The following is a 105,301-nucleotide window of genomic DNA, read 5'->3' on the forward strand; positions in this document are numbered from 1 at the left end:
TGGATGGGACTCTGAGCAACCTGATCTATTGGAAGGTGTCCCTGTTCATGGCAGGGATGTTGAAACTCAATAATTTTTAAGATCCCTTCCCACCTAAACCATTCATTGCTTATATGATTCACTTGTTGGTTCTTTTCCAGAGCTCTCCCTCGTCCTGTGCTGAGAGGTGAAATGTGTGGCTGGGTTGTTCCCCAGTGTCACCACCCAGCTCTGGCTGATTGATGCTGTGCTTGGGTCCCTCTCAGTGGCACAGAGCAGCTGGCAGAGCTGGGCCTCTCTGTTCCCCCATCCCTGCCTCTGCCCCCAGCTGGCCCAGGGGCTGGGTCCCTGTCTGTACCCAGGAACATCCTGGATGATGTTCTCAGGCTCCAGGCTGCAGTGTCCTGGATGCAGCACTCTCCCATCCCACGGGGCTGTGGCAGGGGCTGTTTTGGGACCCCTGGGACATGAGGTGGTGGCAGGGATCAGATATGCCCCCACAGCATATCCACACCAAGGCAGCTGGGAAAACAGTGCTGTTTTTAGGGTGGTCGGTGCTTTTGGGTAACAGGGTCCCTGTGTAACATCCTTGTCACCCCAAGCACTCACAGCTCTGGGCACACTGAGGGTCCTCCTGCTGGTGACACGACTTGGGGGACAACACGGGACACATGGCTGCGGCTGGAGATGGGATCCCGGTGCCCCTGGGCATCCCCTGTCACTGCCATCTGCGAACGCCCCACCACCTCCTCACCCGTCACCTCTGCCCGCCCATTCCGTGGGCAGCCGTGCGTGGAGGTGCCGAGAGGCCGCGGGACCCCCTCCCCTGGCAGGGTCACATTCCCACCCAGAGCCTGCCGGCTGTGTCCCACCGCTCCCGGGCACAGCCGGGCACTGAGAGCCGGGGCCCGGGGAGCCGGGCCGGGCTGAGCCGAGCGCGGGGCCGTGCGCTGCCGCTCCGGCGTGTGCGGGCCCGGCGGCTGCGGGGGAGCCCGGTGCGCGTTCACGTGGCGCTGCCCGTGCGGCGTGGGAGGTGGGCCAGGGCCCGGGGAGGGGGTGCGGTGCTACCTGCGCCAGCTCCCCCTCCGCCGAGGGAGAAGGCGCTTTTCAGGCAGCTGCCTGGCTCCTCCCGAGCCGGCAGCGCGGGAGTGCGTTGCCAAGGCAATGGGGACCATCTTACTCATCCTCCTCGCTATTGTTCTGCTGCCAGCCCTGAGGTGCCCGGGCGGGGAGAGGAGGAGGAGGAGAAGGCAGCCAGCCTGGGATGAAGGCTGCCTGCGGGGAGGGAAAGATGCTCCTCATGGCCCCTCTCCTCACCCCTCCGGCCCCCCAAGCCCCAGCCAGCTCTGGTGGGACGGGGACACGCTGGTGCCAAGATGCCGATGGGGAGAGACGCGGCTGGCGGAGCTTAGAGGGGCAGTGGAAGCAAATGGCAGCAGGATGTGACCCCACAGCCTCCTGCCGGCTGCAAAGTCCCAGCCAGAGGCCAGGGGGGGTTTGTCCCCATCTCTGCCAGGACTTGCCCCAGTCCATGGTGTCCCTTGGATCCAAAAACGAATGTGCCGGGGTCTGGGTCTGATTCCACACAGGGCACCATGGGATGTAACCCCACACCGGTGCCCCACAGTGAGTTAGTTCCCCCACCGCTGCAGGCATGCAGCTGGGTCCAGTCAATGCTGCAGGACTGGGACCAGCAGGCAGGACCAAGTGTGGGGACCAACACCTCGAGGAGGGGACACATGAATGGGTGCAGGGGTACAACCCCCCCCTCCAGCCTCTCCAGCCACCTCCTGGAGTGCCCGTTGGTGACATTGCAGTGCCTCACTCTGCCCCAGAGAGGGAGGGGGGCAAGGATTTTTATTTAATTTCCATATCCTGCCTCCCTATTTTTAGCCTTCGGGGTTTTGTTCCAGGCTGGCTGTTTACTGAAAGAAGCATTTCCAACCTCCCTTGTCTCCAAGCAACCAGGTGTGCCAGCTCCCATGGAACCAGCCTTACCCTATAGATCTATAGGGCTGGGGGACCGGTGCCAACGTTATCTCTAAGATGGGGAAACCTGCCTAACCCTAGCACCCACCCCTCCGGGCCCTATAGATCTATAGCTCCTGTCTCTGAGCTGACATCTCTGGGTCGGGGAGGGGAGACTAGTCCCATAGGATGCTGAGGGGCAGTTTGGGGGTCAGCTGGAGGTTTTAGGGGGGGATGCAGGGATGCAGGTGAGGCGAGCAGGCCGCCTTCCCCCCCGCAGCGCGAGCGGGAGTGCGTGGGAAGGAGTTAGACAAAGCCTGAGCCCAGGAGCAGAGGCAAGCGCTGCCGGGAGCTAGACGGGGCCGTTCTTCCCTCCCCGTCCTCCCCCACCCTCGGGCGAGGGGTACTCGGGAGCCCATCTCCATCCCGCCACGCTGGCACGCTGTCCCGGTCCCTCGGGCTGACCGGGGCGCAGCCCCGGCCCCGGGAATGCCCGGGAGGGAAGCGGCCGCCTCCATCACCAGGTAGGAGGGGGACTGGGCTCTGTGGTGCTGTGACCCCCACCCACGGGACCCTACGCTAAGGTTTGGGATCCCCTGACTCTGCCGGTGCCGGTTGTGTGTCCTGTTGTGCCCGAGTGCACGGGGAGTGCCGGGATGCTCGTTCCTGGGGCACACGGCGCGGAGATGCTTTGGGTACCGGGGGGGCTCTGGGATCACGGGGGGCTCCCGGGGCGGGCCGCTGTGGTGACAGCGGTGACACCGGGGGACTTGCGGTGTGCCGGGACCCCCCCTCCCCAGGCGGCAGCCGGCTCTCCCTCGCCTCCCCACTGCTGCTGGGGGTGCCGGGGCGGGCGGCAGCCGTGGGGAGCGGCCCGGGGCACGGTACCGCCCCCGCCGCCACCGCCCTACGCATGCTCGCCGCCGCTGCCGCCGCCGCGCCGAGCCGAGCCGAGCGGGACGGGGCCGGACGGGACGGGACAGGACGGGACCGGGCGGGAGGATCCGCCGCAGGTACCGGCGGCCCCGGGGCGCACATGGCGGGACCGGGCCGGGCGCTGCCGTCGCCCGCCCCGTACGGGCACCCCGGGGTGGGGGGGGGTGGGGGGGGGTGTTTGGGGGTGTTATGCAGCCCCGGGACGGGCGGCGGGGGCGGGTCGGCCTCTCCCGGCCGGGGCTGCCGCGGTGCCGGCTTTGTCCGGGGCTCGGCCGGGGAAGAGGGGCCGGGGCGTGCACACGCGTGTCCGTGCGTGCGGGTGTGCCCGTGGCCATGTGCTGGCGTGTGCGTGCCCGTGCGTGTGCACACGCGTGTGCCGGGGCTCGCAGCTGCTTCGCGGAGCATCGGTACCGGGCACGGTACTGATCCCGCGGGGTCGGGATGCTGTCGGGGCAGGTCGGGGGGCCGGGCGGCGCGGCCCTCCGGGGATCGGGGTGCTCCGTGGGAACCTACAGACGGGGCGGGGATCATCGCCTCCGGGCTCAGCCCTGCTGGGGGACGTCGGTGACCGCCTGGTCCCCGCTCCTTTCGCCTCCCTTTGGGGGGAACACGCTCGGCTCCAGCTGTGTCCGCTCGGTTCTGCCTTTTTCGGGACCCACGGGTGGCCGTGTCCGGAAGCATGGAGTGCCCCCCGCCTGCGGGACGCGTGTGCTCCCAGCTCTGCAGGGACTCCCTGGCATTGCCAGAGCTCCCGGAATGTTTGGGGCTTCCTGCCCTGCTTCTGTCCCATGGGGCTGGGAAGGGTTTGGGGACAGCCAGGTGACACTGGACCGTGTTCCCCTCACGTGGAGAGGGAAGGGCTTGGGCTCCTGCCCTTCTCTGCAGCCTTCCTTGGACCCCAGGCCCAGCTTGCTCTCACCCCTCACTGCCCCCAGCTTCCCACTAACAGGAGGGGGCTGCCGAGCCCCCCGGTCCTCAGCCTGGTGCCCAGGAACATTCTCCAGCTCACACTCTCTCTGCAGGGGTGCCTGCACCGCGTCTCCCGCTCCAGCAGCCCCAGCAGCGCCTGGATCCTGCTCCCGGTCCTGCTGCGCCGGGAGGAGGCTGACTTTTACGGTAGGCAGCCGACACTGCTCCTCCCTTCCCGTGTGCCTGGGCACCGTGTGCCACCACACAGGCTGTGCCAGGGACAGCGAGTGCTCCAGGTGGCCACCCAACCTGTTGTCAGGGGTGGCATGGAGAAAAGCAGTGGGCAGCTGAGGTGTGATGGGGGCCTGTGTGCTGCTCGCTCCTCACTGCCCCATCCTCTCTCTTGCAGACCCGTGGCGGGACTAGCATGGGAGAAGCCTTCCCTGGGCATGGGCAGCGCTAAGGAGCCTGAGGGGCTGCAGGTGCTGAGCTGCCAGGCTGGGGCTGAGGACGCCTGCGAGCCCAGTGCCAGCTCCCCTGGCTGCCCCGTGGCGGGCGAGTGCCTGCCCGGCTCCGGCTGTGCTGCGGGAGCCCGTGCCATGAGGACCTGCTGTGTGCCTGAGGCAGAGTCTCAGGGCACCCAGGCCAACTCAGTGGCAGAGAAGAAGGTGCCATCATCAGCAGGACCAGCTCCTGGCACACTTCTCCAGGACAGCAGCACAGAGCAGAGTGTGGCAGTAGCAACAGGGAGCTGCGGAAGATCAAGTGGTGCTGCCTCTGCCTGTGGTGCCACAGGGATGGGGGTCCCCAACACCCAGAAGGAGGATGCAGCAGCCCCCACTTCCCCTGTTTCTGATCCCTGCCTGCAGGCAACCAGCAAGGACATGGGGAGCACGGCAGCTCTTTCCAAACGTGTGGCATTCATGGAGCCCACTGCAAGCACCGGGACAGCTGAGCTTCCAAGCCAGGAGCAGCCCCAGGACAGCAAAGGGACATCCCTGGGTGCTGCTCCCCAGACAAAGGGCAGTGAGGCTCCCAAGCACCCCCAGGGATGCACAGCAGACCCCCCCAGCACCAGCACTGCGGGGACTGGGGGTCGAAGTGAGGCAGGACCAAGCTCCACTGCTCTGGGCCAGGGCAAAGCTGAGGGGAGCTCAGTCCAGGATGTGGGTGCTGGGAGCAGCCAGCAGCCCCAAACAGCCAAGCAGCTCTGTGAATCCTACTCCTTTGAAGTGACCCCGCCCCAGGACACTGGGACACAAGACATGGGGACGCAAGTGGACAACCGTGTGTCCTTGGTGTCGGTGGCCTTAAGCCCCATGAGCCCCCCGTGTGGGGCTGCTGCCTTCACCTTCCCCAAGAGAGAGGCAGCCTCTGCAGCTCCACGCCTCGAGCCCTCCATGAAGGACGCGGAGATGCAGGTGTCCATGCCTGTGGAGACCCGCTCAGTGGCCACGGGGCCGATGACACCGGTGGCCAAGTCCCCGCAGACCTCGTACCCTGAGGTGCAGGTGAAGGGGACGGTGCCGGAGGTGGTGGAGGAGGAGCCTCCGGAGCCCATCCGGGAGGTGAGCTGGGATGAGAAGGGGATGACGTGGGAGGTGTATGGGGCCTCCATGGAGGTGGAGGTCCTGGGCATGGCCATCCAGAAGCACCTGGAGAAGCAGATTGAGGAGCACGGGCGGCAGGGGGTGGTGACCCCGCAAGCCACCCGTACCGGCTCCGTCAAGGGCGGGCCCCGCAAGGGCGAGCCCAAGAGGCAGCCCAGCGTCTTTCGGGCTCTGCTGCAGAACGTCCGGCGGCCCCGGTGCTGCTCCCGTGCCGGCCCTGCCATGGAGTGAGCTGCTGCCTGTGCTGGCAGGGTGGGGGTGCCTCGGGGCTTCTCCAAAGTGGGGATGGGTCCCTGCCCTGGCGTCCCGAGACACCCGGTGCCAGTGTGCAGGGCTGTGGTGGTGATGGAGCACTGCACACTGGGACAAGGTATCTCCTTTGCTAGGGTCCTCCCTGTCAGCCTGGGGTTCCCCCGTGAGTGTAGCCCCATGGAGGTGCCCTGGGACATGAGACTGGTGCCCTGTCTTTGTGCTTGGTGGCTTTTTTCAGCACGAGGAAGCACGTGGCTCCTTCCAGATGGAGGCAGCTGCTCCTGTGCATCTCCTGCCCATGGCACAGGTCTGAAGATGGCTCAGGGTGCTTGCTGCTGGCTGCCCTGAACTCTGGCACCCCAAGCAGGAGCATCTCTTCCCATGCTGGAGAGACACTGGTGCATCGCCCTGCCATTGCTTTGCCTGTCCAGGGCTTGGCCACACTCCAACCAGCCCGTGGCTGTGCATGTGTGGGTCCCCACAGCCACCCATGGCAAGCACCAATCCCCCAACTTCCCTGTTCTCTCTGCCCCACTGCCATGTTGTGGGTGCCCTGGAGCTGGGAGGATGTGGCCACACAGGGCACCAGGACAGATCTCAAATCTGAGAGAGACAGAGGCCAAGCACGTGTGTGATGGAGAGCTGCTCGTGCCTGTCACCGTGGCTGGAGGTGCTTGGGGAGTCTGTCCCCATGGCCCCCAGCTCCACCTGCCTGGGAGCAGCACATCCTTACCACGGCTGGTGGTGGACATGAAGCCTGCCCTGCTTCCAGGCCTGTCCAGCTGCCCCAGTGGTGCTGGAAAGGCCCCATGTGCTGGGGACACAGGGACATGTCCCACTGGGCCCGTTGGCTTCTCCTCTCCGACGGCAGCTGGGGACACGATGACTGCAGAACGCTGCCACTTTTTACAGCTGGGGTTTTACAGGGCGGGGGGGAGGGGAGCTTTTATTGAACCGTGTTTGCATTTTTGGAGCTTTTTAAGAGACACTTTCAGCCATGAACGTCCTGCCTGGAGCCACCTCCCCCTGTGGTGGCCTGTGGGGCTGAGACCATCTTTTCAAACACTCTTCCTATGTTGCCTGTGCTCTGATAGGCTGAAGAGCATTGGGAGTGAAGGGTCAGTCTGCAGGGGGGTGAATATCCCCGTGGTTGGGCCAACATCCCTGTGGCTGGCAGCACCTCAGTGTCCTGCCAAGATGTGGATCTTGGCTCCCCCAGCCTGGCCCCATAGAAAGGACCAGCCCCACAGTGCCACAGCAAGGGGGGCCCAGGGCCATGTCCAGCGTCTGATGGGCAGGAGGCTGCAGACAAGGGGTGCTTGGAGAGCTGCACCACCCCTCTGGGCAGAAGTGCAGGAGGGCTCAAGGTGCCAGAGTCACCACTGCAGCCGTTTTCCCTCGTTAAGGTAAATTCTTGCCCACCTAAACCCACACTGTACATCCTGGGCTTGTTTTGTCCCTGTGGGGCTGCAAAGGGCTTGCTGAAGTGCCAGCTGGCAGCCAGGGCCGTGGCAAGTGCCCACCCAGTGCCGTGGCACTCGCTGGGACCTGGCTCTGCTCAGTGCCTTGGGCTGTGGGACCAGTGCCACGGCCGTGCCAGGGAGACCAGGAGCCCTGGGGCATCCCCTTGCCACCCTGCCCCAGGCTGTGCTCACCTCCAGCCCTGCACTGCCAAGCTGTGGCACACCAGCGCTGCAGCTTCATCACCGATTTTCTTCTTTTTTTCCTCTTCATTTCTTTTGGGGGTGGGGCGGGGGGAGGAAGGGGCGGGAGGATCAGTCTGTCAGTGTGGATGTTGGGTAATAAAACCTTGCACAAACCTCTTGGGGGCTGCCTGCACCTCCCTCCCCCGGGGCAGAGAGGGTCCTGGGGACAAGGAGCCTGGCTGAGCCCCACAGTGGCACCTCCCCTCTGGCACCAGCTGGCCCAAAACCAGCACTTCATGCTGGGAGAGACGACTCCAAGCTGACTGAGCCCCCCAGGCAGATGGGCTGATGACCACAGGACACTGACCTCCCGTGGAACAGTTTTATTGCCAGACACTGAACATATCAACACTGAAGCAGCTGCCTGAGTCCTGCTCTGGCCCTGCTGTGCCCTGTGAGCCCGCTCACAAGTCCGTGGTGGTGAAGGTGGTGTTGAGGTATGCTGTTCTGGTGGGCTCCTTCATGTTCAGGGCAGCCACCAGCACCTCCTTGTCAGTGGGGTCTGTTGGCTGCATTTTGACCTGCTGCAGGAGGAGAGTGTGGTCAGAAGGGATGGGGACAGAGATGTAGGGCAGGGACACCCGTCCTTCCTTTCCCCTCTGTTGAGGGGTGCAGAGTAAAGGACACAAAGGGTCCATGAGGCCTTGGGGACCACAGCAGAGAGAAGGTGGTGCAGGGTGCTCTGCCAGGACTCCCAGCTGCCAAGCACTGGCAGCTCTTTGCACACTTACCTCGACCTCAAAGTTGTCATCTGCTGGTGCATTTACTGTATTTTCATCCAGGGAATTCATGCTGTGGAGAATGCAGGGTGGGAGGTAAAAAAGGACCCAGGCACTGGAGAAGTGAGGTATGAGGCGACAGCCTGTGGCCTTTGGGACCTGCCCACAGAGCTCACCTGGTCACAGAGATGGAGTCCTCATGGAAGCCCAGGTCGTGGGAGGGATCCAGCGGGCGGTTCAGCATGGGGTTGGCCCTGGTCAGGGATGGGTGGCAGGTAAGTGCTGCCCCTTGGGGCACTGCAGCCCCTGGATGTGGGGACAAGCCTGGTCTCTCCCCACCTGCTGCAGGGAGCCCCCCACTCACCCCTCAGCGTTGTACTGGTTGGTCCCAGGGATGCCAGCTCCTTGCTGTGCTGTTGCAGGGTTGAATGTTGTGGCCACCTTCAGAGCCTTCATGGCATTCAGCTTCCTCTTGTAGCTGCAGAGCCCAGGAATGGGGTGGGTGAGAGGGGCAGGGAGGAGCTGGGCTGTGGGATGGGGTGGGCAGGTTGGAGGATGGGGATGGGTCTGGGGATGCTGGTGAGGATGAGGGTGGTGGGGGGGTGGTAGGAGGGGGTGCAGGCAGTGAAGTACCTCCTGGTGGTGAGCACCAAAACCAGGGTCATGATGAGTATGAAGATGAACAGGAATGCTGCCAATCCTGCGATAATGCCAATCAGCTCCACCTCCCTGGTGGGCTTTGCCACCTCCCCGGGGCCCTGGCACAGAGCAGGGGTGAGGGCACAGTTCCAGCCAGGGGAACCCCCCAGCCAGCCCCAGAGGGGTTGCTGCCCTCTCCCCCTGCCCTTTGCCTGGCCCCACTCACAATGACAGCCAGGCCCAGTTTCACCAGCTCAGCCAAGCCCACCGGGTCTGATTGGATGAGTCTGCCAAGGAAAGCAGAGGTGTAAACAGCTGGGCTGGTGCCAGCACGAGGCCGTGCCCGTGCACAACCCCAGCACTCACGTGATCAGGTCATTGACATCCAGGGCAGTGCCATTGCTGTACACGAAGTAAGCCTCCATCACTGACTTGGCATCCACGCTGCAGAATCACAGAGATGGGGTCAGTGAGGTGCTGGGGTGCAGGGCATGGTGCCCTGCCCCAGGGTGACACCCCTGATGCCACCACCAATGTCCCCTTCCCCACCACCACTCACTGGGTGTCACGGGTGTCCTCCATGCCTCGGATGGCCACCACATAGACTGCTGCCTTGGTCACTGTGGTCAGGGCCCTAGGAACAAGAGAGGGGGGGGAAGCTGGGCTGGACATCCTGCTGTTCTGCTCATGGGCACAGGAAGCAGACTGACCCCCTGAATCCCCCTCCTCTGGTGGGGACCTGCCTGGCCCACCCTGCTCACAGTCCATGAGGCTGAGAGACACATTGGTGGGTCCATCCATGCACCCCCAGCCCAGCCCAGCACCCCTTACAATTTAATATTTTCGGAGTTACTCTGGACTTCTTCCACCGTTGTCAAGAACTGGAGCCGAACGCGGTAGCTCTGATCCACCGTGAAGATCTGTGTGTGGGGACCAGGGGTGAGCAGAGCTGGCCTGCATGGGTGGTGTCCTGGGACAGGGCTTGGGGGTGACACTCACACTCAGCACGGTCTGGGCTCTGTGCACCGGTTCCTCACCATCCTTAGCCTCCACCGTCACCTTGTACTGCCCCTTCAGAGATTCATCAAGGTTGCTGGCCACTCTGTGAGAACAGGGACACCAGTGATCCCACTGCACTGTGCCCTGCCATACCTCAAGCTCCATCCTACCTCCATGCCTAGGCAGGACTCTAGGAAGGCTTTGTCCCCTTTGCAGCCCACACTGGCCCTGCAGCAGGCAGGAGCTGAGCTGCATCCCCCCTCCCAGCCCAGCCCAGCCTCATGGCCTCACCGGATACTCCCGACGTAGGCGCCCTTGTCAGGTATTGTGGACACTCCAAAGAGGTTCTCGAAAGGCCGACTGCCCCCGTTGTCCTCCACAAACACCACACTGACGATGGAGAAGGTGATGGTTCCCCCCAGCCCTGTGTCAGCATCTGTGGCCTGCAGGGATAGAGCACGGCAGGAGCATGGGTGGGAATGGCCCCTGCCTGCCCATGGGACAAGTGAGCAAAGCTCCATGGACCGACAGATCCAGGTAGGCAGCTCCTCACCTTCACAGTAGCCACTTGCAGTTCCACAGGAGAGATTTCGGGGACAACCACTGCCAGGAACAGACAGATGGATGGTGCAGTCATGCTGGTGAGCAGCCAGACTTGCTGCAGACCCCACGCCCACACAGCCCCAGGGTTCCAGCACCCCCTGCTGCCCTTGCCCCCACAGCCTCCATGGAAAGCACTGAGTAACCCCAGCCTGGCCCCTGCACTTCTCAGCCCTGCCCCAGGCCTGGGGAAGATCCTCGCTGCTGGTGAATGTGGCAGGGCATGTGTGGGTGCAGCGAGGAGCCCACGTGATGTGCCAACCCCAGCTGCTCACCAAAAGTCTCTGAGATGGCCTCGAAGACTGGCACGTTGTCATTCACGTCAGTAATGATGATCCTCAGGGTTTCTGCAAATATCCCAAAAGCAGAGCTCTCATCACCAACAGAGCAGCCCTGCAGCACCATCCTCTGCTTCCCGTGGGAGCTCTGTCCTCCCAAAAAGCTCAGGTCAAGAGAACTGGGGACACCCTCCCTCTGTAGCCAAACCACCCAGCTCACAGGTGCTTGTGGGAGGTGGGAGAGGCAGTCCCAGCACCTGCCATGCCCCTGGTAGGGAAGGAGGGGGCACTGGGGCCGTACCGTTCTGGCTGTAGCGGTTTCCTTTCTCAGTGTACAGATCCTCCACCCTCAGTGTGAGCAGGACCCTGTCACACACCTCGTAGTCGATGTCCGAGCTGTTCACCAGCACTGAGCCATTGGGTGCCAGCAGGAACCAGTCCCAGCACACGTCCCCAGCACTGCTGTCCCCCTTGAAGCAGGCGACCGCCAGCTCCTCGAAGAGCAGCGAGTGGTTGGTGTCAGGGTCAAAGGCTTTCAGCGTGTGGATCAGGCCCTGCTGTGTCCCGTTCTCAGCCACTGACACGTCCTGCAGCGAGCTTGGCAGGATGGTGGGGGACACGTCATTGACATCGAGGATGTGGACTGTCACTGAGACGTTGGCCTTGTCCCCGGTGTTGTCTGCAGCCGTGTTCTCTGCCAGCACGGTCAGGATGAAGAACTTCTGCTGCAGTGTGTCATAGTCCAGGTGTATCTCAGGGTCTACAGACAGCTGCCCACTGTAGTTCCCTGGCCCCAGGCGGGTTGAGCGGATCAAGAAGTTGCTGGAGCCAATGTCTCTTTCAAGCCGGAATGAAATGCGGGAATTGATCTCTGTGCGGTCGGCATCTGTGGCCTTCACCTCACCCACAAAGGACCCTGCAGGTGGAGACAGACGCTGAGTGGGCAGTGGGCACTGACTCGGGGCCACGGCTGGTCCCGCAAACCTGGCCATGCAACTTCTACCTGGAGAGTCTTCAAAGACTGAGAACTCATAGGACTGGTTGAGGAACACGGGAATGTTGTCATTCAGGTCCTGCAGAAGACAAAGCCCATGGCTGTAGCCCTTCCAGAAAACAGGATTCCCCACAGCCAGCTGGGGACAGGAGTGTGGGCACCTGCCTGCCCACAGGCAGGAGCTACACAAGCCCTCTCCCGCCTCCCTGCATCAACTATTCACTCTGTCCCCACAGAAAGCCTGGAGACACGGCACCTCTGCCACAGCCACGGATTCCACAGCCCCGCCCTGCCCATCCATCCCAGTTCCAAGCCCCAGCCTGCCCCAGCATGTCCCTGCTTGTGCCCAGGGCTCACCCCCACGGTGATGGTGACGTTCACTGTGGTGTTCAGCGGTGGCTCGCCGTGGTCATACACCATCACTGTCACCACCATCTGTCCATGCTCATCTTCCAAGGCTTCACAGTCCAGTGGCTCTGTGCTGTGCATCTCACCTGTGTCTCTATTGATGGTAAAGTTGTTGCTGAACGGTCCTGGCAAGATCATGAAGCCCAGTTTGCTGTTGGGGCTGTCAGGCATGTCATTGTCGATGGCCTGAAAAGGTCAGCGTTTGGAACAGGGCTGTGGGGCACCTCGGGGACAGTCCCTCCCCTCTGAGAGCCCTGTCCACCCCCTCACCTCTGCTGGCACATACCTGGATCTGTGTGCTAACATTCTGCCCCTCTTCCACGGAGATGAAGTAGGAGCCGATGACGATGGGTGCCATGTCATTGGCATCCAGCACGGTGATCTCCAGCACCGTGGTGCCCACCAGGCCGCCCCCGTCCCTGGCCTGGAGGTTGGCGTAGTAGATGGAGCGAGTCTCCCTGTCCAGCAAGCTCCCGTTGTGCACCAGCAGGGCGCCGGTTGTGGCGTTCACCGTGAAGACGTTACGGCTGTGACACACACAGAGCCTTCAGTGGAGCCCACCCTCCAGGGTGATGCCCTGGGTGTGGCTGGCTCTGCCCTTACATACATGTTCTCTGGGAGCAGCTGGTAGGTGATCTGGCCCAGGACACCGCTGTCTGGATCATAGGCCTGAAAGACAGAAGGAACCATCTGGTCGGTCTGTTTCTGCCCTCAAAGCAGTCATGAGTCTGAGGCAGTGGCTGTTGGCAGTGAGCGCCCCAAAAATGTGGCACTCATGGGCAAGGGGTTCCACCCTTGAGTACCCACTGGTCTTGAGTCCTTCCTGTGTGTATGGAGAGATCAGTGCCCTCAGCACAAGCTGTACTAGAAGTGCTAGGTGTGCCCAGTGCCCTGCTTGGGGATATTAGGTGTGCCCACTCCCTGCTCAGTGCCTGACCGTGATGTTTGGGGAGATGACGGTGCCATCGGGGCTGTTCTCCATCACAGACAGGCTGTAGGTGCTCTGGGGGAACTCAGGGATGTGGTCATTGCTGTCGATGAGGTCAATGGTCACGGTGGCTGTGGAGCAGCAGTCTGTAGGGTTCCCTGTGTCATTAGCAATGATCTGCAGAATTGAAAAGGGATTGTGTCTCACACCAGTCCCCAAACATTAGAGAGACCTGTCACACTCCAGCCCAGCTCCCCTGCACCAAACAAACTGCCAGGGCAGAGCCCTGCTCTGCTTTACTCCTGAGCTCTGCAAGAGAAAGGCCATGTCCCCACTGTGCCCCAATGCAGGCAGGGAGCAGGAACTGCCTCCACAGAGCAGGCCAGCCCTACAAGTCCCACCTGCACCACCATGACATGGCTTATCTCGTAGTCCACTAAGGAGGAGTTTTGCACCAGGATCTGGACTTCCCCTGCGCCCACAATCGTTGTGGGGAACACAGTGAAGGCGTTGGCATTTGGACCCTGCAGGCTCAGCTCAAAACTGCTGTTGATGCCCTGTCAGGGAGGGACAAGAGCCAGGGTGAGTGGTGTAGCAAGGACAGACACCAGCACCACAGCCCAGCACCATGGACAGGCTCCTTCCTACCTTATCTGGGTCGTAGGCAACAATGTTGAGGTTGGACACAGGCAGTCTGGTGGAGGAATGCTCTATGATGCTGCCTGTGAAGTTGTTCTGAGCACTGGCAGAGAAGTTGCAGCTGGACAGGGAGCAGCTGTAGAACTGGGGCTTGTTGTCATTGACATCAGTCACCAAGATTGTCACCCAGGTGCTGGCCTGGGCCTCCTTGCCATAGATATCTGGGTGCTCCTCACGTGCCTGGGGAGGAGGAGAGAGCAGGTTGGAGGGGCCCAGGGAGAGGAAGAGGATGGGGTTCCCCTTGCTGTGTCCTACTCACCGTGACTTCCAGCAGCACTTCATCACTTGGCAGCTGCTCACGATCCAGGGGCTCGCTCACAGTGATGGCGCCCGTTGTATTGTTGATAGCAAAAGGAGCGCTGGCATCTGGGACAAGGGGACAGCAGGAACCAGTGGTAGCCACTGGGAAAGGCAGGCCTGGCCCTCCCTCTGCCAGCAGGTCAGGCTGGCAGAGCCTGGATGCCCAGAACCAATTTCCAGGGTACCCCTTGCTGCCTGACCACCCCTCCTGCTCATCCCACTGTGTCATCCCCTGCCTGACCCATTCTGCCCCATCACTCACTGGTGATGATGTAGAAGATGTTATCATTCACCCCTGTGTCTTGGTCCATGGCAGTGACAGTCAGCACAATGGTGCCCTGTGGGGACATGGCCATCAGGGAATGACTTATGACATCTTCAGCTGCCCATAGGCCTGGTGGCCCAGACACTTCAGGGCATAAGAGCCCTCAAGGAGGGCCAGGGGCAGGGACATGACACTGGGGCAGGCAGGCTCCTGACCAGGTCACAGTTCTCAGGCACAGAGCCTGAGTAGGGCTCATTGAGGAACCGTGGGTCCAGGTTGGGCACGTCTGTAATGGTCAGGGACAGGTAAGTAGAGCTATTCTGGATGATCCAAGCGTTGTGCAGCCATCCTCCACCATCCTGAGGAGCAGAGCAGAGCACCTGTCAGTCACACAGCCCCCTTACCTGGCAGTCCTGCACCCCCAGCCTGGATGGTCCCCACCTGGGCGAGGATCTTGATCTGGTAGAAAGTGTTCTTGGCATAGTCCAGGGAACCATTGAGCACCAGACTCCCATTGTTCAGGATGTAGAAGAGCTGGAGATTGTTCATGTTGTCTGGGATCACCTGAGCAGGGGACATCAGCCTGTGTCACCAAGGCAGGGAGCAGAGGTGGTGCAGCAGAGATGGGGGCTCTATCCTCATCCTTCTGCCAGGCTTGGCCCATGGGGACCCCCAACATTTACACCCAACCTCCTGGCTCATCCCCAGCCTGAAACTGAAATCACCTTCTACCCACTGCCCAAAACCTCCCTGCACCCCCAGGGTTATGAGTCTGCCCTGGCCATGTCCCCAGCAGCTCAGCAGCACAGGGGTGGCCCAGGGGTGGGTTTGGCTGTGGTGTGACCCCCTCCACAGCGCTCTGTGCTCACCTCCTGGATTCTGTAGCTGACTTTGGAGGCGTTGCCAGTGTCGCTGTCGTTGGCAAACACGGTGTAGATGATGCTGTGCACAGTCGTGTTCTGGGCACACAGGGGGTGGTGGTGACAGACAGGGGGTGATGCTGTGCCTGGGCCCTGCCAGCCCTGCCCTGGCATGTTCAGGGCTGCAGGTACTGCCCAGTGCCATGGGACACACAGGGATGAGCTGCTGCCCTCGCTCAGGCTGGGCAGGGGCTGGACCCCCTCACTGCCCTCCCTGGGAGGGCACAGCCGCCCCAGCCCTGGAGCTGCTGGGTGGGGTTGGACCCAGCCCCACACCCCATCTACCCCTTGATCCGGTGTCACGGTGTCCTGGGCTGACAGCTAGCTTGGGCACACCCTGAATTCATTGCAAGGGCAGAGTCCCAGTCGTCTCAGGGTGACACAGAGGCTGGCACTGGGAATTGCCCTGGTGACAGAGTGCTCCCAGGTGCTGGCTGCACCACGGGCAACCCCACGCCCAGACACACTGTCACCACACACCCAGGTGTGGGCTCACGCTGTTCCCAGCCCGTTGTTGTGCCACTGCTGGCACACCCATGCCACAGGAGCCACCCAGCACCCCTGCCCTGCTGCCCGAGGGGGCTGGGAGGGCCCAGAAAGGTACCTCGGGGATGCTGGCCTCATATGGCAGGTGCTGGAACACGGGGACGTTGTCATTGCGGTCCTCCACGATGATGGTGACTTTTTTGGAAACCTACCAGGTGTCAGAGAGGGCACAAGGGTGTGGGAGATGGTGGCCAGCAGAGCTGGGTGCAATTCTGCCATGCTGTGCTCACCCTGGCTAGCCAGCCAGCATCACCCACCCGCTTCCAATTGCCTTCCCACTGAGCCTTGTCCAGGGGGCTCCCTTCCCCCTGCAGTCCCCCAGCCCTTGCCCCAGCACTCACCTCAGAGTTTACACCATCTGACACTCTGACAGTGATGGTGAGCTTGGCCTGGACCTGAGGGGACACAAGGCAGGACTTGGTCAGGGCCAGGGTGAAGCTCAATCCTCGGATGGCTGAGCCCCAATCTCTGTGTAAGGCTGAGCCCCAGCTTCTGTGAGGACAACTTTCCCTCCAGGAGCTGGGTTCTGGGGCCAGGGAGTGACCCACAGGCCCTGCCCTCCATCCATACCCCCAGATTCCCACTCAGGCAGGGACATCTGACCCCATCCTCTGCCCTCACCTCACGGTCCAGGGAGTTCCTCAGTGTCACTCTGCCTGATTTGGAGTCCACAAAGAAGTAGAAGGCGTCTTTCCCTTCAATTTGGTAGTTGAGAGGGTCGTTGTCCAGGTCATAGGCCTCCAGCTGGAAAGCAAACTGGCCTGGGGGCACAGGCAGCATCAGAACCCCCCAGTCACTCCCCTGACACCCCAGGCCCTTCTCAAGACCCCCCCCTACTCACCCAGCTCCAGGTCCTCAGGCACGTAGAAGAGGGTGGAATTGATGATGGGGACGGTGTTTCCTGAAACTGCAGGCAAGAGCAGCTGAGCACCATGGCTGTGCTGGGCATACCCACATCTGGCAGCACCTCCTCAGCTCCAGCCCAAGCTCCCAGCCGTGGTTTGGGTCTCCATGGCAGGCAGGGGAACCCCCAGCCCTCGTGCCCTTGTGCCCATCCCACACCTGCAGCCCCCACGCTTTCCCTGCTGTCCAGCCCTGCCCTGCCCTGGGTCTCCAGTGGGGCAGGCAGCTGGTTTGGGGTTGTATCTTCCCCCAGGGAGTGGAGAAAGAGCATTGGGGGTTGAAAGCAGCTCCAACACCTCCCACCCACCCATGGCAGATGCCAAGAGAGTCCTTACCTGTTGCCAGGAGGAAGGGGAGCAGCACCCAAGAGCACCATGCCATCCTGCCAGGATGCCTGTGGGCACACACCAGGGAATAAGCACCTGAGGGACTGGGGCCTGCCCCCCAAACCCCTCCTGGGGAGCAGCCCCCAGGGCAGGAGAGGTGAGAGGTGCTGGTGGGGACAGACCCCTCTGCTGAGCTGGGCTGGTGAGCAAACACCAGGCTGCACCCTGCACTGCTGGGCATGGGAGAACAGGGGTGACCTCCAGGCAGAGGGGACTGTGGGTGTGCCTGGGGAACCCCAGGAGCCTGCCCTGGGCATGGCTGGAGGCTCCACTGCCTGTGCCCAACAGGGCCTCTCCAAGCAGTGCTTGGAGTCCGAGAGTAACCCATGGCATGACCAAGGTGTCCCCTGCTTGTGCCAGGGCCTGTGGGCAGCTCCACAGACACCCCCACTCCCCCCAAGCAGCAGGGTCCCCGTGGGGGCCGGGTTAGGGGATGACATCCCTTACCTGTGGCTGTGTCCCTGGGGATGCTGCCTCTGCTCTCTCATCTTGACACCGCCAGACCTTTGCCTCCTGCAGTAAGCATGTTCATCAATCATTAACTGCAATTAAGGGGTGAGAAATCCCTCCCCCCTCTTCTGTATTCCTTGTTCTCATCCCACAGCTCCCACCCAGTTCAGCTCCAGGCTCAGTCCCCAAAACCAAGCCCCCAGCTCTCATGCTGGGTGCTGTCCCTCAGGATTCAGGCACCCCCCAACCTGCATCCATGGGACCCCAGCTCCCAGAAGGGGTGTGGAGCCTGCAGGGATGCAGAGGGATCCCAAACCACCCCAGGAGACCAAAGGGGGGTTAGGGAAATGTCCTGCATCCCCTGGGCTGGGGACACTGGGGTCCTACCAGGACAGGGGGTGGGCACCAGCCTTGTGGTGTGGCCACTGGGGCGGGTGCCTGGGGCCCTCTGCACCCCCTGCCACCCACTCCCCTCCCCAGGAGCTTGGCCCAGCCTCCCTGACCTACTTCAGACCCGCTAGGGACAAGGATGGATTGTCCAGCTCTGCTCAGGCAGAAAAGGGCTGGGAGGTGGCGGTGGGGGGGCATGGCCAGCCTGTTGGACCCCCGCATCCCTGGCCCTATTCCCTGGGGAACCCTCAGGGCCTGGATACTGGAGAAACTCTGGAGTGTCTCCAGACACTCAGCCTGCTCTGTGGTTCCCATCTCACCCTACACCTGGGTCAGAGAACCCCCAGAGAAGGGGCTGCAGGGGACAGACTGTGAGCACCCCTTAGCAAAGCTCTCCTGAGCTTCTGCAAAGGCTGCTCCAGGACATCCTCACAGACACCCTGTGAGCTGCCTGCAGTTACCCCCAGAGTCTCCCAGGGCTGTCCCGGGCTGCCTCCCCCGAGACTCCTGGGTCTGGTGCTGGACACTGTTCTGCAAACTGTCCCTTGCTGTCCTGGGGCACTTCCACACCTCCCAGGGCTGCCCTGAGACATCCACAATTACCTGAAAAGCGGTTGTAGCCAGGTGGGAGTCGACCTCTTTCCCCTGGCAACCAGTGAAGGTTTAGGTTGGACATCAGGAAGAATTTCTTCATGGAAAGGTTTGCGAGGAACGGGAATGGGCTGCCCAGGGAGGTGGTGGAGTCACCGTCCCTGGAGATGTTTAAGGCAAGACTGGATGTGGCACTTAGTGCCACGGTCTAGTTGGCATAGTGGTCATAGCTGGGTCATAGGTTGGGCTGCATGATCTCAGAGCTCTTTTCCAACCTAACTGATTCTGTGATTGTGTAATTCCTGTGACGGTCCCGGCTCGGTGGCGGTGCCGTGGATGCGCTGCCGCTCGGAGCATTACGGCCGCGATCCCCCCCCGGTGCAGTTTCTGTGCGCTGCTCTTGGGTTTATTACGGCAGGAGGCGGCGGGCGCGCCCATCGGCGCGGCGCGGGGGGGGAGGCGGCGCTGAGCGAAGAGGGGGGAGCAGCGCGGCGCGGCCGGTTCCATCGGCGCGGCGGGCGCGGGGGCGCCATGAGGCGGGGCTGAGGCCGGAGCGGGAGCGGCACCGGGACTGGCACCGGCACCGGGACGGACACGGAGCCCGGCGGGCCCGGCCGCCGCGCCATGCGAGCGGGCTGAGGGGCGGGCAGCGCCGGGGCACGGCACCGAGCGCCGGGGGCGCGCCTCCCGAAGGTACGGGGCGCGGCGGCGGCCGCAGGCCCGGGCTGTGCGGGGCAGGGCCGGGGCACCAGGGGGAGGCGGCGGGCAGGGCCCGGGGCTGGGGGAAGGGGGAGGGCGGCCCCGGGGCAGCGGGACGGGAAGGGCGGCGGGCAGGGCCCGGAGCGATGGGGCGGATGCGGGGCTGCGGGCCCCGGTGCGGCGGGCGGAGGAACGAGCGCGGCCCGGTGCGGCGGGGGCGGCCGGGCCGGGCCCGGTGCGCGGAGGGGGCGGATGGCCGGCGCGGGCGGGGGTGGCGGCTGCCGGGGCATTGGGGTTCGGGGAAGCGGCCGTGAAGCGCAGCCCAGGCCCGGTGCAGCCGCAGGGCGGTGGGAGGAGCCCCCGCTGCTGGGGGAGCCCCGCGGGGACAGGGGGGGCAGCGGGGAGGGAACCGGAGCGCGGCTGCCCGTGGGGGCTGTGCGAGCCTGGCCCGGCCGGAGCCCCTTCCCGGGGTCTCCCGCGACCCCGGGCGGGCGGGAGTCAGGGGCTTCTGCTGAGGTGGTTGTCTGGCTTCAGTTAGGGGCTTCTGACTGGCTGTGTCCTCGTCCCGCTTGGCACCTCGCGGTGTCCCGTCCGCCGTTCCCCCGGACCCGGTAAACTGTGCCAGCTCGGGGCAAGCTCTGGTGTGGGACAGGGGACGGGAGGGGAAGTGGTGAAACTCTTCGGAAAGTTGTCCCTGGGGAGGAGGTAGGAAACAAATGACTCCGAGGTGACGGGGTGGGGGCAGTGGCACCCGGGGTGGTGGCAGTGGCACAAGCCGTGCTGCCGGACCGGCAGGATCTGTGCTGGCACCGTGGGCTGTGTGTGGACCCGTGGCAGCCCTGTCCCACGGAGGATGTGTGGGACTGCGTTGTGGGCAGCTGGGATGCGCTCCAGGGTTTGCTCTCCCGGGCAGGAGTTGAGCTCTGCGGCTAGGCAGGTTCTATTTCTCTGTCTGAGGACAACCCCTCTTTCCAGGAGCGTGGCTCTGTTTTGTGCTGGTACCTTGTCCACCAGCTCTGCACCGGCCCCGTGCTCCAGCACAACTGGCTGTGTGTGCCTGCAGCTCCAGACATCGTCCCTGTGCTTGCCTCTGGCTGTCCTGTGCCAGTGCCCTGCTCTGTCCCTCTATCACCTGTGCCCAGGTCGGCTGTGATGGCCCAGGACCTCAAGGCCCCCCTCGAGGTGGGGTCCTGTGCCCCGGGGAGATGCGCAGGGCAGGGCCCGGCGGGGCAGGTGTGTCCCCGGGGCCAGCAGGAGCCCCGGGAGGAGGAGGAGCAGCTGTCGGAGGAGAGCCGGCTGCGTCTGATGTCACTGCGGTGCATGGTGGGTAATTATGCACGTTGCAATGAAAATAATAAGGCCGGCTCCATAGTGGTGTCTAAAAATACTGCTAATGCGGAGTGCCTGCTGGGCGCCTTTGTTTGTCACCTTTGGGTGTCTGCTCTGGGGCTGGCCGGGTGGTGTCACACCCCTCGAGCAGTGGGTTAGGTTTAGCAGGTGAAATGTGGCCCCTCCATTCCCCCCCACATTGGGACATTGTGCCAGTGGAGACAGGGCAGGTGTTGGCATGGGAGGTGAGGCAGGAGGCACCTGTGTGTGTTTGGGAGGCTCCAGTGCCACCTCCCTGCATGCAGCCATGCAAGGAGTCCTGGTGGGATGGCAAAGCTTTGTTCCCCTAGCCTTGCTTGGAACTAGGCATTCTCCAAGTGGTGGACAGAAATCTGTTCTGATATCCCCTGGCGAGTACCAGCTGGTTTGTTTACAGATCAGGATTCGGGCCCTGGTGGTGTGGTCTGTCCATCACTGGCATTGTGTGGCCAGGGCAGAGCTCACTGGAGCTGGGGCTGCCGGACCTTCCTTCTGTGGCTGCCACCATGGTGTGTCCTGGCACTGACAGGACTCAGACTGTGGCAACTTGCTGCTTTCTGGCTGTGCAGAGGTGGGAGGGAGGGATATGCACCTGGAACAGAGGGAAATGATGTGATAGGTGCTGAGGGGCACCTGGGTGCTGGCCAAGGGCTGCCCAGCACTTTGATGTCCACTCTGTGGGCTCTGCCTGGGTGCTCTTGGTGCAGCGCTGGATGCTGCTGTGGTCCCTCCATCTGCTGCCAGGCTTTGGAAGCTCCTGCAGTGGAGGGAGAGGCTTGCAGGGGTGGCAAGAGCCGTCTGGAGCCTACTGGCCTGGCAGGCTGGCAGGGGGAAGGTGTTGTGGCAGGGCAGCAGCAGAGGGCTGGGAAGGGCAGGAAGCACTGAGCCCGTGTGCCTGGGTCTCAGTGACGAGTCTCTTCCGCTTTGTGTGCAGGGAGGTCACAGAGGTGGCGGCTGCTCTTGGTTCCCAGCTGGTGCTTGTGGTGGGCTCTGGCTCCAGCTGTCAGCTGTGAGAGCTAAGCCTCATCCCTCTTCACTGTGCAGCAAACAGGGAGATGTCACCCCGCTGGCATGCTGGGCTGCTTTGCCTTTAGGGTCACGGCTGCGTTCTTGGGGCCCTTCAGTGGAGAGGAAGAGTCGCTGCTGCCTCTGTTCTTGCCAGGTGCTCACTCCGACCTCTGAAGCCACACATGGCAGTGGTGTTCCCCTGAGCAGTGAAACACACTGTCCCTGCCTGCTGGGCTATGTGGCTCCCTTTGGTGAGTGAGGAACAAGGAATGGGGTGGGAGACTTTGTGAATCCCATTGACCCACACCATGGAAGCTGCATGTTTGCATTTGCCTGCCCAGGACCAGGGCCCTGTGAGGGGAATTGATCAAGCTGTAAAACCTAGAGCCAGCTAATGAAATAGGGACTATAGATTTTTATTTTAAATGGAAGAGAGTTTAGGAGAGATTTAATTATCCTTGGTTTATGGACCTGTTAGAGGAATGAAATAACAGCTGGCAGGTAAGGGCTGGGCTTCATCTTGCATCATTTTTCTCCCAGGTTGTCTGCAGAACTGCCCAAGTCCTGCCACCCAGGGTAGAGTAAGGAAAGATGTAAAGTCACTTGGAGCAGAGTTAGACAGGGTGAAGTTCTGCTTACCCTGCTGGGTGTCCCTGCTTCCTGCTGGGAGTACGTGTGCTGAAATAGCAGAGGGGCTGGGCAATTGGGGCTGGTGTAAGAACAGCTGTCCTTGGTTCCTGGGGCTTGGTGTGGGCCGGTCCTTGTGCTAATGGACAGCAGAGAGTTTGGGAGCCCTGTATTCACTGGGCTCTCTCCCTCTAGGTGTCATTTTCCTGGGGCTGTGGGCACTGAGCTCTCACTGACGCTCGGGTACCTGCGCAGTGTGTGGAGTTTGTAAAGGAGAGCTGCAGAGCGCTGGGATTTGCTGGGCTCAGCTGTGTGTTGGACACAAGCTGTAACGCTGTCACTACAGCCACTCCTCCTGTGTGCATCCACTCCACTGTCACGTGAGGCTGGCCTCGGGGCAGGCTCGGTGCTGGTGGCAGGCGCACGGCGCTGGTTTTCGGCAGAAAAGCCTGGCTTCTGGATGCTTTTGGGGTTTTCACCTCTTTATTGAGAAGCTGGGGCACAACATTTTCCCACGATCTTGTGGCTCCCTGCTTGGACCAGTCTGGAGAAGCGTGGTTTGTCACCTGCTGTGTGTGGGTAATTGGTTGGCCGAGGGGTTTGTGTACCCACCTTGCAGGCACAGCATGTAGGGTGCCAGTCTGATTGTCCAGAGGCTGCTAAAACATCCAAGGAAGCTGCTGGTGCTGGGGAGCTCTCCCAGAGCCCTCTGACATTGATGCAGGAACTTGGGAGAGCCAAGCCCTGAGCCCTGTGGTCATGGAGCTACATGAGGATGTTGCGTGGCTCCCTGAGACAGGTCAGTTCCAGAGGGGAGCAGTGTGGATCTGTGCTGTCAGCTCACAAGGGTGTTGGGAGAAGCCAGCCTGCTGACTCTCTGGGTAGCAGAGCTGCACCATGGTGCTTATCCTTTCCTCCACCCTTACACCTGCAAGTCCTCAGCATTTTGGGCAGGAGCTGTTTCCTGGAGGGCACAAGCAGACCATGGGTCCCATGTCCAGTGTGGCATGTCTGGGTTTTCTGGAGTGGGGTGGTTTGGGAGGACTCCACACTTTGCTCTGTGCATGGCAGAGAGTGATGTTGAGCAGTGTCCCCAACAAACAGTGCTTGTTGCAGGCCTTGGGAATATTATTTTCTAGCTGCAGGCTGGTCCCTGGAGACCTGCTCTCACTGGCTGCAGAGCTGTAGTTCTGGGTTTTCCTTGGTTACCCTGGAAAGTAGGATTTTAGCTCAGCCATGCAGAGCAGAGGACTGGCCTGCAGTACTGTGTTAGGAGCTGCTTTCTCTCGGGTGAGCCTGTGTCTTGGTGATCCAGGCCTCTGGCATCTCTCGCTGTTGCCCCTGGGAAGGGAGGGCCCACGTTCTTGTCCTCCTTCCCCCAAGCCTGAGGGGGAATGCTGAGGCGCGGTCCCCTGCGGTCCCCTCCGGCAGGTTGTCTTTCCTCTGCTGGGCTGGTGGGGCTCCCTAGCTGTATTTGCATTTTGAGACAAGTGTCTTATTTGGTTTTCTCTCCATGCCTGTGCTTTGGGAAAGTGGTGAACAATAAAAATCTGCCGTTGAGAGCTGTAGCAGAGGTCAGGCAGCTCCTGTGCCCCAGGCTGCTCTCTTGTCACCGCCGTTGCGCTTTGTGCGCGGGGGCTGTCAGCTTGAAAGTAATGTTTTTGCTCTTAAAACCAACCTCAGGCACTGGTGTGGGGTTCTCTGAGTGATGTACGGGGACATATTGCAGCAAACCTCCTCTGCACTTAGGGTAGTGGTCACTCCCTGTTTTGGTGCATCTTATAAGCAGCCTCTTGGCAAATTTTTAATCAAGGACAAAGGAGGGTAAATGGTTGCTGAAAATCCTGAGTTTCTCTGAGCTCCTTTCTGAAAATGATTGTTGCAGGTTGTCCGTGTCCCTGCAGGCTTCTTAAAATGCAGAACAAACCACCCAACCCAACTTCCTGACTGTCACTAGAGCTTTCAAGAGACACTTCGTTTTGCTGAGTGGTAACTGCTCTTCGCCATCCACCAGCTCCTGGCTCTGCCTGTATCCCTTTGCAGGAGCTGCTCTGACCGAGAGCAGTGGGAGCCTGGCCCCTCCTACCCTCAGCCACTCACTTGGCAGATGCCATTAACACTGTCCACAGCATGTAGACAGCAGGCTGGACTCAGATACTTGTGGAGAGGTGACAGATGAGCTGGGGACTCCAGGGATGCTGTGTGGGGAAGGAAAAGAGGGGTGATCCCTCCTCCCTGTGCTGTGTCTGTCCCAGGAGAGATTGGGTCTGGTTTAGGAAAGGGCTGTCTGAAATGAGAACTAAAAGTGAAGGGCAGAGGAGTATGGAGTCCTGAAGAGGAGTGTCTTGTGGTAGGAAGGAAAGGAAGGACCAGAGAGTCTACCCAGGCAGCAGGTTGGAGATGGACATGGTGGCATTTGCTCTTTTCCTCCCACCCATGTGCAACTGAACTGTGGAAGTGGCTGCTGCAAGATGCCTGGACAGACAGAGGTGTGTGTAGTTCAGCATGCTTCTGCTCAGGGGAGAAGAGGCCACCCAGGAGAGGAGGACACAACCCATTCCTTGATGCTGCTGAGCTACAGAGGTGGCCAAGCTGGACTCAGTTGCTGCACCTGCAGCCTTCTGGTCATGCCATTCAGGTTGTGCTGGTGTTTCTAGGGCAAACGAAGGAAGGTGGAGATGTCTGCAGATTATTTACCCTGTTCTAAGGAAATGAAGGCTTGTTGCAAGCTTACTGTTTATCTGTGTTCGCTCTGCTTTGAACTTGCTGGATGGTGTCAGTTGGGGTAGGTGTCAGGTGTGGATGCTGCCTCTGAGGTCTTGGCTTGCTACAGGCTCTGGCTCAGGGGAGGAAGGTGCTGCTAGTTCTCCCTCTGCAGTGCAGCTCAGCCATGCTATTAGACATCAGAGAATCCACGTGGGAGAGATCGACAGGAAACTGGGCGTTATCAGTTCCGCTGCCTGTGCAGCTACTCTCTCCTCATGTCAGCATCCTCCACGTGTGTGTGGCTGGAGGCGTTTGATGGGAGTGCTGTCAGCCCGGGGGTGGGAGTGGGTGGCGTGTGATCATGGCAGAGGCGTCCTGCCTCCACTGCCAGTGAACTGAGCTCCACCCGGTGTGTGGAGCAGGGAGGGAGCTCCTTGCTCCCCCATCTCCACAGTGGAGAAGCGCTTCACCTGCTCATGTTGGGGTGTCCCATGTCCCCTGGTGCTTGTGTTGGGCCTTGGGTAGGGTAGGGACACTCCCACTGCTCCTCCCTCCCTACAGTCTGAGAGCTTCCGTGTTCTTGGTGCCAGTTTCTTCACGCTTTTTTTCTAGGCCCTGGGGAGAAAAGAGTAGGATCTGGGGCCTCTTTCTCTCACTGGACTTGTGTGAGAGGCCCAGGAGAGTGTGGAGATGAAGCATTGGCATGCTGAGTGTTGGGGAGAGCACAGGGCAGACCAAGCCTCCAGTGGGAGATGTGCTCTCACCACTGGATCACCCTGGCTAATCCTGTGTCAGACCTGACCTATATATGGGGCGAGGGAGGTGGCATGTCTGTGGCAGCAGATGGTCTCTTAAAGAGCCTGGGCTCAGGGAGACTTTGTCCTGCTGGCCCCTGGCTACCCTGAAGGAAAGGATGGGCCACCTGTCAGCTGTAGAGCATCCAGGTTCAGCCTGAGCAGCCCCGGCACATAGAGAGCTATCTAAAGCTTACGGGCTGTCCCACTCACCAGAGGTGTCACAGGTCTCTGTGGCTGGACTGGGATCCCTTGCCCAGGCCCAGAAGCATTGACCAACCTTACCAGCCTTGCTGTAGCATCCTTTGGGCCCCTCACATGGCTTTTCAGGCAGAGCTCTGTACTTGGGACAGTGTGATGTTGTGTGTATGGCTGTGTGTCTGAGACAGTGTGGGCTGAGCTGTTTCCACACGCTCTGATCCTGTGGCTGGATGTGTGGTGCCCCATCCTCACTGGGCACAGCCGTGTGCAGTGTGGCTGTGCTGGGGGAATGATCCAGGCTGGCTGGGCAGGGAGCCTGAGCAGCGTGTGAGCTGTGTCCCATCGATGGCTTCTCCTGATGCCTCCTGAGGACATCGATAGCTGCTGCCCACAGGGAAGCTGGTGATGCTGGAGCAGGTCTGGAGGGAGTGTCTGCACAGATATCCATCATCTGAGGCCTCTGCCTGCTGCCACTGCTCTGCCCAGGATCAGACCAGGTCCTGGCAGTCTTGTGAAGGTGCAGTGCTGCCTCTGCCCACAAACAATGGCAAGGTCAAAGGACAGAGTGCTGTTTTTCTTCTCTTCCCTGTAGTTCCCCAGCTCCAGAAGCAAAGAGGCTGTAGTGGAACAGACCTGGAGGGTGGTTGTTCAGGTTTGGGCTGATTCAATCCTTTGGCTCTTCCTGCTGGAGTTCTTGCCTGAGTGCGTGGCTCTGACACCATCATAGGTCTGCCCTGCTGTGCTGCCTTCCTGTCCTGTGTATCCCCTATCAGTTGGCCGTGGTGCTACTGACAGTCATGGTAGAGGGATCTTTCCCCAGAGTGCTCTGTGTCCTGGAGGATCCTTGAGCCTGGTGTAGTTCCTCCTGCACACCTGGATTTGGGGTGAAGAGGTGAGAGCCTTGAGAGGGGCCTGAAGGGACCTGGGCACAGGGCTGGAATCGAGCAAAGCTGAATCCGACTGCTCGTTGCAACAACGAGCTACTGAATTGTTAAATCGTCAATCTGAGGTTTTCTTTGAAAGGGGTGATGCTACAAATTAATTAGCTCCCTTTTGGTTGTTAGCACTTTAAAGCCCAGCTGTCAGGGGAGGGCTGGTTTATAGGCATTACATCAGGGCTGCCGGCTGGCTCGCTCGCCTACCTGGGAATTTCTAAGTGTGCGTTGTAACCGGGGGAAATCTGGCTCGGATGCAGCATCTGGCGCTCAGTGAAGCTGCTGCGATGTGCTGTCCTGAGCACGGGGATTTGACTGGTGCCTGAGCGGTGCTGCTGGGGCACACGGGGAAGCCGCCGGCTCGGCCTCTCGGTGTGCAGCTCCCGGGGAGCCGTGGGCTCGGCCTCTCGGTGTGCAGCTCCCGGGGAGCCGCGGGCTCGGCCTCTCGGTGTGCAGCTCCCGGGGAGCCGCGGGCTCGGCCTTTCGGTGTGCAGCTCTCAGCGTTAGCCACCAGCCGGGTGACTCGCTCAGGTGAGCTGGAGGTGTGCAGATGGTCCGAGTAGTTCCTGCTTCTTGCTTAATTAATGTGAGAGAATAGGAAGCTTTTCTGAAGCAAAAGGGGCTTTCCTGGTGCGTAAAAGTTTGAACTGGCCACAGATGCCCTGGGAGAGCGGTCGGTGCGGGCAAAGGGTTCGATGTCCTAAGCGGGACCGGAGTAGCTCCTCCTTGGTCCCGTCCGAGCGCGGAAGGTGCTGGGGAGCCGAGGCCGTGCTTCCCCACCCCGGTGCTTTCTGCCCACCATCACAGAAGCACGGGCGACTTCCGGGCACATGGGACTGCCGTCCCCGCGGCTCACCGGGCCCACGGAGCTGCGAGCCCGGTGAGCAGGGGCCCGGGAGTGATGCAGGGGCACAGCCGCAGGTACGGTGCCACCAGCCTTAGGGCCTGTCGCAGCGGGGCGAGGTGGCCGGTAGCGCCACCAGGCCACTTGGGAAGGGCGGTGTGTGCCCGGTGCCCTCGGTTCTGGGCCCAGCCCGGTGGTTTCGGCCGGGGGTCGCTGCCCCGCGTGGCGGCCCCGCGCTCCAAGATGGCTGCGGACCGTGACACGCCTGGTCACGTGGGACGCGCGCGCGCCGCGCCGCCCCCCCCCCCCCCGGTGCCCCCGGCCGCCCCCCTCCTCCCCCCCCGCGCCAGCCGCGCGCGCCCCCGGTGCCCCCGAGCGCTGTGACTCGGTCCGGTGCGTCCCGCTGCTTCTTAAAGGGACAGGCACCCCCCGCGCACCCCGGCCCGCCGCGGCCGCCCCGCGCCGCGGAAAACAAAGAGGCACCGGAAACAGCGGCGGCGGGGAGGGGGCCGGCCCGGCGGGAGGCGGGCGGGAGGGAGGGAGGGGAGGGCCGGCGGCGGGCCGGCGGGGGGGGCAGGCCCGGGCCCGGCGTCGGCGAACAAAGAGCGGCGGGAGGGAGGGGGCGGGGGCGCCGCAGCGGCACCGGAGCGGCGGCCCAGGCCATCGGTGCAGGTACGTGCGGGCCGGGGGGGGCGGGAGCGGGGCGGGGGCGGGGGCCGCCCCCCGGACCCCCGACGGCACCTGCCCCGGGCGGCGGCGGCGGGGTCCGGCGGCCGCCTTTGTTATTGCTTTTGTTTGGCGCCGAGCACATGGCCCCGGAGCGGCCGCTCTTAAAGCCACAGATCCGCACCGGCACCGGCGGGGCTCCGCGGCGGGGGGCGCGGGCTGGGGTGCGCTCCCGGCTGCCGGTGGCCGCGGTGCCTCCCCGGGGTGCTGCACGGTGGGGCGCTCCGTCGGTGCGCTCCGGGATGTGCTGCTCGCCCCGCCGTGCGCCGCCGTCCCGGACACCGAGGGTCGGGTTCGGGTCGGGTCTGGGGGTCGGGTTGGGAGTCGGGGTCAGCCTTCCGAAGCGGCTGCCGGTGCGGCGGGGCCAGCGGTGACCCCGCTCCCGGGGGAGCTGGCGGCGCCCGCCTGGGAACGGCGGGGCAGGGGCTCCGGGGGTGCCGGGACGGAGCCGGCGGTGGGTGGCAGCGGGGTGGCAGGACCCCCAGGGCGGGCGGCTCCCCGGCAGCCCCGGAGCCCGGCTCTGCCCGAGCAGATGGCACCGGGCGTGAGCGCTGGCGCGCTGCTAACTTTGTTCTCGGCGGGGCTCGGGAGCCGCCTCCCCCCGCCCCTCCGAGGGGCTGTGAGACCGCGATCCCCTTCGTTCGGAGCCGCGGTGGCCTCCGCGGGGTCACGGTCACCCTGCTCGGCGTGGCCGCTGGCTTCCAGCCGCGGGTGCGGAGGGAGCCGGGTGTGCCCGCCCGGGACAGGAGGGTGGGCACCTTACGGGTGCTGCTTGTGGCAGGACGAGGGCCGGGCCAGCGCTGTCCCGCAAGTCGGGGGTGCCGTCCTGCCTCGGGATGCCGTCCTGGGGTTCCAGGAGCGCAGGCAGCCCTCCGCTCTGGAGGTCCCAGGAACAGGCGACCCCCTGTATGGCTTCAGTGTTCCTCTGTGGATGTGCTGCCCATCTCCAAGCCCGTGGCTGTGGTGCCTGGTCCGGAAGGTGCCCGCGGGATCACACAGGGCCCTGGCACCACGTGTGCTCCGAGAGTAGTGAGGATGTGGAACTGGAAGCAGCAACACCTCAGGGAGGCTTCTTCAGAGTGGGGCTGAACCTGGATTGTTGCTGCATTCTGGCTCCCAGCCCACTCAAGGGCATATTGCAGCCGGGCAGAGCTTCCAGGTGGGCAGAATAAACTCCCTGTGGAAGGAACCTCCTGGTCAGGCACACCTCCTTCCCTGGTGACAGTCACAGGCAGGTTCTGGAGGGCTCAGCCTGTGGCTTTTGCTTTTCCTCATTTTTTCTACCAAAACAAAGAGAGAAATTTGCTTTCAGCTTCCACAGTAGTGTGGAGATGAAGGTGAGGTTAAGAAGAGACTTGTGTGTGGCACAGGACTTGTCCCCGTGGTTGTTGATACCCATCACCCAAAAGTGGCATTGCAGTTTCTCTCTGCTGGGCTGAGATTCCCCCGCTGGGCAGCATTCCCCGGGCTCCAGGTCCCCGGAGTGTGTTTCCTGTCCCGGGTGTGTCTTTGCCATGGGCACTGAGGAGGAGGTGGAGCTGAAGAAGCTTTGGGGGGGACCTCACCAGCCTGCAGCGAGCTGGATTTAGGGGCGTGTGGGCTGCGGTGCCAAGGCCACGGCTGCTGCCGTGTGCTGGCCTGAGGCTGTGGAAGCTGAAGGACGCTGGGCAATGGAAGGGTACTCAGGGAGGATCTTGGATAGCCATGAAGGCAAGGAAGGCCGTTTTGGGACCTGGGAAAGCAGAGCCTGCTGAAGCCCAGCCCCAAATGCAGATGTCTCCTCTGTGCTGTGCCAGGGTTGATTGGGGCTGAGGGGTCGAGCTGTGCCCTGGGGAGGGGCTCTGGTGCAGGAACACCAGTCAGGCTGGGTGCAGGAGGGGAGATGGGGCAGGGCCAGGACAGTGTTCCCACTGTCCCACTGCCTTGGGGAGCATCTGGGGGAGCAGAGCTGCCTCCATGGCTTCAGCACTCCCCATGCTTGTCCCCTGCTCCATGGGGATGTGTGGCTGCACCCTGTTTGCAGCAGGGAGGTGACAGAGAAGGGCCATGAGCCCTGCTGCCACCACCAGCCCCTGAGCCTGTCACTGGGGTAGCAGTGTCACTCCAGAGCAGGATGTGCAGGAGCTCAGCAACAAAGAGCAGCCCCCAGAGCAGCATCAGGGACCTGCTGGAAACTCCCCATGCCATGCTTAGGTTCCCTGTTGGCCGGTGAGCAGGCTGGGATGCTGCCACAGCCACAGGGCTCTTCATCATTTTCTTTCCTCTGTGCCAAAAATAAGTGCAAAAATAAGGCTCTCTCTCTCTCTCTCTCTCTTTTTGTGTTGTGCATGGGAGGTGACTCTGGCCATGAAGGGGAGGAACAGTAACAAGGGAGTTGGGAACAGGCTCTTCCTAGCCCCTCTCAGGGCCATATGCAGCCCCGGGAGATGGGGTGGGTGGAGGAGCAGCAAGAGCTGCAGCTGTCAGCACCACCATCCTTGTGAGGATGGAGCAGCAGCCTGAGCGGTGGCGGGACAGTGCCATGACCCGCTGTCCCTCTTGCAGAGTTCAAGGTGCTGGTGTCTTGCCCTGCCTGGAGCCTGAGGTCCCGTGTGCCCACCCGCCTCCCGACGTCACCAATGCGACCATGGGAACTGGCAGTGAATAGGCGGCCGCCCTCTGCCCCTTTTGCCCAGCGCCATTTCTCGGGGGGACCCTGCAGCAGCCCCGACCACCTCCGGCGAAGGTACGGGCTGCAGGGCGGTGTGGAGCCCAGCCCCAGTGCACATGGGGCTGTGGGGCCGGTTCTCTGGTCCTGCTGGGGCAAGGCACCGGCTCCCAGTGGGGCTTGGGGGGACATTGACAGGGAAGCAGATCCACCTGGCCCAAATGAGGGGTCCCTGGGGAGCAGGGGTCCTTTTTATGCTGCGGACACGGAGAGGGCACTTGCAGGGTGAGCAGAGAAGCTGGTTCTGGAGCTGTCCAGCCTGACGTGGCCTGGCACAATGCCCTGAGTATCTCACCCTGGGCACTGGGCTGATCGTCCTGTAGCCATCCTGCCTGGGGCTGTGGTGCCCCTCTGGCCTGGGGGGTCACTCCTGCTCTGTTTCTCTCCTGCGGTGGCCCCACAGCCCCTCTGCCAGGCGTCAGTGGGGACGACGCGATCGACCTCTGGCAACCCTGCTGGGCCAGGATGAGCCCCAGGTGCACCCTGCCTTCCCCCAGCAGCCGCACATCCCTGTAGATGAGCCCCGCGCCTACGCTCTTCCCAGCACGCCGCCACGAATGCTTCACCCAGCCGCTCACCCACCCCACCAGAACCCATTCATGGTGGATCTGCATGACCAGGTAGGTGCTGCAGCCCCCAGCCCCACTCCTGAGCGTGATCCTGTGGTGTTCCTTGGGCTGTTGTTTGGAGTGGTGACATGTCCTTGGGTCCCTTCTGCCCACTTGCTGCTGGGATCACCCAGCCCTGAGCCTGCTGGTGCTCTGATTCTCCGAGATTTAAATCTTGGGGGCCCTCTGCCTTCTGAGTATGTCCAGGGTGGTCCCTGCTCCCAGGGGCTGGGCACAGTCCCCTTGTACGGTTGTTCATGTGACAGCTGTCATCATAATCCATGGTAATGGTGATGTGTTGGAGGCTGTGTCAGCCTGTCTGTGTGAAGGAAAGAAGGGCTCAAAACTCCCTCAAGTTGAGCCCTCACTCAGCCCGTTCCTCTGGCCACACCAGCAGGATGGGCATGCCAGGTGTTTTGTCCCAGAGCTGAGTGCCCAGCGTCCTGCTATGACCCTGTCAGGACAGGGACAGCTCAGACAGGGCTGTACCCTGACTGTGCCCTCGGCACCTTGTCCTTAGGTGCACCAGGGACCTGTCCCTCTCTCCTACACGGTTACCACCGTAACGACGCAAGGCTTCCCCATCCACGCTGGCCAGCACATCCCTGGGTGCAGCACCCAGCAGCTCCCAGCATGCTCAGTGATGTTCAGCGGACAGCACTACCCGCTCTGCTGCCTCCCACCCCCGGTGAGTCACAGCAGGGGACGCCTGGGGACAGCCTGGGCCGTGAGTGCCCAGAGTCCTGGGGGTACCCAAGCCCACTGTAGTGCAAGTTTCTGGGAGCACAGGGTCCTCTGGAGGCCCTGGGGAGGGGGCAGGGGTGTCTGACCCTTGTTTTTCTCTCTGTCTCTCCCCACAGCTGATTCAGGCATGTGCCATGCAACAACTTCCCGTCTCCTACCAGACATTCCCCCCCATCATCTCCAGCGACCATTACATCCTGCACCCACCCCCACCGCCAGTGCCCCCCCACCAGCCGCCCCACATGGCCCCCCTGGGGCAGTTCGTACCTCTCCAAGCCCAGCATCCACGTATGGTGAGTTGGGGTGGAGGGACAGGCTGGGGACATGATGCACCCACCACCCTGGGGTCTTGTCCTTCTGCAACCCCTGTGGGTCTAAGCTGGGGGTGGTGGGCAGGGGCGCCTCTGCCTTCATAGCATCAGGGAGGTGTAATTTGGGATGCTCCTCCCAGCCTAACTCTTTCCCCACAGCCTCTGCAGAGGATAGACAATGACGTGGACCTGCGAGGGGAGCAGCACCCCATTGCAGGCTTCACGTACCCTCCGTCTCACCACGCTCCCACACTGTCGCCCTCCATGCCGCTGCATTACCTCCCCCACGACCCGCTGCACCAAGAACTGCCATTTGGCGTGGTGAGTCCCCATCCTGGGGAGGGGATGGGAACACTGTGGGGCTGGCATGACTCTGAGTGCCCCATCTCTCCCTGCAGCCATACCCCCACATGATGCCCCGGCGGCTGAACACCCAGCGGTACCGGCTGCAACAGGCGCTGCCCCCACCGCCACCCCCTCCGCCGCCGCCTCCGTACTATCCGAGCTTCCTGCCCTATTTCCTGTGAGTACTGCCGGGGATATTCTAGGATGTGTAGGGCAGGGGAGGCACTGTGGATGGGGGCCACAGTGGCACTGTGATGGCACAGGGGGCTGTGCCCGCCGGGGGGTGCCAGGGTGGATGTTGGGGTTTGCAGCCCCATGCTGACTGCCCTGTCCTTCCCCCCAGTTCTATGCTTCCTGTGTCGCCAACAGCCGTGGGGCCCACGATCAGCTTAGACCTGGACGTGGATGATGTGGAGATGGAGAATTATGAGGTGAGTCTGCTTGGCTTCCTCACAGTGATGAGATGGGAGAACGAGGGGGGTTTGCTGATTCTCTGCTGGGAGGGGGAAGTCTGGAGGGGTGCTGTGCCAGAACAGGAGATGAGCTGAGCCGGCCTCTGCACCTCCCTCCAGGCACTGCTGAACTTGGCCGAGCGGCTGGGGGAGGCCAAGCCACGGGGACTCACCAAAGCAGACATCGAGCACCTCCCGTCCTACCGCTTCAACCCCGAGAGCCACCAGTCTGAGCAGACCCTGTGAGTGAGCTCGGGGTGCCCGTGGGGGGCCTGGCGGGGACTGGGGGCCGTGGCTGGCAGTGGGGCTGTACTGATGGCTGCTTCCCCCAGGTGCGTCGTGTGCTTCAGCGACTTCGAGGCCCGGCAGCTTCTCCGCGTCCTGCCCTGCAACCACGAGTTCCACGCCAAGTGTGTCGACAAATGGTTAAAGGTACTGCCTGTGCCTGCTCTGGGGAGCGGGGTGGCTTCTTGGGGTGTTTTGGGTATGGGGTGCTGCCTTTTGCGTGTCCTGCATGCACTGGGAGCTGGGGCTGAGCACTGTGCAGGATAAACCACTCCCGGGATGTGGCTCCAGCCTTGCTCACTTGCCCCATCTCTGGCTGCCCGCAGGCGAACCGCACGTGCCCGATCTGCCGGGCGGACGCGTCGGAGGTGCAGCGGGAGGCGGACTGAGGCTGGCGGGCGCTGTGCCGCACAATTCGCTAGAGGACAAGGACGCCGGGCTGGGGCGGGGGCTGCTGCCCGCTGCTAGGGCCTGACCCTGCGCTTACCCCCCCTCCCCAAAGCCTCTCCTCGGATGTGGTGAGCATTGAGCAGTCTGGGCTCCCGGCCAGCCCTCCTCCTCCCCGCCGGGGCACGGACTCAGCCGGACGCCTGCCCGCTGCGCTCCCAGGGCCCCGAATCGTGTTGTGCTGGAGGCGGGAGGTGCGTGGCCGTGCCCTCTGCGCTCCAAAGACGCTGTTGTTGCTCCATCACTTTCCAGGTCTTTGTACTCTCCTAGGGAATTAGTGGTTTTTCCCTTTGTCACTATTTTTTTTTTTTTTTACGATAGTTTTTTTTCCCCCTTGTTTCCTTTTCATTTCCGTCATGTTTTTGGTTCCTTGGCCGTTTGCCCTAGGGGCACGCAGGCGGCTCCTCCCCTCAGCGTTGCTCTCGGAGGACGCGGGGAGGAGAGAGGAGGGAGCGCTGCGGGTTTGATGCCGGCAGCAGCCCGGCCCCGGGGACAGCCGGAGAAGGAGGCTGGCGGAGCGTGGCCAAGGTGGGACACCAGCAACCCCGCGGCATGGCTGGGGCAGAAAGGCAGGAATACAGGAATGCTTCTGTCCCCGCTCCTGTGCACAGCCTGGTACAGCCTCTCTCCTGCCTCGGCTGCCCTGGGGAGCCCCAGAGGGCTATGGCTGCTTGGGGTGTTTCGCCAGTGGGAGGATGGTGCTGGCGCAGCCCTGGCCCCTCTCCCTGTTCATTCCCCTGTGCCTGGCCAGCGCAGCTCCCGGGGCCAGGCCGTGTGGCATCCCGCAAGGCAGCCAAGCTTGAGGAGGGGACACCAACCCCGTCCCTAGGGCTTTGGGCATGTGGTGTCCCCGGTGTGCTGCCCGGCCCCCGGCTCCTGCTCGTATCTCTGTCCCGACGACGTAAATCAAGGTAGCCCCGTGCCCCGTCCTGCTGGCTGGACGGCGCGGATTCCCCGGCCGTGGGCAGCGAGGGGCCGGCTGGGCTGCGGCCCCCAGAGCGGGGGGGGGTTTATTCATAACTTCGTGGAGTATTTTCAGTGCTACCCTGGCCTCGGCCCGGCTGGTGCGGGGGAAGCTGTGAGCGGTCCCCTTGCCACCGTATCCCCCCTGCCCTTGCAGGCGCTGGGGGAGAAGCCGCCACGCCGCCGCCCGGCTCCATCAATCCCGCGTGGCCGTTGTTTTGCATGATTAATTAGCGAGGAGGGTGACGGGAGGCGGTGGCAGGGGTGGTGGTGAGAGCACCGCCCTCCCCTCCCGGCGCGTCGCTGACGCCTGGGAGCTTCCGAGCGGACGCCAGCCCTATGTAAATGTTCACAAATATGCATGCATGTCTGACCAGCTTGGAACGTGGTCTTGGCTACGTCTAGCCGGCTGTGGGGTGAGGGGGGTGGGGAGAGGGGTTTTTGTGCTCAGCTGATACTGCCATGCACTGTACTGCACATGTCCGCAACGCCACAGCAGGACCGTGAGACTTTCAGGGCCGTCCCCGCGGGGTCCGCGCCCGCGGCGGCGGCGTGTGCAAGGGACCGGGGCGGGAGGGGGCGGCTCCCCGCGGGGCGGGGGGCAGGCGCGGGGCTGGCCCCCGGCGGTGGCTCGGCCGGGTGCGAGGTGAGGGGGCCGCGCCCGGCACATGGGCGGGCACGGTGGTGTTCCCCACGCTGAGGGCCAGAGGGCAGTGCCAGCCACCGGTGGGCCGGCCCCGGACGCGCTGCCCGGTCGGGCGCGGGGGGGTGGCGAGCGGTGGGGGGCTACGGGCCGGCTCCCCCTCGCCGCCCTTTCCCACCTCTCCGGCGGCCGGAGCATCGAGGCCGAGGGCCCCGGCCCGGCGCCACCCGCTCCGCCGTGGCACGGGTGCCGGCACCGCTGGGCTCGGTGCCCCTTGGGCAGGACCCCGGCCCCTTCCCCGTCCCTCACTCAGTGACAGATAACCAAAGGAGTCCCCGGCTTCGCGCCCCCGGAGACGCCCCCTCCTCCCCTCCCGCCCTCGCGGTGCCCAGGGAGCCAGGAAAGCCTTACGGTCCTTTGACGGCGACTCGAAAGCTCACAGCTCGTGTGCTGCAGAATTTATTCCAATGAGCAGCTAAAAGTATCATTTAAAAAAAAATAACAAAAAGAAAAAATGACAAAAAAAATACTAAAAAACAATTATTTAGGGTGTTTGTGATTGCTGACTGCGCTGTAGATACCACTGTTTACCAATGAATTCCTGTGGTGGGATAGTGGACTGTTTACTGTTCTATTATACCAGTCCCCGGGCCCTCCGGTGGGACCCCCGCGTTCCCCGCGGCTCCCCGGAAGGTGCTAGGACGTGTGTTCTGTGTTAGAAAGTTTTTATATATATATATATATATATAAATATATATATATAATTTTTTTTGCTCTGTTACTTGCACATTTTACAGTTACCTCATTTTTCCCATGTATGTATTTGAAAAAAGGCTAATATATAGAAAAAAAGGTTCTTAAAGCTCTAAAAGTGTTTGTTTTTTTCCATTCCATTGGAATCATATTGGTTTTGTAGCATTTAACATAACTAGTATGTTGTATTATATATATGTGTATTATACTGATTGAAATTTTTAACAGATTTGTACTTTTTTTAAAATGAAAGTTGCTAGTTCTGCTTGACCAAGTAGTGCAATCATTATTTTTTTTAATGTTGTGGCTGATTTTGAGAGGGATATTCACTAATAAATGTATGATGTATACCAACACGCTGGGCCCAGCTCTTGTCTCCATGGGGGCTTGAGGGGAAGAGTGGGGGCCAGGGATGGGAAGGAGCTGCTGCAGCTGGAAGGGCCCTGGAGAGAGGCTTGGAGGAGAGCCCAGGAGAGCCTGAGGGTGGGAGCAGGGACTGGTTGGCTGTGTTGCCCCAGCAGGATCTGGTTTTGAGCAGCACCACACACCCCCTCCTTCTCACCTAGCGACCCCTCACAGCTTGCACAGAGATGGGAAATTCCTCCTGGCTGCTATCCCAGGACAGCAGAGCTCCCTGGGTGGCTCCAGCCACAGCAGTGGGACACCTTCCACCTCTGCTCCATCCCAACTCTCCAGCATTCCCATGCTGGGCCAGGGAAGAGGCTAACCCTGTGTTCCTGCCCATGGCAGGGGGTGGAGTGAGATTTGCTTTGAGATTCCTTCCAGCCCCAACCATTCTTGGCTCCAGAACAGGTCCCTGCAGCAACAGGCTCCTACCCCTCTGCCTTAGGGCAGCCCAGGCTGACCCTCTGACAGGGACCAGCCTTACACTCACCTCCCACACCATTTCCACCTCCCACCTGCTCCACGAGGGCTGACCCAGCCTCATCAGCTCCCTCCCTCCCTGAGGCCAGAGCTGATGCCACAGCAGCAGCCCCAGCCCTGCCATCCCCCGTGCTGGGCACGCTCTCATCTCATACAGCAGCTCCATGTGTAAGACCAGAAGCTGAGTGCCCCCACAGCAGCTGCCCCCCTCCCTGGGCAGGGGCAGAAAGCAGCAGCACAGACATGCTAGAGGCAGAGTTTATTACACTACGCAGGCTAAGAACCCTGGGCAAGGCCCCACATGGGTAAGAATCGAACCAGCTCTTTATCAAAAAGTTAATACTATAGTCAACCCCAATCTCCTTTGGTCATTACAAAGCAAGAGAAATATTAAAAGAACAGTATTTATACACAGAGGGAAGCTGAAGAGAGTCTGTCCAGCCCTTTCCCCCCACCCCAATCCCAGCACGTTCCGGTGCTCAGTCTTGTGTCTCTCAGGAGCAGCAGAGTATCAAATCTTCACAAGATGTTGGGTTGCTGGGGTTTTATTATTATTGTCATCAATAAAAGCAATAATTACCAAGAGCTGCCATTCCTGTTCCTCCCCAGGGAGGGCAGAGGGGCAACAGCAGCTCCCCCCTGTGTGCCCCCCCGGTGCAGGGGATGGCCGTGTGTCCTCTCGCCAGCGCACACACGGAGCACGGCTGGCACGGGCCATGTGGTCTCTGATCCCTCGTTTGTACACAGTCTTTTAAAAAAAATATTGTATTATAATAATAATATGAATTTCTCTTTCCGTTTTGTGTCTTCTGGAAAAAAAAAAACAAAACAAAACAAAAAAACCAAACGAAAAAACAAAACAAACAAAAACAAAACCAAAAGGAAGTGTCAATCGTCCGTGAGGTCCTGCACAAAGAGGACTTCCGTGTGGCTGAGTCCCGCCTCCTGCAGCGTCGGGGGGTTGGGCCACTCCTCTGTAGGGAGGCAGGGCAGGACACGGCGAGGGAAGTTGGCCTCAATCTGGAACTTCTCAGGGCTTTCTTTCAAGGAGAACAGGAAATCGTGGATCACCTAGGAAAGAAGCACAGAAATAATTGCCAGCTGGGGGAGCAGTGACACAGCCAGAGTGAATCCCTGGCATCTCGTGGGGGAAGGCTCCCAAATTTGCACCATCACTGCACTGTAGACCTGAGACAGCCATTTCCTTGGCACACATGAAACTGGGCTTGGCACAGAGCACTGGGAATACCAGACACTTTTGACTCTTCCTACACCTTTATTTCATAGGGAGCAGTGGAATTATAATAGAAATTATATATTCTATATAATTATAGAATGTTAAGGGTTGGAAAGGACTCAAAAGATCATCTAGTCCCACTCTGCTCTGTCATGGGCAGAGACACCTTCCACCTCTCTTTCAGGAGGCAAAAAAGCTTCTGCCACTTTTTCTGCTCTTCCAAGCTGGTGGAACCAGGCCCTATAGCACTCTCCTTACCAAGGAGCAGCTCTGACTGTCAAGGCTCTCAGCAAAGGTCACCATTTGGCAAGTCCAAGGGAAAAAAGCCACCTGCAAGTCTCTTTACCCCTGTGTTCTGGAATGCCCCTCAGCTCTGCCCCAAGCTCACCGTCAGTGACTGTGTGAAGTGGAATCGCCGCTCCACTCTGGAATCGTTGGGCAGCTTGAAAATGATCTTGACACTCTCTGGGTCATCGGGATGTGGCTCTGGAGGAAGGCATTCTGACCTCCTCTCCTTCTCCTCCTGCAGTGTCTGCAAGGCAAGGAGGGAGCAGGAGCAATGGCTGTGCACCCAGCTGACCTTTGTGCCTGTCCCCTGCAGCACAGCTGCTCCAGGAGCCTTGGGAATGCTGAAGCCCCAAGCAAGGTAAGCAATTCCCACTGCAGGCCAGGCATCCCACAGGACACTGCAGCCCCTCCTGCAATCCCTCTGCTCTCACCTGCCGCCGCCTCTCCTCTGCCAGTTTTTGCTGCTGCACTTCCTCCTCTTTCTTCTTCTTCCTCTCCCTTTCCTCCTTCTTCTTGCGCTCCTTCTCCTGGTCCGCACGCAGGGACGCCAGGTACGCCTCGTCCTGCTGCTGCCTCAGCACTTGGGTTTGGTTCCTCTCTTCCCTGCAAACACGAGTGGGAAGTGGTCAGGGCTAACAGGCCCTGAAGGGAGGGGATGGCAGGCTGAGGGCAGGCCCAAGGGTGCAGGGACAGCCTCCAACTCATAGAAGCACACAGCAGGTAACGCCTTGGGGTACCACAAGCTCCCAAAAGGCCAAGCCAGGTCCCCACAGTCCCTCACAATCAAACTGCTTCCCAAGGGTGGGTAGCCCTTTAAAAGGCTTCTGAACCTCTGCAGGTTGGCAGAGCTGACAGACAGCACAAGAACAATGCCCAAGATTCCTGCCTCATATCTGAGACTCTTCCTGGTTTCATCTCCTTCAAGTAATTCCTTGCCCATTTCATAAACTGGAACGTGTTACTGGGTCCCCACACAGGGCATGGGGCAGAGAAGGGACAGACAGAAGTCAAATGGTAGGATCCTGTTTTGGATGCAACCTGTACATCCCTAAGAGTCACCAGGGACTTGTGAGGCCCCACCAGAAAAGCAGCCAGAGCTCAGCACAGCCAGCCCAGGCAGCAGCACACAGCTGTGGACACCAGCTCCCACTTGGATCCTACTGGTTATTTTCCAAGCTTTCCCTGCAAAGCTCCAGCATGCCAAAGGTGTGCTCCAATTGCAGAGAACAGAGTACTCACATCCACCTTTCAGTGGTGGCATTGTGTGTGCAACACATCTGGCTCCCTGGCTATAAGATGGCCTGAATGTATGGACTGATGGTGCCCCTGGTAAGAGGAGAGCCCATGGGCTGTGTTACAGAACGGGAGGTGCTGAGCTATGTGCCTACACACGATGTCTGGGGGAGGCAGGGGACAGAGCAGAGCCTGCCTCAGCACGGTTTGTGCTGCTGGAGCTCTGGTCCCACCGTACCTTTCCAGGCGCTCGGACACCAGGTACGTCTGGTTGGCATCCATGATGAACATCAGCTGGTTGATGAGGTCATCAGCCTGGATGAGGCCCTCCAGCCGCCCAACCACCGTCATCCTGCGGTCCTTGAGCATGATCACGGCCAGGAACGGGTACGTGTTCTCCCGCAGGGCCTGCGACACTGAACGGGCACAAACGTCACCACCCCTGACACGAGGGCCACCAAGGGTACAGCACAAGGGCTCCCCATCACTGAGGGCCAAGGAAAGCACCTTCCCCAGATGTTCTCTTTTCCAAGGCAAAAAAGGCCTCAGGCTCCGTTTTGAAAATTAAACCCTGTAAGTTAGCAAAGGGAGGAAATGGCTTTGGGAGCACAAAGACTGATGGGAAAAAACCCAAGCTTTCAAATAACCAAAAAAGGCTCTTCTAACTCAAGCAGGAAGGAAGTAAATGGCTCTGAATGCCCATTGAAAATGGACAAAGCCATGGGTTTAAACTGCAGGAAAAGAAACACGGGACAAGCATTTGCTCAGGTGATTAGGGATGGTTGGACTCTGGAAGAAACTGTCATGGGGGAGATGGCAGTATGTCCACATTGAACATTTCTGAACAAAGTTAGGCTGGCTCTGCTGGAGGCAGGCTCTGTCTGAAGCAGGGAATGGAACAGATGATGTGCTTAAGCTACTGTTCATATATGGCTGTTGATCCCCTCCTGGAAACACACATGGAACATCATGCAACTTGGAGCCTCTGTTACCAATGGAGCCCCCCAAACAGAATCAGAGCAGCTCAGGGATTTCATGGAAGGTCATGATCCCTTCCAGTTCTCCTTCCCAGGCTGTGACTCCAAAGCATTGCAGCAATAAAACAGGAATTAGTCAAAGATTGCCTCCTCAGAGAGCTGTTCTCTCAAGTTGTTGATAACTGGGAGCAGAACTATGGAGCCCAGACTGACCCAGATGTAGCATTTTCCTGACCATGAAGCAGAAATGGTGGAAACAACACAGGAGCCATGAACAGAACTTTAGGAAAAGGCTCCACTTGCAGCAAATCCTTACCAAACTGCTGTCTGGCCAGATTATCAACAGCTCTCAAACACTGTGGGCTTTTGAGGAGACACAGAGATTGGTTGTGGATTAAGGTGACTGTCTCAGAAAGGGAAAAAATGCACCTAACAAGTCCTTCCTGGCCTCAGGCATCACAGGAGGCAGGGTTAAGGACAGATCTAGTTGGATACTTGTTTCTTCACTCAGTTTATTCCCAGCACACACCCACCAACTCCCACTGAGACAAGGCACTGAAAGCAGCCTAAATGCCCACAGCAACGAACACAGAACTACAGCTGCCCAGAAACAAAGAACGGTGGAGGTGAAGATCAGAATGTATTTCCTTGGCATCCAAACCTTTGAGATACCCCAGGAAACCAACACATGTATTTTCCCAAGCAATCCTGAAATCTGTTGTATTTTGTGCAAATAGACAAGAGTGTTTTACATGTGTAAATCTGCCAAAGAGCATCTGGCTTGTTCCAGAGACAGGAGGGGACAGGTAAAGCCCAGGACGGACACACTCACCTCTGTATCCCTCTGGTTTATTGGTTGAGCAAGCCCAGAAGAGCATTCTAGTGTTGATGAGGGTGATGACCTCAGGTGCACACAGTGTATTGCTGGGGGATGAGAAGAGACCACGTGAGGGAAGCAGCATTTCAAATACAGTTTGAAAAACAATTTGGGAAACTCTGCTACCTACCGGCAGAACTCATCTGTGTCCTGGTGGTCATCCCCGTGCAGATAAACCAACAGGAAGCGCAGCTCCCGCTTGGCATCGTTCAGTGCCTTGGCAAAAGAGCAGAGCAGGTCGAGTTACACAGGATCTGGGCAAGGGGAATGCAGCACCCACAAGGCCTGGGTGACCCAGGCCTTTACTCTGCCACTGGAGTGGATTTAGTGAAGCAGCAGTGGAGGATGAACCTGCCAGACCTTCTAAATGAGCCTTTCTTTAAGAGGGCTACAGTGGTGTTCTCTCATATCCTCTCAGGATGTGGCTTTGGGGAACACTGAACTCAGAGTGAAACTGGGTAGGCAATGACAGGGACTGACACCTCAGCTGCCTCACCAGACTCAGCTAGCAGTGAAGAACCTCCTTCACTCCTTGGACTCACAGTGGCCAAGGCTGAGCTTTCCCTTGAGCCTGCACAGGACACAATCTTCAGACCACACCAAACGAAAATTCTATTAAAACAGGTAATAAATAATGCTGCAGGCCTCCCAAAAACCAGACAACAGAGAAAAGAATCCCTCCCTTTCCACATCTTTAGTGTCTGGATTCCACCCACCCAGGAGCATTTTTAACAAGACCACAGGATAAGTGCACAATATGCTCCCTGTTTTACTGGCACTGAGTTTTGGTAGCCTAATCATTCCACAATTACTTGAGTTTGGATTCCAGGAATGACAGAGGAGCCTAAAAGAGCTGCAGAGGCGGTGAGCTCCATCACTGTGCAGTGTGGAGCAGACAGGCACGGACAGTTTTTCCCCAGGCACTTGGGAAGCAGTGCTGATCCAATGTCTGATGGGATGCTCTGCAGGAGACCCTTCCCTTGGCCAGGCTGAGAGCAGCTGTGCAAGAGGCAGTGTCCAGGGGGATATCCCTCTTCTACAGAGAGCCCCCTCAGATCTGATATATGGCACACTCGCCTCCCATAATTTCTTAGGGGCTCCCTCTCAATTTTGAGGCCCTGAACTGTTGTGAAGTTGCATTGTGATACAAGCCCAGGCAGTTAATCCCAATTTGGTGAACAGAAGGACAGACTCTGGCACAGCACACCAGTTTATAAAAACAAAGGCAGGATTACAAAGAAAAGCTGTCGGCTACAGAGACACACAGACGGTCGAGGAACAGCCAGAGTAGCTTTGCTTTCCAACTTTGCAGGCTTGGCAAACCATCAAGCCTGGCAGACACTGGTTTCCCAATACACTTGTTCACTAGCTCTCCATTACCCTGTTAAGAGAGTTTGGGGATAAATGCTGGGCTTGTAGATGAAAACCAATTTTGCCATGTAGGCCCTGATACCATGTGGCAAAATCACCAGACCCCAGGACCTAGGCACCAAGACATGACACTGACCTGGCTGTAAGTTCCCTGGTAGAAGACAGGGTGTATCCTCCCATATTTTTCCTCAAACATATGAATAAACGAAATAATGTCACCCACTGGGTCGGTGACCCGACTACGAGGATCGGGGCGTATAAAACGCAGAGCAAACCTAGGAAGGAAGCAAAGGACACTGCAAATTCAGCTCACTGACTTCTTGAGGCACAGGTTTTCTTTTCTACAGATAAGTCACTGGGATTCATAAAGGGGAAAAAAGTCATAGCTGAGACCCTTGAACATTTATAATCTGAACCTAAACTGGCACCCGCTCCAAACTGATACCACTGCTGCAGAACCAGCCCCCAGTGAAGATTCATCTCATGGCAGGGATCAGTAAGGATCCGAGTTCTGTGTGATTAAACAGCTTCAGCTTCCTCTGAAGCATCAGGCATAAGCCACACCAACAGTAGGAGGTTTGAAGAATTCAGTCAAAGATGGGCTGTTAAAAGCCACACGGTTTTGTCCAGATAACTTTGAAAACTGCATTTCTGCTAATCCAGAACTAACAATTCCAATGTACAAAGAGTTGCAGAAAGAGAACATTACACTATGAATCCTGTGAAACTGTCATTCCTCTGAAGCTGAAACAGCTTCACTGCAAGGCAAATATCAGTGCTGTTTAGTTCTACTGATGCACAGAAGATGCACTGAACTTTGGAAATGTCTTTAATGGGGAAAAAAAGTAATACAACAGGGAAACTGCCAAACCAGGCAGATGGCAGGACTGCTGGCTATTTACCACCACTACCATTCCCTTTTCCCTCTATCAATGCTGTAAAGGAGACAAGAATCAGTGCTTTGGGGCAGTAAAGGGAGAAGAGGCAATTGACACCAAAGGGAATAAAGCAGAGGTGTTTCCAGTTTGAGTTTTGCCATATAACATCCAGGAATTAGGGCAGGTTAATCTGCAGCCCAGCCCAATGGGACATGACTCTGATGTTTGTCCAAGAATACCAAACAGCTGGACACTGTTTTGCTACCCCTTTGTGTGGCACTCAGACTATAAGGCTGAGTGGAGTTAGAGATCCAATTAAACACTTCATTTACAGAGCTGCAAGGTGCTCTGCAACAAGATTTATTTCTTCCTGAACAGCACAGGAATTTACAAGGCCACAGATAATGCCAGTTAAGGAAACAAATGGAAAATCTGCCATGAGGCTTAAAGATCTAAGTGACAGAGATCCAGCCAAATCCGAGCTAGTGTGTTCCCTGATGCAGTCAATAAGTGAGTCAGCACAAACAAGGACTTACCTAAATATATCAAGTAATGTGTAATAGGTGAATCGGAATGGAAGCATTATGAAGTAGTAACCCCATCCTAACAGGCCCTGCAATTACAAATAAGGAATTAATTTTCTTAACTATACAAAAAGACTAACAGCCCCAAGTCTTACAGGTGCTCGTTCAAATTTGTTTGTAAAGCATTAATGAAAGTAATTCTGTATTCTAGTTAATACACATTTAAGGGGGGCTCTAAAAAGAAAAACATTATCACTGTCACATGGAGGGGACAGTCCTTTGTTCCAATTTCACTGATCAAAAGGCTTTACTACACCACAACAAGACAGTCTATGACAAAAGAAAAAAAAAATGTCCTCATACTGTGAATCACAGCATGGAGAAAATCTCCACAGCAGTAACAGAAACTGAAGGAATAGCGCTACATTTTGTTTTTGTAAGATAAAATATTTAGAAAGGAGATAACAGCATGCAAAGAAAACTATTTCTTTAGCTGCTTCCAAGTTCTGTATTCACAGAGAGTCAGCCAAGAAGCAGGACAAATCCAAGTAAGATAACTTGCCCTTGGCTGTGGCCTTGAGACAACGTAGCTGTAGATCCTGTGGTCAGCTGTATTGACCTGCAACGGCCGCAGTGGAGGAGGATTAAAGACACTTGGGACACCTTCTTGCTCGTTCAGTCGGTCCTGCACAGCTGCCTTTGACATAAGAAACAGCAAAGGGAGGTTTCAGGCATTTTATGGTTTTCATACTTTGGACAGCGACAGTGGGTATTACTTGTCCACAGCCCCAGGGCACTGGATAAGCACAACTCCTGACAAACAGGAACCCCCAGTGCTCTTTTCCATGTGGAAAGCCTTCTCCATGGCAGCCAGCACACAGGCTCCACGGGAGGCCACATCCTGTGCCAGTCAAGGGATTGTTCACAGCCATAACAAGTCTGCTGTGTTTGGCTGAAACCAGCTCTGCAGGTGTGTGGAGATACAGCTCTAAAGAGCTACTTGGGTAAATCCAGGGGGGACAGATTAATCTTACTGGTAGGGCCCCTCCTCCCACAGAGGGCTGCATTTAATCCAGGGACTTGGAAAGTGCTGCAAGTCCCATTTTCAGTGGTACCTCTATGTTCCAGTTGTGCTGCTCCAGTGTGTGGCGACATTGGTCCATGGACTCTATGCCAGTCAAGTCCTAAAGAAGGAGAATAAAAGCAGATGAGTGCCAGAAGTGCTGCATCCTGACTGCTCTTAACAAGGCACGAGCACATGGTGGCAGTTACCACAACACATTACCACAATGTTTTCAAGTGCCCTGCTCTGAGTTGAGGAGCAGAGTGACCTGCAAACACACAGGAGGCCTCAAACAGGCCTTTGCACTCTTCCAGCACCAGCCAACTCCCAGTGTGCCCAAGGTCTGTCACTACAACAGCACTCAGCACAGTCAAGGGTTTAACACAATTCTGCCCACAGGCTCCACTCTGAAAAGATGTGCTGGGCCAATGTCCTCAAACATCATCTTGAACTCAAAATACTGACAAAGCATTTCTGAAAAGTCAAGATGACTGTTACTCCACTCACTGCCAGCATAAACAGAAACTAAAACCAAAACAAGCCAGGCATTACTGAAGGTGATGTTCCCAGCACCAAAGGGGAAGTAAAAAAGCATAGTAAACAGTGTAGTAAAAAAAGCAGGAACAGTCCAACACAGGGCCTGAAACAGAAAAAGCCCAAACACACTGACAAACCTCAAAGCCACTGGGTGTATTTTAGCCCTGTGCCAATCAGAATTTCTGCACAGGAGATCAAACAATTGTGTCTGTTTATTACAGGGAGCCACATCAGTATCTCCTGAACAGAGACAAACGTTTGCTGAAGAGAACACCCCTGTCACTGTGCCACAGAAACATCTCTCCCCACTGCACTTGCTTTAAGGCTCAGCAGATGTTTTCCTTGCTTTCTTGAAAAGCCCCTGACGGGCTCCTGACAGGCTGACCAGTCAAGAATGCAGGGAATTTTTTTTTTTACTGAAGAAGGATGGTGCATGTATTCCTCCCCCTGCCCTCATTCATACATTCCACATGCCATTTCCACCCGAGTAACAAACACTGTGGACAAATGCCCTATTCAATCTCTGGGCTCAGTTCAAACTTTTGAGCATTTCTTGGCTTCTTTCTCACCAAGTCTCCAGATCACCACCTTCTCTCCTATCTACTGGGCAAAAGTCATTGTTTCATTCTGCTGTACAGACCCAATGAGACTGCTGAAAGCATTGTGACTGCAGAAGTTCAGAAAAAAAAGCACTTCAAGTCACTGTTCAGTGGTGTATAAATATTTATTAAAAAGTAAGTCTGCAGCAAGCCTTGCAAAGGAACACTGCAGAACAGGATTTCATAGAAGAAATAAAGCTCAGTGGACTCCTCAGCTGTTGCTGCTAGAATACCTTTGATTATCAGTTTCACCATTTAATGTTTACATTTAGCTATCTTTCTTTGAAGATGTGCTTTGCAGAGTAAAATTTAGGGTTTGTTTCCTGACTTTATTTTTTATTAAATTTATTTTGCATTCTAACTTTATTTTTTCAACCTGAATTTCTACAGCAGGCACTTCAGTGTCTTTTTATAAGGACACCATTAAAGGCACCTGCAATCTACTCAATTAATTGATTTTACAATGGAGTCACAATGTGTTTATTCCAGAGCCTTGAAAGTCTTCTGATCACCACTCCCCAATATTCTGGAAATTCTGGTGGTGTTCACAAAGTTTACAAGATTCAAAAACTCATTTACACCTTTGTCTCTAAATGCCTGGATTATCTGTGAGCACTAAGAACATCACCAAGCATTCTCTCCTTTTTAAATTATGCAAAATTCTTCTGCAGTTTTAGGTCAGAAAGCAGCAGAGCTATCAACAAGCATTTAATGAGCACTGAAACACTGCAGCATTTGCAAGACCATCTGAGCTCCACAGAGACACCAGAGCCAGCCAACTCCACCCTTCTGACCGCCACCACAGTGACAGGCAGCTCTAGCCACTTCTCAGTCTTCTACACGAGCTCTCCAGGGAGGTGAATTTCCTTTTACTTTTTTTTTTCTTAGCATCTTAATTCAGCTGCTCTCAACTCAAAGCAGAAGTGACAAAGCCACTCCAACAGCTCCTGCCACTTGTCTGATCAATGAGGCTGAACAATTAAACGCTGCAGGAACAGCTGCCGGCAGAGGCAGCTTTTAACACTCAGCACCTTGCTGGCTGCTACTGTGATGTGCTCCACTGGATACACCACAGCTCCACCATGCTCTGGGAGACACAGCAGGGCTCAGAATGACCCACACCCGATGGAAGGAATGGCAGGACCACAGTTCAACTGCCACTTCAGACAACTCTCGCTGGCAAACACTGATACTGGTCATTATCACCCCCAGGGCATTCCTAGGGCCCCTGCTTCGCCAAGTCATGGAAACAGATCAGAAACTTGAAACTCCACATTATTTCCACTGCCTCAGCATCTCTGGTAAACTTTGATCAGCTGCAAACTTACACACATGGCAAACCAGCACATTCTTAGTATCATCAGGGCTAAGAGAATAACCAGCATCTTCAAACCCTGCTGCTCTCATCTCTTATTAGCTGCCATCCAAGAGCATGGATCTTACAGACATAACAAGTAGTTAAAATTAGTCCCATTAAACCAGCACTCTCAAACCTTCAAATAAATCCAAGCTCAACACAGTGGCTAATATTTCTAAAACAAAATATTAAATTCCACAAATGCCAGAAAAGTTCAATAGTGCCTTCTCGACCACCACACAAAGCAAGAGTGTTATTGTAAAGCATAAGGAAGCTTTTGCTGGAGGTAATGATTTGTATCTCTCACCTTTGAGACTGCTCAGAATCTTCTCAATACTGAAGCAGTGGAAAGTGCAATTTCATGCTTCAAAAGTAGAAGGAATACCCTGAGTGGACAAAGGTTGTAAACTGGACTTACGAAAGCGTCGCCTCTACAGATCCGCTCTGATGTTGAAACACAGCACAGGAGATGCAATTCCACAGCACTGCCTGGCACTGCTCTTACTTCCCAGCCCACTGCCAAATCCAGAGAATTACTTTCCAAGGGTAAAGAACATATGAGTTCTAACTGGAAAAACACCTGAACCAAGAGTTTCTCATTGCATATTACAGCAAATGCCTTTCTGAGGGTTTTGATTGATTCACTGAGTGGGAAAGCTGCCTGGAGTTTCATGTTTCCTCCTTCCCCTAAATCAGAGCCATATCCAGCCTTGAGCATTCTGTTTTCCCCAGCTGAAGTCAGAGATTATGAGTGCCAACTCTCTTGCAAATAACACTCCATTACTTTACATTAGCATATTACAATATCAGACATCAGCCCAAGTGTAATGGGCACAGATCAATAACCAGATCCTAGAAAAGCTGCTCTTCTGATTCTTCCATCTCCCAAATGAATCACATCTCCACAGCTTTCCCAAACTGTTCACAGCAAACTTCTCTCTCCAAATGTCAGGACAGCGAGGTCTTGACAGATGAAAAATTTAGATGCTTTTATTCCCTTACATTATTAGCCAGCTCTCTGGCAGTAAATGGGAGGCTGAAAGCATGCAAGAGGCTTTGTTGCTTTCATTTCAAGTTTATCCCAGTTCTCTTTACTGTTTTTTTTCCTTTACTAACCTGCCCCAGCATGGTGCAGAGAGCTGCCCTGTCCCAGCCCTGCCCACGAGAAGGAAGCTGCTGGTTTCAGCTTTCTGCCAGCAAAGCTGTTTGTATGAGCACTCCAGAACCCAGCACACAAACAGCAGTGGGATTAATGCAGAGCAGGCACTAACACAGAGCTGTGCCCAACAGCTCAGGCAGGACAGGAGAGCACATTCACCTCTGCCTGGAAAGGTGCACTCTCCAGCAGGAGCAAGATAAACAGTTCAGGGCAACAGCATTTCACCCCAAAGAGCTGTTTGCTAGGTGAACAGCAGTCCTTGCTCAATGCTTCCCTCCCTTTGGCTCTCTATTTCACTGAGGGCCTTCTACTATTCCTTACCTCATCCTTGTCATCCTGCCTTCTTTCCTGGTGTGCTCTGCTGCTCTCAGCACAGTGCAGGGGGACAGAACCTTCTGTGGAAGGGCAGTGCTCTGTCACCATGGAATGCTGCACAGCCTACTTATGATGGCACATCACAAAGTGTGAAATCATCCTTGAAAACACTGAAATGTTTGTTCCCAGCAAAGTCAGCAGGGATCCCTGAAGGCTTTCCAAGCTGACTTGTAGCAATGTACAAATTATTTTAATGACACTTACTTAATCTCTCCAAACACCTCATTCTTCCTATTGGAGTCTGAGGAAAAAAAATCTCTTCCAAGTGGACTGATTTACTTTTGAGGAAGCAGCAGGACTCACACCTGAGCCCTTCTCAGCTAGGTGGGACACATCAGAGGAGAAGGAATCACAGTGGGGGCCGTCATTAGCCCTGGAGAAAGCTGATCCAACACACCCCAGAAGAGGGAGGATCCTGGCTGGTATCCAAGCCTTCTGGACCACAGCTTTCACATCTGGCTCTGCACAGCAGTGGTCTAAGTGAAAAAATGTCTCCCCTTGACAGCCTGAGGAGTGTTTCTCTGTGCCTCAAACCAGAGCTTGACAGGAAGCTGGACTAAAGTATGAATCCCTCCTTCTGGTTCCCTGGCAGCGCTCTGTCCATGACAACACCAGGGAGCATTGGGAAACAGGATTATTTCACTTCACAGCTGCCCACAGGGCTTTGAAAACAGCAGCAGAGGCAGTGGTGAGAGCAGCTAGTGCTACCTGTCCAGATCAAGCAGATGAGCAAGAACCAGGATCTCTCACAGCAAGAGAATGGGACATTTACATGTACAAAACCCTCACCTACTCAGAGGCAGCACAGGGACAGCAATGGCTGTCACTGCTCTGTGCCTTTTGTCTGTATTCAATCTGACTGCCCAAAGAGCTCAGTCTGCAGGAGACTTAGAAAACATCTGGAAAACAAGTTTCCTCCCAGGTCCAGTCATGGGAAAACAGCTCAGCACAGTAATTAAGTCAGGGGGCTGTGAATCAGGTGAAGGCTTGGGAAGGCAATGAGTGGAATGATGAATACCTGCACTGGATCATCTGGGGAAGGCAGGGCCAGATGCCTCTGAGTCCTTTTAAATCTACAGTTACATCACACCAAACTTTCAATGTACAGCCTTAAAAAAATAATGTAAAGCAACAAAAGCGGACAAAGCACTCTTAAAAGTAATCACGGGATTTGTAAAAGAACTGCAATCCAAGGGATGTCCTACAGCTCAGAAACAAACCCAAGACACCTGAAGGTAATTTTCATTGCTCAGCACATTTAGTTACTCATCACTGAGCAACCCTAGGAATTTCAGCTGCCCAGCACTGTTTTCTCCCCAGTTAACCACATCTTCAGACTGTGTTTATGATCATTCATCTGCCACACAGCCCCAGGCCTCGCAAAGCAAAGGTTAAGCGACCTTGCCAGAGTTGTGTAGCAGATATAGATTAGATCATTACAGTCTCCAGCGGCGTTACCCAGTCGTGAGGGGCAGGAACCATGTTCCACAGAAACCCACTGGATAACTCTGCCTCGGTGCCAGGAAAGGCTGTCCAGCTACGACAAGGAAAAATTTCAGACTAATTAAAATGGCCGGGACTTACCAAAGAGTTTTTCCTGCTAGGAGTGTACTGAGCAGCCACCTCTCAATTAGCGATGACAGAACATCGCCCCAAAGAAATGTTAGGGGCACAGAAATCTCATTCACCCCGGCCAGGACTGGGACCACAGGTGTCTCTTCTCTCACCGTCCCCTCATGCCCAGCTCGACACCCCACTCCAGGACGGGCCTATCCGGCTCCGTGAGCCCCCTACCCCCCAGCGCCGGCGGGGCGGGCCCAGCTCAGCCCGTTCCGTGTCCATGCACTGCCTCCCCCGCTCCCGCCGGCCGGCGCGGGCCCCCGGGACGCGGCACCTGGAACTGCAGCAGCTTCTCGGTCTGTTCCGCCGTCAGCTCCCGTTCCTCAGGCGCCGCCATTTTGCTGCCGCCTCTGACCCGCCGCTCCGTCACTCTCCGGAAGTGACGTCGCCCACTTCCACCCCAGCCCCACGCGGCGCGGCCAATGGCTGTTTATCGGCCACGGCCGGAACTGCCGCGCCGCATTCCGGACACAACCGAAGTGCTCTAGGGCCTGTCCGGAGATGCCCGAATCCCATCGGCGGCGCTGGCCGCTCTCGGGTGTCCCCGGCGGGCGCACGTAAAGTTCCGAAGTGTGCCGAGCACCGCTCGGGTGTTCCCGGCGGACAAACGAGGAGTTCCGAAGCGTGCCAAGGGCTGCTCGGGTGTTCCCGGAACAGGCCGGGGATGAGGGCGCAGCCTGTTGCTGTGGGAGCGGGCCCTGAGTGGGGGGATATGAGCCGAAGACCCCCGGGAGCTGGCTGTGTTGCCGTCACCGTGGGGGCTGCCGGACACCAAGTGGGTCCTGCCCGGGCACCTCCGGTCCCGTGGGGTGGGTCCTGCCCGCTACCTCTAGTCCCGCCGGGTGGGTCCTGCCCGGCACCCCTCGTCCCGCTGAGCCGCCCGTTTGCCGGGCCCAAGATGGCGGCGGCCGCTAAGATGGAGGAGGCTGTGAGGGGCCCCCGCTCCCACCCGCAGCTACGAGCGCCCGCGTGAGGGGTCGGCGCGGCGGGACCGCGGCCAGTCGAGCCCCGGGGAAGGCAGGCGGGGAGCCCCGGCTCCCCGTGCCCGCGGCGGCTGGCGGAGAGGCGGGACGCGCCCGCGGGCCCGCCCCGGTGCTGATGTCAGCGCGGCTGCCCCGCCCGCCGCCGCAGTGACAGCGACAGCTCCGCCCGGGCACAGTCGGGCCCAGCCCAGCCGAGCCGCGCAGCCGGACCGGGAGCGGCGCGGGTGGGCCGGTCATGGCCGACGACTTCGGCTTCTTTTCCTCATCTGAGGGCGCTGGCGCCGAGGAGGACCCGGCCGCCGCCTTTCTGGCCCAGCAGGAGAGCGAGATCGCGGGCATCGAGAACGATGAGGGCTTCGGGCCGACCGACGGCGATGCGGCCGCCGCCCCGGGCGGGCAGGCGGCCCTGCCGGAACAGGGTGAGCACGCCCGCGGGGGCCGCTCGGCCGCTCTCCCGCTGGCTGCGGGCGGGCTCCCGACCTTGTGGGGTAACGGAGGGCTGTGCCCCCTTCTGCCCCGAAGGCAGGGAAGGGTCCTCTGGGCCGCATCCACGCGGGGCTGGGGTCCCCGGGGGATGCACGGCATCCCCGGTGGGTGATGGAGTCTGTGCTGCACCTCATGGGCCGGTGGCGGGGTGACCCTGCGGGCCAGGCTGGCATCCTAGCAAGGGTCGTCTGGGCCTGTACTTGTGCCCAAAGGGCTACTCGAACCTCGGGGATGTGGGGTGAATCCTGAGTTGGGATGTGCCAGCCGTGGGGCGGTTTCTCCCCCTTGTGCTGGGTTTTCCGGGTTGGATGGACTCCCGGCTCCATGTTTCAGTGCTCCCAGCTATGGCAATGTAAAAGGCATCCAGGCGGCACTGAGGAGCAATGACAGCCTTGTCACTGTCCCCACAGAGAGGAGAGCCCTTTGGGATGCAAAATGGAAGACATTGCCATTGGGAACGTTGTGGTCCCAGGCCCCAGGTCCCAGGCCCTGCAGGTGGAATGTGCTAATTCTGCTCTCTTGTCTCCAGTCTGCAGGGGCTTTGGCATCTGCTCTCTGTATGGACATGGGGGCACTGTTGCCACAGGGCTCTGACTCCTTCCCCTAACCCAGCCCCACAGGGTCTCCTCACGCTGTCTGTGGAGCAGTGGTTGCAGAGCTCTGCACAAAGGGCCATGGAGGCAGATCTGGGCCTGGAAAGGTGTTGACAGCCACAGTGATAAATGCAGTTAGACAGGCTGGAGCTGGGTGTAGTCATGGGGCTGAGCACTTTGGGGACAGTGCTGGCCTGAGCTGCACTGTGTCTGTGCCTGCAGCTGGCTGGCCAGGAGGAGCCCTGTGGTCACTGGGGAAAGCTCAGGGCTTGGAGCGTGACTCCTTCAAAGCCTCTTCTCTCCTGGCAGCAGAGAGCCCCCTGCCTGGGCTGGCTTTGTGCCCCAGGTGTGCAGCTCTCTGGGGCTGTGTGGGTAGATGGGTGCCTCATTACCAACCCTGCAGCTCATCCCTGACCCTGCAGCTCATCCCAGGTGAGCTCCAAGAACCTGGGCCTGCAGGCATGCCCTCCTGTCCTGGTGGAGCACAAGCAGTGTTTCCATGGGCTGTGTCCCTGGAGAGGTGCCTTGGCACTTGGCCGGCAGCTCTGGGATCAGCTGTGTCCATCTGCAGGTTGGGGTTGGTCAGGTTGTGTTTCTACAGTCAGAGCAATAGCCTGTGTCAGTTTTGTGCTGGAGCAGTTTCCCTAATCTTCAGATAAGATTAAATACCAGTGAAAACACCATGAAGACATAAATGCTTGGAGAAGTTTGTGTGGGAGAGTGAGAGGTGCTTGCTGAATCCCACCAAGGACAGTACACTGGGAGGATGTCATGCTATGGGTGTGCTGGGCTGAAAAAGGCACAGACAAACTCCCAGGAGCTGATCTGATGTAGTTTCATGAACACCAGCCCCTCTGGGATCACCTGCAGCTGCCATAGTTGTGTTTTTCCTTTTCTCTTCCTTTTTCTTGATCAGGTTTCCAGAATGGAGGAGCCACTGTCAATGGAGATGTCTTTCAGGTGAGAGCTCAGCCTTTTGCTGGCCCAGGGCTGCTAAGGAAGATTGGGTGGGTGTGGGGCCAGCAATCTGTTGTTCTGCCCCCAACATTGACTGGAGTTTGCTATCCAGCTGCAGAACAGCTACGGTGCTCCTGGAAAGGTCTGGGTCTCCCGTGGGAGTCCTGGCTGCTCCATTCTCTTTGAAGAGAAGATGTGTCCCACCTGCCATGATCTGCCCCACATCTGTTTGCAGGTGGCTTGTGCCATGAAGGAGTGCCTGGGCCCTAAGAGCAGGTGACAAATCGCCCATTCCCCAAGAAGTCCCCTCTCTCCAGCCTGGGTAGCTTCTGGAGGCCTCTGGGGCAGGCAGGAGCATCTCTTGACAGAGTCCAGAGACAGAATAGGGCTGCCATGGGACTTGGATCTCCCATGAAAACCACTTGCCCCGTGGCTGGGGGTTTTTGGGGGGACCCACCTGGGTCTCAGATCCGTTTGGGAGCCTGAAGCCCAGCTCTGCTCTCAGCAGTGCCAGCCTCTCACAAGCCCTTCACCCCACTTGGTGCCCAGCAGTGGGGCATATGCACTGCCCAGGCCTGGTTTACAGCATGATGATCGCATCAGGAATGGGACAGACTTAATTAGATTGTGGATCTTGGAAGAAAGCTGTAATCCCATTGCTGAGCTTGGTGTCAGACTGGGCATGTGGCCAGTGGAAGGTGTTAGGGGAGGTGCTGGGCCTGGCAGAGCCCTTAACTCAGACGTGAGGGAAGCAGCTCAGTCCCGGAGCTGCCTGGGCCCCAGTGAGGACCAGAAATCCCTGGGGAGCAGTTCCAAGGGCCGTGTCTGCCCTGTGCAGTGGGGCTGCCCAGAGGATACAACAGCTGCGGTGGCAGTGAGCAGCAAGTCAAGGAGGGAATCGCTGGGAAGGCTCCAGGTGACAGGGCCTGAGGCTGGGAGAGCAGCTTGAGCAGCACTTTGGCAACACTGTCCCACATGTCCCAAGCTGTCACCCTTCCTACCTCCTGTCTTGGCTTGTCAGTGCTGGGAGTGTGGAGTCCTGACTGCTGCCAGCCCTTGGAGGTGGCTGGGCTGGGCTCTTGGAAGCACTGGTGCTGATGGTGAGGTGCTCATGTGCTGCAGGAGTCCAACGGCCCCACGGATGCCTACGCAGCCATAGCCAAGGCCGACCGGCTGACCCAGGAACCTGAGAGCATCCGCAAGTGGAGGGAGGAGCAGAAGAAGCGCCTGGAGGAGCTGGGTGAGACCCAAGGCCATGTGTAGCCCCCTGTGCTTGTGGCACCTTGTGACATGGCAGTCAGGGCCCTTGGGGTCCCTCACCTCTTGGTGACCCTGCTGCATCCCAGAGAGATGTCTCGTGCCCCTGCCAAAGATCTGCTGTCCTTGGGGCAGTGGTGCTTCTTGGCCAGTATTGGTGGGGACTGGGGATGGGTGTGAGGGGCTGCAGCTGTCCTGCCTGCTGAGGGGCTGCTCAGCACACCCAGCAGGTGCCAGAGTGGCTGATGGGCTCTGTCTCACTTGGGCCTTAGATGCGGCATCGAAGGTGACTGAGCAGGAATGGCGTGAGAAGGCCAAGAAGGACCTGGAGGAGTGGAACCTGCGTCAGAATGAGCAGATGGAGAAGAACCGAGCAAACAACAGGTATGTCAGGGTCAGCATGGCCAAAAGGACTGTCTGCCTTCCTGGGATGTTTGAGGGCCTTTTTCCCCATAGTGGGGTCCAGCCCTGCAGGGACAGAGCTTTGCCAAGCAAGGGGAGAGTCCCCAGGTCTTGGAGTGGCTCTGGTGGCTGTGCAGAGCCACTCTGGCTGGAACCACACTGGGATCACCCTGGGATCTCAGTGCCTCCTGCCCCTGCATGGGGCTCGCAGAGGGGACAGGGTTGGGCTCCAGGTTCTCCTGGTGTGCTGAAGTGTGTGGGTGACTCTTTGGGAGGACTAACCCCCTCTGTTCTCTCTTTCTAACCCTCTGGCTGCCTGTCGCTCCGCTCCGCTCCACTCTCTCTCTCTCTGTGCCCGGGGCTAGGATCGCTGACAAAGCCTTTTACCAGCAGCCGGACGCCGATGTCATTGGCTACGTGTATGTGCCTCTTACAGACCATATCCTGCCCCAAAGGCTCTGGGGGTTCCGGCCCCAGCACTGCCTGCCCAGCCAAGGGAAGGGGGGAAGCTGGGAGGTACTGGCCTGGTGAGGTACCAAAGGGAGGATGATGCAGCTGAGTGTCTCCAAATTGTGGAGTTTTAGGAGATGAGTGGAGCTCCTAGAAATGTCTCTGTGGGAGCTGGTTGAAGATGCAAAGCCATGGGCTCTTATGCCTCTTCTTGGGGATGGCTCTGTGGGGGTGAAGTCTTGGGAGCAGGCAGATACTCCTGCACCCCTGGATGAATGATGTTTTGGATGAGTGCAGCCAAAGGCAGACTTGAGCATCGTGTGTCTCTCAGTCCCAGAGGACACTGAGCTTATCAGCTGGAGTAAAGGGACAGGAAGCAGGAACATGAGGGTTTTTAAGACAGAAGGAAGAATCTCCTTGGAAAGGGCTCTGCCAGTGACAACCCTCAATATCTTTGCAGGGCCTCGGAGGAAGCATTCCTGAAGGAGTCCAAGGAGGAGACCCCAGGCTCTGAGTGGGAGAAGGTGGCCCAGCTGTGTGACTTCAACCCCAAGAGCAGCAAGCAGAGCAAGGATGTCTCGCGGATGCGCTCGGTGCTCATCTCCCTCAAACAGACGCCCCTGTCCCGTTAGCTGTGCCTGGCACAGCCGGGAGCACAGCGGGCATGGCTGGGCTCACTGAGCCAGGTGGCTTCAGGGGCCGGCCCAGGAAGGGCCTCCCACCCCCTGCTCCGTGATCTGCGCCTTGGCTGTGCTCGAGTCACTGGTTGTATAACTCTCCCCATGGTTTTCCTTTGCTTAAAAGGTGCATTGGTCTCTTTTTACACTTATTTATAAATCACTGTGGCATTTCCCCGGGAAGCGGCACTGGGTGGCAGAGCTGAGTTAGTGGGGAAGCCCCAGCCCAGGCTCTTCAGGAGTTTATGTCTGAGGGCCTGGCTAAATGAGCAGAAAATATCCCATCTTGTGTTCCCCACTTCAGCCCTGTGCTGGGAATAAACCTGCCTGCAGCTGTCCTGGCAGCCCCATGTCCAGGCTTCAGTCCTCGCCCTGAGGCAGGGATCCCAATGGGATCCTGGGCTGCTGTCTGCCTTTCCCATGAGATTTAGAGGAGAGCTGGAGCAGGGTTGGGAGGGTGGAGAAACAGCCCTGGCTTGTCTCCACACTGCTGGCTCCTGCAGGGAGCATGGCTAGAGCATGGCATTGCCAGACTGGCAGGGACTGAGGAATGTGAGTACAGGTGCCCAGGTTGGGCCTGGACTGCCAGTGGCTGCCCCAAGCCCATCAGAACTCTGCCCAGCCTGGCTATGCCCCAAAAAGTTGGTGCAGCTCCAGCGTCCATGTCCCATCCATCCTGCAGTGCTGGCAGCACAGTGGTGTGGGCCACTGGGAAGGGACTGTGGGGGGAGTGTTCAGGATGTTTCCTCTCCTTCCCCCATGAACACCAGCAGTTGGGAATGTGGGATTCCAGGCTTTGGGGACCTTTGGCTTTGCTCTGCTCCTTCCCTTGCTACCAGAATGGGAGATGGAGGCTGTGTAGTTGCAGGGAAGGAGGTAGGAAGGTCTAGCTGCTGTGGGGCAGGTCAAACCCCTGTCTTCCTAACCCAGGGGCCAAGAGCAGGGTTGGGCAGAGTTCTGGTGCTGGGGCTTGTACTGGCCCTGAGAACCACCTGCACATCTGTCTGCAATTGCTGTGCCCCCTGGATTTGCCCACCTAAGGCAGTGTGGGGAGATGCCTCAGTCCTGCTCCCTGCTCAAACTTTTCCTCCTCTGCTTGGCAGGGATGGCACCAGTCCTGGGAACCTGCACAACTCCTGGGTAGCAGGAGAGGGACAGCCTTGAGCTGGTGCTCTGGGTCTGGCCTGTTGAGGACTTGGGAAAGGCTTGCAGCATCTTGGGAGGACATAGAGCAGAGCCCACAAAATATTCACTTGAACCCTTCTGCAGAGCCCTGCTCAGCTGGAAATCAAGTGTGCAGAGCTCTCCTGCCCTGCAGCTGTGGCTCCAGGGCCAGAATGTCACCAGTCCTGCTGCTGCAGCTGTGGGGAGTGCCTGGGCACCCACAGCTCTGGGGCATGATCTCACCAGTGGGCTGGGAAGGTAAATGGGTGTGTAGGAATCACTTGCTGTTGTGTGTTGGGACTGTGCCCCCTGCCCATAGGGCTGATCATTCCTGCCCAGCCCCCTGAGCTCCAGCATGCGTAGGCAGCTCTGCTGTGCTGCAGGACACCTGGGGACTCGGCTCCTGCCTCAGCCTTGCATTGCAGAGCAGCAGGAAGCACCCCTGGCTACCTGTGGGGTACAATGTGCCCCCTGTGCTCTGTCCCTCCAGCCCCTGCAGGCAGCTGGGCCCCTGGGTGCCCCAGCTGCCATGTGCTCCATGTCAGGCCGGGGCAGCTCTCGGGGAGCCGTGCCCACAGCTGTTCTACATCCCCTCGGCTTTGGTATCTGTGACTGTCCAAATTACCTGTTACAATAAACCAACATCTCCAATCCTACAGGGCACTGTTGTATTTCTGCATTAGGGATGCACGCTGTGTTTAGGAGAACCTACAGCCATGAAGCCTTGCGTGGAAAGGATGGGGCTGGAGGAAGAACATCCTACAGGAAAAAAAGGAGTGAGAGGAAGGCTGGAGGGTTTGTTCTCAGATGGGGCCAAAGCAGTGGCAGCAGGACCAGGGCTTGGCTCTGTCCCCTAGGAACTGCAGGCTCTGGCTTGTCCAAGCAGGCTGAGCTGCTCCCTGTCCACTGCACCTTTCTCCAGCTGCCAAGGGCTTGTGCTCATGGATCTGCCCACCTGCTGCTCCTCACACCCCTGCCCCAAACTGGCTGGGCTGGAGGTGCCAGTGAGGCAGGCAGAAGCAGTTTCCTCTGGGAAGGATGTCCTGTGCAGGCAGCTGTTGAGAGCAGACAGGCCCTGGGCTCTCTGTGCCAAGGAGAAGCTCACCCTGCTCAGCACTGGTGATGGCTTGTTTCCCACCCTCACAACTCAGATCAGCTCTGGTGAGCAAGAGCCTTCCCTCTCTCCTTGCCAAGGCCCACCAGCACAATTCCCTGGACAGGACAATCCAGATAGAGGGTTCACCCCTCAGCCCATCCTTACAAAGACTCAGGCCACAGACACCAACTCACAGAAGAGCACCTGGAAGCAGCCCAGGCTGCTGGGTGAGGTGTTTCAGCACAGGCAGAGGTGTCTGTGCCCCTTCCCCTGCAGGTGTGAGCTGCTGCAGCCACAGTGCAATGAACAGAGACCCTGGCCTCATATCCTCCCAGCTCTGTGGCCCTACCATGGGAGAACAAAGCCTTGTGGATCACCAAACCCCTGGTATGATCCGAAGCCAACAGTGAGACTGTGTTGGTCAGGACACAGGCAGGGCAGGTCCCCTGGAGAAGGTGTTGCTGACTCCCCAGCAAGAACAGCCAAAGGAGCAGCACATCCCAGAGAACACAGCCAGACCTCATTTCAGAAATGTGAGTTCCCTGCTTGTTTTCACAGGGAGTTTCATGTCTTGTTTCTTGCATCACCACAGCTTCAAGACAGCCATGCCCACTCCTTTTTCTCCCTGCACTGTTTAGTTATGACTTCTCAGTGCTCTGCAATCCAGTATCAGTCAGAATCTTGCTGCAATTCACTTTATTACTCACCGATTTTAATTACACAGCTCACACAACCTTCCAAACTGCCTCCCCCGCTGCCTAGGGACTTTGTCCTGCCAGGACCAAGCCATAAGCAGTAGTTCCTCCTCATGGGCAGCTCATTTCTCAAATGCTGGTCACTGCCTGACTACAACCACACCTCAGACCATGACCGAGAAGACACAATTTTATCAGCCTGTGACAGCATCAAGCAGGGACAAGTCTGACAGGGATTGTGAGCCTTAGTGCCATGCAGCCTCAGTGCTGCAGGAGAGCTCTTGGGGAAACAAAAAAAAGCGCCACAGCCTAAATTACATGTTAATCACAGAGTGTATTCACCCCATTCCCAGTGCTCCAGAACTGGCTGTACCGAGACATCACAACAGTCTCTCAGAAAACTCCATCCCCAGCCAGGATCCACCCTGCCAGCCAGGGCTACTGGTAGACACTTGCCCTTGGCCTCAGCTTCGCTCTTGTCCGATATCACTGTCGGGATTTGAAGGCCGTGGCCGCCATGCCCCCCAGCAGGGCGGCGAAGGTGCAGCCCTGGGCTATGACACGCGCCCGCATCATCAGCTGGGAGCGCCGAGTGTTGCCTTTCTTGAAGCAGATGATTCCGTAGACCAGGACACTGACGGTGCACAGACAGCCTGCGAGGAAGGACGAGGGCCGTGAGGAGCGGCTTCCCCCACACTCTCAAACCCGGGCCGCGCTTCCCGGGGGCAGCCGGCCCGGGGCTGAGGGACCGGCCCTCACCAGCGGCCATCGCGCCGGCCCGCGCCCCTCACTCCGCCTCCGTCCCGCCACCCCCCGCCCCACCCTCACCGAGGGGCACCAGGGGGTTCTCGCGGGTCTTGCGCAGGAACTTGTCCGCGAATCCCTCCTCAGGGAACGTGGGCAGCGGACTGGGCTCCAGCGGCGGGGGCGGCCCGGCCGCCATGGCCAAGGTGACAGCAAGGCCCTTTCCGGCTGCCGTAGCCCCGCCTCCGGAGAAGTGCATGCCGGGGGTTGCAGTCCGACGCGCGCACTTACCGCGCGGCGCTGCTGTCTCGGAACTACACTTCCCGTGGTGCCCCGGGCCGGCGCGGCAGCCCCGTGGCCAGCCCGCGCGTGTCCGCCATGCCGAAGGCCAAGGGGAAGAGCCGGCGGCACAAATATTCCTACAACCTCAACCGCAAGCGGCTCTACCGCAGCGCCCGCCGCCGCGCCGCGCCCCGCATCGCCTGGTGAGCGCCGCGGACGCGGGGGGGCGGCGTGGGCTGGGGCAGGGCGGCCGGGAGCCGCTGCACGTGTCGGTGGGGAGGTGGACGCGCACGGCCGCGGGGTGAGGGACACGGCCGTGATGTCGATTGTCCCCGCGCAGCTCGCACATCCGCCATGCCTGGGACCCGCACAAGTCGGTGGCACAGAACCTGGCCGACATGGGCCTGGCCGAGGATCCCAACAAGGCTGTCCCCATCCCGAAGAAGCTGCTGGTAAGGGAGGGTTTGGTCCGGGCCGCTCCTTTGTGGGGGGAGGTATCCTGGGCAGGTGGCTCTGGATAAGTCTCTGGCAGTGGACACGTTTCTTATCTTGATCTACGCGCTTATCTCACCAAGATCCTGGCGTGGGAACGAGCTACAGCGCTCCCGAGACATAATGGACTTTAGAACAAATATAAAAAACGTCAGTCCTGGGACTTGCCAGAGACAGGGGGGGTTGGGAACGCTGCAGCCAAGTTGTTACTGATAACAAAGAAGGGCTCTTTGTGTACAGCAGAGCCAGCCAGGCCCATCTGCGTAAGAGGGCAACACTTTCAGGTGAAAGGTGGCCCCAAGAAGCTCAAGGAAGAAGTAGGAATGACCTTGTTTGCCATTTGTCTCCATTCACACAGCGTTTCTCAGCTGACAGCCTTGCCCACAAGCCAGTTTATTGGCACAAGTGAAGCTCTGCTTAAGCCATCTGGGATTCCTGCCCCTTGCAGCCATGTAGAAACAGTTTGGAGGTTTGAGAACCATGTGTGTGGGGACACAGCAGTCTGCAGTCTTCCAATTGTGCTTTTCTTCATTTGTGTTTTCTCTGCTATAATTCAGGGGATGGAAGTGGAAAGTGATGGACAACAGCCAGGAAAGAAAATAGTGCGGAAGCCGTACGTGGTGAATGGTCAGTGCTGCATTTGGGCTTCTCCTGAGCCCCTGTGGGTTATTTTGTCACCCTGTGCTGTGCCAGGGGTAGGGAAGGGTGTTGTTTCTTATCCAGCCTTGTGGAGGAGCATGTCTTTTCCACAGTATTTGTCCCTGCAGCCTCAAGAGGGCTCTTGTCACTGCGAGATGCGCTGGTGCTTGGCTCCAGGGTGACAAGAAGCCATGGAGTCAGTGCCTGGTGTTTCAGTGGTGGGCTGGGCAGCTCTCAGCAGTCACACTGCAGCCTGGGCTGAAAGGGTCTGCTGCTCCTGTGTGAGCTGGAGAAGAGCTGCAGTGCAGGCCTGGATGTTGTCTGGGCCATTTTCTTGCACCATCCTGCTGGGAAATGTCCCTGCATGCACCAGCAGCCAAGCTGTGTGGCTGGAGTCAACCTTGGGGAGAGGCTGGGGATCTCTGAGGTGTTGTTGCTTCCTTCCCCTCCCTCATGCTACCTCTGCCCTCTGCCCAGAGATGGAGCTGGAGGCCAGCCTCCCTGAGAAGAAGTCGAACACACTCTCACGGGACCTTATTGACTATGTGAGATACATGATCCAGAACCACGGGGAGAACTACAAGGTACATTCCAGAGCAAGGGATTCACTCCTGGATCTTCCCAACAACAGCATGAGAACTGCTAATCCTCTCTGTCCTGGATCCTGTTTTGCAGTTAGCTGATTCCTAAGGGAAAAAAACACTTTGAACTGTGGCCAGCTCCCTGTCTGAGTCAGGCAGTGATCACACTGCTGTGGGTGGGCTGGGTTGGTGTTTGCTCTTGGGGCTGCTCCCCTGACTTACCTTCTCCTTTGTCACAGGAAATGGCTCGGGATGAGAAGAACTACTACCAGGATACTCCCAAACAGATAAAGAGGAAAATCAATGTGTACAAGAATTTCTATCCCGAGGAGTACAAGAATTTCATTGCATCACTCAAGCCAGAAAAAATGGAAGTGCAGTGACTGTTCTTTTTCCTCAGGTTTACCTGCAAGTGAAGGCTTGAAATGAATATTTTCCAAACTGAAAAAGCCTCTGGGGATGGAGGAAGAACCTTCACTAGGCAGAGAGGGTTTTACTCTCCATGAAAGACTCTTGGCACTGACACTGACTGTGCTGTTCTGCTCACTTTCTGTGTGGCAGCCAGCATTTCTTCAGCTTTGCTAAAATAAAGTACTCTTTCTAGCTGCTTGTGAGTGTCTTGTTTGTGAGCTCCTGCCTGGTGCAGTCCTGCTTTGGAGAGCTCCTGGTGATGTTAGCCTTGGACACGTGTCCCCCCCCTGCGGTGACAGGGCTGGGTGTGGGCAGCACTCACACTTTGGGTGATTGTCCTGTAGGCAGTGTAAGTTGGAGCAGGGCCATGTGCTGTGGCCTTCCCCTGTGCCTGCAGCTTGGGAGAGTAGACTGGGGTCCCTTTCTTGCAGAAGAACTGGAGGGCAGCAGAGAGGCTACCCTTTCATTGATAGAGGAAGGAGCAGCTGTAGAAAGGGTGTCACAGTGAGACTCTCTGCCACCTACTCTTGTTCCTGATGGGCTTGCCAGCTTCCAGGATTGTTTTTCCAGGACCTAGCGCCCTGTGGGCTGACCCAGCAACCTCCTGTCTGCAGGAGGACGGGACACGTGGGCAGGACACGACCCCAGCCCCGCCACCGGGCCGTGGGTGCTCTGGGGCCCCGGTAAACCGGCAAACCCCGCCTTCCCCCCCGAACTACAGCTCCCAGCGTGCCCCGCGCCAAACGACCGCATCTCGCGAGACCTCGCCCCTATAAAAGCGCCCCCGCAGGAGTAAGCAGCCTCCGGCTGAGGCGACTCGCGGCGATTCCGCTATGGCTGCTCCGGGCCTGTTCCTGCTGCCGCTCGCCGAGCCCCGCTGAGCCCCCGCCATGAGCTCTGGGAAGCCCGACGCTCCCGGTAAGGTTCCGCACCCGCTCCCCGCCGGGCTCGGTCGGGCGCGGCGGTGGCGGCGGGCGCTGAGCGCTGCGCTCTCTCCGCAGCGCTGGAGCCGGGCGGCGGGCCCCGCTCGGGCAGGATGTCGTTGCCCCTCGGCGTTCCACGCCGCGCCTTCAGCTACGATGATGCCCTGGAGGACACGGCGCCCATGACTCCGCCGCCCGCCGATCTGTGCGCCAGCGTGCTCTGGAAGCAGCCGGTCATCCCCGAGCGCAAGTACCAGGAGCTCTCGAAGGTACGGGCCCGGCTGGCCCCGGCATGTCCTTGGGTGCCCCGCAGCTCTGGCACCGTCTCCTGGCATCCCCCCCGTCCTTAAACCCCTCCTGCCCTCGCAGCAGGAACCTCGGGAGGGGCTGGGGACACAGCCCGGCACTGCTGCCTGGCCTTGCAATGGGCACATGGAGGTGTGGATGGGACAAATGTGTGCTGAGTGTCTCCTCCGTGTTTGTGGTTAAAAAAACCCCAGCAACCAGGTGTAATTAAAGTAGAGCATAAGGCTGGTTTAGGCTGGATGTAAATCCTTTACCGTAAGGGTGGTGAGGCACTGGCACAGTTTGTACAGGGAAACTGTGGCTGCCCCATCCCTTGAAGTGTTCAAGCCCAGGTTGGTGGGAGCTCTGAACAAGCTGCTGCACTGGAGAGTCCCCCGCCATGGCAGGGGGTTGGAACTGGATGTTATTTAAGATCTCTTCCAACCCAAACCATGCTGGGATTCTGTGCTTTCTGTGCTTTGAGTGCAGGACCAGCCCTTTTAAATTTAGAGGCTGTTTTCTAAGTTTGAAATTAAGCTAAATGTTGTTGGATGGAAGAACTTAATTCTGTATCTCTTTGAGTTTAACCTCTACTTTAAACCTCCTTGGTTTTTAAATCTCTTGTGGGAGACCACAACCAAAAAGTTGTGGTTTGGTACAAAAAAAACCTCTCCAGTAGGGAACTCCTGTGTTGGGTGGAGGAAGTCAGTGTTTCACAGGATACTTTGTTTTCTAGCATTTCTTTTCTGTTTCTTTGCTGAGGTCTAGTGGTTGATCTATGACCATTGGACACACTGAGCAAGAAACATTTAAGGAATGAGGTGGGAAAACAAGTTGTTCACTCCAGGCTCTGCTCTGTGACTGCCATTCTGTGAACAGCTGGTGCTTGACCTGCCTGGGAAGGTGCTCTTGGTGCTTTTGCCCAGTTGACCTTGAAGTCCAGTTTGCATTTAGGAGAAAAACAGATGTTCTGGTTTCTTGCCTGTTGACCTTGTTGTACTTGGACTTACAGCTTGTTTGCTCTGAGCCTGGTAGGTGCTCAGATGTTGGATACAAGTCACTTGTTCATTGCCATGAATTCTAAGGTTCTGACCACTCCTGCTGCAGTGTGCACAGCACACTGTGGGGAGGGATTTCTCCCATGGGATGAAGGCTGGCTGCCAGAGCAGCACCTTGTCTCACTTGTGTAGTTAGAGATGTCTCCTTGCCAGGTGCTGAGATGCTTCCCCATCTCAAAACATCCCCTGCTGCTTCCCCACAGGATGAGGAAGGGGATGCCAACATGAAGCCTGTCATAACTCCTTCATCATCCACGGAAAGTGTGAACAAGGTGCCTGTGGTGAAGGCCAAGGCCACTCACGTCATCATGAACTCCCTCATCACAAGTAAGAGCTCACCTCCCACTCTCTCATGTGTGGCTTGGGCACTGAGGGGGCTCCAGCTTGCTGATGCCTCAGGGTAATTCCTGGAGAACTCTTGGGTTCAGACTGGCTCTGCTCTGGTGCTGTGTGAGTTTGTTTTTTTCAGAGGATGTTTCTAGAAGGAAGCAAGGAACTGGGGAAGAGGCCACATGTGGTGCTTCTATGTTTCCAGGGGTGGGGTAGGAGTGCAGAGTTTGTTGTTTGCTGACAGGACACTGCAGTCCATGTTGTTGGAGTGCAGAGGCTGCTGCTGCTCTGTTTGATTATTAACTATCATTAACTATTTCTGAATGACAGGCAGAGCTCTACCATTAACCCAGGCAGTGAGGGGAGCTGACACACTGTGCTAATGGAGCACTTCAGGCATTGATGTTGTTAATAGCAACAGCTGCCTTGCTAACTGCAACACTTCTAAACATGAACCATGATGCTTTAAAATAAAATGGGGTCAGTTATGTTTGCAGAGAAGATGTGCCCTTTTGCAATGAGAGGAATTATTTCTGTGTTAATCTGTCCATGCTGCCTCTTCTTTCAGCAGCTACAAAAAGCAGGGATTCTTACCTGGTTTAAAGAAGACAGTGTCTTTTCCACTAACCTTTTTGTGCTCTGATTCCTTTTGACTTTTCTCCTTGTTCCACCAGGGAATGAACATCTTATGCTGGGGTTTGGAGGGAGTGCTTACGTTTTTCAGAACTGAAGCTGATATCAGTGTATTAGATGCTGGCTCTGTGTCTGGCTGGAATGGCTTATTTTACCTGATCTAAAATCACTGGGAGTCTTTAAAACATGACCTGCAAGGCTCCCTTGAATGCAGTGGGCCACTTAAAGTATCCAACTTATTGGGTTCTCCTGGATTTATGAAGTTGTGAGTGGGAGTGATGCAGTATTAGGGTGAGATGGGATTAATTACAGGTGTTGCATTTGTGGTATGTCTGGTGATTTGGGACAAATCACTGCTCATCTCACTGTCTCAGGGTGGTTGGCTTGTCAGAATATCTCACCAGCTACATCTTTATGCCTCAGCTTGTTACAATGTGTGAAGGATGAAAAAAGGGGTTTGCATTCAGTTGCTAGAACTGCTTGTGGTGGCATTTCTGTGTGACTTTGTCCTCTTGTGTGTTCCAGAGCAGACTCAGGAGAGCATCCAGCGCTTTGAGCAGCAGGCAGGGCTGAGGGAAGCTGGCTACACACCCCACAAAGGCCTCACCACTGAGGAGACCAAGTACCACCGAGTGGCTGAGGCAGTCCATGTAAGGCTTGTTTTCCATTGCATTTCTCTGTGTAGGAAGGGTCTGGTTTAACATTTACCTGGTGACATAACTTCTGGAGTGTGTTGCCAAAACTTTCCTTAAGCTGTTTCCTCTGAAGGCTTTTAGCTCATTGTGTAGTAAAGTTTACCCAATTGTATTTTAAAATTAAAATTAGCCTTTGTAGTTTTGAAACAGCTTTTTTATTCTCAAATCTGTCACATTTCACTGTCATATCAGTCTATGACAGTTGTCTTTCCAAGTGGGGACAACCCTACACAATCGAATTTCTTGCTGTACTTTTGAATGGTGCCCTGCAGTTGAATTCTGTAACAATGTGTCCAAAGAGAACTTGTAAAGTGTACATTTACATTGTGGAAGTTACCAGATGTGTCTTACTGAAAACAAAAGTCTTGAATGAACATGTTACTGTGGGCTGCTGAGCTCTTAAAAAAAAAAAATTGCACTTGGAGTTTAATAGTCAACTCTTGCAGTGTCCTCCCACGAGGCCAAAGTCTCAGTAACTGCGTCGATGAATTGCATTGGTGTGGCTTGAATGGCCACAGGAAACATTACAAGGTACCCTGTGTATTTTGTGTTTGAACTGTAACTGCCCTTCAAATGACTTCTTCAAAGTTCAGTTTGTACTGTCCAGCTTGTAAATAACATGGTTTGCATACAGCCAGTTCCTGTTTATTTTGTGCCCTGAAGGGGTTCATCTCTGTTCCAGGGCAGTGTTTCCATCCTGGTGTACACTAATTGCTTCACAGGGTCTGGTATTCCTGATCTTGTACCTTCTCTGAGAGCTGGTCTCAGCCTCATTAGAGAACTGAAAGCTTTGTTGCTCTGATTAGTGCTGGAAACAAATGGATGCTGTGGCATTTAGAGCAGTTACCAGGTAGCTGAAGTGAGCTCTGCTGCATCCACAACCTCCCTATGAGGGCTGGTGTTCTTTCTGTAGCCTAAAGTGAACTTTAAAAATGCTAATATTTGATGTGAAGAGAAACTTATGGGGGTGTATGCAGGTATTGTAATACTGGAATCAACTTTAGGTGTGGTGACACTTATTCTTTCTCACCTGTGATAGCAACAATTGTCTGGTTTTGGTTAAAAATGGGTGTTGTTCCTCATGTCCAGTATTTAAGCTGTGTTGCTTCTGTTTCTCTTGCCTCTCCTGACAGAACCTAAAAATGCAGAATGGAGACACAACAAAAGATGACAAACAGAATTCTTCTGCTCAGTCCACTCCAAGCAGCACCCCCCACTCCTCCCCCAGGCATAGAAGCAGGTACTCTGCCTCCTTTGGTTTCCTACAGGCTGCTGGGGTGGGAGCTGCTACAAACAACCTTCTTATCCTGTGAGGGACTGCACAGGGTGAAATTCAGAGCCTGGTGAGGATTTGTGTTTGGTAGATCCAAATGTTGGAAGCCTCTGGAGCTTGAGCATGCATAGTTTATCCTGGATGGATTTCTTAAATTACCCCTTTTGACTACATGAAAATTTCCTGGCATAGTGGGGTCACTTGAAGTATTTATTCTCAGGTTTTAAACATCTCAATTAATTTTTTTTCCTTAGGGGTTGGTTTAGTCAGGGATCCTCTACTTCTATCACTGGCTCAGACTTTGCTATGGAAGGTGGTGGGGACAGATTGTCATCTGAAAGATGGAGCTTTTTTGGACCCAGAGCTGTCCAGAAATCAGCCAGTGATGCAGGTATGTCCTTGAAAATCTGCCTTGCCAAGGGGGGAACTGTCACACAACACACTTGCTGGCTCTTTCTGGAATCTTTTCCTGCTTGCCTTGTTACTCTCCAGGACCACCTTGGGAATGTGTGTTAGTCATAGAATTTCTGTGCCTGAAAATAGAACACTTGGGTAAAACCTGTTCCAAGGATCTGGAAGTAGAAATAACTTGCAGTGAGCTTCAGTGGGAGGGGCAGGGTGTGAGGGTGACAGCTTTTTACTCTTTCTCTGATATGTGATGCAACCAAGACTGGAAGTGCCACCCCTGATGTGGAATAGGCTTCAGATGATATAAAGCTGCTGGAATTTGCATAGGCTGTCTGTGGTGCTGAGTGTCAGTGACACTGCTCACTCCTGGCAGCAGTAGGAAGGGGATTTGACTGGTTTTCCTGGTTTTTACTGTGATTTTTTTTCATCAGGAGGATTTACCATTCAGTCCTATAAGGGTGCCCAGAAGCCATCCCCAATGGAGCTGATGCGTGCTCAGGCTACAAGGATGACAGAGGATCCAGTCACCTTCAAGCCACCCAAAATGGACATTCCAGGCACAGATGGGAGGAAACAATCTCCACGTTCCCACAATATCAAACCTCGGGATCTGAACGTGCTCACTCCCACTGGGTTCTAGAGGAAAGCTTCCAGTGTCTTTAGCAGGCTACAGGGTGTCTTAGGCTCTGCTTCCATGTCCTGTGTGCTGCAGTAAAGTTAGGAAAGTCTCCTTTTCCAGCTCTTCATCTCAGAAAAAGAAACAGTCCTGATTGTCCTGCTAAAGCCAGTCTTGGAAAAACTCCTACACTGTCCTAAACCAATGTAAACCATCCTGTCTGCTGCACTGCACTGGTTTGGGCTGCCAGGCTGCTCTGGGCGTGCTTCCTAGTACACCCCACCACAGTGAAACCCTGAGCCATGGTTTTTTGGACAGGGTTCCATGTGGTGTGTGAGCACCTGGCTTGTATGCCTGGAACCTGATTGTCTTGTCCTGCTCAGTGCTGAAGGACTCACAGGAGGACTGGTTCTGTCAAGAGATCAAGCAGAAAACAATGTGAACCAGCAAGGACTGAAAACTGGACCATCAACTGCCAGAAGGAAGATGGGGTATGGGGTAGGTCAGTATAAATGTGGCACTCTCTCACTAGCCAGTGTGACCATGTTTTTTGTTCTTGGAATATTTTTAAAGGGAAAAGAGACTAGTGACTATTCTAAGATGCTCTCATTGGAAAGGCACAGAGCAGAATCTAATGGAGCTTTGAAGTAATGAGGAAGAATTCCTTTTCTTCCAACTCTTCATGTTCCTCTAAGAAGGTGGAAGTAATCAAAGCTGGTGTATTTTCAAGCAAGTAATCCTCCTCTCTTTGTTCTGCAAAACAGCCCTGTCCTATGTCCTAGACAGCAGATTTGCACGTGTTCTGGCACTCTGGATGCTGCTTGATTTGTTTTTGTTGGTTTTTTTCCCCTAGAATTGTATAGAATGTATTAGATTCTGGGAACTTTCTCAGACAGGGTATTTTGTTTTATCAGCATTAAGTGTGTTCTGCAGGGCTGGGGAAGGACTGAGGGCAGACCAAGGCTGAACATTCCTCCCTGCCAAGGTACAGCTGGATGTGATCCTTCACCTAGTCTGAACCAGTTCCTGGGAACAGCTAACACCAGCTTTCAGGGAAAGTGGAAGGAACTCCTGCCTACCATCTAATCCCTTAAACATGATAGGCAGCATGGCTCTGGAATCCTCACCTGTGCTGTGGCAAATGGGTCTCCTCAGGTCTGCTCTTGATCTCACCATGGTGTTGCAGAGTCCCTCAGCCAGCAGCAGCCTTGCATCTGGAAGTGGAAGCTTCTCTGTTGCCAGGACATTCTACAGAAGTTACTTAACAGGTGGTAACTGTTGAGCTCTGGGGTTTCTCACTTAAACCACTCTCCCTGGAAGTTTCCTTGGCTGGCTGCTGGCCCCCCTGAAGCAGCACATTTTGTAGCACTGCTTCCTCTCAAGCTTCAGCAGCACTGCCAGTGATGTGTTGTGTGAAAGTCCCTCACCCAAACCAGCAGTTCTGTCACCACTCATTTGCACCTTGGCAATCAGGCTCTCATTTGACATTAATTTATTTGTTGACTGTATTCATGTCTCCTAATGTGTATGTTTGTTTTGTTTGTTACAGGACAATAAAATCCTTGTGGAATGGAGGTCCACAGTGTGTGTTGGTGCTGGCAGAGCATCTGTGGGAGAAATTTGGGGCTGTCCAGTGAGTGTGGGGTCAAGGTTCTGGTGGATCAGGCTCTGGCAGCACCTCACTAAGGTGAAATACTTGCCCACAAACTCCCCTTTCACAGGGAGATTGGGTTTACAGCCAGGCTCAGTTCTGTCTTAGGGTTTGTGTAGATGAAACTAAACATGATATCTTTGTGTTTTCTTGAGCAATCCAAATTCATGTTCCTGAGATTTTTGTCTCTTGTTGCTTGTGTGCTGTTTCCACGTGTACTGTGGAGGTGGGCACAGGTGTGGGAATTAGGCTGGTGTTTCCCTAGAGATGCCCAGTTCCCCTCTGGTGCTGTTGCAGTGTTTTTACTTGTCCTTTAAAGTGCTGCTGATGGGCTGGGGAAGCCTGAGCTCTGAATGCTGGTGTTCCCTGTGCTCCTGGAGTGTAAGCTGAGCTGAAAGTCATGGAACAGATTCAGGTACTGAGGTACAGCTGCTGCTGTGGTTCTGATTACACAGGTGAATCTCATGGATTTGGAACGCTGAGATTTAAAGCATGGCCTTATGGTGTGATCTGACAGAGCTCTGGACTTTGGGCAGAGCTGGCACCAAGACTAAAGACTCTTAGCAAACATGAAAAGAATTTATTTTTTTAAATTTACAAAGTGCTTTGTAAAATTGCATGAGGTAAACTTGAACAGAAATTTTGAAATAATGTAAACCAAACATCTTTTCAAAGAACTGTATAAACCAACCCCCATGATGCTGAGATTGCAGTATGAGATGGGGGAATTTATATTGAGAACATGAAGTTTTGTCCCCCTTGCTGCAGTGGTTGTCTCCATCAGGCAGCAGTGACAGTCAAGAACAACTCTTGAACAATTTCTCCTGGACTTGTTGGGGCAAATAAGTGCCTTTGGGCAGTGCTGTCATCAAGACAAAAGTGTCTTAGCAAACATGAAAAAACCTCATTTTTTAAAGTGTACGAAGTGCTTTGCAAAACTGCACAAGGCAAATTTGAATGGAAATTCAGAGACAATGTAAACCAAAACTCTTTCAAAAGAACTGTATAAACCAACCTCATGATGCTGAGATTGCAGTATGAGATGGGGGGGTTTATATTGAGAACATGAAGTTTTGTCCCCCTTGCTGCAGTGGTTGTCTCCATCAAGCAGCAGTGACAATGAAGAACAACTCCTGCAGCATGAACAATTTCTCCTGAATTTGTGGGGGGAAAGGCTCCCCCAGGGTCTTCTGCATTCTGCTGATGAAGTCATTCATCTTCAGCTGAATGTCCAGCTGGCTGATGTCATCGCTGTCCTGGAGCCTGGCCTTGGCTTTCTGAGCAATCAGTTTCATCCGGTCACTGACAGAGGTCCACAGGTGCTCTGCAAAAGGAAATGCTGGTGGGGAGAGGCAGCACCCAAAGGGCAGCCTGAGCTGCTGGGATGGACCCCAGGGTGCCACAGGCAGTGCTGGAAATGGGACTGATCCTCTTGTTATCCTCCATGGTTCTGCACAAGACTTTGGGAAGAAGGAACTGGCCCCTCCTGGAGCTCATTTGGCATGCAGAGAGAGCCCAGGAATGGGGAAGGGGCAAGGCTTGTATAATCCTTGTCTTCTGTGGGAATGCAAAATGGGCAGCTACAAAGGAGTCTCCAAAGAGCCCAACAACAGTGATTATTATCTAGGAGTTCAGGGGCAGTGAGACTTTGCATATATCATGGTGGATTCCTCTGCATTCATTCATGACAGCCTTAACCCTGGGCTAAAGCACCTGAAGTTGGAAGAGACTTCTGGCAAAATAGTGTTTTGTGACTGTGCCACTTTCCTGGGGTCAGAATTGCTGCTGTTTCCATGGCTGCTGTGGGTGTGTTCCCTGCACAGTTTACCAAGTGCTGAAAGTGTCCTGGCTTGCCCAAAGGAGGGCTTCAGAGACAGTGAGGGGTCTAGAGGGGAAGCCACATGAGGAGTGGCTTAGGTCACTTGCTGTGTTCAGCCTCAAGGAGACAGATCAGACCTCACTGGGGTCTACATCTTCCTCAGGAGGGAGGGGCAGCTCCATCTCTGCTCTGTAGGACGGTGACAGGACCTGAGGGAATGGGTGGAGATGTGCCAAGGGAGATTTAGGTTGGCTTTTAGGAAAAAGTCTTCCCGCACAGAGTGGTTGGGCACTGAACAAGCTCCCCAGGGAACAGTCATGGCTCCAAAGCTGCCAGAGCTCCAGGAGCATGTGGACAACTCTCAGGCACAGGGTGGATTATGGGATGTCTGTGGAGGGGCAGTAGTGTGTCTCTTTAAACCTGGGATATTCTATGATCCCTTTGCCTTCTGCTTTTCCTCCTAAACCACCCTATTCTTCCACCCACTGTGCAGCAACTTTGACCACAGTGGGTACAAAGCACCCTCTTGTGCACTGTCCAGTGCTGGGAAGTGCTTCCAAGGTTAGTTTGTAGGGGCTCAACTTGGCAAAGCAAGGTGGGTGCTCTGATTAATGCAACATCACTTTTTGACTGCTGGGAATAGTTCCTGTCATGGATGGAGGCACACTGTCTTTCTAAGATTCACTGGCCATGAGTCCAGTAGTGATGAGAGGAGGAAGAGGAATTTGACTGTTGTGCTGCAGCCTCTTGATGAGACAGGGCCAGAACAAGCACTGCTTACCCAGTTTTACACTGTGGTAACTCAGCAGCAGCAAACTCAAGTACTGCAGCATCTCATCCCACCTTTGCCACGTTGCTGTTTCATCCTAGGACAGAAGACAGTATTTGGTTGTTAGAAGTTTTCTCAGAAGAAAAAAAAAGTCAAAGGAGAGGTTGGACTGGATACCTGGAATTGTGGCAGCACAGAGGAGTGGCTCAGGAAATACAGGATCTTGTCCAGAGACATGGATGAGGTTGTGGGCACGTCACAACTATGCTGGAATAGCAGCTCCAGCAGTCTGCAGCGCAGGAGCTGGCTCTCCATGGTGTTTAACAAAGCTTCCCTGCAACACAAAAGGAATTTACTTTGGTGGACACCACAGCCTGACCAGAGACAACTGTTCCAGCATGCTCCTGCTGACCTAGTGCAGATGTGGGGTGACTGCAGGGGCTACCCAGCCATGGCTTGGAAGGAAGACCACCAGATGTGGTGAGAGACCTTTGTTATCCATGTTTTCATCCTCAGGTGTGACCAGCAGCAGCTGGAAGTGAGTACAGTCTCTAAAGCAAACTGAGCTGCTTCTTCACCCTGCCCAGCAGCCTGTGTGGCAGTGGCTCATTGCTGCTGCCTTGCAGGGAGCCCAGCCAAGCAAGGGTGATGTGGGGTCAGGAGTAGAAGGATCTACATCTGTCCTGGGCAAAGTGACACCTTGGTTAGAGTCAGTTTGGCTTGGTTTATACCTGGTGTGTGCACAGAGTTCTGCTGAAAGGATGTGAAGGGCTGCTTGCTGGGCATTGAAAGATGGGTTTGAAATGCTTGGGGGCTTAGTGGTCTCTTCACTCCCTTGTGCTTTGGCTTCACATTTGAATTTCTTAAAGAAGCAAACAAAGGATGTCAAGGCAAAGCTGCAGGAACTGCATCATATTTCTGACTACCTGGTTGCCCATGGGAATCAGTGATGTCTTTTTACCAGTGCTTGGCTGTGCTGCACAGTACTGCTTTTCAGACCCTCCTTACAGTTTTAAGGTCACAACTTTACCAAGTGGGAGAATTGACTGTTCTCAGCAGCACACCACCTTGGGTGTGTTTCCATCAACACATCATCTGCTCAGCTGGTGATGCTGCATCTCCATGGGGGAGACAGCCACGCTCTTGCTGGCTGGCCTTTCTATATGCTGTAGAACTTTATGTATCCAGACTTGGATGTAAATTGGGAAACAGATAATTGATCACACAGGCAAATGCTGCCTTGCACATGCTTGTCTCACCTTTGGCTCCTCAGGGGGATATTCAGTATGAACGGGAAGATGTCGTCTGCAATCTTACGGGAGCTGCAGGTGGGAGATCTGTCCACTTCCACTGCCATGGCCAGCATCCGCTGCAGCAGGAGCATCGTCCTGGCCGAGAGGGGACAGTCAGCACAGGGGCACTCTGCCCCTCAGCTTGCCAGGCAAAGCCTTGGGGATGGTCCCTGCTTCAGCCTTGTGTGGTGAGGGGTATGGGAATGCAGTGGACCAGGTTTGGTGTCTGCTGGTGGCTTCTGAATCTGATGCTTTTGCAAGCAAAGCTCATCCCCAGATTGACCCTTGGGCAGTCTTGGTGGCTCTCCCGAGTGCTGGAGCAGCATGGGGCTGCCTGGGCTGTGGGCCACAAGCTCCAGCCTTACACTGCATGCAAGAGGATGGCACTGAGCCAGTTTTCTACGAGGTGAGAGTCTTTTGCTGACCAAGTCTTTAACACAAAGGAGAACCAGCAAAGCTGGTCACAGGTACAGCCTGGCTTCCCTGAACTGACAGTGAGAGAGTGACTCTGGCTTCTGCCTGACTTGGCTCCATGATAATGCCAGCAGGGAGTTTGGAATTCTGGAGCTTACTTTTGGGCAGAGAAAGCTGTCTGGGCCTGCTCTGTCTGAGGGCTGGCCAGCCTTGGTGAAGATGATCCGTGTTCAGCCCTGGCTTCTTGCAGCTGTTCCCGGGGCTGGGAGAACCCAATTCCTGTAACTGCTACCACCAACCAATTGACCACTTCCCTGGAACAGAAACAAGAATTTTATTGGGGATGTGCCATGTTTTGCTGTGTTCTGACCTCTAGATCCACTTAGAGCTGGAGGAAAGGCCCTGACTATGAAGAGTATGTTCCACGCACTTGGACAAGTTAGGAACTAGCTCTGTTGAACAGCCCAACAAAGGAGCTCTCTTGATTTGTACACTTGCCTGCAGACTGCCTCCTTCTCAGTCCTGTCCTGAGCAATGCAAATCTGACCTCATCCCTGGAAAAAGCCCATTCTGTTGTGACTGGAAAGGCCTTGCATCATCTGTGGTGGTTTGCTTTTGTAAATATTTTCCTAGTCCCTATAGCTGGCCCTTTGTCTCCCAAGTCTGCTTCTTGGAAAGTCCGAAAGTCTGGCTGGAGTCTTGACAAATGTTCCCTAAGCCCCTGCCTCTGAGCTTCTGGTTAGAGAACAAGGAGGAGGTGTCCCTTACTTGACATTGTTGAAGCACAAGTCACATGAAAGCACTTTCTTGGCAATTGACTTCTGCAGCTGGTATGACTTCAGATTGTGCTGGAAGTCATCCTCCAGGGTCTGTACCACGTACTGCAGGAAGAGGAGCCAGCCAGGGGGCTTCTCCTGGGGGCAGAGGGAGAGCACGTGAGTCTGGTGGGACCACAGGCCTAGGAACACCAGGGAAGCTGGCTGTCTTGGGAGTGTACTGATGTACCTACTGAGGAGTAGTTGTAGGAGGAGCTGCCTGGCTCAGGCAAGACCCTGAAGGGCATTGCTGGGCATTGCACTAGTGCTGTGACCCAGAGTTTATCTGCACCTTCTTCAGTGGGACAACCTGCCTAAAACTGTGCAGAGTAAGGGAGCACTGTGGATAAATGTGGGATTCCCAGCTGTTGGATTCACTGTTGGACTGGCCAGCTCTGCAGCAGAGCACAGCCACAGGAAGCATTTAGGAACACTCACCCTCCCTTAGGCAGCGTGTGCTGGATGATCCCTGCCCCATGTGACACACAAGGTGCCAAGTACCTGCTGCTCCATGATGAATTTCACCAGTGTCCAGTCCCATCCCAGCGTGGTGATGTTGGCTGGATGGAGCCTGCAAGGACAGCCATGTCTGTTTGTGCTGACCTGCCTGACCATGTGCTTGGAGGCATGGCAGCCTCTTAGCCCTTCCCCAGCCACTCCCAGCCCCACCTGGCTCAGGTGCCTTCCTCTCTCCATCTTTGCCCTCATCCCTTCTCCTGCCCATAACACATTAATTTTTTGGAAGTACCTGACAGGGTTTATACTCCAGGGAGATGCCCAGGACTCCTATGTCTGTGGCCTCATAAAACATTGTACCTCTCTGTGGGAAGCCTGAGGAAACTGAGGGAGCTACTCCAGCCACTGGCACTGCTGCAGCCCAGGGAAGGCACTTCTTCCATGTCACAGCAGTGAAAAATGAGACCTGTGCTTCAGGGCAAGGCAAGCACACTCTTCCGTCCCCAGGGGCTCCCTTGTGTCACAAGCTGTCCCTGACCCACCCTCAGAGAGCCCAGGGTGTGCCTCTGTTGGCAGGAGGATTATCCTGGGTTATAGGGGAAATCGCTCCCTGTTCTGTGGGTGAGCCCCACAGAAAATAACCCTTAGGCTGGGCAGACCCCTGGAAACACCTAGCCAGCCCTGGGAGCAGGGGAACACATACATTTGGATCTTCATCAGCAGTGTGTAGATGTCATTGAGGATCTCCCCTTCGTGGGTGTCCAACAGCATCTGTTTGATCAGGTGGCAGATGATGTCTTTGGGGGGACGGTGCTGGCAGGAGACAAACTCGTTCAGGAAACACAAGGTGCCCTCCAGGATGTTCTCCTCCATGGTGGTGTGCACCATGCTCAGCTTCCCCCTGGGGATGAGCTCAGGTTTCTGCTGTGTGCAAGGCAAGACAATGGGTGAAAGATCCCCAGACACAGAGAAACCCAGTTGTGATGTGGGGCCCACTGTGAAGGGAACTGCAATAACCAGAGCCCCCAACTGTCTGTCAAAGGGGAGCAAGGGCTGCTCCAAACCCTGTTTACCTTCTGTGTGTCCCTGTTGGGTGCTGTGCCTTGGAGGAAGAGGTGCTGGACTCCACTCCTGCTGAAGTTGTGCAGTTTATCCAGCAAGGCCTTGCTGTCAGCATCAGTCCTGGCTGGGGTGGCTTGCTGGATTGGTTGGTGTGCTGGGAAGTCACTTGCTTCTGGCAAAGACCTTTGGGGCTTTCCTGATGTTATAGGAATGGTTGGGGCAGGACTCAGCCTTGGGGGGAGGTTCCTTTCCAGGCAGGGCTGGGGAGGATCCTCCTCTGGGCCATCAGCTCCCATGCTGCTGTTGCTGTCCAGGCTGGGGGGAGATGGGGACTGGCAGTCTGAGTCTGACTCTGAGTCCAAGCTGCTGTTAAAGGCAGTAGTGCTGTAATCTTGCTCTGGGCTCCAGCTGTGGTGCCTAGAGACAGGAGAAAGGCAGTTGCAGTTCTCCATGGTTTCTGCTTTGACCATGGTGGAACTGAGCTTCTCAGAAGTGTTGTGCGATGCTGGTGCAGGGCTTGGCTCTGGAACTGCCTGTGTTTCTTTTTCTGCAGAGGGGCAGAGTTGGGGATGGGACTTGTGTGCTGCTGGGGCAGCATTTCTGGAGTTCTGAGCAGCACCAAGGGTGGACTGGAGAAGGCTGCACATGTCCTCAGTCAGGTCAATGATGGCGAGGCTGCTCGACGCTGTTGGGTCTGAGTTTGCATCCTCACAGGTCAGGTCAATGATCTCCTGTGGGGACAGAGCAGCAGTGTCAATGTCCTGTCCTGCCAGGAGCCCTTGCTATGGCACTGTAGTCCCAGTCTAAGAGAGAAAAGGGCACCAGCCTAGAAAAGGGGCAAAGACCCTTCTGCTTGTCCAAGGGGGACTGTGGCCCTGAGCTCTGGGATCAGCCTTCCCTGGCACCACAGCTGAGCCTGAGCCCAACCCAGGCTCTTCCCCACTCCCCTCAGGGCTCACGTCCTCGTGCCTTGGCTCGGAGCAGACCTGGCTGCCTGCTCAGCTCCTTCCCATGACAGGGAAATGCCAGTCCTGCTGCCATGTCCAGGGAGGGCAACAGAAGCACTGGGAGCTCTCCTGTACCCAGGCGCTGGCAGGAACAGCACGGGATCCAAACCCTGCCGCCTCTTCCGTGTCACATCACCTGCTCTGGAGGACAGGAGTGGCAGGAAACGAAGCTGCCTTTTGATCTGTGGCACCAGTCGGAGCTACAGTAACCCTGACACTTTGGGGACTCCCATCTGGGCCTCGCTGGGCAAAGCAGGCTCCGAGGGGCAGCAGGAGCAGCAGGGGAGGCAGCTGTGCCTGCACCAGCAGCAGATCACACACTACACTTCCCAAGCTTTTGGAAGGCCCAGGCAGGGTCAGAGCCTGTTTGCTCTTGGGAAAAAAATCTCCCTCAGCACCTCAAAGCAGCGAAAACGTTTAGCAGAGAATTTAAATCCACTTTCCTCCCCCGGCTCAAACCTGCTGCCTTCCCCAAGGAGAGGGCAAAGCCCAGCGGGCTGCGGGACGCAAGAGGAGCTGCGGAGGGAGGGAGGTGCAGGGCTCCAACCGCCTCAGGACCCGGGACAGCGGTGCAGGGCCGGGGACAAACCGTGTTTCCCCGTCCGGGCCCGAGCCTCGTGCCCGCAACCGCCGCCGCACGGCCTCACCTGCCCCAGAGCCGCCGGCGGAGCGGGACAGGGCGCAGGAGCGGCACGGGGAGCAGGGGCGGCAGCCGCCCCACCGCATCCCGACCCCGCCGGGTGCTGAGCTCTGCAGGGCCGGACCCTTCTCAGGGTGCAGCGAGGGCACCGCGACACGCTGTGGCAGGCACCGGGCTCTTGCTGAGGGTATATGGCCAAGGAGGCCGGGACCGCTGCGGGGAGCGCGCTTGTGGAACGGGGCTCTGCTGGCGGGAGGTGCCCGCGGCGACCCGAGCCCGGCTGGGAAGAGGGTGGGAAGTCCCTGAGGACGCGGCTGGGACGGGACGGGACCGGGGAACACACGCCCACCCCCTCCACTGCCCCCGAGGCTGCTCGTCCGTGCGCGCCTCCCGTCCTTGCCCGCCATGGCAGCGCCGCCATCTTGTTTGGGGCAGCAGCGGCGCCGTGCCCGGCGGGAGCCGCGGACTCACGGCGGGGCCGGGCAGCGAGTGGCGGGAGCGGCAGGGCTGGAGCGGCGGCGAGCGGGCGCCCTCCGAGTCCGAATCGCTGACGAGGACCACACTGTTGTCCATCTCGGCGTCGGGCGCCGGCTCCGCTCCGCCGGTGGGGCCGCGCCGGGCGCGGGGGGGCGGCGGAAGTGGCGTCAGGCGCGGTGCCGGGGCGGGGCGCGCGCGGCGGTGGCGGTGCCGGTGGCGGCGGCCCCGCCATGGCGGTGTCGCCCTACGTGCAGGCCATGCAGGAGCTGTTCCGCGCCAACACGCGGAGCCGCGAGTTCCCGGCGCACGGCGCCAAGGTGCACTCGGTGGCCTGGAGCTGCTGCGGCCGCCGCCTCGCCTCCGGCTCCTTCGACAAGACCGCCAGCGTCTTCCTGCTCGAGAAGGACCGGCTGGTGAGAGAGATCCGCCGGCATCGGGCGGGCGGGGGCGGCGCGGGTTGGTACCGGGAGCCCTTGGGCAGCCCGGGCGCGGCTGCTTGGGCTGGGGTCCGGAAGCGGGAGAGTGTCCCGGTGTTCGGTGCGGGCCTGGGGGTGGGTACCCGGTGTGCACCGGAACAGGAGCTTCGCGAGGGGCAGCGCAGGCCGGGTCTGCCGGCCGGGAAGGGAGCTGGTGGTGCCCGGCGGGGTTCTCCACCCTGGCCGGCCGTGGGCGGGAGCTGTGACCATGGTGGGACTGGGGTGGCGGGGGGCGCCTCCTGATCTGTCCCAGCTGGGATGCAGTGTGCTGGGATGTGGGGCAGGAGCTGGAGCAGAGCTGGGCACAGCCTCACGTCGTCTGCTCGCACCCTCCAGGTGAAGGAGAACAACTACCGCGGCCACGGGGACAGCGTGGACCAGCTCTGCTGGCACCCCAGCAACCCGGACCTGTTTGTCACAGCGTCAGGGGACAAAACCATCCGCATCTGGGATGTCCGCACCACCAAGTGCATCGCCACTGTCAACACCAAAGGTGAGTCCTGCCTTCCCAGGGCACCTTCCCAGCTGGGTCCTGGCAGGAGCTCAGCTGTGTGGGACCCATCTGCAGTGGCACAGAGCTTTGCACCTTTCCTGTGGTTGTTTCTGGTTTGGACACCTTTGCTTTATATTTGTGTTGCACTCATCATATGAGAGCTGATTTACCGTGGGTTCAGGACTGGTAGAACTGCTGAAATAAGGTGCTGGCTGTTAAAATGTCATTTGTACTTGTCTCTGGAGTCAGTGGGCCGTGGGGCTGGAGGCTGAGGAAAAGCATGTTTACAGAGAGGTGTGGTGGAAATGAAAGTTTGTGTGGATTCAGAAAAACTATTTGAATTCATGTGCTGCTTAACCCAAATACCATCTATGGTCTTGGAAATGTCCAGTTTTGAGTTGTTGGGGCTGGGAATGGCATTGTAAAGTTGTGTAACAGCAACCTGCCATGTTCTTACCTTTATTCAAAGGTATTTTTGGCTTCTGCTTTTTCTGGATCTCAGAGATGACAGGATTCACAGGATCTTTGGCATGACCTTGTTTGGTGATTGCTGTGGTCCCATCTTGGCTGAAATGGGCTGTGACGTATTTGTTTTCAAGCTGTACTTGTCACAAGTTTGGTTTTGCTGGATAGCTGCTGTGCAGGGTTTGTGTGTTAGACTGAAGAACTGGCAGTCTTTCCCATTTGGGAATGGTTTGGAGTGGAAGTGGGACCTGCTGTCCTTTCAGGTGAGAACATCAACATCTGCTGGAGCCCTGATGGACAGACCATTGCCGTGGGGAACAAGGATGATGTGGTCACCTTCATTGATGCCAAGACACATCGCTCCAAAGCTGAGGAACAGTTCAAGTTTGAGGTGAACGAGATCTCCTGGAACAACGATAACAACATGTTCTTCCTCACCAACGGGAATGGCTGCATCAACATCCTCAGGCAGGTGCCCGTGGCTGCTGGTGGGCTGGGCTGGCTGCAGTCATTTGCAAGTGCCTTTGCTGCTTTTGGGAAAGCTGAGCCCCGCATTCCAGCAATCCCCTGCCCTCTGGTGGGAATGAGCTTGCCTGGAGCTCAGGTTGCCACAGCTGTGGGCTGGGCTCAGCTCCCCAAAATGGTCCCTGATGCTTTGCCTCCTTCACTGGACACTCAGTGAGTCCTGCCTTGGCAGGGTTTGCTTCCAGTCCTAGTGTGCCTCATGCCTGCCCTGCTCTAGGAAATCCCTGTGCTTCTCTCACTGCTCCCTGCCCTCTCCCTTCACCTCCACAGCTACCCAGAGCTGAAACCCATCCAGTCCATCAATGCCCATCCTTCCAACTGCATCTGCATCAAGTTTGATCCCATGGGGAAGTACTTTGCCACAGGCAGTGCTGATGCACTGGTCAGCCTCTGGGACGTGGATGAGCTGGTGTGTGTGAGGTGCTTCTCCAGGTAGGTAGAGCTGTTCCAAAATTGTTTTCCCCCTCTCTGGGGACGGTGGTGGCAGTGCCTCACTGTCTGCTCCCCTGGGTTGCTACAGGCTGGACTGGCCCGTGCGGACGTTGAGCTTCAGCCACGATGGGAAGATGCTGGCCTCAGCATCAGAAGATCACTTCATTGACATTGCTGAGGTGGAGACAGGTAATGGTTTTATTTTGGGGAACAGCAAGGAGGGAATTGGATGGAGAAGTGCTGGTAGAGCTGGGAGGACACAGGGAGATCCGTCTGCTAAGGAAGAGCTTTCCTGTGCAGAGAATGCCATGAGGGGGAGCCTGTGCCTCAGAAGTCTGTGGCAGACATGCCTGTCATGTCTGTACCTTGTCACTGGGTGACTAAAAGGCGCTGGAGCAGCGTTTGTGCTGCCTCTCCCCTTTGCTGAGGGAAGCAGCAGGTGCTTGGCTCGGGGAGGTGAGCAGCAGAGGGGGCTGGAGGCTCTCCAGGCTGACCTGGCTCCTTTTCCATGCAGGAGAGAAGCTCTGGGAGGTGCAGTGTGAATCTCCCACCTTCACAGTGGCCTGGCACCCGAAGAGGCCTCTGCTGGCCTTCGCCTGTGACGACAAAGATGGCAAATATGACAGCAGCAGGGAGGCTGGCACTGTCAAGCTTTTCGGGCTCCCCAACGACTCCTGATGAAGCTGCTGCACCCAGGGAGGCAGCACCTGCCTGCCCTCGAGGGTGGGAGCTTAGCACAGGTGGGGCAAGGAGCTGGCTCATCTTCTTGCCAGCCTGGCAGGGCTGTGACCTCGGGCTCAGCTCGGTGTGTCCTGTTCTTGGGAGCTTTATAAACAGGCAGCTGTGTGCTGGGGAGAATGGGGGGATTCTGGCAGGGCCCCCCTCTGCTGCCTCATCTCTGGGGCATGGGGGGGGCTTGTTCCAAAGGCAAGCGGCCAAAGAAAAGCAGTCACTGAAGGCGGCTGCTGAGGAGCCTCCCATGGGAGGTGCTCTGCTTTGACCAGGCTCCCCAGCAGTGATGAGATACCTGACTGTCCCCTTGTCCCTAAAAGCCTGGTGGCAAGGGCAGCTCTGGGAGCACAACCTGCCTCTCCCCCTCCCAGACATCCCATGTCTCTTCCCTGTGCTGGGGCAACGGGGGGAGGGTGGGTGGGGGGATTTGAACTGGTAGATGTTTTCCAGCTGGGGTTTTTTTAAAATATTTGTGGTGTCTTTTTCTAATTTTGATAAATCCTCTTCCTTAACGAAGGTGGCTGTGGCTATTTGAGGGGAACAAGGGGGGTGCTGAGCTGCTCTCCCTTCCCCTGCCTCCTTCCCTGGGCCATAGCAAGGCCCTGAGAAGAGGGGTCTGTCGGGGATTGTCGCTTTTGTCCCCGCTGCCTGTCCCCGCTCTCGGTGTCCCCTGTCCTGCGCTGTCACCGCACCAGGGGGCGCTGCGTCCCCACGGTGGGGACAGGTGACAGCGGGGACACTGCTCAGATCGGGACATGGAGGACGCTGCAGGTTCCGTGCCACGGCCGCCAGCCCCGGGCACAGCCCTTCCTTCCCCTGCCCTGTGCCCACTGCCCAGGGAGGGCTCTGGGGATTTCTGCCTGCCTGCAGCGTCGTGCCGGGTCACAGGGCACAGCCTGCCTGCAGTGGAGACCTTGCCTGCAAGATCTCTGCCTTTCTCTACCCTCATATTTCCTTCTGACAGAAGCTTTTCTGGGTGACTGCTCTGCTGATGCCGCCTGGGTAACAGCTGAGCTCTTTGCTGGTAAATGATGGCACATCAGTCAGAGCTGAGGCTGGCACCAGGCTGAAACCTGAACTGTGCCAAGCGTGGGCACTGCCAGGGCCGCTGCCTCGGTGTGGGGACATGAGGTGCACCATGCCCACAGCCTCAGGCTCCTCTCTTGGAGTGGTGGAATTCTGTAACCCATCAGAAACAGCCCCTGGACCCCTGGGTATCCACAGTCATTCAGTGAGGGAAGTCCTGGAGTCAAGGGGAAGGGGGAGAAACCCTCATGCCGTGTCCGTGGCACATCCCTTTTTTCTTGTCCCCAACCCCAGAGAGGACAGATGCCTGTGGAGTAGGAAGGCAGCAGGAATGAGCAGGACTCTGGGAGCCAGATGTGGCTGCTTCCTGCACCTGTAGAGGCCTGGCTGGGGGCCAGCCCATGCATGATGAGCTGCCAGATTTCAGCCCTGAGGTTGGTGGGGTGACGGAGCTGACATGGGGACCCAGGAAAGCAACGGATGAGAAGAGGCCGGAGCAATGTACAAATCCCTTTATTTTATTAGATCGTCAAAGACTAGTTCGAGCAGGATGGTCACAGCATGTCTGTGGGGCCCCGAGCTGCCCGCCACCTCCCGGGAGGGCCCTGGTGAGCGGCTGGGGGCCGTGGCTGAGGAAGCACAGGGACGGGGAGCACGGTGTGGCAAAAGAGTCGGGCCGGGATGAGGGTGTGCCCCTGCCTCCCCGCGCTGGGGTGCAAGCAGGGGCTCCTGGGACATCCCGGGGCGCTTGCCCAGGCATCCCTTCCCAGGCCCGGGGACCCATGTGTCCAGCGTCAGGTGAGGGCAGCCGGGTACCCCCAGCCCGGGACTGGCCCGGCAGCCCTCGGCCCCGCGCTGGCTTTATTGCAGGGGACAGAGCGGGGGTCCCGCAGCACGGCGAGGGGCGCCGCGGGCGGCCCCCGGGGACAGTGGGGACGCGGGGGCGGGAGTCAGAGCAGCGGACACGAGGACGCATGGAGCGACGGGGCGCACCCTGGCACAGAGACACTAATGCGAGGACGGGGGCCAGCGGGGCCAAGACACGGACGAGCGAGCGGCGGGGACGGGGGACGGGGCAGGGGGGCCCCTGCCCCGCGCGTGCCTTTGTACACGGTTGGCGGAGCGCGGCGCCCGCTGCTCCCGGTGCTGAAGTATTGCAGTCTAACTGATATGGCTTTAACTATGGGGCCAGAGATGCGGGGAGGGGGGTCCCCTCCAACCCCCCGATGTAGGAGCACACCGGGCAGCCCCGGGGGACCCCCGTGCCCGACGACCGGGGATGGGGGAGCTGCGGGCAGGGCGCCTGGCTTTGTGCTTTGGGCTTGGCCCAGGGCGGGAGGGGGCAGGGGGATGGCAGTGTTGGGGACGGGGGCAGGCGAGCAGAGGCCTACTGGGGTCCCCTGGGAGAAGAGAAGGGGCAGGGCAGGGGGCACGAGGAGCCACCCCGGGGGGCCGGTAGGGCCTGGGTGCCCCTAGCCTGCCGCGAGGTTACATCAGTGCATTTGGTCCCGGTTCGCCCTGTCCGGCCAGGGCTGCTCCCCTTTGGCGTGGTGGGGGGGCCCTGCCTGGACGGGACGGGGCGGGCTTTTGGTCTGGTTGGGGGACAGGGCAGGAGGGGATGGGAGGGGGTGTGGGGACCCCCTCTCCGGGGCCAAGGGAACTGATGGAGGAGTTGTAGGAGAGAGGGCGCCCGTGCCCCAGCACCCTATGGCAGGGTTGACGGTGCTGTTACTTCTTGAACATATCCTGCAGTGGGCCGGGCAGGTACTTGAGGACGGTGTCCAGGATGCTCTCCTCCTCCTCCTCTTCCTCGTCCCCACAGCCTGCCGGGATCGCCTTCTTGGGGCGTGTCAGGCTGCCCTCACACGGCTGCTCCAGAGCAGCTTTCTCCTCTGCTTCCTTCTCCTCCTTCTTCTTCAGCCCGTACTGAGAGGACACAGGCTCTCAGCAGGGCAGGCAGTGGGCACTGCCTGCGCTGTGCCCCGTGCCCATCGCCACCGGCTTGGGCCACCCTCCTCCCGGCCATGCCGGCTCCCTGTCCCAGCCCCAGCCCGGCTGCCACAGGCAGGGGCGGGCCCAGGGGAGGTGTGTGCCCACCTTGTCACGGATCTGCTGCCGGACTTTCTCCCGCTCCGCTTCCATGCGGGCGTGCTTGGCTTTCCGCTCCTCCTCCTGCTGGCGCAGGGCTTCCTGCCTCTCCTCCTCCTTCTTCTGCGCGTCGGGATCCTTCTCCTCCTCACCCCCCAGCATCTTCCCCATGTCCTTGGTGGCCCCTGTGCATAACAAGACCCTTGGTTGGTCCCCAAGGGTGCTGCTCCCAAAGCCCCTGCAGCAGCAGGGAGGGCAAGGAGGTCCCTGGCAAGGAGGACCCGGACATCCCCAGGGCCACCTGTGCTGAAGTGGGCTGTACACAGGCTTGGGAGGCTGTGGGGATGGGGAGTATCACGAGCTGGCTGTTCTGCCCTAGTTCAGTGTCAGCTGGGGGAGATGCCAGCAGCTCCTTCTTCAGCACCCATGGGACCTGCTGGGGAATCCCACTTTACAGCAAAAGAGCCAGGATTCCCCAGCCAGCCGCTGACGGCACTGGGGATGGGAAACCTGGAGGGCTTCAGCAGCAGCTCCCCCACTGCTGGTGACTCTCTGTGTGACTCTGTCCCCTTGCCGTGTCCCTCCCACTGCACTACTGGGGTGCTGGGTCAGCATTGCTCCCGAAGTGGGGACCCTTGAGGGGAAACAGCTCCCACTCACCACCCAGCGCTTGCTTCATGACGAAGTCCATGGTGCCGGTGTGTGCGTGTGGCTAGGCCAGTGCCCAGCGCTCATCCACCGCTCTCCGGGCTTGCTGACCTGGGCCACCTGTGCAGGGAGAGAAGGACAAGGTTGGGGACACCATGCTGAGGTTCCCTGCTGCCCAGGCTGAGGGATGGAATGATCTCTGGGGCGGTGCTTTGCACCCTCTGCATTCTCAGCCCAAATGCCTTCCAGGATGGGCAGAGGGAGGTTCTGGGGTCTGCAGGCAGAGAGTGACCTGTGCCTGCTCCCCTCAGCCCCCTCCCTACACCCTTCTGGCCTTGAGGACCTGTGGAGGCACCAAGGCAGGGATTCCAGAGAGATGTTCCACCTCAGCAGTACCCTTGGTGTGGCACCAGGAACCCTGGGGTGCTGCTTGGGGGCTGGTGGGATGGGGACCCACCATGCCACCATGCACCGCGTGCCCCTGCTGTGCAGGAGGGGGTGACAGACCTTGTGTGGGGGTGCCAGTGTGGCACAGCCAGACCTGGGGTGCTGTGTGTGCCTGTGTGTGTCTACAGCAGCACGAGTGCTCTGCAGAGGGATGGGGAAGAGGCTGTTGGCGCCTTGCGGCAGCGCCTGGGGGCTGCAGGGGTTGCAGGCAGCAGCAGCCTGTGACTGTGTGTGTGATCTGTGAGGGTGCTGCAGGTGGGTGACACCGTGCAGGGGCAGTGCCTGTGTGGGTGGGTGACACCGTCCAGGGGCACAGCCTGTGCAGGATAGAGCAGGTGGGTGACACCGTGCAGGGGCACTGCCTGTGCAGGTGGGTGACACCATGCAGGGGCACTGCCTGTGCAGGTGGGTGACACCGTGCAGGGGCACTGCCCGTGCAGGATGGAGCGGGTGCGCGCTGTGCCTGCGCACGCTGCGTGTGAGCTCTGCGTGCGGGCTGTGTTTGCTCAAGAGGTGTGTTTGCGGGTGCCTGCAGGCTGTGTTTGCATGGGGGGTGCATGCACACACGTGTGTGGGTAAGTTTGTGGGGCTGCAGGTTGCGTGTGCCCCCGTGATGAGCGGGTTTGCAGCCTGTTTGCAAGCTTGGAGCGCGTGCGTGCGCGAGTTTTGGGGTCTGCGGGCTCTGCGGATGTGTGTGCACGCAGGGTTGCGGGCTGTGTCTGCCTGCTGGGTGTTTGTGCTGCGGGTGTGCGTGAGTTTGCACACTCGGGGGGTGCTGCAGGCTGTGTGAGTGCGAGTCTGGGGGGGTTGTGTGTGCAGGTCCGTGGGTTTGCAGGCTGCACGGGGGGCTGAGCACGCAAATTTGCAGACTGTGTCGCGTGTGTGTACGTGTGGGGGTGTTGCAGGCTGCCTGTGTGCTCCGTATGTGTGTGTGTGCATGCGGGGGATTATGGCAGAGGGTGTGTGTGGGGGTGCCCGTGCCCCCCACGTGCCCCGTGTGAGTGGGGTGCTGCAGGCTGTGCTCGGAGCCTGGGGGTGCAGTTTGCAGCGTGTGTGCGTGTGTGTGTGTGTGTGTGTGTACGTGCCCGGTGGGTGCTGCAGCCCAGCGGGTACCCCCACCCCGGCTCCCCGGAACCCCACTGGGACTGGAGGGGCTGCACGAGCTGTGACCCCGGGAAGTTTGCTGCTGCCAGCCCCGGGGCACCCCGCGACAATTTGGGGGGGCTCCTCCGGGCAGTACAGTGCTGAGCCCTGGGACTGCAGCGGGGGCTTGGGGGGCACTGAGGATGGGGGAACACCGGAGAGCACAGGGACACCGGGACCGTGGGCAAGGTGCAAGGATCACGGGGAGCACCGGAGCACTGGGGTCGCGTCGCGGGGGGGGCTCGTAGGGATAGCGGGGTACGTGGGGGACATCGGGAGGTGCACGGGCGACGCAGGGGGAACACAGCAAACGGGGGGAACACCGGCAGGCACCGGGATACCGGGGCCACAGGGGCTGCAGAGACGCAGGAGACACGGGGGGGCGCCGGGAAGGCGGGGGACAGCGGGGACACGGGACGTAGCGGACACCCGGCATGCGGGGGACACCGGGACCGCAGCGGGGTGCGGGACGCGGGGGGCGCGGCGCCGTGGGGAGCGGGGGCAAGGTGGGGCGCAGGCACAAGGACGACGAGGGGGGAACCCGGGTCGGGGAACACGCACCGGGGGCGCAGGGGACACCGGGGAGGAGGGGGAACGCGGGGACACGGGGAAGGCGGGAACCGCGCGGGGGGCGAGGGTCGCGCAGGGGACGCGGTGCCGCGGGGACCCTTCCCCCCCCAGCCCATCCCGGGGTCTGCGGCGCGGGGCCCCGCCCGCCGCCCGGGGCCGCCCGGTGCCGCAGCGGCGGCGCTGTCCCTTCAGCACCGGCACTCACCGGCTCCGCCGCCGCTCGCCGCTGCCGCCGCTCCGCCCCGCCCCGCCCCGCCGCGGCCCGGCCCCCTCCCGCCCCCGGCGGCACGCGTGGGCCCGCCCGGAGCGACACCCCCCGCCACCGCGCGGACCGGCCCCCGCGGGGGCGGCGGGATGCGGGACCCCTCCCGGGAAACGTCCCGGGGAGCCCCGCACCGCTCACCGGGACGGGGACCGGGCCCCTCGGGCACCAGCCCGCAGGGCAGCGCCTCCGGCGCGGGGTTAATGATTCACCGCCGCGGCAATTAACGGGGAAACGAGGCTTTCATCAGCCCGAAGTGCCCCCGGTCCCGCACCCCCGGCTCCCTCACTCGACCCCCAGACCCGCATGCTGCTCCCCGGCCTCCTCTGCAGCGATGCGGGGCGGCTGCGGGAGTTTAATTAAAGTCCCTGATAAATCATATCACTCTCCCTTCCGCCAAGAGCTGCCGCTCGGGGGCCCTAGCTTTGGATTTTTGGTGCTGCTCCCCCCGCGGGGCTCCCAGGGCAGGTTTGGGGTGCTCAGAGAGGGGATGCCAGAGGGGGTCTATGGCGGCATCGAGGATATGATGCCCACGGAGCTCAGAACCCCCTTCAGTGAAGGGTTCCTGGGTAGGAAATGGGGTGCACCACCCTGCCTGGCCCCCCTGCGGCTGCCCGAAGGCAGATGGGCTCCTGCAGCCCCTCCTGTGTTCATCCTCTGCAGTGCGGGACAGGGCTCCCCACCCTTGTCCCGATGCAAGGGACGGTGTGTGCTCCTCAGAGTGGCAGCCGGTGCCTCCTCATTAATCCAGCCCTGGGTTCTTAGAGACGAGCCCTGTGCGAATCGCATTACGGGTACTTGGAGCCGGGCTTTGGGATAGCCCGTGTTTGACAGCGAGGCTCTGGACTAGCAGCCTGCAGAAGGGCACTGCAGAGGGTCGGGGGGTCCTTTCAGGGATGTCCCCCCCTAAACGTGGGAGGCTGCAGGGAGCTGGGACAGGCTGCAGCTGCCCCTGCAGGCCCCTTGGGGTGGGCTGTGGAGATGCTGCTGGGGGAAGGCTGGGGGAGATGCAGGATGTGGGGCAGGAGTGGGGGCACATCTCACAGCCAGGGAGGACAAAACTGGCTTGCAAGTGCCCCCTCCAGAGAGATGCACCAGCAGATCTGTGCGTGCACACCCGCTGCCAGCTCCTGCCTCAATGCACGGCCGCTGCCACGGACAACTCTCAGCACAGGGACAGCACATCAGGGACTTGTCCCTCTTGTTCACCTGCTCTCACTGCTCCCAAAAACATCCCCTGGCACAACCCATCTCCACCAGCCCCGAGCCCTCAGCCTGGCACTGACCAACAACTCCTTTTTCCACCTCCAAGGTAAAAAACCCTCCTGCCCTGGTGCCCAGCCCCGCTCTGCCTGCTGGCAGCTGGTGGGACGGGCACGTGGGCGGCAAGACAGGCCTGTGCTTGGCCCGTCCGTCTGTCCGTCCGTCCGTCCGTCCGTCCTGCGGCAGCCCTGCTCCGGGCGTTGACGTCAGCGCTCCCGGCAGCCGGGCGGTGGGCGGGCGGCACCGCTCCTATTGTATTAAAAATAATACAGCGGAGCACAAATTCATTACAGATAAGTGTGACAGCCAGGAGGAATTAACGAGCCCGTCTCTCAGCGCCTGACAAACGCCTCCTTTTGTTCCTGGGATGGGTCCTTGAGTCTTTCAATCTTTGGAGATGCCTCGGCTCATTAAGCACATCCTCCTCCAGTAGATCCCAGTGTGCCAGAGAGGACTGCTCCCAGTATCAGCTGAGGCCAAACTGGCAGGGACATCCCTTGTGCCAGTGCCCAGTGCTAAATCGAGAATGCCTTTCTTGGGAGTCAGTGGCCTGGAGCACTGTCCCCGAGCACTGTCCCCTAGCACTGTCCCCAAGCACTGTCCCCAAGCACTGTCCCCGAGCACTGTCCCCGATCTCTGTCCCCAAGCACTGTCCCTGAGCACTGTCTCCACGTGGGTTTGGGTGCCCGGGGGGAGGTGGGTGAGGCAGCCCCCGTCCCTGCTGCTGCGGGAAGCACGAGGCTGGTGTGAGCTGAGGCCACCCGCCCCAGCACTCCAGCTGCCAGTGCCAGCAGTGCCACCGCAGCTGCTGGGCTGGGGGGCACCCTGCTCTGCCCTGCTGGCCAGGATCCCATGGGAAGAGCAGCCCTGGGCATTGCCTCCTGCCCTGCACACCCCTGCTGTGGGACAGAGATGGATCCAGGGGACCCCCGCAGTCCCAGAGCTGAGCCAGCTCTGGCTGGTGTTTGGGGGATGCTCCTGAGGTTTGTGCCCAGTGTGGGCACTCCTTTAGGCCCAGCTGTTCCTTGGCATCATCCTGGGCAGTGTCACCTACTGGGTGCCTGCATGGAGCTCTGGGGGAGGCAGGAAGGGAAGGGATGTGGAGAGGTGTGAGGGGCTGGGGAGCAGCACTGTAGCCAAATGGGGAGGAAGCTCTGAGCACCACCAAACCCTGCAAACGCCTCTGTGGAGTCAGCACAGGTGCCAGGGCCCCAGCAGTTCCATGCTCCTCTCCAAGCTGGCACCCAGGGAGGGAATGGGGCTGGCTGGTGCCACCACATCGGCCACAGCATTCGCTGTCAGCAACGCCTGAGTGGCACCTGCCTGCTGGCATTGTCCCCATTGTCTCCTGACAGCCAGATGGGGACCCTGCAAGGTCACAGCCGCTGTGGGCCCTTTCAAAGCCCCCAGGCAGAGGGAATAACAGCAGCCATCCCTGCAGCACTGCCAGCCCAGCCTGCTGTCACCCATTAGCCCAGGGCAGTTATTTCACTTATCCGCCCCCCAACATCTTTGCAGAAAATAATTATTGGTCCTTCTCATTGCACCGAGGGATTAAAAGTGGTTAACTCCATTTCCAAAGGCTTTGTTATGTTGGTTTTCCCTCAGCTGCTGCACAAGGCGATTTCCACAGTGCCACTTAGGCAGCTTTTATCAGGTTGTCTTCTGGAGGTAATTGGGTTTTTCAGGAGCCTGTTTAAAATTCGTAACCCAGCCTCTTAAACAAAACAAAAACAGCAGCGGGGAGAAGAGGAAGAGGCAGCGCGAAACATGCAGCAGCTGCAGCCTCTGAAGAGCAGCTCTGGTCCCTTGGGGCTGGCACCCGGCAGGGACAGGGACAGGGACAGGGACAGGACAGGCACCAGCCGTGCTGTGGGGTCAGTCTGGACACAGCCCCTCCAGCTCAGCGGCTGAGCACGGACTGCTGGGGACAGCGGGGACCTGGCGTCACTCCCTCATGCTGTGCTCAGGGCGAGAGACTCTGCGGTGCCCAGAGCCACCCACGTCCAGTCCCCGGGGATGCTGCGGCCGCCACTCTGCCCCTGCAGGGAGTCACAGACCCCAGCACCCACTCAGCCCTTATCACACCCGGGTCAGGGACAGGGTGTGAGTGTGGTCTCTGTTTGCTCAGCACTCACCAGGAGCCCTGGGGCTGGGGGAGGGAGGTGGGCTCACGCCACAGCCTGACCCCCACTCCACCATGGAGCTCCAGCTGTGGCAGCAGCACCGTGGCAGGGCCCCCTGAGCTCACCAGAGAGGGACAGAGCAAACGGGCAAAACCCACCCTTATGGGGTAACTTCTGCTAGCCCCAAGCCCTGGGGCTCTCCCTGGCTCTGGGCCTTGCTGGCTGGCTTGGGGGGGATCCTGCTGCCCTCCCTGCGCCCCCCTGCAGCCAGAGGGGCTCTGGGCCGACACTGCAGCTGTTGCTGCTTCCCCTGCATCACAACCCTCTGCATTACTGCCCATCTGCATTGCTGCCACAGCCCTGTCACTGTCTCTCTCCTGGCTGGACGAGGGGCGCAAGGGGCACCCCCAGCCCCTCCCTGCCCCTCTCGGGGGGTGCAGTGTCCTTTGGGGAGCAGTGGGTGCAGGGAGCTGCCACAGCAGATGGGGCTGGATCATGGGGCTGCTCCTCACAGGGCTGTGCCCGGGGCCATCCACAGGCGCTGGCTCTGAGCTCACCCCTGCGGGGCCCCATCACGAACCTGCTCATCCCAGCTGTGCCTGCGGGCTGGGGAGGCTGCGGCTGACCCAGGGATGGGGAGAGGAGAGGACCGAGCCCGTAATTCCAGCTGTTCCCAGCATGGCAGTGTCCCCGAAGGGTACCAGAGAGAGAGGGGTGCTCCCAGTGCTGCTCAGCCCTCCAGAGCTCCCCAAAATTGCCATCTACACCCACATCTGTGTCACATAGTGCTGCAGGGGCTGAATCTCCCAGCGGGACCTCCCAAGGGGACAGGGACTCAGCTCCAGGCTCCAGCTAAGAAGACTCCAGAGTGGCTGGGATGTCAGCCATGGTGTGACCGAGCACCTTGGCTTTGCCACCACTGCTCTGTGCCCTCTGGTCACCCAGCCCCGGTCTCAGAGCCACCCAGAACCCCAAGGAGTCCACGTGAGCACTGAGGCACACCAGGATGGACCTGTGGGTGCCAGGGAGACCCTGCTGGGATGGACCTGGGAGTGCCAGGGAGACCCTGCTGGGATGGACCTGGGAGTGCCAGGGGACCCTGCTGGGATGGACCTGGGAGTGCCAGGGGACCCTGCTGGGATGGACCTGGGAGTGCCAGGGGACCCTGCTGGGATGGACTTTGCCACTGGAGTGCTGCAGTGGTGACTCCTCATCCCTGCGCTCCCTGCGTGTGTCCGGTGCCTCTGTGCTGTGCATTGTTAAACAGAGGCACTGCAGCCCCTCGCTGTTTATCCTGGTGTGGCTGCTGGGGACAGGCCCTGGTGGCTCTCTGCAGACTCAGCTGCCACATTAAGGCTCACTGCAGGTCTGGCCAGTTCCCCAAACAGGCTTATGGCCCCTGGCCTTACTCACCTGCCCGCTTCCAACCCCCCATCCATATAGGACGGTTCCCACCTCCCTGGAACAGCCACTGTGTTCACCTGGGTGCTCTCACCCAGGCTGTGCTGCCCTGCCCACGCAGCAGGGACAGCATTTCCACCCCCATGGCCTCTCCAAGGGCACGCTGGCGCCGAGTGCACCCCATCAATATTTATGGCAGGCACGCACACCCGCAGCTCTGCAGGGCCAGCGCGGAGCCGGGCTGGGCACAGCACGCCAGGCACTGCTTGGGAAGCAGACAAAACCCCCCCTGAGCCCCTGTGCTGCCTCCCCAGCCCCTCACCCTGTGCACACATGGATTTTCATCCTTGCCACACTGACAGGGCCCGTGCAGGCAGCAGTGACTGAGGTGGTCAGGACTGTGTGGGTAGTGGATGCACAGGGACCATCTCCTGGCTCTGTGTCAGCATGGGATTTGGGCACCCACTCCCCACAGAAAGCGTCAAAGTGTTATACACACCCTCATCTCACTGGCAGGAAAAAGACATGAAGGACAAGGGCATGACTGGCTCGAGGCTGGGCAGCCAGGTCACAGCAAAGCAATGGCAGCTCTCACCTGTCCCCTCTCCAGCCAAAACATCCTAAAAAATGAGACCCTTGGCACTGCTCCCCTGAGGTTCAGCTTCAAAGCTGATAGAGCACTGCTTTTGTAAAGATCCTGTGAGCTCTTTGGGGCACCTGAGCTGAGGACAGGGGTGCTTTAACCCCTCTCTGTACCAGCAGTGCTGGGGAGTGGAGTGAGGAGCAGAGATGCTTGACCCAAACTCCCAGCCTGGCTCTGGGAGAGCACCTGCCTTTGTGCATGAAGGGCTCATTATATCCCATGAGAGGGGGAATTTGGGAGCCCAGAATACCCCATGGCCTGGGCAACAGAGCTGGGTAAGGGGGGCAACATCAGGGGCACCGTGCTGGCAGCAGATGGCTGCATGGTGGGGGCTCCATGGCAGCCTGGGGGGGACATCTGGGTGCCTGGGCTTGGGCCAAGCTGCAGCTCAGTGGGAACAGGATGAGCCTGACTGCCCTGGCTGGGGAGGTGGGGAGGAGTGGCTGGGCTGGGTGTGGGGCTTGCTGCCCACCCCAGCTGCCTGTGCTGGGGGGTTCTGCTGCGGCGTGACGCCGGACAGGCACCGTGCTGCTCCAAGAGCTGCTGGGGCTTGGGCCAGAAAATTCATTCTTGGCTGCTTTCAGAGGGGTTTGGCTCGTACCTTTCCCATCTGGGGGCTTTCAAATGGAAAAAAAAAAAAAAAAAAAAGAGGAAGAAAGAAAAAGAAAACCCTGGCTCTGTGCCACCTCCACAGTCACCAGCACTTGCCATGGTCTCCAGGTGGGACCATGCCCAGCACCTGCTGAGAGCTTGAGCTGGTCCTCACTCCCCTGGCCTCTGCCTGGCCCTGAGCTGCTTCAGGTGCCTCTTGCCTGCATCAAAGTGTCACCAAGATGAGTCCCCCCCATCCTGGGTGACCTGACTGGCTCCACTGAGGCAGCCCCAGGTGGTACCTCTGAGCCTCCCCATCCATCCCATGACTCTGCTGTGCCCCCATACCACGGGGAGTGAAATGGCCCCCCCAGCCCCCCAAGAGCCACAGCGCTGCCTACCTTGGTGTGTGCAGCACCAGGAGCCTGCTGCTTCAGCACCTAATGCAGGGGACAAGGACCTCGTGGGGGTGGCTGGGCATCGCAGGGAGAGCAGGGCCTGCAGAGACACCAACAGCAACAGCATGAGGGCCTTGGAGGGGCCACAGCACCAGGGGGGACACACAAAGGGGAACCACTTGATGGGGGACAGACAGAGCCCTGCTTGCTGCCCTCTCCTGCACCTGGGTGGGTCTGTGTGCTCCCTGCATCCCCATCCCCAAGGATGGGAGCAACCTGCCCAGAGCCACCATCTCCCTGCAGGTGGGAGCCCAGCAGGGCGTGCAGAGGGTGACAGGCTGCAGGAGGTGGCAGCTCATCCTCTCCTGGATCAGGGGCACCCACTCTGCTGCTGGCAGAGGGCTCCTGGCCATCTCTGCAGGTACCTGGCAGTTCAGATGCCTTCATTAAAAATTTAGAGGGCTCTCAACTCTTTAAAGGTTTTAAAATTTCACATTGACTCTGCCTTCCTTAGCTTGCACATGATGAATTTCTTCTTTGCAGAACATAATGGCAAGTTAAAACAAGCCACCAGACAGAAGTCTTTGCTCAGACTCAGCAACTGGAGGAAGCCTGATGCTGCTTTGGGCCTCAGGAAACGTCTGTCTGGGGATCTCATCCCTTCCTCAAATGCCCTTGAAATCCCCCTGTGAGGCTTGGGGAGATGCAGGGGGATGCTGGCATGGGCAGGGGCTGTGCAGGGACCTGGGTGCCAGTTCTGGGTGCCAGGCAGTTCCTGGGGTGGGCTGTCCCTGTGGTGTGGCTCATGTCACTGTAGCATGTGCCACAAGCATGATTTCTCCTCTGCACTGGAGGAGCAGGTTCCTGGGGAAGTTACAAATTCATCCTGACTTCAAGCAAAGGCTTTTCCTCCACCCTGGGGAAGGAGGGAGGCTTTGGCAAATTGGAGATAAATCTACGACCCAGGGGAGCCAGGGGAAACCCAGGCAAACACCAAACACCGACTGCTGTGGAGGAGCAGGGGCTGCCATGGATGGATGGAGCCTGCATTTTGAAAAGCTTTACAGAGCAGGGATGCCTCATCCCAGCCCCGGGAGCAGGAGGCACTGACAGCCCCTGGGAACAGGTTTGGGGAGGTTGGCTGTGGAAAGAGGCAACGGGTCCCCAGTGGGAGACCCCAGAAGGGTCCCTGGTGCCCTGGGAAATGCAGTGCAGAGAGCTCAGCCTGCAAAGGGCTCAGCAGCAGCAGCGTGAAGGTGACCTTTGCTGGGGACAACCACTGCCTCCTTTGGGATGAGGGAAGGCTCTGGAGCAGGGTGAGACGGCTGCAGAGAGCTGCAGGGATGTGCTCCTGGGGGCGTCTGGTTTCCAGACAGCGCCGTGCCAAGGACACAGCGGGGCTGGGAGAGGCAGTTTGGCTCTGCTGCCATGGCCTGGGGTGCATATCAGCAGATATTTGTCTGCTGAAACCCCAGAGGGTGGGAAGAGCAGGAACACCCTGCCCAGGCACCTGAGAGAATGCAGAGAGTCCTGAGGGGTGCTGCTCTAATCCCTGCAGGAGCTGCTCTAATCCCTGCAGGGCATTTTTTATGTCAGCCAGACCAAAGAGTTTTTTTATCTCCTTTTCAATAGGCAGAGCCTGGCAGTACCGTGAAGATGCATCTCACCTGGACAGCTGCACTAGCTCAGCCTGTCTGTCTGTCTGTCCAGGCAGCCAGACACCGAGCACAGCCAAAGCAGAGGACAGGGAACAGCAGAGCAGGGTGATGGCGCCAGAACACCCCCAGCTCCAGGGACAGCAGTGCCCCCAGGTGCTGGCAGGGATGTTTTGATCCAGTCTGGACACAAGACACAGTATCCAGGGAAAACTTAATGTTCGAGATGAGACATTAGTGAGTCCACAGCTCCTCTGCTTTGGCACATCCAGCTCTCAGCACCCTGCTTGAGCTTGTCCAAGTCTCTGAGAGGAGGGGAGGCTGGGGAAGGACGAGGGTGAGCACTGAGGAGCTCACTGAGAAACTCAGGCACATCTCAAAGCACTTCCCCTGCCTAAGGGAGATGCTCCTGGGGCCTGCCTTGGGTCTGGCACCAGTTTCCAGTCTGGGCAGCAGGTGAGAAGGAGGGTTCAGAGGACTCAGGGTGCCATGCCACAGCGGGCAGCCCCCAGAGGCATTCCCCAGGTGAGATCTGTACCTGAGCTGACCTGCCTGGCCTTCAAAAGGCAAAGATCCTCAGCCACAAACATCTCAATTCCTCTGGCACAATTGCTCTCCCCTCAGACTGGGGCAGGTCTGGGTCACACCGCTGTGGGGCTCTGGGATTTCACTGAGATGAGCAATGTTTCTGAGTGTCACAGAGGGGCTGGTGACACCAGCCAGGGACGGATGGACCCGCTGCTCTGGCTGTGTGCAGGAGGAGCAGGGTGGTGCAGAACAACACAGCAAAGGGGGCAGTGGCTGCTGGTCAGGCACAGCCTGCAGAGCCCACAGCTGGACAAGGCCCTGGTCGGGGTCTCTGCAGGCAGGAAGGCTCGGGGGGAGCAGGAGAGGCAGAGGGGAAAGCTCCTGGGACGAGCTGAGGGCGCTCAGGCGAGAGCAGGAGCAGGAGCAGGAGCACGGCTTGTTTACCCTGGCTGAGCAGGCCTGATTGCTCTCTATAAATACACCCAGAGAATAAACACCAGGGAGGGAGAGGGAGCATTTAAACTCCAGGATGATGCTGGCATAAGAACAAATGGGAAGGCCTGGCCAGGAGCACAGAGGCTGTGGGTGAGAGCAGAGATCCTCTGGCCACAGGGAAGATCCTCTGGGTCCAGCCCTGGCTGCTGGGGAAGTGTGTGATGCCCAAGGGCCTGGGCACGGTGCCATGCAGCCTGGGCTGCAGTGACCATGCTCTCCTGCCACGCCAGAGCTCCAGGCCACAGGGGCAAGCTGGTGCTCAGGGGTAGGAATGGAGATGTGCCACACTGCCAGTGATCACCACCTCTTCCCTAGAGGGGTTTTCCACAGGGACTTCTCATCTCCAGAGCAGAAACCAGGCTGGGCAACTCAACACAGCTCCCCTTGGCTCCTGGTATGGGCCTGGTGGGCTTTGCCTGGCAGCAGCCTCTGCAGAAACCCAGGGAAGAGCCCAGGTGTGAACCACAATCACCCTCCAGGGCAGTGAGGTGTCCTGAGCTCTGTCTGCTCGGGGTCATTTCAATACTAATGTCATCAAGCAAGGCAATCGAAGAAACAGACACTCGGCCCACAGCCAAGTGAGACTTTGAGACATTTTTCTGTGCCAGTTTGTCTCAGCTGAGCCATCTCCAGTTTCCCCAGGAGGCTGAGGGTCAGACACTATGAGCAGTGCTACTGGATGGGACTGAGCTCCTTTGTTTCCATGCTGGAGCCTGTCCTGGCAACCCTCAGGGTGCTGCAGCCCCAGAGGCACAAGGGCAGGTTTGGCAGGGAGGACATTTCTCTGAATGTCCAGCCCATCCTTCCTCATCCTCGATTTCCAAACCCAGCCCCTCAGCTTGACTCGAATCACCCCGGTTCCTTCAGCAGCCCTGGCCAGCAGCTGCTGGCGCCTGAGCACGGAGCCTGGCAGGTTGCAGGGAGAAGCCCTGAGCCCTGTTCTGAGCGACGGTGCCAGCCCTGCCTCTGTGCTCTGACTCACTGCACTGCCAGCCCCGGGCAGCGGCTGCCCGGTCACGCTGGTGCCATGCGGGTGGCACTGCCACCGCGTGTGCCAAGGCCTGGATGACAGCGGCCACCTGCCCCTGTGCTGCACCGGGCTGCTGGGGACACGGCGGGGACAGGGGCTGGGCTGTGGGGCTCGGGAGGTGCCTTATGGGGACAGGGCAGAGGGGACGGGGTTGAATCTCAGGGGACTGGGAACGGTGAGGCTGGAATGCTCCACGAGTGGCTGGACCGAGCCGTGGATGGAGAGCAGGGTGGAGGAGGGAGCCCCTGATGGGGAGGCACAGGAAGAGCCCGGCAGGTACCGAGATCTCCACGGCAGAAAGGTGCACGGAGCAGCGGACAGGGGGTGACGGCGGGATCAGGTCTCATCCTCTCCCTGTCCTCAGCCCCGCTCTGCGGAGCCCCCGCAGGGGATGGCCGGGCACGGAGGGGTATCCAAAGCCCGGTGCGGGGGTGACAGCCCTTCTCCTGCCATCCCCTGCACACCGGCGTGTCCCCCCTCCCCAGAGCTGCGGGTGGGCAGCCGGGGGGCGCCGCTCAGCTCTGCATGGCTCCCGCACCCCGCATCCCGCGCCACCTGCATCCTCCCCGCATCCCGCACCACCTGCATCCTCCCCGCATCCCGCCCCGCATGCCGCATCCCGCCGCTCCGCGGCCGCCGCCCCGTTATATAAGCCGGCGGCCCCGGGAGGCTCGGCGGGCCGATCCCCGCGCCCGTGCCCGGCCCCCCCGGGCTCTGCGGCACGGCACGGCCCGGCCCGGCCCGGCCCGGTCCCGCACCCACCTGGCTGGCTCGGCGCGGCTCCGGTGCGCCCCGTCCGCCCCCGGCGCGGAGAAGGAGCCGCCGCCGGAAGGGAGGCGGGAGCCGTAGCGGTACAGGGGGGGCCCGGTGCTGGCTCCCCCTCCGCCGCACGGCCTCCCGGGCGGGGCCGCCTCCGTGCCCGCCTCCGGACCGCCCCGCGCCCCGGGCGGCAGCCCCCGGCCCGGCCTTCCGCCCCGATACCGGGCGGGTTCCCTCCGGTACCCGGTAATTGCTCCTCCGGTACCGAGATGGCTTCACCCCGCTATTCGACCATCCGGCCCTGAAACCCGGCTGTGCCCCCCTCACCCCGCATCACCCCCGGTACGAAGCGTCCCTCCCAGTATCGCTTGTGCCTCCGGTGCCATGACAGCCACCCCCAGTGCGTGGCCGTGTCTCCCAGTTCCCCACTGCTTGGCCACCCGTTTCTCCAGTACCCAGCAATTCCCCCCACTCCCCGGCCATCCCTCTGGACCTCCTGTACCTGCCTCTTCCTCCCCATCCAGCAATTCCTTCTATAATTTGCTGTCTCCCCACAGGCCCCGTGCTTCTCTGCCACCCTGGGTTGGTGATTCCTCTCCCGTGGCACTGCCAAGCTCTCCAGAGCAGGGGGCTCTAGACTGGGCACCCCTGGGTGTCTCAGGTGCCAGCAGTGCTCCCCAGATCAGGGATCCCTGCTGCACAAAGCCCTTGCCCAGGTTCTCTCACAGGGTGTCCTAAGGATGGGGATGATGAAGAGCCATGAAGCTGCTGGAGCCTGCAGGGCTCACAGAAAAGCCAGGGGGGAGCAGAGAGGTGGAGAGGCTGGAGCAGGGGCTGCAGAGCTCCGGGATGGGGACATGGCCAGGCTGGCCACGTGCTGCTGCATGGGGTGGGGAACAGCAGAAGGAGGGGGTGTGAGAAGAGCAAGAACTTGTCCACAGAGGCTTTAAGAAGCCAAAACTCTGGTTCAGGGATTGGTGCAGAGCATGGTCAAGAGGACTGCAAGATCCCCACTGGCCTGAGGGGCTGGAGCTCATCCTCCCCTTGCTCAGTCCCTGTCCACAGGCTGCTCCCTTGTGTTCCTGGCAGGCAGCTGAGGCCCTTTACTCCCTAAATTTTGTTTTGGGTTTGTGGATGCTCAGAACAGCTCCCAACAAGCCCTGGAGATGCTCTGGGGTTGGTGCTCTCTGAGATGGGCTCCTTGCATTGTAACTTGTCTTTGCCATCTGTTTGGCCATTGGGATGTCTGACCACCCTCTGAACAGGGGTGTCCTGTCTCTCCCTCCTGAAAAGGGGGTGCAAGACAGCTGTGCCTTAATGCCCGAGGAGAGCTCAGCACCACGGCCCCGGGGGAGTTTGCTGCTCCCATTTCCCACCCTGGGGAATCCCTCCTCCACCAGGCATCCCGGCAGGGTCACACTCGGGTCACCCGGGAGCCACCTCCGGTTGTCCCTCCCTGCTCCCGCCGTGCTGCTCGTCACATCACGCAGCAGCCACTGCACCACTCCTTCCTGCAGGGCTGCTGCGGGATGGAGAGGCTGATGAATAAATCAATCCCCCTCGGTGCTGAGGCTGCAAAACTTGGATGCGAGCGCAGGAGCAGCGCCGGGGCTGGCGGCCGGGGTGGCACCGCTTGTGAATTCCCCCCGTGCAGCCGCCGCAGACGGAGCTGCTGCTGCAGCCAAGTGGGCAGCTCTGATTGCCTTCTGCACATGTTTTATTTATCAAAGCGCTCGATATGCAGCTCTCTCCTGCTGTCCCACATTTCCCCCGGATTCTCCCGCCTGGAAACGGGAGCAGGGTTTGGAGAGGAGCCGTGGGGCTCTGCTGGCTCCTCCTGGGCTCGGGGGGCAGTGGCCTCGTCACCTCCCCGCCACACGGCTGTCACCACCTGCCACCGTGCCGAGGACAGAGGTGCCTTGCTGTGAGCAGAAGGACAGTGCTGTGCTGGCCTTTCCCGAGCCCAGGGAACACTTTTAAAGAGCAGCCAGGCTTTTGGTCCTCCTCCTGTGCTTTGCCAAGATGCCAGGCGCTGCAGGAGGATGCTGCCCTGCCTCCGTGCATGGCAGGGGCTGGCTTTGACCTGGTCCTGGCCAAACTGGCTCCTGCTCGCTTTCCTGCATGGCCTCCAGCTGCCTGTGCCCGAGGAGCAGAGGAGGGAGCTGCAGGGTGCGTTTCTGCTGCCTCGCTGCTAATAAATAAACCCCAGTAATGAGTTGGGCTCTGGCGGGCGGGCAGGTAGTGGCAATAATCCCCCAATTAAGTGGATGAGGCAGACAGTTAAGTGCAGAAAACCCACAAATAAACAAGAAGGAGAATAATATAGGAGCAGGGAGGAGCTGGTGTCTGGGTCCCTCAGCCTTTCCCCCGGCAGTGCCAGGAGCACTCTGGGAAGTGTAGTTCTGCCTTCATCCTCTGCCGACATCCTCCTCTGGAGGGACGGAAATCCCGAATTTTCAGCGTTCCTCCGGTTGCACCAAGGCTGGGCACCCCCATGGAACACCAGGACAGTCAGCCCTGGGGATGTGGAACAGCACAGGAGCGTAGCTCTGAGGGGAGCCTGTGTGCACAGAGCATCCCTGCCGAGATGGGAGCCCACGGGAGGAAGCCCTGCCAGGCAGAGAATCCTTGGGGCTGTCTCCATGCCGCCGGTGTGGAAACCGAGGGATGGAGAGGCTGCAGCTGTGGGATGGCTGCTTTGCCTTCTCACCCCTGCCCTGCACGTGTGAGCATCCCTACCCTGGAGCTTCCTCCGGGTGGAAATATCGGCTTGGAGAGCTGGACAGAGGCTGCACTGTGGAGGATGGAGCTGTGCAGGGGCTGTGCTGGATGCTGGCACAGCACAGGCTTCCTCCTGGAGCCCCAGACGGACACAGAAACCTCAGTGAGAGCTGAAGCCTCCCCGGCTCTATCGACCCGGCCGTGGGCTGTGCGTGCCTCGTGCTGGACTCACAGCAATGATCAATACTCGTTTTTCACCTCAGTAATGGGAGCCACCAGCCCTGCCACCAGCCCTGCCACCAGCCCAGAGCTCCCAAGAGGAGATGGCCATGGGTGGGCTGCAGTTGGACCCACTCCTCCTTTGCATCCTTAGGGTGAGAGCCCCGAGAGCTGCGGTGCTGTCACAGCCTGGGGCTTTGTCACCAGGCACTGGTGAGCTGCTGGCTGCCAAGGCCACGGGGACAGTGGACATTGGTCCCCAGCTGGCACTGGGATAGCTGTGATTAGTCATAAACAAACGTTTTGGAGCAAAGGTCCGAGGGCTTGTTTTGTGCTGGGAATTCGCTCCCTGCAGGGACACATTTCACCCCTCATGGCAGCCAGCAGTGCTGCACAGGTGCAGTGCAGGAGGAGATGCTCAGCTCCACAGCTCTGCCTGTGCCACTGCAGGTGCCTGGGAGGATGTTCCCACCGTGTGTGGGTGGAACAGGGAAGCCCATGGTGCCAGGGGCCAGGCTGCAGTGCCAGGGGACACGGGCCCATTCTGCCTGGTGGCAGGGCTGCTGATGGTGGCACCACGGGGGTTTTTCCTGTGCTGGCAGCAGAGGGGGGACTCATGAGAGGCATAATAATAATAATCCCCACGTGAAGTATAAGAAAAGAAGCTATTTCAGTATTGCCTCCTCCGCCTGGTGAGCCCACAGCCAGGCCTCTATCAGCAAAGGGAATGCAGATAAATCAGCCATTCTCCTTAGGAAGATGAGCTTATACCCCTCATGTGGCACCAGACCTTGGTGGGAAAAGGTGCTGGTTCCTGGTGAATGCTGGGGTACAGCTCATCACAGACACAGATACAGCCTGCACACAGCCCCAGACGCTGGGCAGGGAGTGCCTGGCATCAACTGAGCTGCCTGGATCCCTGTGATGAATTTCCCAGAGAGAGCAGCAATTCCTGGAAATGTTCTTCTCTGTGTCTGTGCATGCAGTATCTGGGAGCTGAACTTCCTCAGTGGAGAAGGGGGAAAAAAAAAACCAAAAGGAAATTGAAGAGATTGGGGTTTTGATGCCTTTTGCTTTGAACACAGGGGCTTGCAGAACTGGGTGGTGATGGGTGAGGGGCTGTAGGGTGGAGCATGCACACTTTACACCACGCACATTTGGGAAAGCCAAGCCAGCCTGCATGTGCCCTGTGTCCTGTTTTGGAGGGCAGGAGCTGCCCTTCATGGCAGGCTGCAGAAGATTGATGTGTTTTTGAAGGCAAACCGGAGTTTTTGCCCTGAATCGGTGTGGACGCCTGCTCCGAATGCTAAGCAGCTCCTTGGAAAGCAGTTTCAAAGAACAAAGGGGAGCAGGATGGGGGAGCAGAGCAGTCAGCCCCCTCCTGTGGCCCCTGGAGACTGCACTGTCTCTTCCCAAAAGTCACAACAGATAATCAAACTCATAAGAAAACCCCCCCAAGAAGTCTGGCCCGTGGTTCTGGGGGTCTGGCTGGTGGAATCCCCCCTCAAGAGGTCACAGCCTGTTTTGTGGTGGCCAAGATCCACTCCTGGAGGGTCATTTTGAGGGGGCTGTGGATTTATTTTGCTGCCACTGGTGGCACAGTGCTGGTGGGGCAGGACCTGTCCCAGGGGTGTCACCAGCTGGAGTTGTCCCTCATGGCTGCTCCCCCCAGCCACCCCAAAACTCCCACAGCGTCAGGGCCGTCCCAAGTGCCCTTATTGGGGTGGCACAAGAGCAAATCCTGTGCCCCCGAACTGCCACCCCATGCCCGGGGGGCTGTCAGGGCAGAGGGTTGGGATCTGCACACTCAGCCCCGAAGTGCTCTCTCCACAGATCCTCCCACCTGCCTCTGCCAACTAATGGAGGTGATTTTCACCTCCTTTCATCTGGAAAACCGCCGGTAAAACTCATCTAACAACTTCCCTGGCAGCAGGAGCGTGGAGAGGTTTCTCTCTCGCATTCACAGCAGGCGATTCTCCTCCGTGCTGCTCGGAGATCGCTCTGGCTCGGGATGCAGAGCAGCTCAGGGAACCCCTGTGACCCCGGCCCACACTCAGCGGGGCTCTGGGACGTGCAGAGGGGCAGACATCACCCACCCTGGGCACTGCTTCT

General features: G+C 58.3%; 11 protein-coding genes across 20 annotated transcripts; 6 read left to right on the forward strand and 5 right to left on the reverse strand.

The window, feature by feature from the left end:
* Window positions 1-2,228: 2,228 nt before the first annotated feature.
* On the forward strand, window positions 2,229-7,409 carry GPRIN1 (G protein regulated inducer of neurite outgrowth 1). Of its 3 annotated transcripts, none has more exons than XM_077186348.1 (3): window positions 2,233-2,471; window positions 3,906-3,999; window positions 4,202-7,409. In XM_077186348.1, the coding sequence occupies exon 3, from the start codon at window positions 4,242-4,244 to the stop codon at window positions 5,631-5,633; it is 1,392 nt and encodes a 463-aa protein (XP_077042463.1). In that variant the 5' UTR covers window positions 2,233-2,471; window positions 3,906-3,999; window positions 4,202-4,241; the 3' UTR covers window positions 5,634-7,409. The 3 variants fall into 3 exon arrangements, with proteins under 3 accessions (XP_077042462.1, XP_077042463.1, XP_077042464.1); XM_077186349.1 differs by lacking the exon at window positions 2,233-2,471 and adding an exon at window positions 2,745-2,960; XM_077186347.1 differs by lacking the exon at window positions 3,906-3,999 and having other exon boundaries at window positions 2,229-2,471.
* A 269-nt stretch (window positions 7,410-7,678) lies between these two features.
* CDHR2 (cadherin related family member 2) lies at window positions 7,679-17,483 on the reverse strand. 2 transcript variants are annotated; one of them, XM_077186346.1, is made up of 32 exons: window positions 17,392-17,483; window positions 16,894-16,952; window positions 16,497-16,562; window positions 16,277-16,416; window positions 15,997-16,050; window positions 15,714-15,803; window positions 15,059-15,148; window positions 14,631-14,753; window positions 14,405-14,548; window positions 14,187-14,262; window positions 13,884-13,990; window positions 13,574-13,804; window positions 13,327-13,482; window positions 12,935-13,102; window positions 12,605-12,666; window positions 12,284-12,524; window positions 11,947-12,183; window positions 11,599-11,668; window positions 10,897-11,511; window positions 10,593-10,664; window positions 10,271-10,320; window positions 10,009-10,160; window positions 9,718-9,820; window positions 9,550-9,638; window positions 9,278-9,352; window positions 9,085-9,162; window positions 8,945-9,005; window positions 8,713-8,837; window positions 8,444-8,557; window positions 8,256-8,333; window positions 8,092-8,152; window positions 7,679-7,884 (listed from the first exon to the last, which is right to left on the reverse strand). In XM_077186346.1, the coding sequence occupies exons 1-32, from the start codon at window positions 17,481-17,483 to the stop codon at window positions 7,765-7,767; spliced, it is 3,999 nt and encodes a 1,332-aa protein (XP_077042461.1). In that variant the 3' UTR covers window positions 7,679-7,764. The 2 variants fall into 2 exon arrangements, with proteins under 2 accessions (XP_077042461.1, XP_077042460.1); XM_077186345.1 differs by having other exon boundaries at window positions 10,897-11,668.
* Window positions 17,484-27,284: 9,801 nt separating this feature from the next.
* Window positions 27,285-36,897, forward strand: RNF44 (ring finger protein 44). Its single transcript, XM_077186416.1, is given in 15 exon segments — window positions 27,285-27,845; window positions 27,848-27,979; window positions 27,981-28,123; window positions 28,125-28,176; window positions 28,178-28,229; window positions 30,828-31,008; window positions 31,394-31,610; window positions 32,119-32,286; window positions 32,459-32,635; window positions 32,813-32,974; window positions 33,052-33,176; window positions 33,342-33,429; window positions 33,571-33,692; window positions 33,783-33,882; window positions 34,062-36,897. Coding segments are annotated over 15 exon segments (2,013 nt in total). The 5' UTR covers window positions 27,285-27,614; the 3' UTR covers window positions 34,125-36,897.
* A 773-nt stretch (window positions 36,898-37,670) lies between these two features.
* Window positions 37,671-52,508, reverse strand: FAF2 (Fas associated factor family member 2). The gene is made up of 11 exons (XM_054642564.2): window positions 51,796-52,508; window positions 45,927-45,995; window positions 45,374-45,508; window positions 44,824-44,900; window positions 43,546-43,684; window positions 42,169-42,254; window positions 41,994-42,085; window positions 40,423-40,600; window positions 39,383-39,554; window positions 39,052-39,195; window positions 37,671-38,497 (listed from the first exon to the last, which is right to left on the reverse strand). The coding sequence occupies exons 1-11, from the start codon at window positions 51,856-51,858 to the stop codon at window positions 38,315-38,317; spliced, it is 1,338 nt and encodes a 445-aa protein (XP_054498539.1). The 5' UTR covers window positions 51,859-52,508; the 3' UTR covers window positions 37,671-38,314.
* Window positions 52,509-52,633: 125 nt separating this feature from the next.
* CLTB (clathrin light chain B) lies at window positions 52,634-59,146 on the forward strand. Of its 2 annotated transcripts, XM_054642571.2 has the most exons (6): window positions 52,636-52,923; window positions 54,500-54,543; window positions 55,663-55,780; window positions 56,070-56,181; window positions 56,565-56,618; window positions 57,110-59,146. In XM_054642571.2, the coding sequence occupies exons 1-6, from the start codon at window positions 52,740-52,742 to the stop codon at window positions 57,279-57,281; spliced, it is 684 nt and encodes a 227-aa protein (XP_054498546.1). In that variant the 5' UTR covers window positions 52,636-52,739; the 3' UTR covers window positions 57,282-59,146. The 2 variants fall into 2 exon arrangements, with proteins under 2 accessions (XP_054498547.1, XP_054498546.1); XM_054642572.2 differs by lacking the exon at window positions 56,565-56,618 and having other exon boundaries at window positions 52,634-52,923.
* Window positions 59,147-60,595: 1,449 nt separating this feature from the next.
* Window positions 60,596-61,281, reverse strand: HIGD2A (HIG1 hypoxia inducible domain family member 2A). The gene is made up of 2 exons (XM_077186578.1): window positions 61,110-61,281; window positions 60,596-60,934 (listed from the first exon to the last, which is right to left on the reverse strand). The coding sequence occupies exons 1-2, from the start codon at window positions 61,222-61,224 to the stop codon at window positions 60,768-60,770; spliced, it is 282 nt and encodes a 93-aa protein (XP_077042693.1). The 5' UTR covers window positions 61,225-61,281; the 3' UTR covers window positions 60,596-60,767.
* Window positions 61,282-61,342: 61 nt separating this feature from the next.
* On the forward strand, window positions 61,343-63,622 carry NOP16 (NOP16 nucleolar protein). Its single transcript, XM_054642575.2, has 5 exons — window positions 61,343-61,510; window positions 61,648-61,759; window positions 62,357-62,426; window positions 62,916-63,022; window positions 63,259-63,622. The coding sequence occupies exons 1-5, from the start codon at window positions 61,404-61,406 to the stop codon at window positions 63,400-63,402; spliced, it is 540 nt and encodes a 179-aa protein (XP_054498550.1). The 5' UTR covers window positions 61,343-61,403; the 3' UTR covers window positions 63,403-63,622.
* A 580-nt stretch (window positions 63,623-64,202) lies between these two features.
* KIAA1191 (KIAA1191 ortholog) lies at window positions 64,203-71,225 on the forward strand. Its single transcript, XM_054642569.2, has 7 exons — window positions 64,203-64,348; window positions 64,432-64,622; window positions 65,900-66,023; window positions 67,185-67,309; window positions 68,488-68,594; window positions 68,882-69,018; window positions 69,467-71,225. Exons 1-7 carry the CDS (start codon window positions 64,321-64,323, stop codon window positions 69,673-69,675), a joined length of 921 nt encoding a protein of 306 aa, XP_054498544.1. The 5' UTR covers window positions 64,203-64,320; the 3' UTR covers window positions 69,676-71,225.
* Window positions 71,226-71,860: 635 nt separating this feature from the next.
* On the reverse strand, window positions 71,861-80,285 carry SIMC1 (SUMO interacting motifs containing 1). Of its 4 annotated transcripts, none has more exons than XM_077186595.1 (10): window positions 79,926-80,285; window positions 77,941-78,660; window positions 77,571-77,788; window positions 76,913-76,982; window positions 76,365-76,510; window positions 75,755-75,910; window positions 75,150-75,278; window positions 74,068-74,224; window positions 73,903-73,987; window positions 71,861-72,626 (listed from the first exon to the last, which is right to left on the reverse strand). In XM_077186595.1, the coding sequence occupies exons 1-10, from the start codon at window positions 80,283-80,285 to the stop codon at window positions 72,406-72,408; spliced, it is 2,262 nt and encodes a 753-aa protein (XP_077042710.1). In that variant the 3' UTR covers window positions 71,861-72,405. The 4 variants fall into 4 exon arrangements, with proteins under 4 accessions (XP_077042710.1, XP_054498537.2, XP_054498536.2 ...); XM_054642562.2 differs by having other exon boundaries at window positions 77,571-77,791; XM_054642561.2 differs by having other exon boundaries at window positions 77,571-77,791; window positions 80,048-80,209.
* THOC3 (THO complex subunit 3) lies at window positions 80,284-83,692 on the forward strand. Its single transcript, XM_054642568.2, has 6 exons — window positions 80,284-80,466; window positions 80,866-81,022; window positions 81,751-81,955; window positions 82,283-82,444; window positions 82,533-82,633; window positions 82,959-83,692. The coding sequence occupies exons 1-6, from the start codon at window positions 80,284-80,286 to the stop codon at window positions 83,120-83,122; spliced, it is 972 nt and encodes a 323-aa protein (XP_054498543.1). The 3' UTR covers window positions 83,123-83,692.
* Window positions 83,693-84,699: 1,007 nt separating this feature from the next.
* On the reverse strand, window positions 84,700-100,406 carry CPLX2 (complexin 2). Of its 3 annotated transcripts, XM_054642576.2 has the most exons (5): window positions 100,253-100,406; window positions 95,786-95,882; window positions 86,951-87,058; window positions 86,300-86,475; window positions 84,700-86,128 (listed from the first exon to the last, which is right to left on the reverse strand). In XM_054642576.2, exons 3-5 carry the CDS (start codon window positions 86,979-86,981, stop codon window positions 85,931-85,933), a joined length of 405 nt encoding a protein of 134 aa, XP_054498551.1. In that variant the 5' UTR covers window positions 86,982-87,058; window positions 95,786-95,882; window positions 100,253-100,406; the 3' UTR covers window positions 84,700-85,930. The 3 variants fall into 3 exon arrangements, with proteins under 3 accessions (XP_054498551.1, XP_077042371.1, XP_077042370.1); XM_077186256.1 differs by lacking the exon at window positions 95,786-95,882 and having other exon boundaries at window positions 100,253-100,391; XM_077186255.1 differs by lacking the exons at window positions 95,786-95,882; window positions 100,253-100,406 and adding an exon at window positions 89,304-89,437.
* Window positions 100,407-105,301: the final 4,895 nt, after the last annotated feature.

This window comes from Agelaius phoeniceus, chromosome 15 (genome assembly GCF_051311805.1).
Source record: "Agelaius phoeniceus isolate bAgePho1 chromosome 15, bAgePho1.hap1, whole genome shotgun sequence".
Classification (NCBI taxonomy): domain Eukaryota; kingdom Metazoa; phylum Chordata; class Aves; order Passeriformes; family Icteridae; genus Agelaius; species Agelaius phoeniceus.

Bases quoted from the DNA above. Each gene is read 5' to 3' on its own strand.
- GPRIN1 (XM_077186347.1), top strand. From the start codon at position 2,437: ATGCCCGGGAGGGAAGCGGCCGCCTCCATCACCAG. The intron at 2,472-4,201 runs GTAGGAGGGGGA...TCTCTCTTGCAG, and splicing joins GCGGCCGCCTCCATCACCAG to ACCCGTGGCGGGACTAGCAT.
- CDHR2 (XM_077186345.1), bottom strand. From the start codon at position 17,483: ATGATTGATGAACATGCTTACTGCAGGAGGCAAAGGTCTGGCGGTGTC. The intron at 10,161-10,270 runs GTGAGGAGCTGC...CTATCCCTGCAG, and splicing joins TGCAAGTGGCTACTGTGAAG to GCCACAGATGCTGACACAGG. The intron at 7,885-8,091 runs GTAAGTGTGCAA...CTCCTCCTGCAG, and splicing joins ATGACAACTTTGAGGTCGAG to CAGGTCAAAATGCAGCCAAC.
- FAF2 (XM_054642564.2), bottom strand. From the start codon at position 51,858: ATGGCGGCGCCTGAGGAACGGGAGCTGACGGCGGAACAGACCGAGAAG. The intron at 43,685-44,823 runs GTAAGTCCTTGT...CTTCCTTCCTAG, and splicing joins ACATTACTTGATATATTTAG to GTTTGCTCTGCGTTTTATAC. The intron at 40,601-41,993 runs GTGAGTGTGTCC...GTGCCCGTTCAG, and splicing joins TAAACCAGAGGGATACAGAG to TGTCGCAGGCCCTGCGGGAG.
- CLTB (XM_054642571.2), top strand. From the start codon at position 52,740: ATGGCCGACGACTTCGGCTTCTTTTCCTCATCTGAGGGCGCTGGCGCC. The intron at 56,182-56,564 runs GTATGTCAGGGT...GCCCGGGGCTAG, and splicing joins AAGAACCGAGCAAACAACAG to GATCGCTGACAAAGCCTTTT. The intron at 56,619-57,109 runs GTATGTGCCTCT...ATATCTTTGCAG, and splicing joins GCCGATGTCATTGGCTACGT to GGCCTCGGAGGAAGCATTCC.
- HIGD2A (XM_077186578.1), bottom strand. From the start codon at position 61,224: ATGGCGGCCGGGCCGCCCCCGCCGCTGGAGCCCAGTCCGCTGCCCACG. The intron at 60,935-61,109 runs GTGAGGGTGGGG...CCTTCCTCGCAG, and splicing joins GAACCCCCTGGTGCCCCTCG to GCTGTCTGTGCACCGTCAGT.
- NOP16 (XM_054642575.2), top strand. From the start codon at position 61,404: ATGCCGAAGGCCAAGGGGAAGAGCCGGCGGCACAAATATTCCTACAAC. The intron at 61,511-61,647 runs GTGAGCGCCGCG...GTCCCCGCGCAG, and splicing joins GCCGCGCCCCGCATCGCCTG to CTCGCACATCCGCCATGCCT. The intron at 62,427-62,915 runs GTCAGTGCTGCA...CCCTCTGCCCAG, and splicing joins GAAGCCGTACGTGGTGAATG to AGATGGAGCTGGAGGCCAGC.
- KIAA1191 (XM_054642569.2), top strand. From the start codon at position 64,321: ATGAGCTCTGGGAAGCCCGACGCTCCCG. The intron at 64,623-65,899 runs GTACGGGCCCGG...GCTTCCCCACAG, and splicing joins AGTACCAGGAGCTCTCGAAG to GATGAGGAAGGGGATGCCAA. The intron at 66,024-67,184 runs GTAAGAGCTCAC...TGTGTGTTCCAG, and splicing joins CATGAACTCCCTCATCACAA to AGCAGACTCAGGAGAGCATC.
- THOC3 (XM_054642568.2), top strand. From the start codon at position 80,284: ATGGCGGTGTCGCCCTACGTGCAGGCCATGCAGGAGCTGTTCCGCGCC. The intron at 81,023-81,750 runs GTGAGTCCTGCC...CTGTCCTTTCAG, and splicing joins CGCCACTGTCAACACCAAAG to GTGAGAACATCAACATCTGC. The intron at 82,634-82,958 runs GTAATGGTTTTA...TTTTCCATGCAG, and splicing joins CATTGCTGAGGTGGAGACAG to GAGAGAAGCTCTGGGAGGTG.
- SIMC1 (XM_054642562.2), bottom strand. From the start codon at position 80,285: ATGGCGGGGCCGCCGCCACCGGCACCGCCACCGCCGCGCGCGCCCCGC. The intron at 75,911-76,364 runs GTAAGGGACACC...TTTCTGTTCCAG, and splicing joins TTGTGCTTCAACAATGTCAA to GGAAGTGGTCAATTGGTTGG. The intron at 74,225-75,149 runs GTGAGACAAGCA...TTTGTGTTGCAG, and splicing joins ATCCCCCTGAGGAGCCAAAG to GGAAGCTTTGTTAAACACCA.
- CPLX2 (XM_054642576.2), bottom strand. From the start codon at position 86,981: ATGGACTTCGTCATGAAGCAAGCGCTGGGTG. The intron at 86,476-86,950 runs GTGAGTGGGAGC...TGTTATGCACAG, and splicing joins CATGAAGCAAGCGCTGGGTG to GGGCCACCAAGGACATGGGG. The intron at 86,129-86,299 runs GTGGGCACACAC...GTGTCCTCTCAG, and splicing joins GGCAGCAGATCCGTGACAAG to TACGGGCTGAAGAAGAAGGA.